The sequence below is a fragment of the Meriones unguiculatus genome, chromosome 2 (genome assembly GCF_030254825.1).
Source record: "Meriones unguiculatus strain TT.TT164.6M chromosome 2, Bangor_MerUng_6.1, whole genome shotgun sequence".
Taxonomy (NCBI): Eukaryota; Metazoa; Chordata; class Mammalia; order Rodentia; family Muridae; genus Meriones; species Meriones unguiculatus.
Genome location: NC_083350.1, coordinates 132,040,263 through 132,184,441, shown reverse-complemented (window position 1 = coordinate 132,184,441; position 144,179 = coordinate 132,040,263).

Sequence of the window (144,179 nt, the reverse complement as noted above, 5' to 3'; positions counted from 1 at the left end):
AGTGACATTACTCTTTCTGTCTTTTATGCAGGGTTAATTGCTCTCCTCTGAGAACTTTGTCATATATATTATATTATATTATATTATATTATATTATATTATATTATATTATATTATATTATTTTATATATTGCTAACAACTTTGCATAATGTTTGTCTCATGTTTCAAACACTCTAGAAGGTAGATGTGACATCAAAAGCAATATTCCTTGAAATTAAAAAAGGGCATGCCATTGTGGATTTGCATCAACAATTAATGGTAATTAAAAACTTACAATGAACTAGTTTATTAGATTGCTCTCTGAGGTAGTAGCAAGCTGATCTCTAAGATGGAACTAGGTTTATGTTAACATTAGTAGAACAATAACTCCTTAAGGAATTAAAAGAGAGATAGAAAGCACAAATTCTAGTCAAGTGTAGATTTCATAGGTACCGTCCGGCATCAGACTAATTGTCATTATGCCATATTTTGTTATTCAATTCACTCTATTTGCTTAGATTTTTATGTTCAAGACACAGCTCACGCAGTGCTGACAGTTTCACTTACTTTTTTTTATTCTTATTTATGGAAAGATTTGCTCTGTTAGCATCAATCAGCTACTGATTCATCGTACCATTTGTAACTTTTATCATTCGAGAAGACAGTATGCTAACCGTGCCCTGATTGTGCTCAGACTTTAAGGCAAGAGAGATGGCTCATCAGTGAAGGGTCATTGCTGCCCCTGCAGAGGACATGTCCTGACTGCCGTTACGGAGGAGACGAGTTTGGTTTCAGGCATCCATGTCAAGTAGCTCACATCCAGGCTCAGTGACCAACACTCAAAACCCAGGGGGAATCTGATGCCTCTGGCCTCTTCAGGCACCTGCATGTACCTGACTCTTTTATACTCACCTGCACAAACAGACCTACGCAAAGTTAATAAACTAAGTCTTTTTAAAAAAGCAAGCTGGCACATCATCAGGAATGATGGAGTAAAGATCTCCAAAAATAATCTTTTGCGTGGAAGCATTTAGATATGAGCAAAAATAAATGAATAGTCAAAATCAACCTCTTAAAATTTAGGAAATTAACCAAAGATGAAACAGTACAAGAAGCCAGACTATAGAGAAACCACTGAGGATCGGTAAAAACCTGAGCTCTGTTGTTTTATCACTCCTTCCATTTCCATCTACTTCTTCCCACTCCTGGTAGCCATAAAAGCCAACATTCCAAAACTACAGTGTAAAACAACATAGCTGCCAGAGAAAGGGTCAGTGCAAGGTTGTCTCTCTTTCAAAGCCTGGTTCTCAGAGAGCTGTCATGATTTGACCTGTCTGACAGTTTCCTGAAAGCCTACTCTCCAGATTATCTTCATTTGACCTCAAAAGCTCACCCAATGAAACTGTCTTTTTCATGGGGGCATTTGTCAAAGACAACCAGTGGCACTGGCTGACATCTCATCTGCTGAGGTGGTGAGAAGAGCTGAGCTCAACAACAAGCTATTTAAGAACTTAAAGCAGAAAGATGGGCATGATTGTGGCCAAAATGTTGGGGAAAGGAAGTTCTCCTGTGGTTTTAATAGAAGTATAATACAATAGAGACACTTTGAAATATATTTTGGCAATTTGTTAAAAGATTAAACATAGTCATCTGAGTTCAAATTGCAATGGTTCTCCTGTGTTTAAAAGGTCTTATTTTCTTAGTATCCTCCATCTTATCTGGCTTTTATAATCTCTCTGCTTCCTCTTCTGCAGGGATCTATTAGCTGCTAAGGAAGGGAACTGATGGAGACCTTCCATTTAGGACAAAGTGTTCCAAGGTCTCTCTTTCTCTTTGCATCTTATCCTGCTGTGGGTCTCTATTTATTCCCATCAACTGCAAGAAGAATCTTCTCTGATGGTGACTGAGCAAGACATTGATCCATGAGAACAGCAGAATGTTGTTAGGAGTCATTTTATGGCTACATTCCTTTAGCAGAACAATAGTATTTGGTTTTGCCCTAAGTCAAGGTCTTATATGGTGTCAGGTTCTTGGCTATCCAAGCAGTGTCAGGAATGAGCTCTATCTCATGGAGTGGGCCTTAAATTCAATCAGATATTGAGTAATCCTACAAGGTTGAGTAATCCTACAAGCTTTGTGCTCATATTGCTCTCATGCTTCATGCATGTAGGTCACCATCATAGATTCAAGAGTTTGTAGCTGGGTTTGTATTTATGTTTCTCCTTTGATAGAGTGCAGAGTACCTTCCAAGACCATGACTACTGATCAGAATTGGTCAAGGTTCTATGTAGGAATGCAACCAACTCAACTTCTTTCTCTTTAATGAGTTGTATAGGTATTGTTTTTATTAGTAGGGCCTACCATTGGTTTGTGAAGAACAATCAATAGCCTGGGTTGTTCGGGGTTGGCAGCATGCACAGGGCCTGCACAGTTGTGGACCTGATGGGATCCCGGTGCTGAGAATCAAAGTGGACACAGCCCACATCCCTAACCCATAAGCTACTTCCAATTAAAGACCACTCGCAAATGAAGAAGTAGTTTTCTCCAGCTGAGTTTCCTGGGATACAAACTCCATGCTCAGCAGTAGAAGGCCAAAATGAGCTCAATAACATATATAAACTTCTTGTCTCATAATGCTTTGTGTTAGCATTTTTCCTTACCTTATAGATGTTTTGCTTTTATATCATGGTGTCCAATATTGTGGGTTTTGAAGATTTTGTGTTTGCCACTGTCTTTGTTTATGAGTCTATATGTGTTTCTAGTCCTTTTATTTCTTTGCCTCCTTTTCTGTTCATATCTTTGTTTTGTTTTTTATTTTATGTTATTTCATTATTTTTCAATTCTTTTTATGATGAATAAGATAACTCAACAGATGTGTAATATAAGGTGTGTTCATCTAGATTAGGCTCCGATGCCTCATGCTGTAACAGATAGGCCCTACTGTCTCAAACCTAACACTGCAAAACATCTTTCCTTCACTGTCTAAAGTAAGTCAGTCACATGACTTGCCTTTAATCTCTGACAAAGGACCATAGACTTTTTCGTTTAGTGTGGTATAAATATTATATTGTTTTTCTAGAGAGGGAAAAGACAGTATGAGAGCATGTACTTGAATATGAATAGTTGACTGTAGATACCTGTTTGTTTTCTAATGAGCAAGAAAGGATGTGGATTTGAGTGGATTTAGGAAGGAGTCAGGAAGAGCTGGGAGACAGCCCTCATAATAAGAATATGGTTCCCACAATCAGAATGTATTCTATGAAAAAAATCTATTTTCAAAAAAATAAAACATAAAACATAATATTACTAAGGATGAGGCTAGTTCCACTCACATTCAAATACCAGAAAGTTAAAAATCACATGTCCATAAATTTTACACAAATGTTCCTAGTAGCCAAACTGTGTGAAACCCAGATTATCATCAGGTGTTGAACAGATAAACAAAATGTGACAAGTCTGGATAGCAGAATGGTCCTCAATACAAGCAAAGAAATGATGACTTGACATGAGGTGTGTTATAGATGACCCTTGAAAGTATTACTAGTGATAGAAGCAATGTAAAAGAATATATAAAGTGTGATTTCATGTATATTAGGAGATCAGAAGACAAAGACAGAGAGATGTGTGCACTCCCAGTAGTCAGAGGTTAACAGGAGCTGAGAGTGTTTGTTGATGGATACAGGTTTTTATTGGGGGCTGAAATGATCTAGAATAGAAAAGTGGAATGGTTGTGTAATACTTCAAACGCCAAAAGTCACTGAATTATATACTAAAAACTAATGAAATTTTGTAGTATATGAGTATTACCGTAAAACAAATAACAAAACCATAAGAAGTTGGTAAATGTGACAAAATTTACTATTCAAAGATTGAGAACAGGCACTGACGCAGTGGCAGATAAACATGTTATTTCATATCAATCTACTGATCTGTGTCAGGCTGCTAAGCCCTCAGGCATTCACGTTCCTTTAATGCAAATGAAGTTGCATTGTGTGCTGCTTTCTCATCGTGTCTTACACAGCCCTGAAATTCTGTGACTTCCTGAATGTAATCATTGCTATCCAAATGAAACCCTTCTCATGGAAATACATACCATTCTCTGATTTTAAAACAAACAAACAATAATCTGTGCTATACCAGGCATCACCACTGGTAGATGGGATACTTTATCAAGCATGCAAAGAGCATTGTTCTTGAGGAATTATTCTCATTAAGCATAGGCCTCCTTCCTTCCTGAGCTCCCTCAAAATTACTACATATGAGTAGTAAAAAAAAATTATAATTACTTTATCTTTCTAAAGAAATATAAAAATGACATGCAAAAGATGATTATATTGCCAGAAGAAAAATCAGTGGCAGGGGTTAGACTGAATGAGCCAAGGAGAGAACACACTCACATTTAAACTTAGAGTAACCCAGTTTTGCTAGAACACTGGGGAGATTAGAGAGTGATGAGGTTTGGCTGTCCCACTGCACCTGTCAAGCTATCTTTATTAATACATACTAGATACTATAATTTAAAGCTAGCCCAGTTATACATAATCCTGAAGTCCCATGCTAGTACCCTATTAGGCAGGGACTGCTGAATAGCTAATGTACATAAAAGAAACTGCCCATCAGTAATTTAATTATGTAGAACGTGTTATTTTCCTTCTTAGCTTGCTTATGTCCTCAATCCATTCCTTCTTTTTTCTCTTTCTCCCATTATTTCTTTCTTAATCAACTTGATCTATAACACAACAGCTAGAGGATTGTATCACTGTTGAGGGATATTTTTAAATATTCATTAATTACACTTTATTTATTTTGTATCCCCCCTGTATTTCCCTCTGTCCTCCCCTCCCAATCCCTTGCTTCCTCTCCCTTCTGAATGCATGCCCCCTCTCCAAGTCCACTGATAGGGGAGGTCTTCTTTTCCTTCCTTCTGATCCTAGTCTATTAGGTCTCATCAAGACTGGCTGCATTGTCTTCCTCTGTGGCCTGGTAATGCTGCTCCGCTTTCAAGGGAAGGTGATCAAAGAGCAGGCCAATCAGTTCATGTCAAAGACAGTCCCTGTTCCCATTACTATGGGACCCACTTGGACACTGAACTGCCATGGGCTACTTCTGTGCTGGGATCTTAGGTTATCTCTATGCATGGTACTTGGTTGGAATATCAGTCTCAGGAAAGACACCTGTGCTCAGATTTTTTGGTCCTGTTGCTCTCCTTATGGAGTTCCTATCCTCTCCAGATCTTACTGTTTCCCCCTTCTTTCATAAGATTCCCTGCACTCTGCCCAAAGGTTGGCCATAAGTCTCAGCATCTGCTTTGATAGTCTGCAAGGCAGAGCCTTTCAGAGGCCCTCTGTGGCAGGCTTCTAACTTGTTTCCTGTTTTCTCCTTCGTCTGATGTCCATCCTCTTTGCCTTTCAGGATGGGGATTGAGCATTTTAGCGAGAGTCCTCCCTCTTGATTAGTTTCTTTAGGTGTACAGATTTTAGTGGGTTCATTCTATATTATATGTCTATATGAGTAAGTATATACCATGTGTGTCTTTCTGCTTCTGGGATAGCTCACTCAGGATGATCTTTTCCAGATCCCACCATTTACCTGAAAATTTCATAATTTCCTTGTTTTTTTTTTATTGCTGAGTAATATTCCATTGTGTAGATGTACCACAATTTCTATATCCATTCTTCAGTTGAGGGGCATCTGGGTTGTTTCCAGCTTCTGGCTATTACAAATAAAGCTGCTACAAACATGGTTGAGCAAATGTCCTTATTGTGTACTTGAGAATCTTTTGGATATATGCCTAGAAGTGGTATAGCTGGATCTTGAGGAAGCGCTATATACCTAGTTGTCTGAGAAAGCACCAGATTGATTTCCAAAGTCGTTGTGCAAGTTTACATTCCCACCAGCAGTGGAGGAGGGTTCCCCTTTCTCCACAACCTCTCCAGCATGTGTTGTCACTTGAGTTTTTCATCTTGGCCATTCTGATGGGTGTAAGGTGAAATCTCAGTGTGGTTTTGATTTGCACTTCCCTGATGGCTAATGATGTTGAGCATTTCTTTAACTGTTTCTCTGCCATTCTATATTCCTGTACAAAGAATTCTTTGTTTAGCTCTGTTCCCCAATTGGATTACTTGATTTGTTGCTTTTAAACTTCTTTTTTTATAAACTTATTTATTTATTATGTATACAATGTTGTCTGCATATAAACCTGCACAGCAGAAGAGGGCACTGGGTCTCATTATAGATGGTTTTGAGCCACCATGTGGTTGCTGGGAATTGAACTCATGACCTTGGGAAGAGCAGCCAGTGCTCTTAACCTCTGAGCCATCTCTCCAGCACCTGCTTTTCAACTTCTTTAGGGGATTTTTTTAATTTAAAACCTCTATTAGTCTTTCGACTATAAAATTTCATCAAGAACATGGAAACTTGCACTTCATTTTCTTTACTGCACAGCTAACATTTTCTCGCTGATCCAATTGCTCTAGAAAGTTTTCCTGAATAGAATAAAGTCATTTTGAGTTGGCATCTAATGTTTTTTAAATAAATAAAATTGAATGATAAATGTTTTTCTTTTTTAAAGTAATTTTATTATGTTTTTTATTATTTAAAACAAATTTCAAATTAAATGTATTTTGATCATATTTTTCTTTCCCTATATCTTTCTAGATCCTTTTTCCCTCCCTACCCACTCACTGTTACCTTCTTTCTCAAAAATGAAACAAAAACCCAATACAACCAAAAACAAATAAACACCAAACTGTATCCAAATAAAAGCACACAGAAAAAAAACTGTGGAGTCCATTTGTATTTTGGTCATCTACTCCTGAACATGAGGCATTTCCTCTAGCTGTTGATACACCCAATGTCATATTATTAGAGAAAACAGGTTGTTGCTGTTGTTTTCTTTCTCCTGCAGGAATGAATGACAGTAGTTAACCTCTATCCTAATGGCTAGGTTATCACTTGAAAATAAAATATAATAAGATAAAACAAAAATTATCACGTCTAAATTGGCAAAACAAACCAACAGAAGGAAAAAAGCGCAACAGAAAATGCAAGAGACCCACTCATTTGCACACTCAGGTATCTCATAAAAATACTAAACAAAAAGCCATTATATATGAGTACAGAGGACCTGGTGAAGACTTATGCAGGGCCTGTGCATGTTGCTTTGGCCTCTGTGAGTTCATATGAGCTTTGTTCATGTTGATTTAGAGAGCCTTGTTTTCTTGGTGTCCTCGATCTCCTCTGACTCTTACACTCTTTTCTCCTCTTCTGCAGGGTTATCTGAGCTCTGGGGGGAGGTGGATTTGAGGCAGACATCCCATTTAGGACTAAGTGTTCTAAGGTCTCTCATGCTCTTTGTAACATCTGGCTATGTTCCCATTTGCTGCAGGTGGAAGCTTCTCTGATGTTATCTAACAAGACATTCATGCATGAGTATAACAATCTCATTAGGACTCATTCATCACTGCATTATTTTTCTGTCTTTCAGACCAGTAGTATTTGTTCTTTCCCTTGGTTCGTGGGCTATCTCGTCTCAGGTTCAAGGCCACCTGAGCAGTGTAAGGTAAGAGTTCCATCTAGTGGAGTGGGCCTTATACCAGATCAGTTATTGGTTGGATATTTTGTGACACTTATTCTTAGTATATCTTTTAGACAGTACACCATTATAGATAAAGGGCTTGTTTCCCCCTTGCTGATTATGTTTCTTTTCTGATAGCATTCAGAGTACCTTCCTGTGCCAAAGACACTGGAATGAAGGGTGAAAGCTCTATGGAGGCACCAGCGCTACATCTCCATGTTCAGTGAAGTATATAAGTATTCTCTTCAACAATAGGCCATTGCCATCAGTTTGTGAAGACTAACCCATAGTCTTGGCATCAATGTGGGTTGTTTGGAAATATCTGCAGAGCCCTTTTGGCCAACATCTCAATAGATGTGACCCAAACACAGTACTGGAAGCTTCATTTGGTGACAGGAGATGGCCAGTTTGGGCTCCGTCTCCCCTATTATTTAATTTAGATCATCTTCATAAATGTATATATATTTAGTAAGTTTCTACTGTATTAGGTTACATACTGCCATTCAAAAACTCTTTAATTTTAGCTGTATTTCTCTATATTCTCTCCCACAATTCTGTCTCCCCTCTCCCTCTCCACTTGATTCCCCCAGTCTAGCCTTCCCTCTCATCAGTAGTTATTGATTTTATTTTTTTCTAACAAGATCTGTCTGTTCCTTCCAGTTCCTCTGTGAGTCTAAGGATTGTGGTTGGTAATCATTGACTTCACAGCTAATATCCACGTATAAGCAAATACATAATATATTCATTTTTCTGAATCTGGGTTAGTTTACTCAGGATGGTTTTTTTTCTAGGTCCTTTCACTTGTCTGCAAATTTCATGATGTCATTTTTTAAGCAGCTGAGTTATTCTGTATTGTGCAAATATACCACGTTTTCTATATCCATTCTACTGTTGAGGAATATCTGGGATGTTGGAATTTCTGGCTACTATGACTAGAACAGCGATGAACAATGAACGGTTCAGCAAGTGTCTCAGTGATAGGATGAAGCATTCTTTGGCTATATGTCTTAGGGTGACATAGCAGTTGGATCTTGAGGTAAATTGATTTCCATCTTGCTGAGGAATCACCACACTGTTGACTAAAGGAAAGTGAGAAGATGGATATTCAACATATACTATAAACCCAATTGCTGATATATTCTTGGTAAGCAACTGGTCCAGCTGTGTCCACTGTGTCCTGCTGACACATAAGAGTGTTTCAGAGTCCACGTTGGATCTGTTACCAAACACATCTTCTATCGTGCTCTGGTTTCTAAGATGCATTTCAAACTCCATCCTCATAGCCCTAGGGGAAGGGAACACGTCCTCCTCTTCTGAGCCCAAACCAGGAGACCACCACCTGCTGACTCTGCCTCACAGCACCTCATAAAGCATAAAGTAAAGACAATAGAGTTTTCTGGATACTTAGGGAGTTTTGTTCCACAGTCCAGTAAAATGAGTCCTTAATAATACATTATCTTTTTCATTCTGATCAATGAAGAGAGAATGCACTTTATTTTGCTTGTGATAACATCTATTTACAATGAAAAGAACACAAAATGCTGTTAATGAGCATCGTTCTACCTGGGAATAGTCATGAAATCATTTTTACCTCATAAATAATGAAGCTTTCAAAGATGAAAATCAAGAGAGGAACATAAAACACAGTCATCAAAACAATGAAAATTCAGACACAGGTGCTCCATGCAGGCCCAGATAACACATATTAGACTGTATGCCATGCAGTCAGTGCTGCAGTAACTCAAGCCTGCCACTACAGCTTTACATCAGCCATACACTGGCAATGAATTGATGGGGTTATGAACTATATTTATAAAATAAACACTGGACCAGATTTGGCCCATTGGCTACAACTTGGCAACTTCTATCACATTTAGTGGGTTTGAAGTTATTGGTAGAGCTAAAGATTATAATCATTTTTAAAGGAGCTAAGACAGCTTAAAATAATTATTGTGGGACATCTAGGTTGTTTCCAGATTCTGGCTATTACGAATTAAGCTGATTGAATTAAGCTTAATTATGAATTAAGCTTGTTGTATAGTTGAACATATTTCAGATATATGCTTATGAGTGGAAAGCCCCAGACTGATTTCCAAAGTGGTTGTACAAGTTTGCATTCCCACCAGAAAGGGTTCCCCTTTCTCCACATCCTCTCCAGCATGAGTTGGCACTTGAGTTTTGATCTTAGCCATTCGGATGGATGTAAGGTGAAATCTCAGGGTTGTTTTGATTTGCATTTCCCTGATGACTAAGGACACTGAACATTTCTTTAAGTGTTTCTCTGCCATTCGATATTCCTATATTGAGAATTCTGTGTTTAGTTCTGTACCCCATTTTTTAATTGGATTACTTGGTTTGTTGGTGTTTAACTTCTTGAGTTCTTTATATTTTCTGGATATTAGTCCTTTGTTAGATATAGGATTGGTGAAAATCCTTTCCCAGTCTGAAGGCTGTTGTTTTGTTCTGAGGAGAGTGTCTTTTGCTGAGGAATGGATAAAGAAATTATAGTACATTTACACAATGGAATACTACTCAACAATTAAAAACAAGAAAATCATGAAATTTGCAGGCAAATGGATGGAACTAGAAAAGATCATCCTGAGCAAGATACCCCAGAAGCAGAAAGACACACATGGTATATACTCACTTATAAGTGGATATCAGATATATAATATAGGATAAACATACTAAAATCTGTAATCCTAAAGAAACTAAACAAGAAGGAGAACCCTAGGGAAGATATTCAATCCTCATTCAGAAGAGCAAACAGGACAGATGTCAGAAGTGAGAAAAGACAGAGAATAGAACTAGAGCCTACTACAGAGGGCCTCTGAAAGACTCTACCGAGCAGGCTATCAAAAAACAGATGCTGAGACTCATAGCAAAACTTTGGGCAGAGTGCAGGGAATCTTATGAAAAAAAGGTGGAGATAGAAAGTCATGGAGGGGACAGGAGCTACACAAGGAGACCAACAGAGCCAAAAACTCTGGGTCCAGTGTTCCCTGCAGAGACCAAGTCTCCAACCAAGGACCATGCATGGAGATAACCTGAGCCCCTGCTCACATGTAGCCCATGGTCAGCTCCGTCTCCAGAGGGTTGCCTAGTAAAGGAAACAGGGGCTGTCTCTGACATGAACTCAGTGTATGGTTCTTTGATCACCTCCCCCTGGGGGGTGCAGCCTTGCCAGGCCACAGAGGAAGACAATGCAGCCAGCCCTGATGAGACCTGATGGGCTAGAGCCAGATAGAAGAGGAAAAGGACCTCCCTTATCAATGGACTTGGAGAGGGGCATAGGAGGAGATGAGGGAGGGAGGGTGGGATTGGGAAGAGATGAGGGAGGGGGCTACAGTCGGGATACAAAGTGAATAAATTGTAATAAATAATAAATAAATTTTTAAAATAAAATAATATTTTTATTTACCAGATTTTTCATCACTATTAATATTTTTGTATTAGGAAATAATAACCTTATGGAATGACATAAAAAGAAAAAGAATTGAGTTACATTGATTACCTTGTATATGTAATCCTAGATACTTTTTCTGTCTTTAAAGCAAGTTTAAAATAAATATGAACACCTAAAAAGCAGTATGATAACATTGACAGGACGGTGAATTGGCAGCAATTTGCCAAATGGTTTGCAGAATCCATATCTATTATGTAATAGGCAGATTGATTATTACAACTCAGCCTGCTGTAGTGATCAGATCTCTCATGCCAGGCTGTGTTTGTTATGCCACAAAGAAGCCAGCCTGTTCCTGATTCCCTTTGTGAATGTCAAAGGCAAATCTATTTTCTTCTGTATTCAGAAAGGCAGCACACTCTTGAACAAACAGCTGCTGATCACTTCAGGAGCTTTTGAGTTGAAAATCAAGGTAGCTGAATATTTCAGCTCAATCAACACACAAAGCAAAATTATCTTTTCTTTGTGGATTCTCTACACTACTCTTCCAAAGCCTAAGACTTCTCAGTGAAACCGAACAATAGAGAAACATATTGAACCCGATGCTTCCTGTCATTGCTGTGTTGTGCCTTGTATCCTGAGACTATATTTTATGTCTAACTATTAAATAATTTTTCTTTCCAGCAACCAAATCTGTGTTTACTTTGGGAAAAACTATGACATGATAGAAAACTGGTTTCTCCTTTTTCTTTCCTGACCAGCTCTATGTCCTTGCAGTGTTTGCCATGAAGCAAATATTATTCTACAGAATTGAAGAGGAGTAACAGCATATAGATCAAATAGTCTCTATTGGACACTATTTTCCTGGAAGCAAGAAATGTCAGCATCTGTGAGTAACCACCCATGTGAGCTGATGCTGCTTTCTACTCGGTGAGCCAGGACAGCTTATACAGCTCTCAGGAACATGAAACACTGCTTTGAAGGAGTGCTCCAGTATACTTCTAAAAAGCAATGTTAGCCACGTTGGGAGAGGTTTTCATAGATTTTATTGTGACTAGACATCATACTACGTAAAGTGCCAGAAAGGTACCTCTCTGCAATTTCCACAAAACCAGCAAGCTGGGCTTCTGGAGAAATCCATAGCCTTGAAGTACAATTCAAAAGGTTTTGTATATATTTCTTGGGCCTAGAGTGATAGTTCAGAAGTTAAGAGCACTTATTGCTCTTGCAAAGAACCAGGTTCAGTCCCTGACATCCATGTGGTACCTCACAACAGCCTGTAATTCCAGTTCCACTAGACTCAGTGCCCTCTTATGGCATCCGCGGGCCCCAGGCAAACACATGGTGCACAAAAAATACATGATACAAACATTCATACACATAAAATGACTAAACGTCATTTTAAAAAGAGCTTTTATATACATTTCTGCCAGAAAAAAACCAGTTAATGGAGTCAAAGATTTTGTAGCAGATGTATAAGCAGAGAGGCCATGCTTATAACAAAGGAACACCAGAGAAAGCAATGAGCAGATGTGCTGTGGTTGGTTCCAGACATTTCTGCAATGAATGCAAATAGTCTAGAAGGTTCCAGATATCTTTTACTCAGAAATCATTAGATATCCTCACTATGCTTGAGTCAGACACATCTCAGATTTCTGAGGAGTCACTAACCAATCTCGTTTTATAAAACATTCTTAACCATTGATGACTTCATCCTCTTAGTTAAACCTCAGGTTATGTGTGCTGTAATTAATTCAAGTATATACACATATAACGTATACACGTGCCAGCTGGTCGGATCTGAGTTTAAACACACCTGCCTAAACCAAAGAACAACAGCCAACATTTTCTTTCTTGTTATAGATGGAGTGATGGGTATGAGGCAAGAGCCATCTGAAGAAAACTTCTTCATTTGAATGATTGATAAAATATGCTGCCCAAAAGGTAGTCTTAATGCCAGACAAAAGTAACTTAAGAGAATTAGGATTTGTTTTGTCTCACAGTGTGTATTATTACTTTTCCATTGTGGCAATCAAATACCCTGACAAAAACAATTTAAAGATAAAAGATTTATTTTGGTCTGAGGCTCTGGAGGGATCGAGCCCATCATTTTGAGGCAGGCATTGCAACAGTCAGGGGAAAGTATGGCAGAAGGAACAAGAAGCTTGCTATGTCATATTTTGGTCACACGAAGGAAGTAGAGAGAGAGAGAGAGGACAGAGGAGAAGAGTACTGGGAAAAGAGGGGAGGTTGAATTTGTGGAAGGAGCTAAAAACTTGGGACAATGGAAACTCCCAGGAATCTATGCGGGTGACCCTAGCTAAGACTCCCAGCAGTGGGGAATATGGAGCCTAAACCTACCATCTCCAGTAACCAGGCAAGACTTTCAGTAGAGGGATTGGAAAACCAACCACGAAACCCTCGACCTACAATTGCCCTGGCTACAAGCTGTAGGGGAATTATTTGCTCTGAAGAAACTTATTGGTAATCGAGTATTCTGCATTTAATATCATACTACAAAGATGGAAACAAGTCTTCCTGGACAAGTGAGTAGAGAGCCCGTCTTTTAAAAGAAGCTTCTTCAAATAACTCCTACATCAACAGGTCTCATATGGATGGAGACAACAATTAATACATAATTATGACTTCTCCTGAACTACACATGCCCTTTGCCCCTAAATGATGGTAAAAATCCAGAGTTTTTGAACTCCTATTCTCTAAGGAGCAAGGGAGGAAGGTCTATATTAGCAGATGAAAACCCCAGCTTGTGTATTCATCCAGAAGCCATCTTACCACTTCAAAGAGATAATCTATAAGGAAGCCTCTGGCAGACCAATATTTTTTCCAAATTGGATTTCTCTAATCCCTGAACTGTGACTAGAAAAGACTTCAGCCTGGAAAATTGATTTCTCAACTATAGTTCCTGAGGACTCACCATGGCCACAGAGTAAAAGAAACAATAATTCTTTTTTGTCCACTGCACTGACAAAGTGAATTCACATGACACTTTATGCCCCCAAATCCCAAATACAAGTGAGAAATGCTCTTGCTATTAGTTTCCTCTGCAGAGTTAAGATTGTGTTCACCAACGGTTTTAATGTGCAATGTTGGCTGGTCCCATAGACAAGTATTGTGTTCACTGTAAGTCCTTCCAGTTTTGCTCAATAAATATTGAGCTGCTTAACTGTAGATTCCTCAAAAGCTTGAGGAAGGGAGAGTGAAAATAAATATCTCAGCCTGACTCTGCGGTAGCTACACAAAGATGAATAGAGCATAGGCACAGTTCCCAAGATCTGAAACCACAATGGTATCTACTGTGGGCTTCCATGTTAGCAGTTTAAGGCTTGTGCTATGGTATATCGCCCTGCGTGAAGAGACAGGCAAGACGTATTTCTCAAAAAGGACAATACTGTTGAAGCACATTGATCTCATTGGGATCTCTCAAAGCCACACAAAGGTGAAAGGAAAAAACGAGGTCCACAAAATCATCCTTAGACTTCCCCATGTGCACAATGACAGAAGCGTGTCGCCAACACTGCCAACACACACAAGCATGCACATGAGTAACAAGATATCCTTAAGCGAGGTAAGCTTCTACTGTATATAATGAAAGAGCTGCTATTCAGTATCAATCATAACTAGTGTCTTACAATATAATATATAGTTTAACACAACATTAAGAGTTTAAAAACATTGCCTATCTGCCCGGGCTCTCCTCTTTCGAAATCGAGTTTTTAGACTGGTGAGATGACTCGGTGGATCAAAACACTCATTATGCAAGTCTGACAATGTGAGTTTAATCCCCAAAATCTGAGGACATGTAAAAAAAGGGTAGAGATTATACAAAGTTGCCCTCAAACCTCCGGAAGTATGCCGTGTCATGTACTCAAGAAAACAAATCATTTATACACAATACTAAAAACAGTGATGATGATGTGGAGGAGGCAGAAGAAGATGATAATAATTTTAATTAACATCTCTACCAAGGAAATTTATACATTTTTTTTTTTTTTAGTAATTCTAGAAACAAAAGACATTTATTTTCTCAATCACCTATGGTTTTTTGTTTGTTTGGGTTTTTTTTAGTTCTCCCCAGGGTTTTTTGTTTGTTTGTTTTTTATCTGTAGACAGTTTAACAACAGGCAATTCCCTTAATACCATGGTCACATGGTATCAATAATTCCAAATAACATGTGAATTAATATATTTGGATTTTCTCTCCCTCTCCTATACTTCAGTCTCAGAAATTCTTATTAGTTATTTTATGTTTTTATTTAATTTTATTTGTATATTTATTTATTACAGTTTATTCACTTTGTATCCATGCTGCAGCCCCCTTCCCTCATCTCCTTCCAGTCCCACCCACCCTCCAGCTTCTCTCCCTATGCCCTTTCCCTAGTCCCCTGAGAGCGTTAGATTTTATTTGTTATCAAAACATTAATAACTCATCAGCTCATTTGCTGTGGATTAGCAGCATTTTTACTTTCAGGCTTATACTTCCATATTACTGCTCATCATCAAAGGTTGACTTAGACTTATTAATTAATATATATATATATATAGATTTATATTCTATTTTTGAACGGAAACTCAAACAGGGCCAGAACCTGAAGGCAGGAGCTGATGCAGAGGTCATGGAGGGGTCCTGCTTACTGGTTCACTCTCATGGCTTGCTCAGCCTCCTTTATTATAGAACCCAGGCCCACCAGCCAAGGAATGGAACTCCCCACACCTGGCTGGGTCCTTCCCCATCAAGCACTAATGTAAAAATGCCTACAGCTGGATCTTATAAAGGCAGTTTCTCAGCTGAGGTGCTCTCCTTTCAGATGACTCATATTGTGTACCAAGCTGGCATAGAACTAGCCAGGACCCAGGTGTCCATCAAACATAGTTTATGTGGCACTAAAGGTCAAACCAATAGCCCTATGCATGCTTGGCTGGCAACTTAGCAACTGAACAACATCCCTAACCCTAGAAATATCTCTTTGAGATATACACTATGATATATATCAAGTCCTTCTCTATCTCATTTCAATATTTGAATATTTGTATTTGACATACAGTAATTGTATGTCAATTACTTTGGAGTACACAGCAGGATTTCCATGCACATTTATGATGTATGATGAATAGTTTAGAGCAATTCACCAAGATATCATCTTGGGCTTGCACCTCTTTTTCTTTTAGAAGAGTTCAAAATCCTTTGTAGTGGCTGTTTTAAAATACTATATCAAGTGCTGTTAAGCCTTATTATAATGTGTTGCTGTAGAATGTTAGAGAAGTCATTTCTTCTACCAACCACGCCAGTGTAGCTAGCAATCATCCTTTCTCCAATCCTTATTCCCACAAACCCTCTATGAGCTCTCGTAGCAAGTATCCCATTTCTGTATGTTTTGAATCATTTTCTAGTCCCCACATGTTAGTGAGAACAAGTAGTATCTACTTCTGTGTGACTGACTTATTTCACACAGAATAACGATCTGCTGATGTTACCCAGGTTGCTGAGTTTTGTTCCTTTTATAGCTGACTAATATTTCATTGTCCACATGTGCTATGTGTTCTCCGTGTTCATCTGTTGGATGAATACCTCGGCTGATTCTGGAGCTTGGCTTTTGTGAACAGCACAGCAAGAAATAAGGAAGGCCAGCAGCCTCTTTAATGTGCCGACTTAATTCACATTGGACATACGCCCAGGATGAGAATTCTGAATTAGTTGGAAATTCAATTTTTCCTCTTCTATTTGCTGAAATGGATACATTCCTTTCCATTTCCCTGGATGATGGATGAGGGCTTCTCTTTCTCTACATTCTTGACAACATTTGTCTTTTAGTGTCTTTGTTTTTGTTTTTTGATAATAGCCAATATGATAGAGAGAGTAATCTCTAGTTTTCATTAGTAGTTTTTTTAACTGCTTCATAAGTGCTACTGAGATTCAGGCAGGAATTCTATTCATCTGAACTTTTCTGTTCACTTAGGTGGTGACTGGTAAAGTTCCTTGCAACATTCAACCTTTAGTTGTGGGATGAAATCTTCTCAGACCAGACTCAGTATGTGTACTCTTCTGCCCCAGCCATCTCAGAATGCTGAGCACTAAAAGTTGCATGAAAAATCAGCACATCACTTGAGGTTTCAGCGCAGCCTATAAGCAAGTGCCTCCTTTGTAAGGACATCTGACTTTCCCAGGATGATGCAAGGCTGTGTCTGCAGGGGTGACTTTGTGAAATGGATGTTCTAAAGGTAGAAGTAGAATCAATGCTCATAATTTGCCAAGAGATAGATCCAAGCTCAATATGTCAAGACATTTTTAACAGTCAGAGTTCTCCAACACATAGATTGGCTCTCCATGAGGTATTGGGTTAGGCTCACCAGGGAATTAAACTAGAATGCAACTGAGGACTTGGCATTAATGAGAAATTGGACTAAAAGATCTCAAATGTTTCCCCATATCCTGAAGTGTGAGGTTTTACTTCTCAGTCAATATTTGTTTTTAAATCAGAGTTTTTCTATGAATCAGATGTGATAACAGATTTAAAAAAAAAAAAGCCTTTTTCGAAATCAATTTTATAGTAAGAAGACATTTTGAGCTTTGTACAGATCAAAGGCTTTCCGAGGTATTGAGGGTTCCCTTTCTTTTCTTTTCTTTTTTAAATGAGTAAGCACCTGGAATAATCCATACCTTAAGCTGGATTTGTGCTGTTTTGCTCTTCAGTAAAGAGAAAAATCAGTTGCAATAGAGAGAAGGTGTCTGGTAGATTACATGATAACAGTACTACGGCTCTTCATAATTACTGTCAGCCATACGGGAAGTCACCCTGGGGAAGCTGCACTAAAACCAGGAAGAAGATAAGACTTTAGCAGTTGAAGTTGTCTGTGCTTGAGAAGCAATTACTTTACAGGTCACAGAGCATTTTGAAAAGCCAATCAAATCAATAGGCAAGTCATTACAAATACAATGCATCACACCAGTGACTCCTTCCTCATCTACAGCATAACCTCTGAATCAGTTAGAAGAGGGTATATTTTTAAAGTCTTAAAGCATGGGGCAATTTCTTCATCTTCCATAAATAATGATGCTATATTTATTGGTTTTTCAGACATTCCAAATCATGTTGGTTTCTGGCCTGTTTAGATTTTAAAAAAAGCTTTGCTTAAATAGGTTCTGGACTGTACTGTGGCCAAAGCAGAAAGAATTAGTGAGAATTTTTATTTCATTTGCCCAGACAAGCACATGAAAAACACACTTAGGGCAGCTATGAGTCCTGACAAGAGAATGGTTCTCAGAGATCAAATGATTATACATAGTATGGCATATTTCTTCACTCCAGGATGTCATGATATAAAAGGCATAGCTATTGAAATAAGAGTCCAAAGACGGGAGCTCAACTACCTACAGAGCTGTGAGCCATGTTGAATATCATGCCACTTAAAATATTAGAGCTGGCAGACCTAAGTCTAGCAAGTTCAGTAATTTTTTAACATGCCCAAAGGGGAGGAAAGGCTGGAATTGACTATCAAAAGAAATCATCAACCTTACTGTGACATAGAACTCTTAAAGAAAAGGATTAAAGTCTTGATACCAGCTAGCAGGTGGGTTCATGTTCTTTGTCAAATTAATAATAATAATAATAATAATAATATTAAAAGACCTTAGCACAAAGTAAAACTTTATTGCTGAACATTGCAGCTTTCTCAGGTAGAGAAGGGTCTACCTAGAGCCCATATGAAGTGAACTGTTTTTACTTATGTTTAGGGCATTGTCCTATCCAGTGTCTACCCCCATTCTTCAACTGGTCTGAAGGTGTTTATAATCCCCATCTAGAGCAAGGATTGGGTTTCTCTCTCTATCCAAGGGCATATAAATTACTTCTTTCTGATTGGCAAGAGTAAGGGTGGGCTCCCCCAACTTTCTCAGCTCTTTGTGGCGAATAGGTACAGAGAGACACATTACAAACAGAGGAACATGTGCTGTTTCAGAGACATAAAATCTTATAACAATCCACAAGGAATTGGAAATATACTATCTATTTCTAGGAGAAAGTTTCATTTTACAAACTGTAGTCAGTGATCATTTAACTCACTTCTCCCATCTTAAGGGTCCGTGGACTCAAACTAAATAAAACATAAACACCTTGAGAATTTATTCTGGAAAGCTAAAAGCCTTCTTGGGCTTAATGGATATAATTTCCCAATTTAAAAACTCAGTGGAGAGATAAACATAAGGCACTACTGAGGCCCAAATTGGAAATGTAAAAGATCAAGTGTGAAAAGCATCACATTATTTTGAAGTTTAGTGGAAAATAAAGAGATGAACACCACCAAGGTGAGACAGGGGAGTTAAAGATGGATTCAAAAGACTTGATGTAAGAGTATTATTAGCTCCCGAGGACAAATAAAAATAGATGGAGGCGAAACAAACAAACAAATATGAAGGAACTGTTCCTATTGGTAGACAGAGACCTTAGTCTGCAAATTCAAAGTCTTCCTGAGGGCAAGATTAATGAAAATTATAAACAATTGAGATCCCCTGCAAGCTTTTGGAACTTGCTCTACTTGAAAAGAAAATGTTGCAAATTCCAGGTGGAAGATTAATTTAGCTAAAATGGAAACGAAAGCCAAATTATTATTAGATCTCTAACCTTCAGAGTGAAGGAACAAGCATCCAATGAAAAACACATACACACAAATGTATTAAAGGACTCACTAGCAGGAGGAAAATAAAAGCCTGTTTCAGAATACATGTCCATATTCTATACTTCTTCCTTTCTCCTCTGAGTGCACAAACTTGTGTGCATCCATTATTCTCTTTTCCATCTAGGATTTTGGATAGATAAAAAAGAGATGCTACTTGAAATGGAGGCACACTGCCTGGCAAGATGCTTACTGGGATTGCTAATTCCTTATTTTCCAGTGGGAGAGGTTCCTGTTATTTTCAGCTTCCCACAATGCATCTCCTATAATACATGTAAATTCTATTTACCAAAAATTTGGTACCCATGAAAGCTAAAAGTCAGCTGCGAGATATCTTTCTTTGACTCCCTATATGATTATACCGAGATCTAAACTGTGTATCACAAGTAGAGCTTGACAAGCAATGTATGTAATCCAAGCATTAAGGAAACAGATGCAAGAGAATCTGTAGTTCAAGGCCGTCTTCAGCTGCACAGTGAATCTGAGGCCAGCTTGAGCTACAGAAGACCTTGTCAAAACAAACAAACAAAAAAAACCCAGCAACAAAAACAGAAGGAGAGGCCCTTCCTGAAGGAAGATTTTAGGTGGCATCCAGACCTCTGTGCCCCCTCAACAATGACCATAAAATAAGGGAAGCAAGGCTGTTTTTCTTTTTTTTGTTTTATTTTTTTTTCTTTTCCATGAGTCAAAAACCCAAATTGCCACCTTGTGGGGGCAACAGTGCACAGCTAGTGCCAGCCCTCTGCAGAAAACAGAAGCACAAAGGCTCTGGCCTGTATAAGCATAGGTTCTATCTGATTTAGTTTTAACCTTTCACCCTGCCCTAGTTCTTTTTCAATGTTATATAAATATTTTCCATTCAGGAAAACAAAACTGCAATACGCCCCTAAAAGCACTTCCTAAAACAGTGCGCTTGTCTCCACCTGCCCTTCTTTCTGTCAGACAAGCCTCCCACAATTACTGCTACAGCTTCTGCCTTTTCTACTTCCGTATTCCTTCAGTTTATCCCTGAGATGCAGTCAGAGTGATCACGTCATGGTCCATTCAAACAGTGTCAATGGTTTCTATTACTTTTAAGATAAAGAACAAGTGTGCCTGTAGGTGCTGTTACCATCGGTAATGATAGTTATAATTAATAGTTCTAAGCATGTAAAGTGTGCTAAGCTCTTCCCCATCTTGGCTGTCTGATCTGCTCTAAAGTGTGGCAGCATTATAGCTCTTTTACAAATAGCGACGGTAAGAGCAAGTGAGACAGCACAGTAAGACTGTACAGCCACCAAGATGCTGAACTGTTGTTTAGAGCCAAATCCCTTTGTTTTGCAGACCGAGATCTCTCCTTAATACCAAAACCACGCATGTGGGCTTCCTCATCTCTCTGGTTTGCTAAACAAATGATGCAATTTTAATAAGTAGATGTTGTGCACATAACTTTTCCTGGATATTTTCCTGGGCTCCCCCAAGTATAAGCACAAGATACATTAATTCACATAAATCGCACATTTGATAAATCACTGCAAGTAGCAGGCTCTCTATAAAAGGTTTCATGGTGACAACTGCGAGTTGTTCACACACATGCTTCAGTCAGAGCAGAGACTCCAGTTGAAAGGAAGGTTAAGGATGACAGCAAGTTCTGAAGCACTGAGGAAGAGAAAGATTTCGTAGCTGGTATGGGACAGCAGGCTAGCTGCCTTCCCCAAAGTCTGACATCATTATCATTTCTGACAGTCTTGTTTCTAATACTTTTATTTGGGATTTTTTTGTTTGTTTGCTTATTTATTATTACAATGTATTCACTTTGTATCCTGGCTGTATCCCCCTTCCTCATCTTTCCCAGTCCCACCCTCCCTCTGGCTTCTTCCCCCATGCTCCTGCCTTGTCAGTGCCTGGCTCTTGTTTCTAATTGTAACAGACTAAGTTGTAAACAAGGATGATTTCTAATAAGAAGCCTCGAACTATTTCAGGAAACAGACCCAAGATCACCCCCATAGACAGTAAGGTAACTAAAAACAGATGCAGCTACTTCTTAGAGCTGTGAGAGGTCAAAGGGAACAAAAGTCAGCAACTAACAGCCAGCAGACAGGCAAGGTCAACAGCTCTGAAAGCACCAGTCAGAGATAAACTAGGAGAGCTTCAGTTACCCATAGCCGGGTGAGCACTGCTTAGGACCAGTTGATAAATGAGTTAATTTGGTCTTGATTTATGTAAAAGAAAGATGGCCTTGTTTTCCATATTTTAACCATTGCTGAGGGGCACCGATGACTAAATACCACCTGAAATCCCCATGGCCCTATGATTCAGATATTAGACAGGAAGTTAAGAAAGAGGTTGGTGCCTATTTGGCTACACTGTCGGTTGCTGACCACTATCAATATCCTGTTTCTTTTCTTTTCCATAGGGAGGTATACCACATCTAAAACACACTATTTAAGCCAATTTAATATAGTAACTGGCAAAACTTTCTTAAGTCTTTAACAAAGTCCTATACACCCGTGGAAAACAAGCATTGGAGGCCTGGGACAGAAGCTGAGGTGGGAAGACAAAGAACCAGTTAGAAACAGTCACGTGGTAAGGGACTAAGGACACTACTTGGCTAAAGTAGAAGCAATGACAACCACCAGAACCCAGTTGAGGCCCCAAAAGGACACCAAGCAGCCCTGGGGAGTGAACAGGGAGAAATCCCAAGAGAGTTTCGGAGTTGGAAAGTGAAACAAAGCAATCAGTCAGAAGTAACCAGTACACGCCTCAGAAGGAGGAAGCCCCGAAGCGCAGCACGCCCCGTGCTAGCGCTTCTCAGCAGATGATCAGCTTTCTAATCACCATGAAAGAACAAATGAGATTCTCTTGCCGCAGGCATACAACAGGGTTACCTTGATACTGCCTTCCTTTAATGCTACACGCCTGCTGCCTGAGAAGCACATATTCAGCGCCTTTCACTCCCGACAGCTCTGCCACCTTACCGCATGCTGGAAGCCGCTGCTTCATAGGAGCTCCCTGGAATGCTAAGTTAAAGCAGAGAAAATTTAGCTGGAGAGGAGAGATTTGTAGTAAGTGGGGAGATTATAAGGACTTTTTCTTTCCACTTCGAGCTAACGAACCGTACCTCGTGGAATGTGTCTGTGCAGTTGCCTCAGCCCTTCACATTGAAGGATCCCTCATAAGAGGTGGTTACTGACATACATTTATTTATTCATTCGTTCGTTGGTTCGTTCGTTCGTTCACTCCTTCGTGGTCATTTTCTACTTATTTTTAATTAATTAATTAGATTTACATCCTGGTGGCATTTCCTTTTTCCTCCCTCCTTTCCTCCCAGTCCTACTCTCCCACCTCTCCTACACCCATCCATGTCCATTCTCCACTTTTTCTCTTCAGAGAAGGGAGGCCTCCCGTGGATATCAACCAGCCTCGGCATATTAGATTGTAGTAAGACCAGGTGCGTTGCATCTTCTCCTATTGAGGCTAGAAGAAGCAGCCCAGTACGGGGAAAGGGTCCGAAAGGCAGGTAACAGAGTCAGAGACAGTCCTTGCTCCCACTGTTAGGAGCCCCACAGGAAGTCAAATCTACACAACTGTTACATATATGCAGAGGATCTAACCAGTCCCGCGCATGCTCGCTGGTTGACAGTTCAGTCTCTGGGAGCTCCTATGGGCCCAGGTTAGTTGATTCTGTGGGTTTCCGTCCTTGACCCCTCCAGCTCCTGCAATCTTTCCTCTCTGTCTTTTGCAAGATTCCCCAGTCTCCATCTATGTTTGGCTGTGGGTCTCTACGTCTGTTTCTATCAGTTGCTGTGTAATGATGATTATGTGAGGCTCCTGTCTGCAGGGATGGCAGAATATCATCAACAGTTTGAGGGTTGGGCTCCCTCTTATGGCACAGGTCTCAGGCTGGACCAGTCATTTGTTGGCCATTCCCTCGATTTCTGCTCCATCTTTACCCCTGCACATTTTGGAGGTGGGACAAATTGTAGGTTGAAGGTTTTGTGGCTGAGTTGGTGTTCCAGTCCCTCCATCAGGAAGTCTTTCCTAGTTACAGGAGATGGCTGGCTCAGGCTCCATATCCCCTACTGCTAGGAGTCTTAGTCTTAGTCTAGTTCCCTCTCATAGATTCCTGAGAGTTTCCCACTGCCCTACGTTTCTAGTGTTCTGATCTCCACCCACTACCCATCCGATCCCCTCCTCCCTGTTCACCCACAATATCTATTCTGTTTTCCCTTCTCAGTGGGATTCATGCAAACCCCCCTGAGCCCTCCTTGTTTCTTGGCATCTATGGGTCTGTGGATTGTGTAGTATGGTCATCCTCTACTTTAAGGCTAATATCTACTCATAAGTGAGTATATACTGTGTTTCTTTCTCGGTCTGAGTTCCGCACTCAGGATGATCTTTTCTATTTCCATCCATTTGCCTGAAATTTTTATGATTTCCTTGTTACTTCATTGTGTAAATGTGCCACATTTTCTTTATACATTCTTTGGTTGAGGGACATCCAGTTTGTTTCCAGTTTCTAGCTGTTATGATTAAAGCTGCTCTAGACATAGTTAAGCAAATGCCCTTGTTGTATGATAAACCATCCTTTGGGTATATGCTTAGGAATGGTATAGCTCTGTCTTGAGGTAGATCTACTCCCTATTTTCTGAGAGACTGTCAAATTGATTACCAAAGTGGCTGTACAAGTTCACCCTCCCACCAGCAAGAAGAGTAGGTAATTGACATTTATAAATGACCTTGACCTCTGATCTAGGGTCATTCTATTACTGTGATAAAACACTGGCTAAAAACAACTTGTTGGAGAAAGGGTTTATTTGGCTTACATTTCGAGGTCACAACGCATCATTAAGGAAATAGTGGGAAGGAACTGAAGCAGAACTCATGGAGGAAATCTGCTCACTGCCTCACTTAGCTCGCTTTCTTACACAGCCCAGACACAAATGCCTAGGGATGGTGCTGTCTACACTGGGCTGGGCCCTCAGACATCAATCAGTAATCAAAACAATCTCACAAACAAGACCACAGGCCAATCTGATTCAGGTAATTCCTCACCTGAGAGTCCCTCTTCCCGGGTAAATTTATGTTATGTCAGGTTGGCAATGAAAAATAACTAACACAGCTTCAATTTCAAAATGTTCTTCCAGTGGTATGGCTCATTTCAAGCTAGATCATACTCCTTCAGAAGCCTTGGTATTTTGTACAGAATTGGAGATCACTGGTGGACCTCTCCTGAATTCACCTCCCCATCTCTCTCTCTCTCTCTCTCTCTCTCTCACGCACACACACACACACACACACACATAACAATAATAAATTTAAAATTATAAAACCTCCTACTTTTTAATGATGCCCAAGATAACACATCAAATGCGTCATATAGAAAACGTTTATTGTTTGTTTGCCTACTTGTTCACTGAAGACGGAGAAAAAAGATGGGTATGGAATGGGATGGGTATGGAGTAGGGAGAATGTGGGAGGAGTTGGAGGGTGGGAAACTGTGATCATCATATGTTGTTAGATTTTTTTCTATAAGAAAAGATTTCTATTAGTATGATTTTCTAGCATTTCATCCACATTGACCTGATCAATAAGGTGGAAAGATGGCACTATTTTGGGTCACTGCTACATATGTGATAGCAAATAGCTCCAGAAGAGACTTCACGTAAAATCAAAGCAGAAATGGCAGGCAAGATTATTCCAGAGCCTGAAAAGCAGATTCCTCCTCATGGCTTTTTATGTGCTTGATGAGAAATGCTTATTATTCATCTTCCTCAGCTCAAGGAGTGGCATTTGCTCAGGTCTCTGCAGTCTTTTAACTGCATTATCATTTAGATTCTAGTTTACCTCTCTGTGAATGGTTTTCCTTGATTTTTTTCTTTTTCTCACATATAAGGTGAGCATACATGGACTTCAAATTAGAGTATTTGATCTCTCCCTGTGCTTAAATTTCCAGCAAGATGTCACAATTGCCCCTTCTCAGCTATCAAGAAACACTTCCACCCCTTCCTCTGAACCTGAACTGGCAAGCCTCTTAGCTCTTGTGTGGGAAGACAATACAGATAGAACAACTTTCACATCTGTAGTTGCATTTTCAGGGTGACAAGAGATGAAAGAAAATGAAAACAGACTTCAAAACAAGCCAAAACTCCTGCCTTTACAGAAGGAGAGGGTAGCGCTGAAAACACTTCAGAGAAAGGCAGGCAGTGTCTCCAATTCTCACACAGATGAAAGACTTCTCACAAAAGATATCTGAGGGGGCTGAAGGCCACAAACACTGTACAGTTCAGAGTTGCTTTTATAGGAAAATCATCATGCTCTGCTTCCACACACTCCCAATTCTGCGACATCAAACTATTTAACACCTGTTGTGTTCCAATTGTCCTTATCCCATAATTTCCTTAATCTTACAGAAACTAAAAAGTAAAGATGGCCTTCCTTCCACCACCTCAGCCACCTTCATAACAATCAGTAAAGGTGATGCACATGGTATGTCACAGACTTCTCAAATTTTGTTAAAGGCTCATAAAGCCTGGGCAAATAGAAACAAAGAATGCATTTTTTATTTATTCTAGCTATTTATTATTTATTAAATTAAGACCTTGAAAATGAGTTGGTAAGTTAAAAAATAAAACGTTGAAAGGGATTTTTTTTTAATCTATGTTTAAAAGGAAATCTCACAATAGAAGTGGGAAACCAGATCAGGGTTCCATACAAGAATTGAGTTAACTGGGAGAGAGCATCAGGAATGATGAATAATGGAAAATTGTGGACTGAGCATGTAACACGTAAACTCTAGAGACTATGGTGTCTCATGGCACACCTGGTGGTCATACTCATCAGAAGGACCATTGGCAAGGTGAAGGCCCTGCTAATAAAGGGCATGATGTGGTGTAGAATCTGTGAAGGGACACTGGATAAAGGAAAGGCCTGAACCCCTTGCTCTTGTGTGATTTTAGTAACTGAAAGACAACAGACTACATGAGTCACACTTACATAAAGATAGAAATGTTGAAAAATCATACTGTGAATTAGAGAGAGACTGTAGGGGTTAAGCCTTGTGATTAACACATTGTGAGAATCGCCTGTTTGCAAACTACCTGCCTCAATTTACAGATGCACAAACTTGGTTTGCACCATCTTGCTGTTTCTCACATACTAAGATTTATCCAAAGTCAGATTTATGAAAATTGAGTTTGGGGGTGTTTTGGTAGATTTCTTGTTGTTTGTTTGTTCTTAATGTTAGGGTTTTTTATTGTTGTGGTGGTAGTGGCAGTGGTGGTTGTTTTTGACATCACTCTATTTAGCTGAAGTAGTCATCTATCCTCAGCCTCCAAGATGCTGAGTACCAGGTGTACCATCCACCTAGCTTTAGGATCCAGAACCCTTAAGCAGCCTACATCGAGCCATGCCAGACTGAAGAAAGGCATGAGGAAATCCATGCACAGATGAGTAAGGTCATGATCACTGTGTATTTGGAAAACAGTTTGTGCTCATATAATTTTATCCATAAAAGAATACAACTAAAATGTCTTTAAAACTCTAGTGTTTATGAGAAGCTTTCATTCAGAGTGGTCTAAGAATAAAGATAGGAACCTAGGTATTTGTCTTTCTAAGTGAGGATTGATCATCTTACCCCGGGTGCTCTTTCTTATCTTCTTTAGGTATACAGATTTTAGTATGTTTATCCTATCTTATAGGTATAGTACCCACTTATAAGTGATTATATACCGTGTGTGTCTTTCTGCTTCTGGGATACCTCATTCAGAATGATCTTTTCTAGATCCCACCATTTGCCTGCAAATTTCATGATTTCCTTGTTTTTAATTCTTGAGTAGTATTCCATTGGGTAAAAGTACCACAATTTTGGTATCCAATCCTCTGTTGATGAACAACTGGGTTGTTTCCAGGTTCTGGTTATTACGAATAAAGCTGCTACAAACATGGTTGAACAAGACAAATGGGATTGACGTGGGAAGTAGGAGAAAACAAGTAACAGGACAGGAGCCTACCACAGAGGGCCTCTGAAAGACTCTACCTAGCAGTGTATCAAAGCAGATGCTGAGACTCATAACCAAACCTTCTGCAGAGAGCAGGGAATCATATGAAAGAAGGGGAGTTAGTATGACCTGGAGAGGACAGGAGCTCCACAAGGACCAAATATATCTGGTCACAGGGATCTTTTATGAAACTGTATCTCCAACCAAGGACCATGTATGGATGTAACCTAGAACCCCTGCTCAGATGTAGCCCATGGTAGCTCAGTATCTAGGTTTACCTAGTAAGGGGAACAGGGGGTACAGAACTCAATGGCTGGCTCGTTGACCTCCCCCTACCTCAAGGGAGGAGCAGCCTTGCTAGGCCACAGAGGAGGACATTGCAGCCAGTCCTGAAGAAACCTTATAAGTTAGGGTCAGATGGAAGGAAAGGAGGTCCTCCCCTATCAGTGAACTTGGAAAGAAGCAAGGAGGAGATGAGGAAGGGAGGGAGGGATTGGGAAGGAGTGAGGGAGGGGACTACAGCTGGGATACAAAGTTAATAAACTGTAACTAATATTTAAAAAAATAAAATAAATGTAAAATAAAAGGAACCTAGATATTGAAGTTAGTATTCAAGAACTGTGGTGGTTTGAATAAGAGTGTCCCCTCCATTTTTTTAATTGGATTACTTGATTTGTTGCTGTTTAACTTCTTAAGTTCTTTATAAATACTGGATATTAGTCCTCTGTCAGATGTAGGGTTGGTGAAGATCCTTTCCCAATCTGCAGGCAGTCATTTTGTTTTGACCACGGTGTCCTTTGCTTTACAGAAGCTTTTCAGTTTCTTCTAAGCGATTTAGTGTTTCTGGTTTTATATTGAGGTCTTTAATCCACTTGGACTTTAGTTTTGTGCAGGGTGATAAGTATGGATCTATTTGCATTTTTTCTACATGTAGACATCCAGTTAGATCAGAACCATTTGCTGAAGATGCTGTCTTTTTTCCATTCAATGGTTTTGGCATCTTTGTCAAAAAATCAGCTATCCTAAATGGAATACAGAGCTAAACAGAGAATTCTCAATAGAGGACTATCAAAATGCAGAGAAACAGTTAAGGAAATGTTCAACATCCTTAGTCATGAGGGAAATGCAAATCAAAATGACCCTAAGATTTCACCTTACACCCATCAGAATGGCTAAAATAAAAAACTCAAGTGACAACACATGCTGGAGAAGATGTGGAGAAAAGGGAACCCGCCTCCACTGCTGGTGGGAATGTAAACTTGTACAGCTACTCTGGAAAGCAATCTGGTGCTTTCTCAGACAACTAGGAATAGCACTTCCTCAAGATCCAGCTATACCACTCCTAGGCATATACCCAAAAGAAGCTCAAGTACACAATATGGATGTTAGCTCAACCATGTTTGTAGCAGCTTTATTTGTAATAGCCAGAAGCTGGAAACAGCCCAGATGCTCCACAGTAGAGGAATGGATACAGAAATTGTGGTACATCTACACAATGGAATATGACTCAGCAATTTAAAAAAAAAAAACAAGGAAATCATGAAATTTGCAGGTATAGAAGATAAACCTGTACACCTAAAGAAACTAATCAAGAGGGAGGACTCTTGCTAAAATGCTCAATCCCTATCCTAAAAGGCAAAGAGGATGGACATCAGAAGATGGAGAAAAGAGGGAACAAGTCAGGAGCCTGACACAGAGGACCTCTGAAAGGCTTTGCTCTGCAGACTATCAAAGCAGATGCTGAGACTTATGGGCAACCTTTGTGCAGAGTGCAGGGAATCTTAGGAAAGAAGTGGGAAACAGTAAGATCTGAAGAGGACAGGAACTCCACAAAGAGAGCAACAGAACAAAAAAATCTGAGCACATGTGTCTTTCCTGAGACTCATGCTCCAACCAAGGACCATGGATGGAGATAACCTAGGACCTCTGCACAGATGTAGCCCATGGCAGTTCAGTGTCCAAGTGAGTTCCATGGTAATAGGAACAGGGACTGTCTCTGACCTGAACTGATTGGCCTGCTCTTTAATCATCTCCCCCTGACGGGGAGCAACATTACCTGGCCACAGAGGAAGACAATGTAGCCACTCCTGATGATACCTAATTGACTAGGATTAGAAGGAAGGAAAAGAAGACCTCCCCTACCAGTGGACTTAGGGAAGGGCATGCGTGCAAAGAGGGGAGGAAGGAAGGGATTGGGATGGGAGGAGAAAGGGAACCACAGGGGTATACAATAATAAAGTATATTTTAATAAATTACATTTAATAAAGAATTAAAAAAATTATTTCCCCCAAAAAAGTGTCCCCTCTAAACTCATGTATTTGAATGCTTAGGGAGTGGCAAAAGGAGATGTGGTCTTGTGTTAGGTGAGACCTTGCTGGAGATCGGTATGGCCTTGCTGGAGGAGGTACATCACTAGGGATTGTTTTTGCAGTTTCAGAAGCCCAAGCCAGGCCCAGAGTTTCTCTCTGCCTGCTGCCTGTGGATCAGGATGTAGAACTCTGAGCCACTTGGCAGCACTGCCTACCTGTGTACAGTCATGTTCTCTGCCCTGATGATAATAGATTACACCTCTGAAGCTGTCATCCAGCTCCAATTAAATGTTTTTCTTTATAAAAGCTGCCATGGCCATGGTGTCTCTTCCCAGCAGTAGAACACTGACTAAGATAAGAACCTACAAGAATGACGAAGGTTCAACTGAGGATAACTATAATATGAGATCACACTGAGAAAATACATACAAGAAAATCCAGGAAATATGTTTGATGCCTGTTACCCTATAATGCAACATTTGTTTTCAGTAAGTTGCTATGTAAAAGAGAGAGAGAGAATGTGTATGTGTGTGTGTGAGAGAGAGGGAAACAGAGAGAGAGAAAAAAGCAACTTATTCTCAGCCCAAGGACTGTAAATCCCAAGAAGTCTGGAGCCCAAGGCTGAGGTGAGACCCTCCCCTTCTTTGTGTTGTTGTTATTCCAGAGCACTAACCAGATGCACTCCCTGCTTCTGTAATCCTGCCTAACAGCTGTTTACCAAATTAACTCGCCAAGGCCTCACATATCAGAAAATCCCCAGAGGTGAACTAACTGTGGGCTGTGCCTTTAAAAGTTCAGCCTGAGCTTTCCTAAGGCAGGAGAGGTTGCTGCAGCCATGTTGATTAATAAATTTACTTTTGCAATCTCAATTTAAGTTTTGGTTTGGTGATATTCTTCATTGTCTCAAACTCCATAACAACACAAAGAACTTTTATCTCTAACACCAAAACTGTGAATCATTAATGCAAAATACATTTAAACTGAGCCATGTATAAAATTTTACTCTATGAGAAATACCAGTAAGAGAATAAAAATAGTAGTCATATTATACTAACTTTGGTTTATGAAGCAATTTTATTACAAAGGAATTGTACCCACAATATATAAAGAATTTTTTAAAACACAAGAAGAAAAAGAACCACACAATTTAGGAAACGTGGGATGATTTTATCCACAAAGGAATATAGCTAAAATGTCCATAGATGTCTCACTGAAGAAAATACAGCCACGGAAGATAAGCTCAACATCATGAGCCATGAGGAACAGAAAATTCCAGCACCACAATATATGCTTCATACCCTTCTGAAGAGTAAATATGGCAAAGCGAGCACTCTCAAGTCTGATAAGGATGCGAAGCCCTGAATACTCTTTTACATTGATGGTGAGAATGCAAAACGGTGGTCCCCTTTAGAAAAGAGCTTTTACTTATAAAATTAAACCCTTACTTACACCACCCAGCAGCCCTACTAAGACTATTCTACACAAGAGAAATGAAAGCTTAGGTTCACAAAACAATCGTGAACTGATGCCTTTCAGTGCCTGGTTCATAATTACTAAAATATTGGAAAGACAAATAAGATGTCTCTCCCTTGGTGATATCAACTGTGTTCCCCTGGGGTGACACTGCTGTGTAACAGCAGGAAACCACTGACAAATACAACAGGAGGAAGCTCCGGGTGATACCTAGGGAGAGAAGGGGGATCTCAAAACTGTGACCTGTATGATTTCTGTTATATGACATTCAGGAAAAGCCAAGCCATCTTAGACACAACAGAGAAAGAGTTGTAGGAGCTAAGAACTCAAAGACACATAGGGGACTCACTTATATAGACCTATAAGATAGGATAAACATGCTGAAATCTATACACCTAAAGAAAATAAACAAGAAAGAGGTCCCGGGGTAAGATGATCAATCCTCACTTAGAAAGACAAATGGGATGGACATTGGAAGTAAGAGAAAACAAGAAACAAGACAGGAACCTACTGCAGAGGGCCTCTGAAAGACCTAGCAGTGTATCAAAGCAGATGCTGAGACTCATAACCAAAACTTTGGCAGAGTGCAGGGAATCATAAGAAAGAAGGGGGAGTCCTGTCCTCCTGACCTGTAGAGGACAGGAGCTCCACAAGGACCAAATATATCTGGGCACAGGGGTCTTTTATGAGACTGTTTCTCCAACCAAGGACCATGTATGGTTACAATCCAGAACCTCTCCTGGGATGTAGCCCATGGTAGCTCAGTATCCAAGTGGATACCCTAAAAAGGGGATCAGGGGCTATTTCTGACATGAACTCAATGGCAAGCTCTTTGACCTTCCCCTCACCCCCGAGGGAGGAGCAGCCCTACTAGGCCACATAGGAGGACTTTGCAGCCAATTCTGAAGATACCTGATAAACCAGTATCAGATGAAAGGGAAGGAGATCCTCCCCTATCAGTGGACTTGGAAAGGGACAAGGAGGAGATGAGGAAGGGAGGATGGGATTGGGAGGGAATGAGACAGGGGGATACAGCTGGGATACAAAGTTAATAAACTGTAACTAATATTTAAAAAAATAAAATAAAAGACACATAAAGGGATATTTTATTTGGGATAAATCTGTCTTGATCACAGAGGTAACACAAAAGTTTATGCATTAGAAAAATATAAAGGACCCTTGGGATCCGGGGATAGAACTCAGGTCAACAGGTGTATCACAAACATTTTCGCCTGCTGAGCCATCGCACTAACAGGAAATTTGGATCTTTTATGAAATTATGGGAAGCATAGACCCCTTCCTCATATAGTGCTTAGGGAGAATTTTCACTAAGTTTAGCCAATGAGTAATTGAAAGAACAGCAAATTTGAAAACCCCAAACAATGGTATTTACAAAATAAAAAATGCCCAAACCAAAAATGGATGTCTTTCAAGTCTGTCTCTGGGGAGAAACTCCATTAAGACCTTTGAACTTGTACCCGTCTATCTACACCTAACTAAGAAAGCTACATAAAAGCAGTAAGATGGCTGTTCATTTATTAGCATACCTAAACCTCATCGTGCCAGCAATAACTTTGGTTGTCACTCTAAGCCACAATGCCACTTGAAATTATAATAACGGAAGACTAAATTCTGTACATTTTAAATGACTAGAGTTTTATAAACACACTAAAACTCATGTTTATTCATATTGAATATAAACACATAAAATCACTTCAGAACAGTATGAAACAATGGAAATGTAGCAATGACATACTGAGAGAATTTCATATTTTACTTTTAATCAAATTTTGTAGACCAATTAAATGCTACTTCAAAAACATTGAATTCCTTGTAAAGAGTACACTCTGTAGTCAGTGTCATGAATTGTTTTATCTACTTGTCATGATTTTGTAGCTTTGATAAGTTTCCTGTGAAAGAAATCAACTATGATTCAAAAAGCAAAAGAAAGCATTGAGAAAACAGTCTCCATGCAAGTGTGAAATGAGTAGAAATATTTTACCTTGGAGCATAAACATCCAGAGGTACTAATTTTTTTAGTATAAATGTATAGAAGGTTATTCTAATTTCCAGAAATATAACTGCTAATACAAAAGCTTCTTTGTATTTATTGTCATGTGCTGAATTGGATAACCATATTATAGGGAGATACAAAGTGCACATAGCTAATTAAATTTCAAGGTCATGTATATTGCCCACAGTTACCCAGGTTTTATGCAAAGAAACTGACTAATAACGAAGCCCCTCTCTAATCCCTTAGAATGAAGCAGAAAATAATATTTAAGGAAACATATGATCTTGATTTGCAGTCATTTAACTGAATTTTAACTTTCCTCTTAACATAAATTTTTATTTTGCAAATTCAGACTCCTAGGTTAGCGTTTGCTTGTGAGGCAGCCACATATTTATGGTGATTGCCACACTTTTCCTGGTACCCTATTCAACCTTTGTACTATGAGCAGATAATACAAAAAAGGGTCATTTGCTATTTAAAATACAAGCCTCTTACATCTGAAGTAAAATTTAGATCTTGTATCACACATCCAAGATGATGATAAATTATTAGTAACGTATTGATTGCGACCAGTGCCACCATATAAACAGAATTTTCCTCTACTAAATACTCACCTAACAAGATTTGCATGCCCTCTTGCCTTTTGGCACAAAAGCAATTGATGTCCCTTTCTCTAGACCTTGACAAGTGAAGATGCTGACTTTATGGGAAGTGACAGGTGATTCGTCCTTTATATTCAGCACCTCACACAGTGGCTGGCTTATAGTAGAAATTCAATAAAAATTTATTGAACTGATGGAAAAGGAGAAAGCAGCCTATGAAAAAGATCAAAATTACAATTTTGAACATTGTGCTACTGTCAATTTTAAATACAGTAAAAATTTTATTTTAGTAGCGAGTTGAAAATATTCTCACATACTACATGTGTAAAGAAAAGTTTAAGCACATTTTCTCCTGGCAATTTACCAAGAATATTACACCCTTTAAATAAAGATATGATGTAAGAATGGCGGTTCTTGGCAAAAGAAGAATGTGGGAGGAGGATGAGAGAGGATAATGGGATGTAAGCAAAGAGCATTTTATGTGCGCATATTTGTATAAAATTATAGAAGAATAAAGAATTAAAATTGCTTTTTAAAAAGTACAAATGCTATCCTACATTCTCGTTTCTAGGTATTAATCCCAAGAAAAGCATTCTGTGTGTACACAAAGATTCATATGTGTTTCTAATAACAGTAACAAATAAATCCTAGAAGCCATCTTGTAATTCTGCAATAACTAACTAGTAAAATTTAATACAGCGATATCACAGGGGATGGATCTTTCTGGTTATTTCTGATACAGTGTATCAACTTTCTTCTTTCTTCTTTATGAATTTTATGGTAAAGATAATTGGAACCCAGTAATGTTGTTTTTAACAAAATATCAAACATTCGATTTTACCAATAAAGACTAAGAGGCCAGATGCTGAGGTGAAAGCCTGTGAGAGCAGAGAGGCATGGAAAGCACCTCAACTGATGTGCCAGAAGCAAAAGAAAATCCCTTTCCCTAAGTCATCTCAAAAACTCTCAAACTGAATATCCCTCCCTTCTACTTCCTATGAGTCCCCCGATGGGTCCTTCTGAATTCCTCTTACTCTTTATGGTATTTTCTTATGTTCCTTCTCTGTCAACCGGTTGCTTGCTCCACCTCTTGGCCTGTGGTTGACTCTATTTAGTTCTGTTTACAATATTTAAGTAGAAAGCTCTTGAATTAAAGGTGTATGTGCTAGGGCCCCGCCACAGTGCAACTAGAAACAGGTGTTTCCAGTAAACAGCACAATCGTACAGTTCACAGTGTGATCAAATATCCTGCAACAAGATAAAAAGAAGGCCACTCACAATTACAAGACAAAAAAACTTTGTTCCAGGAGTGCTATGCCTTTACAACATGCAAATACTGGATGAAATGTGTACAGAAATTCATCCATGTGTCACATGCTCTCTCTCTTTTTGGAGGTTTCTAGCTCCAAATCTTCTTATGTGAGTACACAGCCTATAGTCACTACAGAAATTGGGAGAGAAAAATGAGACCATTGCTAGAATACAAGGGTGTGGAAGCAACAGTGAGAAAAAGAGCAGAGTACAAATTATCTGATCAGGAAAACATTAAAATGGGGGTTTTATAGGGAAAAATAAAAAGATTAATAAAAAAATTTTTGAGAAGAGTAAAGGGGAAATAACAGTATAAAAGTGATCCAAGAAAGGAAAGGAAAGAGGGACGTGAGGGCTCTTTAAGAAATGTGTAGAATAAGAATACAAAAAAAAAAAAAAAAGATATCCATATGGATGTCTGAAGAAACCAAAAGGAATAAGACTATTAACTATTTAACCTAAAAATAAGACCTATAATACACATAATTTTATCTATAAGATATACTATATGTTTTAATAAACTTTTCTCATCTTTGCCGATGATGATTCCTCCGAGGGCCAAAGACCACTTAACAAAACCCCTAGTATCAAACATGAGAAGGCCTCTTTTGAGCTGTCTGCCAGGGCTTTACAAAGGACCCCCAAGATATACAGTCTATTTTATATTCCCTTCGCTCAACCCGTAGGGGTAGAAGGTAAGTTCTTACTGCTGAAGACACTATGAAGATGAGAAATAGAACCCAGAACCCCTGAGCTGGAGCTGAACCAAATTACTCCTACCTGAGGTCTAGCTTTCATGTTACCAGAGCTTACCGTGTAAGAGTCTAAAGGAGGGAGACAACCTACAGTCCTACCCAGCTATGATGCCTATGAACGACATTAACAACAAGCATGGTAACTCTAAGAGTGCAGTAGTGGCACACACACATTGATAGTAACCAACAGCTCTCTAGTTGGACCTAAGATCCATTTAACATGAAGGAAATCATGTCTGGGACTGGAAACGTAGCTAATTAGTCCGTTATAATGAAGTTGTGGCTATTAGAGAAGAATCTACAACCTCTAATTTACTAAACCAGCAAAATTCCTAACAATAAGTTATAAACATTTGTATTAATATCCACCAGTAAGTGTAAACTTCACCTTTCACCAAGAAAATTTCTCTTTGCAACAGATGGAGACCACTAAAGAAAATCACAACTAATTGTTGGGGTCCAGGAGAAGCTGAGCAAACTCATTACAGAGACAGAGATTTAAAAACGTAAGCTTATTTTCTGAATGCTCAGGGAGACAGCCAGCTTGGAGACCCACATCCCTGAGGATCATATATTTGCATCATATATGTAATATATATATATATGTACATATATACATGTACATATATATATATTACAATTTATTTACTTTGTATCCCATCTGAGGCCCCCTCCATCTCCGCTGAGCCACACCCACCCTCCCTCCTCTCCCCCTATGCCCCTTCCCTAGTCCAGTGACAGGGAAGGTCCTTCTCCCCTTCTGTTTGACCCTAGCCTATCAGGTCTCATCAAGGCTAGTTGCATCATCTTCCTCTGTGGCCTGGCAAGGCTATACCCCCCACCCAGGTGATCAAAGAGCCAGCCACTGAGTCCATGTCAGATCATATATTTAAAGAGTGAAACCACAAAGCGAGCAGAGCTGGGGTGAGCTATAGGGTTATTCAATCATATTTTGACATTAAAAGTTAAGCAAGGTGGTACCATTGGAAACTGAGCCTTATCCTGAGCACCTGGATTCAAGGCTCTTAACTTATCACCCCAGACATTTGGTCTGGAGCTCAAAATAATAAGGGAACAAAGGAGCAGGTCAGCAGCATTTGGGCATGGCAGGTCAGCAGATCAGGGCATGGCAGGCAAGTGCTTGTATACTTTTATGACTTGCGCACCTTGATTTAGATAATAGCAATTTCTACATTCTTTACCATTTAACAGACAATTAAGAAAACATTTGGAGAAGTGAGATGGGAGTTTGTTCTTGGGCCTGGGAATATAAACTCTGGCTGACCTTGCAAGCAAGATAGAGGAACTGCTTTCAAGACAGCTGGGTTCAGACAGTAATCTCCTTAATACTATCACAAATGCAAAGTTGGGAAGCACTGGATACATCTATAAAACTCACCTGCACCTAAGGCTCAGGGAGCATTGCTGAAGAGGGGCTGGAGATAATATAAGAGCCAGAAAGTTTACTGTGTGATTATGTCTCCTCCTAACATCAAAAGCCGCACTGATGAAGACTTAAAACGCAACTGCCCAAATGTGAACTGAGAAGACGCCAATAAATATGCCAAACTGAATGAAGAAAACTCCATAAGGGCTCAACCTCATACAATGACTATAGGCATCTGAGAAAAGCTGGGAGCAAGAGAGGTAGTCCTCCCTAGAGAAAAGCACACCAGTTGGTTGTCTGGTGCCAAGCAGTCATCCCTGAAAGCATACATACATCTGTAACTATATGGACTGAACAGGTTATATACATGCACACATTTATATGCAATAACAATTAGTGAATAAATAGGACATGAATTTGAAGAAGGGTTGTGGTTGAATATGGGAGCGTTTGGAGGGAGAAAAAGGAAGGGATAAATATTGTAGTTATAATCTCAAAAAAGAGAGAAAGAGAGGAAGGAAGGGAAGAAGGAAGGAAGAGAAAAGTAAGGAAGAAAGGAAGGAGACAAGGAAGGAAGGGTGGAAGGAAAGAAGGAAGGAAGGAAGGAAGGAAGGAAGGAAGGAAGGAAGGAAGGAAGGAAGGAAGGAAGGAAAGAAGGAAGGAAGCTACATCTAGCCATCAAGGTAGCCTGTCTTTTGATAGCATCTGATCCAGGGTAAGCCTCTGTTTTATAACCTGTCCTTACATCACTAGCATGAATTCAAATTAGTAAGGAGATACTTCCATCTTCTTCCAACTGAGATGCTTTCACAATCACCTTTAAGTGCATCTCCAAGGTCTTCTGTACCAAACTAGTTTCTCTGTGACTTTTCATATGGTTATCTATGGTGTTTTCAATGTTGTGAGGGTGGTGATGATGATGGTGATAATAGTATTGGTGGTATTGGTGGTGTGACAGTGGTTCTGTGAAATGATAGTAACAGATAAGGTAGTACCTACGTGATGTTTTAGAACGTTGGTTTCTGGACCTCGCTGCACAAAAAATAAAAAATAAATTAAAAATAGTCATACATACTACAATGTCCTGTGACTCCTATAGAAGAAAATGCAAGATTATGACATATAAAGATTATCAGAAGACAGAAGCTACAGGCTCCAGTCATCCTGCCCTCTATTATTAATAGTTCATTTTGCTACTTGAGGCTCTCACTCAATTCCCCTGCAAAACAAAGTTTAGAAGATTAACTCGTGAAGTAATTTTTACCCTGTCTCTTTTTTTTGTGGCTTCTTTCCCAAGTTATTAAATAAAGCCCCATACTGGATCACATGTAACCTGAATTCCCCATCAATTGTGTCTCTGTTTCCTCCACACTGAAACATTCTCTCCTGCAGGGAAAGTGATTAAGACTCAGGAAGAGCCTGAAAAGCACAATTTCCTAGGGCCCCTCTCTTTGGTTATATAAACAATAATAATTTCTGGGAAGGGGAGATTCTAATTGGCCTACTTGCTTGCAGTTATGCAGAGAGCTCCTGGAAAACAGATTTCTGTTTTCTTCCCTGCCATGGTAGGCTTTTCAGTGATGTATCTGCCTTTGAGTCACCCATAATCCTTTAACTCCTTAGATAGAATGGAGTGAAATTAACTCCTTTGGTGTGTCATCAGTACACCACCTTGGGCACTTTTTTTTTTCATATCTCTCCTGGAAAAAGCCACACACTTCTCATTTTGTAAACAAAGTTTTGTTGAGAAAACAACACATTGGTTTATGTATTATACATGATGGCATTTGTTTTACTATGGCATGTCTGAGTAGCTGCAGCTAAAACTGTACAACAGAGCTGAAAGTATTTGTGACATGGTTCTTCACACACACACACACACACAAAAAAAAAAAAAACTTACTGACCATTGGTGTAAGAATATGTTAAGCAGTATATGCTTAAGTTTGATCCTTTTAGTAGTAAATACATTTTACGTAGTCTGGAATCCGATCAGTTTTGTTCATTAGTATATTCTAAATGCATGCGACAGTACCGAACATGGATAGACACCAAGTAACTATTTAGAAACTAAACACATCATGAAGGAATAAATGAGTTAGAGCCTCTACAGTCCTAAAATGCTCCTGTGTCACTGTTCTGCCTGGCAAGCCATGGTGTCTATATGCAGTTGAATTCAAAATGGAATTCCAGATGGAAGGAAATCTATGTATAGTGCCCATCCTACTGCTGTTTATAGCATACCCAAACTGTACACGGATCCAACTGCATTCCAGACTTAGCCAGCAGTGAATTCCTACAGGAATTTCATATTTAGCATCAATATGATATTTGTTTCCATTCAGAAGTACAGGCTAAAAAGAAGTTTTCTATTATTTCTGCAAAACATACTTCAGAAATAATAGAACCAACTAGAATAGAAAAGATTTATCAACCATACATTACACTTTTAGTCCTAAATCCATATCTTCATAGTCCTTAAATTACAGTTTACTGACCTTATCTTTGGTTTTGCAGACTTACTCCTTCAGCAGTGTGCTCAGGTGAGGAACTTGGGTTTACATAGCTTTCACTTTTTGTTTTCATATATTATGAATGTCTCCTTAAGAAAATTCATTTTATCATCCATTTTCCTCTTGATCAGAAAAAGTACATCTGTCATGTTCATTGCTCTTGTTTTGTTTTGGTTTAGTGTTGTTGTTTTTTTTTTTTTTTTTTTTTTTTTTTTTTTTGGTTTAGTGTAGTTTTATTTCAAGTCATCAGGTAAGTGAGGTGGTGAATAGGGGCTGAACAAGGACACGGTCTTTGGAATCACCGACCTGGTTCACATTCTCAGCCCTAGGACTTAACCAACCCATTGCTCTAAGCAGCTATCCTGCTAGTGTGTATCAACTCCTCATATTTAAATGTGGGTAATAAAATAAACTTTATGCCTTATTGTAGGTCAATCAATAATAAATCTTGTTTAAAGAGGCAGACAACCTTTCCCTGCACATAGACATGAAAATGATTATTACAACTTCAATTTCATCAGGTAAATATTATGCATTAATCTCATGTTACATAGTGGCACCTGATTCTGGTATTGATGCTCTATAAGTAAGAACACTGATTGCAAAACAGAAGAAGAAAATATTTTCACATGTCATTTGAGTCATTTTACTTCAAAGTTTAACTTTTGACTTTCATAGGGTCATCCATAACCAAGACCATTTTTCTATAATAATGAGTCTGATTTTTTTTTCTTGCCTGAAAAGAAAGCCTACTGCATGGGTTCACCGTATTCTTCTCTAATAATAACGCCAGGGAGATTTTCTGTTCTTATCTCCCAAGGAGGTACATAGGGGTCAAGAGCCACTCATTCCTAGCCAGCAGACCCCAATGCCACCAAAGTATGTGTGTGAGGACAAAGCTAATGTGCAGTGATTGTTGCTATCATTAAAAGCATAAAAATGTAATTTAACTGCATTTAAAGGGATGCTGTAAAATTGTATAGAATCTCTATACAATGGATCCTCGTCATTTTTTAATAAAACTTACCAACATTTCCTTAAAACTATGAAAATAATTTTTTATTTAAGAATTTAACTATAGATCTGTATATGGGTATAGTGCTCGGTAACAACTGTGCCAGCACTGCGAAATGGTCAGGAATTAAAGGCCAGGCTTGATCCTATGATGAGTTTGAATTCAGACTGGGTTACATGAAACTCATTCTCACAAAACAGAAACAAAACATGTACAAAATAAGACAAAACATCACAATAAAAGTTAATTCCCAAATTCCAAAATACTATGGTGTAAAAATGAACTAAAAATGCAGCAGACACTAAAGAGCTGAGCAGCATGGACGTTAGGAAACCTACCTTGCTTTCTGTGTCTGTACTCATGTTTAATCTAAATTCCAGCCTGGTTGGCAAAGGCTTACAATTAGCTTACATAGTGCTTTTTATTGGAATGACAGTTTTTTGCTTGTTTTGCTATTATTATTGCTTCAAGGTAGCTCTTGCTGTATTGTCTGGGCTGGTCTTTCTATATCTCACACACACACTTTTTCTTTTTTTAATTTATGTGCATTGGTGCTTTGCTTTCATGTATGTGTGAGGGTGTTGGATCCCCTGGAACTGTTACAGACAGTTGTGAGCTGTCATGTGGGTGCTGGGTATTGAACCCAGGTCCTATGGAAGAGCCACTAAGCCATCATTCCAGCCCCTAGGCTGCTCTTGAACTTACAAACTTAAGTGTTTATACCATATTATCCTTCAAAATAGCTAAAACTACGGATAATGTTCTGCAAATGCCTGACTGTATTGTTGCTTTTTTAAATTTTATTTATTTTTATTTTTTATATTAATCACAGGTTATTTACTTTGTATCCCAGCCATAGCCCCCTCGCTCATTCCCTCCCATTCCCACCCTTCCTCCTTCATCTTCTCCCTGCCCCTTTCCAAGTCCACTAATAGGGGAGTTCCTCCTCCCCTTTTGTCTGACCCTAGCTTATCAAGTCTCTTCAGGACTAGCTGCAATGTCCTCTTCTGTGGCCTAGCAAGGCTGCTCCTCCCTCAGGGTGGGGGGTGGGGTCGAAGAGCTCGCCGTTGAGCTCGTGTCAGAAAAGATTTATTTAATTTTTATTTCTATGTGTATGTGTGAGTGTCTACACGTGTGTACATGCACTAAGTGCAAACCTAGTGCCCATGGAGGCTACAAGACATCATCAAATCCTCTGGAACTATAATTGCAGGCATTTGTAAGCTAACGTATGAATGCAGAGCACTGAACCTGTATCTTCCAAAAGAACAGTAAGTGTTGCTAGCTGCTGAATCATCTGAGCAGTCTTTGTGTTTTAACAAGGCTGTTTAAGCAGCCTTGAAACTAAATGAAAGACATTTGATAATAGTCCCAGTGACTTGAGCTTCCCAGAAGACACAAGCCATTGTTTTTAAAATTGTAACCTCTTCTATGGAACCACGACATGGAGAGCTCAGTGCTCTCGCCTGATCATAAGGTGATGACGTTCTTCCTGAAGCATTCTGCATCTCCACAGCTGTTAAGGTGAACTACAGTAGAGGGCAATTCAGGAAAAAGAAACGTTGTGTAACAGAAGAACATTAACACATAGAAAAAATAAATAATGTGGGTTTGTAAGAAAGCATCTGATGCATATGGAATCTCCAGGTCCCTAGAATTGGCCTTGAATTTGGGGAAAAGCTCAAAACTTCTTCCACATCCCTATTCCTACCTGAGAGGAACATTAAGATGACCAGGGTACTGGGGTTGGTATGGCTCAGTGGGTAAGAGCATTTACTACACTAACATGAGGACAAGAATTCGCCTTGGATCAAGAAGACACAGCCATTGTGCTCAACATTAATAAAAGGTAAATAATAATAAAAAAATAATAACTAGCACTGATACAAAAAGCTCATTGTGTCTGGATGTTCCTGTGGCCCCAGCTCCGAGGCTCACTGCTCACCAGCCTAGCTCCCTATTCAGTGAGAAACCTTGTCTCAAGGTTGTAAGGTGGAGTGATAGAGCAGGACACACATCTTTGCATAAACACACATGCTCATATTCAAACATTTACTCACATGTACACATTCATACATACACAATCACACATATACACATGCACATTTGCACATACACACAACAATAGCAACAAAAAACAAAAACAAAAATTGCTCTTTGATTTGGCCAGAAGGCTGATGACAATTATTTCATCTTATCCTTGGAATAGATGCGTTTAAATCATTTCATTGTTTAAATCATTTCATCACAGGTAGCACCTTCACAGAGATTTGTCCTCATTGGTCAGGATATTCTTTTTTTTTTCTCAAATTTATTTCCTAGCCAGGATGTACTGTACTCAGATCATGAACTATCTTAAGAAGGAAGTTAGAGAAAGACTCGGAACTTAGAGAAGAGACAGACCATATTCCATAGAACTTTCATTTCACTGTCTCTCAGAGTGCTGAGCTAAGAGGACTAAGCTCAGAGTTCAGACTTGGAATAAAACGTGAAAGAAGGGATCTTTGTCTGTCTTGAGCCACCAAATAAAATATAGTCAGTGTTGAGTGCCTATCTTACACACAGCTCATCATCCAGCTTCCTGAAACTGCTAAACCTTTCCACCAACATTACTAAGGAGTCTCTAGCTTCGGTTTCTCTCTGAATATCTTTCCAGGCACTTAATAGAAGTGACACAGACATGGCAGAGCCAATCAAGTACTGGAATTAGATGATGAACAACTCTTACAGTCTCCAGTACAGACATGACTAGGACAATGCATTTCTGAAAGAAATTGGGTCCCATTGCTGTTGCAGACAGGTAGTCAGAACTTGTAGTTTGAGATAGCCCACGGAGGAAAAAGGTGATCCTGCTGGTGGCAGGAGCAACACATAAGCAAAATTTTCTTCCCTACTAGAGTCTTCCATCCTCCTATTTTAGCTTGTTAGGTGATGCTGACCCATAATATGGAGGGTGTCATGGTTACTTTTCTATTAGCATGACAAAACACCACGACCAAAGCAACTTATAGAAGAAAGTGTTTTATTGGGGCTTGCTTGCAGTTTCAGAAAGTTAGAATTATCACAGAAGTGACTATGGCAGAAAGCAAGCATGTTGAGCACTGGTGTTAGCATTTAGGCAACCTGCTTCTGGGGTGCCTGGAAACCCATGATGTCATCACGTGTCGCCAGCCAGGTAGACCTACCAGTTGCAGTTCAACTGCCCAGAAGCTATAAGTGGACCCCTGCCTCTTACCTCTCTCTCTTACTCTCTGCTCTTACCTCTCTCTTACCCTCCTCTCTTGTTCTCTACACCTCACTTTCTTTCCTGCCACCCCACCATGTATCTCTCTTTTTCCTCTCTATCCCTCCACCTCCATCCAATAAATCTTTCATATAATGTCTGTATTGTGCATCATCATTTCAACTGGAGCAATAATGGAGAGCTTTCAGCTCATCCACAAACATGAGGCAGAAAGAGAGCCAACTGGGAAGGTTGAACCTTAAAGCCCATCCCTGGTGACACACACTTCCCACAAGTCCCACCTCTTACTCCTCCCCACGCAGTTCTGCCAACTAGTGACTTTTCTGCAGGCCACTCTCACACAACCATCACAGAGGGTGATCTGCTTCATTCTGAATCTACCTATTCAAAAATGCTATGGTCATAATAACCTTCACAGCAAGATCTAGGCTAAATATGTGGCCAAGCCAAGTTGATGCATAAAATTGACTGTGACACTTTTCTCTGTATTAGCCTCACCAAAGATTCGACTGCAAGAAACATTCTCTATACTAAAGAAGATAAAAAGAGAAGTTCTTCATTTTTGCATATCGAACAAAATTGGACACCTTTATCAGGTTTTCTATTGAAATGTATTAATAACAATTATTTAATTTTGTCTCTGTGTGTTTATATAATACACGCATGTGCATGCACCTATGTGCAACTATACACATTAGTGTTTATATGTATGTGCTCTTTCACTACTCTTTTGAGACACAGTCTTTCATTCAAACAATCGTTAGCTTGGCTGCTTTACCAGCAATCCCCAGAGAATCATTTGTCTCCACCTCTACCCCCAGCCCTGGGTTTCCAGGAGCAGCTGGCCATATTTGGTTTTTCACATGGTTGCTGGGAAATGAAACTTAGGTTCTCATGCTTACTTGCTAAACCATCTTTTCATCCTCTAAAGAAAATATTTGAACATTTATTTATGTCACTGGAGGAGGCAGCAAAGGAAAGCTATGAAGTGCCCTACAATAATTTTAAATATGGCTTCAGAACCTTTTCTTTTTTCTTTCATCTCACGGGATCACAGAACCACTCACTGCCAAGACATCTGGCTTCAGTGTTCAACATCCTCAGAAATTCTTAAACAGTTCTCATTCCCTCAACCCACACCTTTTCTTCCTAGTCATGTACTTTCCTAAGTGCAGTTTTTGCTCTTCCATTTGTATCCTATGCAACTTGCTCTTCTGCTTTGATTAATTCCCTGCCTAATCTCTTCCTCCTTTAACAGGGAAAGGATAGGTAAGTCCTAGGAGCTCAGCTGGAATGTTAAAGGAAAGTAGGGAAGGTAGGAAAGGCAGAGAGAGTGAAGAAATTTAACAATCACATTTCAACAATTTTTCAAATCTTCTTCATATCAATTTAAAAATCCCAGTATCATCTTCATCATTATTGTCATTATTATATTTTAGGGTACATGGATTTTTCTTTCAAATTGCACAGAAACCCACCTGTTCCTCCATCCACCATTCACTTCTCTTCATACCTCATAAAGCAGTTTGAATATAGACTTTCTTATAGCTTTTGAACATACAGCCCTTTGGTGCTTTAGCACGTTTTTTCCTTTGGTCTTTGTGGTTCTTTCTGCAAATCTTGCCTTTATGACCCCCTTCACATCACTCAATATCTAGCTCAAATACCGCTCTCAGAAACTCTCACCAGAACTCTCAAGCCATGTCTCTTCGCACACATACCACAATCAATGCTTCTCATATTATGTCGGAACTGCAACGTTATGTTTTTCCAATCAGACAAAAGCCACTTGAGAACTAGAACTTTATTTTGCACATTTGAATATCCATGATTTTATTACAAAGAGGTTTGCATTGTGGGTATTAGAGATGCACTTTTAATTTAGGCAAAAAGAAAAGCCACTGGTTCACTAACTTACAAGATGGGGTTACATAGCCTCAGAGCAATAGAAACAAAGGAAAATGTCTCTTCTATCTCAACACCCTTGGATTAAGCCCCTGTAGATCACAGGTTTGTCAACAAATTTAGCATTATAGAAAAACCTGTAACTAGCTGGTCTTCTGTCAAAAGCTATCACTGTGGGCTCAGGAGAAATGTGTAGCTATGACCATCACCCCAGTGAGACCAAGAAGTTGGAAGCAGGTCTGTGTAAGAAGAGAGTGCTGACAGGAAAGAGAAGAGACAAAGCATCAGAGCAGACGATGTGACAACCAGGGAATTATAGTGTCATACTCTGGAATTCAGAGTAGAATTTACTAACAAATAATGTTCAGCACATAGCAAAACATATTGTCATAACACAAAGTTTTTAGAGTCATCCCAGCATCCCTGGCTATTGCTAATAATGCTGCCAGGATCTATCAATGGATTAACAAATACACTATGTTTAAAGACAATTATACACACTAACTCAGAATTCATCACATGAAATCCTGATACCTCATCAACCATCTTCATGAATCCAAAATATTTCCAACCTATAATTTTGAAAAGCCCAATAAAACACCATTTTATAACTAATGTAAAAACTATTAAAATGGGTTAAGCTGGGAGGCTCACATCTGTCATCTCTGTGCTTGGAAAGGAAAGTCAGAAGAATCATTGCAAGTTCAAGACCAGCCTGAACTCCTTAGTGAAGTCCAGGCCAGTCTTGCCTCTTAAAGGGAAAGAGCTTTCAGATTTCACTGTGGGAGAAGTCATGCTGATATTTCCAGTTCATACATGGCTCCAGGATTAAAGCCTTCAGGAAGAGCTGTGGGTAAGACATGAGACCAAGCATCTGGCCACTTTCACATACAGACTGCACTCCCCAGGAAGAGTGTCATCAGTGTCAGTGAGCTCCTCAGCCCCATGAAGTAATCAAGAACATTCCAGAACATAAGCTGATCAGTTTGGCCTCAGCACTGAATGAAAGTGAGGATGCCAATATTAACATTGATGACCTTGTCACGGTGGGTCTTGTGAAGACTAAGCCAGGCAGGCTGGCCTGGGTGCTTTCCCCCGGCCAGACAGAGATATAATCTTCCCCCAAAACAAAAACTAAAACAAAGCAAAAAAGAGAAGAAAAGAACCCATATGAATAAACAAGCATCTTTTCCAAGGTTTGGACATACACATAAACACACAACCCCCATATCAATGTGCGTGTTTTATATAAATGGATATACACAAGTATATAAAAATATTAAAAAGCCACTTTCATGTTAGAGATATGATCTGAATATATAGTACTAAAACTACAAACTAAACAAAACTTGTTTTGCAAGTTTCTACAGTGAAAGTGTTCCTTTACTTTGTTCTGTGTACATGACAGACGTGTTTTATCAGGAAAAAAATGTAACGTTAAAAAGTCTCCACAGTCAACATAGCAAGGCACCATTTTGTCTCAATTGTGAAAAATTGCTGCAGTGAAGACACGGAAGGCACAGACAACAAAATGAAGTTAAATGAAGTGGCCCTGTTTCTAGATGTCATGGCTTCATTACTGAAAGATATCTTTAGTAATCAAATTACAAAATCATTTTAAAGTACAATTTTATTTTTTAAAAAACAACAGTTAAGGGAGCTGGGGAGATGGCTTAGCAGTTAAGAGCTCTAACTTCTCTTCCAGAAGACCCAGGTTCAATTCCCAGCACACACATGGCAGCTTACAACTGTCTGTAACTCAAGTTTCGGGGAATCTGACATACACATATGCAGGAAAAACACCAATGCATATAATAAATAATAAATAAATAAAACGTCAATTAAATTAAACCATTCCTTTCACTTTGTTTCTCTAACAAACGTCTAGCAATGTCCTCTCGTTTTTTTTTAATAAAAGCTCGAGAGTGACATATGATTGGTTCAAATAGAAGCATGTACTCTCTCAGTAATGTTTTCTGGTCCTTCATTCTTTTCTCTCTCCCTCTTATCCTCATGTTTATTCTCAGGAGCATCAGAAACTGTGCAGAAAAGATATTTTGTCCAAACTTGTCAAAAATAGGCAAGAGGCAGCTATATAAAAATAAAACCATTACTAAATCCATAGGAGCCAAATAAGCTACACGAGCTGTTAATTAATTTCATTTCTAACATTTCAGTCATCATTTCCTGGTAAGTGGACATCTATATGAAGAAAGGAAGTGTAGCTACATGCAGCTATTAGGTACAAAAATATTTTTAATATACAAATACCAAGTTTTTCTTGGATAACATTTATATTTTCAATCAGCATCTGGCTTCCTTTCTAATAAAGTTCAGTACTTGTGACAGCCTTTCTTTCAGAAATGAGAAAGCTTCATGCCGTGAGCATTTCAAATGTTCAGAAATACCAACTGTGATTCAAATGATTTATAAGGTCATCACCCAGGAAAAAGCCAAGTACCCTGAATTTTCAAGCAGTCAAACACAGGGAAAATATGAGGAGATGTGGGTGGGTAGGTGTGGTGTTTGGAGAAGTGGCTCCTAGAATGGCAAAATGTTTCTAGATGGTGAAACTAGGCAGTAATAAATGGCAGAAGTAAAAATGAAAAATGTGGAAAAGAAAGTTTACTTCCTGTATCTTAATCTTTATGTTCTTTTCTGCCTTCTCTACTGTAGCTGTTGAGCATTAATTTGTTCAGATTGATTACTCGTGTAAACTTGGGGCACCATGTGACTTAAACTATCCATAAACAAAGACCCACTTTTATGAAAGGGCAAGTTTATTTACTCTATTCTTAATAATGCTACTAACCGTTTTTTTTTTTTTTTGGAACTTAATATCAGTCAGTGAAGTAGATGCTTAATAATTCACAGTTGTTCTGATGCATGTTTGATTTGAGTGTTTTGAAATATCCTGCATGTAGTTTCTGATACTGTCAGAATTTTTATACTAGGCATAAGCAGGAGGTCCTGAGGGAGCCTCAGTTGCAGTGACTTCCTCTGAGAGGAATCTTCTTTTCCATTGTTCTACCTGCCTAGTTGCCTGTCTTCTGTCATATCCTGATGTATAACATCACCTTCACTCACAGTCTTTCTCAACAACTTTAGTCCTAAACATAGCGATTCTGCATCTCATTTTTCTGGTAGGACTTTCTCATGCCCAGATGCACTGATTTATTATTAATTTATCAGTTCCTGGTCTTGCTCTCTTTGGGCAGCCATTCTGCCAAGGCACCATATAAATGTTATTGAATGAGTAAGAGTGTCTGTTACCAGGGACACAGAAATATAAGAGAACCAAGAATTCCAAAAGCATGCTTAATGTATCCCTGGCCACAGCTACCAAATTCCAGCAATGCTGTCTGTTTCCTTTTCTATTTACATTTTGATTGAATGCCAACCATGTTTCAGTAATTTTCTACAGCAATAAAAAGGTAATGAGTAACAAAGTAAAGTGAGAAACTGGGCTTACTCTGGAATGTTGTTAAGAGGCCAATTAAAGCCTACAGAGCAATAGCCATGGCTAGAGAAGTGTCCAAGAGGCAGATGACCAAAGGAATACCCATAATATGCTTCCCAAATGATATCCCAAGCAAGATATAAAATTGAAGTAAAGTTATTGACTTGAAATTACAGGAAATAAAAGATGTTAAAATTGTGACTTTCTCAGCCCTTCTTTATTGGAGCAAAAAGACTTCAATGTTAGAGAAGCTGGAGTCAGTGTCAACTATGGCAGTTGGCCTGTTTGAGAATAATAGTCACATAGGCATGAATCTCAAATGGGAGTGAGGAAACACAAACGTATCTGAAAGAGACTGCAAGAATTTTTAAGAAGGGAAATCAACAGGAGTGCATCGCTTTTATAAAGAGAAATTTATAAGTTTATAGGTAGCTTCCAGATTGAAGACCTGAAAAAAAAACATAGTGATACTGAGATGGGAAAAACAGGTAGAAAGCAAAGTCCCACTGAGCAAGGCAGCAAGCTATGGAGAGCTGGCAATGTGAACAGCAGCAACTCCATAAAGTACTTGCTGACAATGACATTCATTGGATGAGCAAGTTGAAAGATTCAGAATGAACCCTCAGAATATAGAGTTCAAGTGTGAATTATGAACTACAGCTACAGATTTTGTTTTCATTGATACATAGACATTACCATGCCAAAAAAAAAAAAAAGAACATAGTGAAATACTCAAAGGAATGCATAAAGAATGGAAATAAGGCCAATTTGAAGCTTTGAAAAAGAACAAGAACATCCAGTTAGACCAGCACCATTTGTTGAAGATGCTATCTTTTTTCCATTGTATGGTTTTGGCATCTTTGTCAAAGATCAGGTGTCCATAAGTGTGTGGGTTTATTTCTGGGTCCTCTGTTCGGTTCCATTGATCCACCATTCTGTTTCTATGCCAGTACCATGCAGTTTTTAAAACTGTTGCTCTATAGTACAACTTAAGATCAGGGATGGAGATACCTCCGGAAGATCTTTTATTGTAGAGGATTGTTTTAGCAATTCTGGGTTTCTTGTTATTCCATATGAAGCTGAGAATTTTTCTTTCCAGGTCTGTAAAGAATTGTGTTGGTAATTTGATGGGAATTGCATTGAATCTGTAGATTGCTTTTGATAATATGGCCATTTTTACTATGTTAATCCTGCCAAGCCATGAGCGTGGGAAATCTTTCTATCTTCTGATATCTTCTTCTAATTCTTTCTTCAGAGACTTGAATTTTTTTCATACAAATCTTTGACTTGCTTCGCTAGGGTTACACCAAGGTACTTTATGTCATTTGTGGCTATAGTGAAGGGTGTTGTTTACCTAATAAGGAAACTTGCTCAACCAAGTTTGTAGCAGCTTTATTTGTAATAGCCAGAAGCTGGAAACAGCCCAGATGCCCCTCAACTGAAGAATGGATGCAGAAATTGTGGTACATCTACACAATGGAATATTACTCAGAAATGAAAAATAAGAAAATCATGAAATTTGCAGGTAAAAGGTGGGAACTGGAAAGGTCCCTGAGTGAGCTGTCCCAGGAGCAGAAAGACACACATGGTATATACTCACTCCTATAGACATATAACATAGAATAAACCTACTAAAATCTGTACATTTAAAGAAACTAATCAAGAGAGAGGACCCTGACTAAAATGCTCAATCCCCATCCTGAAAGGCAAAGAGGATGGACATCAGAAGAAGAAGAAAACAGGAAACAACCTAGGAACCTACCACAGAGGGCCTTTGAAAGCCTCTGCCCTTCAGACTATCAAAGCAGATGCTGAGCCTGATGGGCAACTGTTGGGCAGAGTGAATGGAATTTTAGGTAAGAACTGGGAAATAGTAAGAGCTGGAGAGGACAGGAACTCCACAAGGAGAGCAGCAGAACCAGAAATTTGAACACAGGGGTCTTCTCAGAGACTCATACTCCAACCAAGTACCATTCATGGAGATAACCTAGAACCCCTGCACAGATGTAGCCCATAGCAGTTTAGTGTCCAAGTAGGTTACATAGTAAAGGGAAAAGGGACTGCCTCTGACATAATCTGATTGGCCTGCTCTTTGATCACCTCCCCCTGAGGGGGGGGGGAGCAGCCTTATCAGACAATAGAAGATGACAATGCAGCCACTCCTGATGTGATCTGATAGACTAAGACCAGAAGGAAGGAGAGGGGGACCTCCCCTATCAGTGTACTTGGGAAGGGGCATGAGTGAAGAAGGGGGTGGGAGGATAGGATCAAAAGGGGAAGAGAGAGGGGCTTATGGGGGGATACAAAGTGAATAAAGTGTAATTAATAAAAATAATAATAAAAAATACAGACAAAAAAAAAAAGAAAAAGAACAAGAACCAGGCAAGAGTGACATAAGAAAATAGGAGTTACCATATATGCCAAAAGAGATAATTATGGAGAGAGCCAACACCTGGATGAGGTAGAAAGCAAGCATGAAATGAATGTTGACTGACTGATATGAGAATAAAAACTAATACTGGGCACAGTAAGACTCCAACCTCAGAGGAGTCAGGACAGTTCAAGAACAGGCTATGGGGATATCTGGTAGTCTAATGCTCAGGACTTGAATGAAAAACATCTGGGTTTTCATGGATGACAAGGATGCATAAACAGTGTAGCAGAAGAAGCCTCTTGTGGCAGATTTCACTTGTGTGGAGGAGCAATGATGTGCTCAGTGAGGTACGGTAAATATTAGCACTCACACCTTAAAAAGTGATACAGGGACTGTGGAGATGGCTCAGTCAGTAAGGTACCCACTGAGCAAGAATTTCCAGATGCCTAACACCCACATAAAAAGGAGAGCATGGTGGAAGAAACAAGCAGGTCCCTGGCGTTCAATTACAAGCTGCTCTTGAAGACTCAGTGAGATCCAGGTTCAGAGACAGACCCATAAAGTACCCATAAAGTAAGGTGGAAAGAAGGAGGTGACACCGGACATTGGCATTTTGCCCCACAGGCACATGCACACGAAATCGCATAAACAGATACAAATGCACACAAAGCATATACACTGTTCTAAGTGTTCCAGGAATGGGTAGATTGCTCAGTAGAAAAAGCACTCACTATGCAAGCATGAGGACCTGTGCTCAAATCTTTAGAGTCTGCATAAAAGTCTGGTATGTTTGAACATGCCTGGAATATCTGTGCTGTCAGAAGACAGGAGGATTACGAGGACTTCTCGGCTGCCAGCTTAGCTCCAAGCTCGGTTAGAGTCTCCATTGGCCTTATCTCAAGGCAAAAAGGCAGAAGAGTAATAGAGTAAGGTGTCCAGCATCATCCCCCAACCTCCACATGTGCATAAGCCTGCACATCCATACTCAAACATGCACTACATACACCATACACACAATGGACACACTGTGCACACACAGAAACACAATCACATACACACACAATAACAATAAATAAGATTGAAGTATTATGAACAGGAAAGAGATTGGCATAAAATTATATAAACTCCTAAAATCTTTTTGTCTCTATGTTAAAAAAATATGCATGTTCTTACTGCCTAAAATATTTTATTGGAAACTACCACACATCCAATGTTTCCAATAAAAATGTTATGATTATACATCCACACTGCCAGTCATCCAGGTTTTGAAGGAATGTATTACATTAGCTTCAAACCTTGGAAAGATTTGGAAAGCAACAAATCTTTGAGCTTTTTTTTTTCTGCTCTTGCATTTTGAGTATTTTCTTGCTGTTTTCTAAAAATGTGCAATACATCAATTATATCCCAATAAATAAAAATAAATTCTTCTCCTGGGTATATCAGAAAACCACAAAAATATTCTGACATTGAAGATACAATCCATTGGTCTAACAACATTTTTGACCATTCATTGGGAATACATCTTAAAATGAAGATTACAACTTGCCATTCTTCACAGACTTCATTTTTTTTCTAGGTTAGCACTTTTTTTTTTTGCAATCAGAATTTTTAAAAGACAATTTTATGTTTTAACCTAATATAGATGTTTCTTATTATCCAGTAAGTATTTTAAATGGTGTTTAGAATTTAAACATTTTGCCACACTTCCTTGACCCTCTCTAAACAATTGCATATGTATGTGTCTCTCTGGTATGGCCTTATGGGAAGGCAGTGTGGGCTTGGCCTTCAGGGCCCGAAATCTGCACTGGGGTCTGATGACACTTGGTGCTAGAGCCATTCCATTCTGCCTAGTGCGTGACAAACTGGCTGAAAACCTCAAAGTGGAAGCAGATGGTTTGAGTCCTCCACCACCTAGTAAGGCGACCTTGTGTTGATAAACACAGAGCCCACATCCTAGCTTTTGTTTCCTCAGGCAGGCACCTGTAGTGCATTACTGGTGAGATGATGAAGTGCTTGAATCTAGACATGTATCTTGCATAGTCTCCCTTTTTAATTCAGTCTTATGTAAATGATTAACTCATACATTTTAGGCTTTACTAGGTTTTTATCTTTTGTGTGTGCGCGCGTGCATCTCTCTGTGTGTGTAGTGCCCTAAACCAGTAACTCTAAGCATAAGTCCTGCAGAGTTTTATGAAACCATAAAATAAGTTCCTCAGACACTTAGTCAAATAAGATAATATTGTTCTACAAAGATAAATTTATTTTTTAAAAAAATTACATAATTTCAACACTAATTCCAAACACTATATAAGATGATTATGATTACAGATATGAGAGTACTTCCGACTTTACCGTTTTTCTTGGTGGTGTGACAACAAAAACAGCATCAAGGAAAAAAGGTTTATTTTGTCTCACAGTTTGAGTATTCAATCCATTATGGCAGGAAAGGCATCTCAGACAGGAAGTGAGGTGGGGTGGGAGGGGATGCTGGTGTTCAGATCATTTGCTTTTTAAAATTAATTTATTGCACACTGAAAAATATTTTCAAAATAATATGCTGCCTGTAGTTTATTTCTAAACAGTCCAATAGGGAGGGCAGAGTACACAGAAGTAAATACAGCAGATTGAATTTAAAAATAGTTGAAACTATAAATAGAGAGCTCTTAACTGTACTATTTTATATATGTTTAAATTTTTTCACAAGTAAATATCTACAGTATAAAGCTACTGCATTGAAATAATGACCTGCCAAGTTAAAAAAAAATTAAACTTTAAAAGTAGTTCTTTAGCTCCTACATGTTCAGAAATTATACTTCACCCCCAATGACAACTCATGTAACTTAGACCAACAAAATCTGGACCAAGCCTAGATTTTAAAAATTGTCTTCATTGAATTTAAGCTTCCCATGTATTATCTTATATATTCAGGTCACATTAGTGGGGTATAGAAAGAGACAATCAAATGAAGCCAGAAAAGTCCTGTGATCCCAGTATCTTGGCCCTTTGCTGAAAAGAATTAAATTAGGTGAAAGTAACATTAAAAAATTATTTTCTTGCTAGGTCATTACCAAACAAAAGAAATGCAGAACTAATCAGGAATAATGGCAAGGAGCCAAAACCTCTGAAGCCTGGGTGTTAAAGAAGGCCTGAGATGAGGCTGAAATAACCTCAGTAATTTACAGAGATGGCACAATAAGGCTCAAGAAGCAGAAAGTGTGTGCAGTAGAGCCAGGTTAATGAGAAGGTGGAAAATTACTTCAGAAGAACATACTGAGTTCAAAAGTGGAAGGGAAAGCAGGGCAACTAGAAATAAAGGTATTTTAGGATCAGAAAATTCTGAGAGAGAAAACTATCAAATGTTAAGGATATGGGAATTTTTTCTAATGTAGAGAAAAAAATGTCAGGCTGCCCTGCAATACAAAGTTTTGAAGGATGGTTTTGGAAATGCAAGCACATATTTTCGGTCTCTGTGAAGAAGTTGGGCTTGATGCCCAGATGCCACTTTTCTCAGTCCCTCTATGGCAACACATTCAATCAATAGAAAATCAAAATCTTACAAAACACACTGCAATCACCTTCTGAGCCTGCCTCCTACATTGGTTCAACTGTCAGGGTTGCTGTTCAATTCTCTATTGCACAAGAGCGCAGAAGACAAGAAGCATAAGGGAAAGCAAAAATGTAGAATGCACATTTTTTCTTGCTTATTACATAAATACAGAAGAACCTCACCGCCAGTCTCACATGTACAAATACATACTCAGGTCTAGTCCTATCAAGGACAGATGTAACAAATATTCAGACAGATCTCAATTGTGTACCGACTGTGCTATAATAATCCCCAACATCTCATAATTTTAATGGGGTGATATACAGTTGCTTCTCTCATGCTGTGATCAAGTACCTTTGCAGTTTAAGATGGCATACAAGGGTGGCAGCAAGAGACTGAAACAAGGGGCTAGAGAGATGGTTCCGTGATTAAAATCACTTCCTGCATTTTCTGAGGCTACAGGTTTGGCTCCCATTAACTATATCTATCTACTGGCTGACAACCACTTAAAATCCCAGTTCCGAAGGCCCTCTTCTGGCCTTCTCAGGCACTGCACACATATCATGTATAGGCAGACACACATACAGATAAATAAAAATAAATTTAAAAACCATTTACAAGAGTACTAAATGGTTGGTCACACCGTGTTTGAAGATCAGAACCAGAAAGCATAAAGCAAGTACGGCCAGGCTAAGAAAACTCAAAGCCATCCCTTCAACATCCATGGCCCACCTCTTCCAGCAAGGTCACATCTATTAAAGGTTCCACAACTTCCAAGTAGCACCACCAGCTGAAAAAAGGATGAAAACACATGAGCGTAAGCCCGGGGGCAGGAAGCAAAAGTGAAGATTTTGTTCAAACCACAATAGTTGATTATAAATGCTTTTTAAAGTAACAATTTTAAAGCCCCTGGCCACAGTTTTGTGGTTCCCTAACTGGCAATGTTGACTACTGTACTGGTCCTACCTTGCCAGGACAGACAGGAATCTTTGATCAGGAATCTTTGATCCCGCTAGAGCTGACAAGGGGGTCTTCAAACTAGCTCCTTCTCAATTTCTTTTTTTTTATTTTATTTTTTTCTTATCATTTACATTTTATTAACTCTGTATCCCAGCTGTATCCTGCTCCCTCATTCCCTTCCAATCCCACCCTCCCTCCCTCATCTCCACCGTGCCCCTTTCCAAGTCCAGTGATAGGGGGGACCTCCTCCCCTTTCATCTGATCCGGTTTTATCAGGTATCTTCAGGACTGGCTGCAAAGTCCTCCTCTGTGGTGTTTATCAGCTGGAGGAGTTCTCTGGTTGAATTTTTGGAGTCGCTCATATGTACTATCATATCATCTGTGAATCTCAATTTCTATAGTGAAATTCTTTTACTAAATGCAAAGTACCTTGGGGAGAAGGTATAATGAAAGATACTGGAAAATGTAGAGAGCTGGAAAATGTAGAGAGGAACACACGATAGATTTGCAATTCTTCATATCCAGGAAAGTGTCAACAAGTAAAGATTCATTCTTAAATTTTCATTTGACAAATTGATATTACATATATACTGGGCTTCAGATGCTAGCCAGAACTTTGAAGAAACAATAGGAAAGAAAAATTGATGAATCCCCTGCCATTAGAGAGTTAAGTTGTAATGGAACTCTTGAGTTTAGACCATCTGACCATAAACTCTTGCTAAGGTTTCATAAGACTAATCTATTAAATTGGTAACCCTCCTGGTATAGATTAACATATATCAACTACTCTAAAATATATAATACATGAATACACTGAGAGTATTTTAGCAAGAATACTCAAATCTAATCCTTTGTCAAGTGTCTTTCAAGATGTTTAATACTGCACCTCCAGTTTTATTTCATTTTACAACAGTTTCTAGAAACAAGTTGAATGTAATGAGTTTTAAGTGTTCTTCCAGGTAATTATCTAATTCTGAGATGTGTTCTTCTCCAAAACTTACATATAACAAATGTATGTCTAAATTGAACTTGGAAGGAAGAGAATGATATGGTTAGACAGAAATAATAAAAATAGTCTACAAATACAAGAGTTTGATCTTCTCCCTAACATTGAAAGAACCAAAATAAAAATAACAAGGCATTCTAGGAGAAAACTGTGGAATCTAATTAAATACAGCAAAGATTACAAGCTCTCAGTAGAGAATGACGTATTGTGTAGAACATGCAAAGGGCAATCAGATAAGGAGTGTGTGGCTTTCCCTGCCTTTAGTTATTTTGTAATTCAGTAAGGATAGACATTAGCTTGCAGGACAGTGATAGCAATACAAATATCTCTTGTTTAGAAACATGCAATATTATTAATATTATTATTATTGCATGTATGTGAGGGTGTGCATGCATGTGTGTTGTGTGTGTATGTGTGTGTGTGTGTGTGTGTATGTAGGGCAAAGGACAAAGGACAAACGGATTCTCATGAATACAGGTAGAGCCCAGAAGAGGACATTAGATCCTCTAGAGATGAAATTACAGACAGTTATAAGCTGCCTGCGTCTTGGGACCCAAAGTCTGGTCTGCTAAAGCAGGAAGTGCTCTACACATTTTGAAGCAACTTTCTTGCTCCATCTAACTGATTTTAAAAGAAAACATTGAATAAATATTTATGTGATATGATTCTGTTCATGTGTCATCCCCTTTCTATCATGTAGCTTTTACCAAAAGTGAGAAGAGTCCTTTCATGGACTCAGTGACTCGTTAATACTTATGACTATTGAGATATGTTCACCCACATAAAGTACTTTTTGTTCTAATTAAAGAATACATTTTCTATGTACATGGATTTGATACATCAATAATTTTACTTTCTTGGGAAAAAAAGAGTATGAAAGACCATTTTAGAACTCCTGGAGGAAACGTGCCTTTTCCATAACAGAAAAAAAAATGTATTATATTAATCCTCACCAAAGACTCATTTCAAATGACCATAAGGAAACACATATACCTAACCCAGGAAGCACTTACTGCTGCAGAGATGTTAATCTAGAAAAATGAATCAAATTTTATTAGTTTACTGGCAAGAGTTTTACATCACCAAGAGTTTTGCCAATATCCAAATGGATTTTCCTTCCTTCTAAAAGGAATGCACATTCTTTTCAGTTATGCGTTCATCACCTAATAAAAAGTATTAGTAAAATGGGCAGCACCTGCTTCATTACATATTTTCCTAAATCTAAAGGAGTTTACATTACTGCTGTAACAAGTGGCAAATAACCAGTGGTTACTCACAGGTTAATTATTAAAAACACTGGACTCAGTGATCCATGGTTTGCCATGAGACCAGTCTGAGACAGTAAGCAGAGGTAAGGAAGTACTGTGAGTTCCAAAGACACATCTCTGAAACCTTGCATGAAATCAATATAGATAGAATTAGATAAAACTGGGAACTAGACACATTAATACAAAGCATGTGATTTCTTGAAGACAGCTTTTGCTTTTGTAGGTGTTACGATTAGTAGTCAATGGAGAAGTGTAAAAGAAGCTACCGAGAGATGCTTTTCTTGTGATAGGTAGTTGAGGCAAATCCTCAAAATCTAAGCAATGTCATTCATCCTCTACCTTAAATTCATTAGCCATGAAATGAGCACTTTTACTGACTTTCAAAAATCCTTCCAGACATTTAGAAAGTGTATGTTTTAATGTATTCTTCAATTTTCCATAAGACTAAACAATTAAATAACTTTCAGACAGAAAACCTTGATGCAGGAAGAGAAATGAGAGAAACACTTCTAATCAAACCTATTCAGCAACAGAACAATTCAAACAAGATCCCTTCATGTTTTCAATAATTTCTTCATATTCAGATGTCATCAACATATGATCATTTGATCATAAACCAAGCACAGCTGAGGATGAATATATAGAATAACAAACAAATTTGTGAAGAAAGTGACAGGGAAGACAAGGGGAACCCACTGAAAAACATGTTAGAGTCAAGGCAGGAATTCCATTCTATGCAGAAAACTGTAGACAGAGCTCAAAAGAGCTGCAGGCATAGTAAACTGAACCCTGAAGCTGTAATGACGCTGTGGTCAATATGGATTTACAGGTAGACCAGGCAGTGCATGTAAGTAAACACTGAAGAAAGACAAATTAGAAAACTGACCTTATGTAAACAGATCATGAAAATGATAAGGTGAAAAGCAAGGACAGACTGAGAAGTAGTAGAAAATTTGACTTCCAGTTCTCCAAAGTGAAGACAGAAATCTCAGTCAAGGAATGTGGAGAGAGAAGCAAAGTCTCATCTGTGCTCCACCCAAAATTGAGAAATAGCTTCTGAAAGTTATGGAATGACAGAGACTTTCCAACACCAAGTAAGATGAGTTACTTCTTTCTCATCTCCTGAAAGTTAAAGATAATAATTCTGTTTTTCAGTCAAAATACATAAAACAGTGGCTAAAGATATACATCAGTGGTTAAGAGTACTTACCTCTCTATCATGAAGATCAAACCCAAACACTCACATCAGGAACTCACACAACTGTAACTCTACCTCCAAAGACTATGACACTGTAATGGCTAACCTTAGCTGTCAACTTAAGGACATCTGAAATGAACTACAATGCAGAAATGGAAGTCATACCTGTGATATTTCTTTTTGCTTAGTTTGAAGTGGGGGAATTCACTTCTAGTCTATACCTTTGAGGTAGCAAGAAACACAGCTTTGATCCAGACCTTGAAGCAGAAAAAAACAGGCCTTTATTCTGGATCTTGAGGAGGGAAGACACATCATATATATGGGCCACATCTTCTGCTGGAAGCCTATTTAAGGACTGAAGAAGTAAGATTTTGCTTTTAGCTTTCCTGCTCTTCCCTTACTAGAAAGTCCATTCCTTCATCAGCATCAGAGCCTACTTCTTCAGGATTCCAGAATCTATGGCAGGCCATCTGAGACCGCCAGTCTCATGGTTATAAATGGATATCTCATTGGATATCCATTTATAACCAGCTTATTGTTGGATTAGCTGGATCATAGCCTGTAAATTCATTCAATAAATTCTCTCTCTCTCTCTCTCTCTCTCTCTCTCTCTCTCTCTCTCTCCATATGTGTCTGTCTTTTCCATACGTTTTATATATATAGTGGGTCCCTTCTGTTAAGGTCAAAGTCTGGCATTTCTGGATTAGCCTCTGAGCTCAGTATACGACACACTCCCTTTCTCAGGTGGGTTCCCTCTCCACCTGATCTGGGAAACCCCAAATCTAAGTGTCACATAGACAGCTCTAAGGGAGATTATAAACTCAACCCTTTCCTTATAAGAAACCAGTTTAGCAAGCACCTGGTGATTCCTGGAAACATCAATCCTATGTTAATGAGATGCTTCTTGGTCTTGGTCTTGGCTTTCAACCAGTGACCTTTAACTGTACCTGAAGTTCTTCCCCACCCATAGGATAATTAAGGGCTGTGTTCCCCTTGTTATTCTAGGACTGTGTTATTGCTTGTATTCTTGGCTACCCTACCCGAAGAAAATCAAAAACATTAGCCATCAAAATCCCTGCCACTGCCCAATGTCTACAAGTCCCACTTTCACACAAAATAACGGGCCCAGCATCATCTGTTTCACCACAACCAAGCTGACACTTATCATTTATTCTGGGGAAGGACAGGCTCCCCTCTTCCCTCAAGAATTGCCTCTGGACTCCCGGGGCTTGTGTGCTGATCAGTCAGCCACATCCTGCCAGCCAGCAAGAGCTGCCACTATTCACCGGCATGTCAATACAGACTGCTGTCGCCATCTTTCTACCACTGCTCCACCCACCTCAGTTCCGGTCTCAGGGAGTCAACAGGTGACTGTTCTCAAAGAAGCCATTTTTGTCAGCCTGGACAAAGCCAGGCTCCTGTTTCTGCTTCTCTCAGTTTCAGAGCTCCGAGCAAACCTCCATTACCTGGCGTTCACGAAGCAGCCACCAACTCACTCAACTTGTTGCTCCCTGGCTCGGGTTTTGAAACCTCGAGCTTTTTTTGACCCTGGGCTTCACCCTTTCTACACCAGATTGTGCACTTCCAGTTCGGTGTTCGATACTGGACGAGCTTCCAAGAGGAGTACCTGACAAAGCCCAGGCTTCTGCCAGATGCAGAACAACGATACAGAACTTATGTATGTTCATATACATACATATATATGTATATATATGGATATTCATACATATGTCCATACATTAACACATATATACACACTGTTGGTTATGTTATGCTTCATTTCATATTTATTTCTTTTTTTTTGGAAAAAAAATCTTTCATACAAAGTATTTTCGTCAAAGTTTCCCCCCCAAGTCCTCCTAGATACTATCCACTCACCCAACTCCATGGCCTTTATTTCTCTTTCTCAAAAACAAATAGGCAGCAACAAAAAGAAAAGAAAAAGAAACACTAGAAACAAAACTCATAAAAACGCAAAATCAGGAACTGTAACATTTATACACAAAGACCAATAGGACCAAAACAAAAACAAAACAACAAAAAACAAGAACAAACAAACAAAGCAATATGAGCCAAATCTATAAAATGTCATTAAGTTTGTTGTGTACTGCTCATCTACTGCTGGGCATGGAGCCTGTCAAATGTGGATTGTATACCCAGTAAAGCTCCCTTGGAGAAAATCAAATTTTTTTTCCAAGTTGGGAGATAGTTCTTGGTTGAGAATTGCAGCCTCCTTCACCCTCTCAATTCTGAGATTCCATATATTTTGGATCTGTACAGGACCTGTGCAAGCTGCCACAGTCTCTGTGAGTTCACATATGCACCAGTCCTGTTGAGTCTAGAAGACACCACTTCCTTGGTGCCATCCATATCCACTGACTCTTAGACTCCTTCTGCCTCTTCTTCTGTACACTTCACTGAGCCCCCAAGAAAGGGGTTTTAAGAAGACATCCCATTTATTAATGAGTCCCCAAAATCTCAAAGATTGGTCCTTAAATCCAATCAGATAGTGGTTGGTTAATTCCACAACCTTTGTGTCACTGTTGGACCAATACACCATGCTGATAACCTTTGGAGAACACAGGTTTTGTAGCTGGATGGTGGTTACATCTCTCCTGCACTAGTGTGCAGAATACCTCCCTGTGTCATGAACACTACCCAGGACTAGTGAAGGCTGTGGTTAGACTTCTATTTAACTTCTGCATGTTCAGTGATATATGTAAGTGTTGTCTTCAGCAATAGGGCCTCACCATCAGTTTGTAGAAAGAAATCAATACACTTGGCAATAGCCTGAGTTTTTTTTTTTTTTTTAATTGGGGAGGGACGGTGTTCATGGGACCTTTTCTGACAATTACTCAAGTGCAATCCACTCCTCACTCTAGAAGTTACACTTGGTGGAGGATAATGTCTAGTTAGAGAATTGTTTGCCCACTTATTTGGTTGACTCCATTTAGCTTTTTTTCATACCTTTATATTTTAAGAAGAGTCTACAACAGTAGGTTTTCATATGACCCTGTCCTTCTTCATAGTCCTTCTTGTCTACCTCTCTTCCATCATCCTGCACACTTATCCTCTGACTCTGTCCAGTCTTCCCCTCATCTCTCCATAACTATGCATTCTATTTTCCCTTTTTTCTAAGATCCTCCTTTCCCCACTAAGCCCTTACTCTGTAGCAAATCTCTGTGGGTTTTTTTGCCTATCAATGCCTATCAATGACTTAAAAGCTAACATGCACATATAAGAGAAAATATACAAATAATATTATAATTTAAATACATAACACATTTTTAGGACAGGTAATAATATGTTGACACCTATACCTTCCTAAAATACAAAGACAATTAGAAATGCCTAAAAAATAACACAAGATATGATTTCAGCTAGAGTATAAAAACTGAGATTAAAGTTTAGAGTACTGTATGTACTACAGAGCCATAGTCCTTGGTGTAAAAAAAAAATGATATCTTTGTTTATGTGATAGCATTATGTTCATACACTTTTTAACCTAGTTTATATAAATATACAACAGACCCATTTCTATCATCTTGCATGCTGACGAAAGATAACTAAATGCACAGCAATATTCAAAGAGTTATAAATCACCATGAAAGGCAGCAGAGGCAGTTAGTTGTGCTTGGGTAGGGTTGAGTATGACATTTTTAGAAAACAAATCCTAAATTCTCCCCTCTACATTCTGATAGTATAGAGAGGTGCTTGGCAGCCAAGAAGAAAGAGCTTGGGATTTAGGCAGGCTACCTGTAGACATTTACAGAGAACTATTTAAACAGACTGCAGGCTCTGTGCTGCTTAGCTGCTGTTTATTCCCAGAATCTTCTTCCTCTGTCGAGGTCAACACACAATTCAAACAGTGCTTGCGCATAATTATTCTCAGGCAACAGCACAGCAGAGAGCTAGAAATGAGGGTCTCCGTTGAATAGCATTCTCCTGATTTGACAAACACCCTTTTGCATCTATCAGCACCCCCTGCTGCAACATTTGCAGACACAGAATGGTGCCAGAAGATCTCGAGGAAACTTCAGATCAGAAACAAGCTCTTTCCTTTCTGTCTTTTTGGATTAGAATGAGTGTGGGATGGGAGAGGGGACTGAGGATGGGGTTGCACAGGACCACTGTGACTTAGAGTGCTTCCCAAAAAGAAAAGAGGTAAACATAGGAGAAGGGATTTCTAAATCCTGCTATCCCTGTTATAAAGACTGGAAGAAACACAGGGGTTGGAAAAATATACCAGAGTTCAATTTCTTTTTTAAATCCTTCCAAGGTATTAGAATTTTTTATATAAAAACTTATCAAAATAAGCAACAGAACAATGGGTTATTCATCTATTTAATTTTTTCCTCACATTATTTTCTTCACTGGCTTTTTTCCTAGTTCTAGGTCATCCAGAAACCCAGCTGTGCTATGCTCCTCAGAGGCCAGGCTATGGAGATGTGGGGAAGGGAGCATGCTCTAACAGTGCCCATGATGGAGGGCACATGGTTAGAATTTTGTCTCATCATGACATTCCTGGTGTGATCTTCATCAACACCAGAAGTTTCTTTGTATGAATATTAAATGATATTCTATAATACTAATAACATGTTATGTATAAATACATACATATTTATATATTATATATGAATATGCTATATACTTATCAAATATTTGAATTTAAGACCAATATAAATCTGGTCAGGCATAGTAGTCATACATATCTGTAATCTAAGCACTGGAGAGACAGGCAGGAAAATTGCCACAAGTCTGAGGAAAACTAATCAAAAAATAAAAGTGATGAATCTAATTAGAATGATGTGGTGTGGCACTGAATTATAGCTGGCCTCTGTATTGTTGTTAAGAAACAATACCCTTTTTTACACAAAGCTTATTACAGAAAGGTACTTGGCATATCTTATATCATTTCAGCATAAGAATACACTGATATATATACTGTTGCATTATATTTGATCACACTATGAACCCCGAGATTGTGTTGTTTACTGGGAAAACCTGTTTATACTTGTGGTGTGGCTCAGCCCTAGCACAAACCCTCAGTCTAAGAGCTTTCTGCTTGAGTATTTTAAATAGGATTAAATAAAGTTAACCCTAGTCAAGAGCCAGAGCAAGCAACCAGTAGTCAGGGAGTGAACACAGAAAAAGAAAAAGAAAAAAAAAAACACAGAGAGTAAGAGGAAGAGGATGAATAGAGAGAACCACAGAAAGTAGAAGGGAGTGACATTGAGTTGATTTTGGAGACAGCATGACAAAGGAGGTTGGCTTTCCCTTCTGGGATGTTGGCTGAGTAGGAAGGTCAGCTGGGTGCTTTCTCTGTCTTTCTGAGCTAGCAGGCTTTCATCCCGGCATCTGATTGCTGTGTCTTTATTAGTAAAATTGAACAGTTGAGATTTTATTAAAAACAACAAGGTACTATTATTTCCACTGTATAGATGAGAAATGAAGGGAAAGGGTTTTGATAGCCTGTGTTTCACTGTGAGGTGTCCCAAAGCTCTCTAGTAATAGTTATCTGACTCCTTAGCCTGCATTTTAATCATTACTTCCTATTCTCTAAAAATCATATTATAACATTAAATCAAAATATACCCCTTCAATGTATGCAGAAAAGGGCAAAATGAGAGAAACAAGGTTTTATCACAAAAAAAAAATCTAGGAATAGGATAGAAACCTACATGATTTTCCAAAAACGATGAAACTGTGTATTGGAAAGAAGACAGCCTCATTAACAAACGGTGCTAGGAAAACTGGATATCCATATGTAGCAAAAGAAAATTCGATTCTTATCTCTCACTTTGTATGTAAGTCAATTCCAAACTGATAATAGACCTTAACTCTGATAGTTTAAACAGGTATGGCCCCCATAGAGTCATGTGTTTGAATGCTTGGCCCTTGTGGATCGGCACTGTTTGGAAAGGCGACCTTGTTGGAGTAGGTGTGGCATTATTGCAGAAAGTGTATCTCTGTGGGGATGGGCTTTGAGCATTCCTGTGCTCATGCTCCTCCCAGTGTAGAATTTCAGACATCTCCTGGCTGCCTTAGGATCAACACGTAGAACTGTTGGCTCCTTCAGAACCATGTCTGCCTGCACGTTGCCATGCTTCCCACTGCAATGATAACGGACTAAACCTCTGAAACTATAAGCCAGCTCCAGTTAAAGGTTAGTCTTTATAAGAGTTGCCAAGGCAACTCTTGGTGTCTTTTCTTAGCAATAAAAGCCTAGCTAAAGATGTAAGATCTGGACTTTTGACATTGTTATGAAGAAAAAAGTGAATGTTTCTGTACACAGGCATTGGCAAGGGTTTCCTAACAGGACTCCAGTAACTCAGCGATAATGCCAGCGATTGACAAGTAGGACCTAATAAACCCTTAAAGCTCTGCATAGCAATGAAACAATTAATCAAGTTAAAACACAGAACACTGTGTTAACTACATACCTGACAAAGGATTAATACCTAGAATACGCAAAGAACTAGAAAAAGTAGACGACAAGAAATCAAGCAACCCAATCAATAAATGAGCTCAGCAAGTAAGAAAATAGTTCTCAAAGGGTGTCTTAAAAGACATACGGCCAATAGACTTGCAGAAAAAAAAAAGTTCAACCTCATTAGCCACCAGAGAAGTGTACATAAAAACTACACTGAGATTCCATTTCACCCTGTCAGAATGGTACTCATTAGGAAAATAAATAATTATGAGGATTGAAAGAAAGGAAAGGTTTACACTTGCTGGTGGAATGAAACAGTTCAGCCTCTGCTGAAGTCAGTGTGCAGGTTTCTCAAAGGAAAACACAGAATGGATCTACCAACAGGACCCAGCTATGCCACTTCTGAAAATTTATCACAAGGATTGCAACTCAGCATATCCCAGAGATACTTGCACATCAACGTTTATTGAAGCACCATTCACTTGCTAAATTATGGAGCTTGCCTAGGTGTCAGCAAACAGAAGAACAGATAAAAAAATGTAATATATGTGCATATGTATGAGATTTTGTTACCTATAAGAACAAGAGCTGTGTGCCATGTTACACGCCTGTGATCCCAGCACGCAGAGAGCAAAGGCAGGCAGATATCTGTGAGTTTGAGGCCAGCCTGGTCTACAAAGCTAGTCCAGGACATGCAAGGCTACACAAGAGAAACCCTATCTTAAAAAAACAAAACAAACATACAAACAAAAGATTATATGAAGTACATTGTCATTCTCAGAAATACAAACGTTTTCTATCATTTGAAGTGCTTAACTTTTATACACATAGAATCACGCACACATACACACACACATATACATGCCTGTACAAGCACGATGTCAAAAGAATGAATAGAGATCAGTGCAGGGAGGTGAGAAAAGGAAGAGTGATAAAGCATGTCGGTAAAACACATTTAATGTATATTATATACTTATATAAAAACTTCCTTACATAAACCAGTAACCACATACTGAGAACAAAGTTCCTATAAAGAAGCCTTAATTTTTGAGCATGAATATATATAAATAAGTATTAAGAAACAAACATAAAATACAAAACTGTTTAAATAATGGTCAAGAAAAGGACACAGCTCCATGACTGCAGAATTATCAGTAGACGGTAAGTCTTCCAGGTTGTAATATAATTAAAACTTATAATAACTAACTATATATACCCTTCTTTCTGGAATAAGAATTTGGTCAGAGTCCTCTTCAGCATTGTATCTACAAAGTTCAGGACAGTTAACATTACAAATACTCAAATGCTAGAGGTAGACGGATGGATGGGATAGATGGACAGATGGATAAATGGATGGATGGGTGGATGGATTGACTAATCCTTAAAATTTAAGTTAGTGTTCAGGAAGATATGAGGCAGCAAACAACTTTAAAGTGGTATTGCTGTATAATGGTCATGTAAAATGAACAATAATAACTTGAGAAGCAGACTGATGGGAAGGTGACAGGCTGTGAGTTCAATAATTAACATTTTTCTCACATAAATCTGTCAATTCTGAAAGCAAATGCTTACAAATATGTCATTGTTTTCTTTTAGCAGCTGCTTCATACAATACAATGACTAAAAAGCTATGAACAAGACACGTTTTGGCAAACCATACAAATTATAGGTACTAAATAAAGTATAACTAATTGGAAAGAAAGCAGTAAAAAAAAAATATTCAAGAGTTTTAACTTTAGCAAAACACCTATACACTCCCACTGCCTGGGAGGAATATTGCGGTATTCCTAGGGCTTTGTCACTCAGAATTCAGTTCTACCATGCCCATTTCTAATGTGTCTTTGAAGAGCTTATGGTCATTTGATCACTGCTTTTAAAAGGTGCATTTTTGTGAAAACATGTAGTGATGTTCTGGCTCTAACATAGATTTTTCAGAATTACTCTTTCCAAGAGATATAGAGAACATAATTGCATATAACTTATCTCAACCTGAGAAGCATTGTCAGAGCAAGCCATTACTCTTCCGGATTCCCAATACATCATTTTTCTCATTAGATTTTGCTGGCACAGTGTTCCACCCATCTGCATTTTCCAATAATAAAGGTTTATATTCAATTGATTGCCACAAGCAATCAGTTTCTTAAAAGCTATTTCTAAGTTGGGGGACTGACTTTATATATGCAGCAAATTATGTAGGAAAATCTAAAGTATCATAATTAGCCATAGAACTGAAGTTAGAAAATAAAGAAAACAAATTGAAAAAGGTGAAGGAAAATGTTGTGCAATCATTTGATAACTTTGTTGGCATAGATAAAACTATCATTTCCCTGCCAAAATGAAGCATGTCTTAATGACCAGCCATTTTTTTCTCATTTCATTATTTTCTCCTTCAGAATATGTTTGGTTAGTGTTGCTTATTTCAAAGGCAGAAAGATACTTACCCTCCTGATATTTTTGTACTTTGATGCAAATGAGAATTCTTTGTGCATTAGTTTCCTACCACTGCTATAATGACTACTACAGACTTAGTGCCTTGTAACTATATATATATAACCATACACACACGTGTATATATGTGTGTGTGTGTGTGTGTGTGTGTGTGTGTGTGTATGTATGATTGTAATTCTGTAGATCTTTTAGCTCAGGTCTCTCCAGACTAAAGTCAATATGTGAGCAGATTATATCTATTTTTGGAGGCTCAAGAAGATCATCAGTTTCTTCCATAATACCATGGTGAAGCCAACTAGTCTCCACACAAAATTTATATGGAAACAGTAATGGCAGTCTGCCAGAAGTGTTGTATTTCAGAGTGGAAGGACCGCCTGTGTTCATAGTTCTATAATCATGGAACTAGGTTTCTCATTGGCTTATGTTAAGACGTCTAAAATTCCTTGTTTCCCTTTTGTTGGCAGATTTTTAATTCCTTGTCTTTGCAAAACATCAATTTCTTGTTATCTGGAGTTGAAGGACATTCCACTTGCAATATTTTTTGTCTCATGGTTTGAAAAAGAAAAACTTTGGCCACTATGTGCTTTTTTTTTTTTCACTAATGATTTAAATAACAGAATTAAAGGAGACTCCTCTAACTGACATATTTCTGTTGCAGAGCATAAATAATACAGTGACTTATAAAAATAAAATAGTAAATGTGTTTTAGTGCCACTGGTATTGCAGACACTGTCAGCACCGCTGGAGCTTATGCTTACAGTGGAATGAAGTGGTGAATGTCACTTTACAAAACAGCTTTTGACAAATAAGTATTTAAGAATTCTTGCATTCTCAAATCCTGAATTTCTGGCAGAAGGCTTATCTTTCACAGAATAATTTAGATAAATCTTTTGGGTTAAAGATTTCTAATTTTAAGTATACGAAATAAAAGTTAATGATGTTCTGGAGATTTAAAGAGAACTTAGGGCTTCAGAAAAGCACAAAGACCCAAGACTACTGGAAGAGAAAGCACTGGAAGACAATATTTAGAGGGGCAGAAACATTCAAATAATAATTTGGATGAATTGATGAAAATATTGGGTAGCTAACTTAAGAAATGGAGGTAAGATAACTCAGAGAGCAAAGTTACTTACCAACAAACCTGATGATCTGAATTTGTAACTTGGGACACACATATTGAAAGAAGAAAATGTTTGCATGCTTTTCCAAGTGTATGTAACAACCTAGATGTCCCTCAACCAAAGAATGGATAAAGAAATTTGTAGTACATTTGCACAACGAATAACACTCAGCCATTAAAAACAAGGAAATCATAAAATTTGCAGACAAATGAATGGAACTTGAAAAGCTCATCTTGAGTGAGGTATCACAGACCCAGAGAAGTCAACAACCTTAAGACAATTTCAAAAGATGGCTTGAAATTAGAACAGAATCAATATTTGAAGTAATGAGAAAATTTCAACACTGATTGTAAACATTAAAACATCAGCCCAAGAAAAATCAGGAATGGGGCATGAATAATATCTCTCTTCTTCCTCCAAAAGTCTCCATGGCATGTGTGATGGTTTGAATAAGAATGGACCCTACAGCTTCAAAATTTTAAATGTGTGATTACTAGGGAGTGGCACTATTTGAAAAGTAGGAAATGTGGCCTGATTGGAGGAAGTGTGTCACCGAGGGGTGGGCTTTGAGGTTTCAAGAGAGCAACACAGGCTCAGTGTCTTCCTCTTTCTGTTTTCCTCTTCCAGAAAGAGGAAGTTTCAGATGTATAATTCTCAGCTACTTCTTCAGTACATGTGTGCCTTCATACCCCAATGCTTCCTGCCATGGTGAGAACAGAACCTCTGACACTTTAAGCCAGCCCCAAATAAATACTTTCACTTTCGTTTATAAGCGTTGCCATTGTCATGGTGGCTCTTCACAGCAATAGAATACTGGATAAAATAAAATTTGGTACCAGGGATCAGGGTATTGGTGTGACAGTTTTGATAATGCTGCTTTTTGAGAGAATGTGGACTTGGGGACTCTGGATGTTGAACACATTAAGGCTTAATGGCCGATACTAATAATGATCATGGAAAACAATACTGAGGGTGATTTGAACCATGGAGGCCCAGCTTAAGAAGTTTCAGAGGAGAATATTAGTAAGTGGCCTGGAGACAATTCTTGTGATATACTGGCAAAGAATGTGGCTGCTTTTTGTTCTTGTCCTACAGATCTGCCTAAGGCCCAACTGAAGAATTTTAGATTAATGATGTTGGCAGAGGAGATTTCAAACAGCCTAGTGTTGACTGTGTCATGTGACTATTAGTGACCACTCTTATGCAGCTCTGTGATGAAAAGGAGGCAGCTTGAGCAAGGAAAAATACAAAATGTACAGTTTGAGGAGAAAAGAAGCATGGGAAAGTGTAATGGAGCTAAGGTCAGGGCTCAAAGGGATAAATGGTTTCAAGAAAATCCTGATTCTAAATGAAAAAAAGAAAAGGTGAATGGGAAACCTGAGGGAAAGACCCCAGCCAGCTAAGTTTTCAACTTGAGAAAAAGAATTAAAGAAAAGGTTAAGCAGTGAAGGAAACCACCGACAACAGAAAGGTGGTACAAATATAATTGAACAAGAGAACCCTGTTTTAGATCCAGCAAGCAGCAGAACATGGAAGCTTCAGAATCAAGGATACAAGAGAAGTTGTGGAGTCTCCCTCTGTGACTAAGGAAAGCCACTGACGCCAGGCACATACCAGGCATGTCCCTGCATGGGGTCCCAGAAAGGGCATTGTATGAAGCTGTGAAGGTGAAGCCTATATTATCTTAGAATCCCCAAGATGTTGGAAATGCCAGAGTCATGGTATACATGCCAAAAAACGCTGCTAACATGCAGTAGAACCATCCCAAGAGCAAAAAGTATATTGCAGTCAACAAAGCTGAAGAGTTGGAGAACTGAAGAGCACTTTGACATACATGAAGATGCAGAGTTTGAAGTTTGTCCAGCTAGTTTTCAGACTTCCTTTTGTCCAGTATTTCCTCACTATGCTCCCTTTTCTCCCTCTTGGAATGGTGATGCATATTCTGTGCCATTGGATGCCAGAAGTATGCCATCTGCTTTTTTATTTTGACTTCATAAGGGTTATAGTTAAGAGATTGCCTTGACTCTCAGAAGAGACTTTTTAACTTCAGATTTTTAAACAGTGTTGAGACTATGTGGACATTTAAAGTTGGACTGAATTCATTTTGAATTGTGATGCTGCAAGCCTATGGGAGCCAGTGAGTGGAATGTGTTGGTTTGAATAAGAATGGCACCAATAAGATCATATTATTTGATGCTTGGTCAGGGAGTGACACTATTTGTAAGGATTTGAAGACATGGCTTTGTGGAGGAAGGGTGTTATTGATGGTTAGGCTTTAAGGTTTCAAGAGCCCAAGCTGGGACCTCTCTTCCTGGAGCCTGTGGATACAGATATAGAACTCTCAGCTATCTCTTCATTGCTGTATCTGCCTGTGAGCCACCATGCTCCTTGTTATAATGAGAATTGACCAAATCTCTGAAACTGTAAGCAAGCCCCAATTAAGTGTTTTCTTTTGTAAGAGTTGCTGTGGTCATGGTGTCCCTTCACAGCAATGGAACCTTGGCAAAGGCCGCATCCACCAGAGTTTCAAGAAGCAAACATACATAGGACACCCTGCAAGGAGGTGAGGGGAATGAAGCCAGGACAAAAATGAGTCACAGCATCTGCTTTGGGGAGAGTACAGGGAATCTTGTGAAAGAAGAGGGAGATAGAAAGACCTGGAATGGTCTGGAACTTCACAAGGAGAACAATAGAACCAAACATCTGGACCCATGGGTCTTTTCTGAGACTGATACTCCAACCAAGGACCATTCATGAAGATAACCCCTGCACAGAAGTAGCCCATGGCAGCTCAGTATACAAGTGGGTTCCCTAGTAATGGGAACAGGAACTGTCTCTGATGTGAACTCAGTGGCTGGCTCTTTGATCACCTCCCCCTGAGGAGGGAACAGCCTCCCTCCTATGAGAAAGACTATGAAAGACAGTCCTGATGAGACCTGATAAGCTAAGGTCAGATGAAAGGGGAAGAGGTCCTCCCCTTGTCAGTGGATTGGGGAAGAGACATGGGAGGAGATGAGGGAGGAAGGGAGGGAGGGATTGGGAGTGGACATGGTTGGGGGCTACAACAGGGATACAAAATGAATAAATTGTAATAAATAAAATTTTATATTTAAAATAATAATAATATGAGTAATATTTAAAACATTTAAATTATAAAAAAGTAAACTTTTTAAGTACTTCTAGAAAAGAAAAGTAGACTTTTATATCCAAAGAAAGTTTCTTTAAAAAGGAAAGGCAAATATTTTCTTGGGAAAAGCTAAGAAAATTCATTGATACCAAATATATCCTGCCATAAAACTGTCTGCCTAAATTTGTTTAAGCAGAAAGAAAATATATAATAATGTTTCTTATATGTAAGAAAATGAAGGACAATAAGTCAAGAAAACACAAGCATTTTACTTTTTTTATTCTCTGTTAAGCTAATAGGAACTACTTCTTAAAATAAAAGTAGTATTTGGGCAGCAGATGTGGCAGGAAGAGAGTTTCCCACCAGGCCAGATAACCTAAATGCAGTTTCTAGAACTCATTTGGTGGAAAGAGACAATAACTCTTTCAAGTTTTGATTTCTGGATCCATGATCCTACCTCAGCCTGGGTCTGTGTTGCTGTCTGTGGCTCCTCTTATTATTTGAGGCCATTGGGATATCCATGGTCTGTTTTGCTGCCTGAAGTCAAGTTGATGACCATGGGCCATAGCTACTGCTTGAGCCATGCTGATTTGAGTGGCCTGTGCTGTCACCTGAGCCATGAGCACCATGCTGATGCTGACGGCCATGTCTGAGTCCATGGTCCTACTGTTGGATTGGGGGAACCATGTTTTGGTCTTTGCTTTTGCCAGAAACTGTGTGAAAATCCATGATCTATGCTCTTGTTGAGTGTAAAGAACAAGAAAGCTACTTTGCAGTGATATGGTTGATTTCAGATGCGCATATGAGAAAGACAGACATAAAACTCTTCTGTGACCACCCCTACCTTTATCTTTTCTACAACTGACAGCTACTGGTAGGGGTTGCAGGAGGAAAATACTTCAGTTATATTTAAGGAGCAGACCACTGAGAGTTTGACCATGCTTCAGTGAATACATAAATAAAAAAATTGAACTTGTTTTTCTTTATTTCTCTTTAAATTTTTCTTACATTTTTTTGGGGAGGTTGGTGGTCATAAGGGTTGGGGAGTGGACATGGAAGAACTGGGTGCATGATGTGAAATGCCCAAAGAATCAATAAAGATATTTTATTAACTAAAAAGGGAAATTTACAAACCCACAAACAGTGTCATCCTAAATGGAAAGAAACTCAAAACATTTCTAAAAAAATCATGAACAAGAGAAGGCTGTCTACTCTTTCCACTCCTGTTCAATGCTATACTTGAGGTTTAAACCCACAAACAGTGTCATCCTAAATGGAAAGAAACTCAAAACATTTCTAAAAAAATCATGAACAAGAGAAGGCTGTCTACTCTTTCCACTCCTGTTCAATGCTATACTTGAGGTTTAAACCCACAAACAGTGTCATCCTAAATGGAAAGAAACTCAAAACATTTCTAAAAAAATCATGAACAAGAGAAGGCTGTCTACTCTTTCCACTCCTGTTCAATGCTATACTTGAGGTTTAAACCCACAAACAGTGTCATCCTAAATGGAAAGAAACTCAAAACATTTCTAAAAAAATCATAAACAAGAGAAGGCTGTCTATGCTTTCCACTCCTGTTCAATGCTATACTTGAAGTTCCTGTATAGAAATGGACATTATTAGTCACATGAGACAGAAGCCTGCACAGTGCAAAAAAAAATATCCTTACTATCTATTCTTTCGACAGACAGTTGATTTCTAGAACATATATATATTCATATATACATATACAGAAACACTTAAGAACAGTACCCCACCCCTTGACTCTATATCCTAGACCACAATTCCAGCAAGAATTCCTGCTTTACCTGAAGCTATGCCCGACCTAGGAACCCCAGGTAAGACATTGCCCATTTATTGCTAATATTCCTTAAAGTCTGTCCAGTTGTCAACAAAAGCACCCCCCTTCCTTTAGCTCCATTTTCTAGCCTACAACTTCTGCAGAAGACCAGAGCTCTACTAGAGGCCGCAACAATAATAGGAACCCCACAGGTCAAGACATACCTGAAACCCCTGAGCCTACATCAGTATTCAGAACCCCAGAGGCCACACCAGTTCTCAGGATGCCAGGACCCCATAGGCAACATGAGCCCCTAAAACCTCAGAGGTCACACAGATGGCCAAAACTCCAGTGGAGACTCCCTACTGGACCTAATGACTGGCTGTCACGGAACCACAAGCCACTGGGGCCAGAAGAGCAAAAAGAAAACAGAAACAAAGGGAAATAACATTTATACAACAAAGAAAAACTCAGGAATCTGAACCTAAATGTATAATTTTCCCAAATCCAGATAACTAGAGGCCAGCATAAGAGCACAATCAACAGGCAGGGCCATATGGCACCCCAAGTGCCCACCTGTCTACTATAGCAAGTCATGAATATTCCAACACAGCTGAAACAGGAGAAAATGACCTCAAAACCAACCTAAGAGACCCATAAAGAGGAAATTAATAAATCCCTTAAAGAAATTCAGGAAAACACAAACAACTGAAATAAATAAAAAAAACAAAACAATAAAGAAAACACAAACTGGAGGAATTCTGAAAACAAAAATCTAGGTAAGCAAGCAGTTGCTACAGATGCAACCATCAGTAACAGGATACAAAACATGTGGAAGAGAAACTAAGGCATCAAAGATGCTATGGGAGAAATGGATACATTTTTCAAAGAAAATGTTACACCTGAAAAGTTTCTGATCTCTCCACAAAATCCAGTAAATCTGTAATACCTTGATAAGAACAAACCTGAAAATAATAGGAATAGAAAAAAGAACGTTTCCACTTCAAAGGCCCAGAAATTATTTTCAATAAAACCACAGAAGAAAAATTTCCTATCCTAAAGAAGGACATCCGTAGAAAGGTACAAGAAGCTTATAGAATGCCAAATATGTTGTAGCAGAAAAGAAAGTCCCCCCTCCCATATAATAAGCAAGACACTAAACATACAGAACAAAGAAAGAATATTAAAAGCTACAAGGGGGAAATGCCAAGCAAAATATAAAGGCATACCTATTAGAATTACACATGGCTTCTAAACTGAGATTTTAAAAGCCGGAGGGCCTGGACAGATGTCTTGCAGACTCTAAGAGACCACAGATACCAGCCCAGAGTGCTATACCCAGCAAAACTTTCAAATGCCATGGATGGAGAAAATAAGATAAAACCAAATATAAGCAATATCTATCTACAAATGCATCCTTACAGAAGGTTCTAGAAGAAAAACTCCAACCTAAGGAACTTTATCACACCCATAAAAACACAGGAAGTAATAATTTCACACCAGCAAAACCAAAAGAAGAAAGCACTCTCTCTCTCTCACCATTATCAACAACAAAATAATAGGAATTAACAATCACTATTCATTAATATCTTTTTCATTTTTAATTATTTTTAAAAATTTTTTATAATTTATTTACTTTATATCCTGATTGTAGACCCTTCCCTCATCTCCTACCATCTACTCTTCCTCCCTTTCCCTCCCCTAAATCGCAGAAAGAGGGAGCCCTCCTCTACTACCATCTGAACCTAGCCTATCAAATCTTATCAAGACTGCTTGGGGGGAGGAGGGGCAAGATGGCGGCGCCGGGAGGGCTCTCATTCTGAGCAGCAGCAGCAGGATCAGCACAGTGACCAGTAATCAGAACTCTCGGCCATAAAACACAGTCATTGTGTTTCCCAGGTGAGAGGATACCCCACGGTGGGGGATTCAATCAGCTTTTAACTCACCCGGCTAAACCGTGGAAGAGATCCCGGTTCCGCCAGATGCTTGGCTGCCGGCCGCCAGCCCCAGCCCCAGCCCAGAGCCACAAGCCAGTGTCTCTGGTCACAGTCCCAGACTGAACCCTGGGCACCACACTATCAGAGACTGGAATTTTCAGTCGAGAGATAACCCCAGGGTACAGGAAACGACTGGGACCGGCCTTAGGTCACCCAGACATCCCCTGGAAAAGACTCGGGGTCCACGGGCACCCCAGGAGCCAGCCTGGAGCCAGAGCTGGGGACCCAGGTTCCAGCACTGAGCCCTGCCTGCCTGCGCGCCTGACTCGCCGCCTGAGATAGAACTGTGGGCACCAGGGCACCAGCGAATGAGTTTCACTGTCCAGTGCAAACACACAGGGAGAAAAACGGCTGGTCTGATCTCAGAGCACTCAGCCGACACCCCCAACCTGAAAAGGTCCCCAGAAAATTACCCAGCTTAGGGAGGCACCCAGGTTCCCAAAGGCCGCAAAGGCAGACACAGGCAGTTTCTGCGCACCAGACAGCTGGCAGAGACTGAGCCGCCATCACACAGCTGTGCTCCAGGCACAGGCAATTTCTGCGGCCAGCCAGCTGGCGGACACTGAGCAGTGTGCACCAGGGCAAAAAAAGACACTGGGAGTCCGAGTCTCCAGAGAATCCACAGGGAAGGAAGGAAACAGTACTGACCTAAATCACCCAATCCTTCCCTAGAAAAAAGTCTAGCAGACTAGTAGGGCCGAGGCGCCAGCTCTCAGCTGTGCTCCAGACACAGGCACAAACAGTTGATGCGTGCCTGATGTCCAACTGGGTCACAGCAGCTGATCATTAAATTTGCAACAAGAAACCCAGAAACAGGGCAGCTGCCCTCAGGACTTCCCTGGGTGAGAGGAGAACCCTCTCGACTAACAAAGACCACAGTTACCACTCAGGTCTATATCCCTGAGGTGAGCAACTCCTGCAAAAACACCAGCCATCCAGGGACTATACCCAAAAAGCTGAGAAGACATCCTTCAGGAAAAACCAGCTTTCTGCAAAGGGGATTTTCTCCACCACAGGATCCCCAGGAACCACCAGAAAATATCCCCAAACACCTAAGATAGCACAATGGGTAGAGGCCAGCGTAAAAGTTCAAGCAACAAAAGACAGAGCAATATGGCATCTCCAGAACCCAGTTACTCAGGGGCAAGTAGCCCTGGACACCCCAGCATAACTGAAATCCAAGAAGATGACCTAACAAGTATGCTCATGAAGATGATAACAGAGGAAACAAATAAGATTTGTAAAGACATAGAGGAAGATAAACTCAAACAGAATATTGCCATCTGTAAAGAAATAGAGGAAGCTGCAGCCAAACAGTTTATGGCCTTTAGAAAGGAAATGCTTAAAACACTGAATGAAATAAAAGAAACAGAGTTGAAGGAACTAAAAGAAAAACAGGAAAGTACAATCAGACAGGTGAAGGAAGTAAACAAAACAACTCAAGACCTGAAGATAGAATTGGAAAAATTAAAGAAAACACAAATGGAAGAAAAAATAGAAAGGAAGAATCTAGGGAAGAAAACAGGAACTACAGAGGTAAGCATAACCAACAGACTACAAGAGATGGAAAAAAGAATCTCAGGTGTAGAAGATACAATGGAAGAAATCGATGTATCTGTCAAAGAAAATGTTAAATACGAAAAATTCCTGACACAGACCGTCCAAGAAATGCAAGACAATATGAAAAGACAAAACCTAAGAATAATAGGTATAGAGGAAAAAGAAGACTCCATTCTCCAAGGCCCAGAAAATATTTTTAACAAAATCATTGAAGAAAATTTCCCCAAGCTAAAGGAGAGTCCAGTTAGAATACATGAGGCCTACAGAACACCCAACAAATTTGACCAGAAAAGAAAATCCTCCTGCCACATAATAATCAAAACAGTAAGTATACAGAACAAAGAAAAAATACTAAAAGCTGCAAGGGAAAAAGGCCAAGTAACATATAATGGCAAACCCATTAGAATCACACCTGACTTTTCAACAGAGACTATGAAAGTCAGAAGGGCCTGGACAGATATCATGCAGACCCTAAGAGAACACAGATGTCAGCCCAGGCTACTATACCCCGCAAAACTCTCAGTTCTCATAGATGGAGAAAACAAGATATTCAATGACAAAAACAAATTTCAACAATACCTACAAACAAATCCAGCATTACAGAAGACACTGGAAGGGAAAATACAACCCAAGAAAGCTAGCTACATTCAAGAAAACACAGGAAATAAATAACCTCAATTCAGTAAAACAAAAAGCAACCAAGCACACAACCTGATGACCACAGCCAACATCAAAATCAAGAGATCTAACAGCCACTGGTCATTAATCTCTCTCAACATCAATGGACTCAACTCTCCAATAAAAAGACACAGATTAACAGAATGGATATGTAAACAAAACCCAGCAATCTGTTGCATACAAGAAACACACCTAAGACACAAAGATAGACATTACCTGAGGGTAAAGGGTTGGAAGACGACTTTCCAAGCAAACGGACCAAAGAAGCAAGCAGGAGTAGCCATTCTAATATCTGATAAAATAGACTTTCAACCAAAATTAATAAAAAGAGATGGGGAGCAATGGATTTTCTACTCATCAAGGGAAAATTCCACCAGGAAGACATCACAATCCTGAACATCTATGCCACAAATACAAGGGCACCCACATTTGTGAAAGAAACATTGATAAAATTTAAAGCACATATAGATCCACACACATTAATAGTGGGAGACTTCAACACCCCACTCTCAACAAAGGACAGGTCAACCAAACAGAAATTAAACAAAGAAACAATGTCTCTGACAGAGGTCATGAATCAAATGGACCTAACAGACATTTACAGAACTTTACACCCAAACACAAAAGAATTTACCTTCTTCTCAGCCCCTCATGGAACCTTCTCCAAAATAGACCACATAGTGGGTCACAAAGCAAGCCTCAACAGATACAAGAAGATTGAAATAATCCCATGTATCTTGTCTGATCACCATGGAATAAAGCTGGACCTCAACAATAACAGAAATAACAAAAAGCCTACACACACATGGAAACTGAACAACTTGTTACTAAATGACAGCTGGGTCAGGGAAGAAATAAAGAAAGAAATTAAAGTCTTTCTAGAAATCAATGAAAATGAAGACACAACATACCCGAACTTGTGGGACACAATGAAAGCAGTGCTAAGAGGAAAGTTCATAGCACTAAGTGCCTTCAAGAAGAAATTCGAGACAGCTCATTCAAGCACCCTACTGGCTCACTTAAAAACCCTAGAAAAAGAAGAAGCAGACACACCAAGAAGGAGTAGACGGCTGGAAATAATCAAACTCAGGGCTGAAATCAATCAATTGGAAACAAATAAAACAATTCAAAGAATCAATGAAACCAAGAGCTGGTTCTTTGAGAAAATCAACAAGATCGACAAACCCTTAGCCAGGCTAACTAAAAGGCAGAGAGACACCACCCAAATCAACAAAATCAGAAATGAAAAGGGGGATATAACTACAGACACTGAGGAAATCCAAACAATCATTAGGACTTACTTCAAAAGTCTATATGCCACAAAATTTGAAAATCTAAATGAAATGGACAATTTTCTTGATCGATTTGACTTACCAAAGCTGAATCAGGACCATGTAAATCAACTAAATAGTCCTATATCCCCCAAAGAAATAGAAGCAGTCATCAAAAGTCTCCCATCCAAAAAAAGCCGAGGACCAGATGGCTTCAGTGCAGAATTCTACCAGACCTTCAAAGAAGAGCTAACACCAATTCTCTTCAAACTATTCCACAAAATAGAAACAGAAGGAATATTACCAAATTCATTCTATGAAGCAACAGTCACCTTGGTACCTAAACCTCACAAAGACTCAACAAAGAAAGAGAATTTCCGGCCAATCTCCCTTATGAACATTGATGCAAAAATACTTAATAAAATACTTGCAAACCGAATCCAAGAACACATCAAAAACATTATCCACTATGACCAAGTAGGCTTCATCCCAGGTATGCAGGGGTGGTTCAATATACGGAAATCCATCAATGTGATCCACCATATTAACAAACTGAAAGAAAAAAACCACATGATAATCTCCCTAGATGCTGAAAAAGCCTTTGACAAAATCCAACATCCATTCATGTTCAAAGTATTGGAGAGATCAGGGATACAAGGCACATATCTAAACATAGTAAAGGCGATATACAGCAAGCCTATAGCCAACATCAAACTGAACGGAGAGAAACTTAAAGCAATCCCACTGAAATCAGGGACAAGACAAGGCTGCCCACTCTCTCCATATCTCTTCAACATAGTGCTGGAAGTCCTTGCTAGAGCAATAAGACAGTTGAAGGAGATCAAGGGGATACAAATTGGAAAGGAAGAAGTCAAATTATCACTATTTGCAGATGATATGATAGTATACGTGAGTGACCCCAAAAACTCTACCAGGGAACTCCTACAGCTGATAAACACCTTCAGCAAAGTGGCCGGATACAAAATTAACTCAAAAAAATCAGTAGCCCTCCTGTATACAAAAGACAAAAGGGCTGAGAAAGAAATTAGGGAAACAACACCCTTCACAATAGCCACAAATGACATAAGGTACCTCGGAGTAACCCTAACCAAGGAAGTCAAAGACTTGTATGAAAAAAATTTCAAATCTCTGAAGAAAAAATTAGAAGAAGATATGAGAAGATGGAAAGATCTCCCATGCTCATGGCTTGGCAAGATTAACATAGTAAAAATGGCCATCTTACCAAAAGCAATCTACAGATTCAATGCAATGCCCATCAAATTACCAACACAATTCTTTACAGACCTGGAAAGAAAAATTCTCAACTTCATCTGGAATAACAAGAAACCCAGAATTGCTAAAACAATCCTCTACCATAAAAGATCTTCCGGAGGTATCTCCATCCCTGATCTTAAGTTGTACTATAGAGCAACAGTTTTAAAAACTGCATGATACTGGCATAGAAACAGAATGGTGGATCAATGGAACCGAACAGAGGACCCAGAAATAAACCCACACACTTATGGACACCTGATTTTTGACAAAGACGCCAAAACCATACAATGGAAAAAAGATAGCATCTTCAACAAATGGTGCTGGTCCAACTGGATGTCTACATGTAGAAAAATGAAAATAGATCCATACTTATCACCCTGCACAAAACTGAAGTCCAAGTGGATCAAAGACCTCAACATAAAACCAGACACATTAAATCGGCTTGAAAAAAAAAGTGGGAAATACCCTAGAACTCATTGGTACAGGGGAAAACTTCCTGAACAGAACACCAACAGCACAGGCTCTAAGAGCAACAGTCAATAAATGGGACCTCATGAAACTGAAAAGCTTCTGCAAAGCAAAGGACACCGTCATCAAAACAAAGTGACCACCTACAGATTGGGAAAGAATCTTCACCAACCCTTTATCTGACAGAGGACTCATATCCAGTATATATAAAGAACTAAAGAAGCTGAAAAGCAGCAAACCAAGTAATCCACTTAAAAAATGGGGAACAGAGCTAAACAGAGAATTCTCTGGAGAGGAATACCGAATGGCAGAGAAGCACTTAAAGAAATGCTCAACCTCACTAGCCATTAGGGAAATGCAAATCAAAACAACCCTGAGATTTCACCTTACACCCATGAGAATGGCCAAGATCAAAAACTCAAGTGACAACACATGCTGGAGAGGTTGTGGAGAAAGGGGAACCCTTCTCCACTGCTGGTGGGAATGTAAACTTGTGCAACCACTCTGGAAATCAATCTGGCGCTTTCTCAGACAACTAGGAATAGCGCTTCCTCAAGATCCAGCCATACCACTACTGGGCATATATCCAAAAGAGGCTCAAGTACACAAAAAGGACATTTGCTCAACCATGTTTGTAGCAGCTTTATTTGTAATAGCCAGAAGCTGGAAACAACCCAGATGCCCCTCAACTGAAGAATGGATGCAGAAATTGTGGTACATCTACACAATGGAATATTACTCAGCAATGAAAAATAAGGAAATCATGAAATTCGCAGGTAAATGGTGGGATCTGGAAAGGATCATCCTGAGTGAGTTGTCCCAGAAGCAAAAAGACACACATGGTATATACTCACTCATATAGACATACAACATAGGACAAACCCACTAAAACCTGTGCATCTAAAGAAACTAAGCAAGAGAGAGGACCCTAACTAAAATGTCCAATCCCCATCTGGAAAGGCAAAGAGGATGGACATCAGAAGAAGAAGAAAACAGGAAACAACCTAGGAACCTGCCACAGAGGGCCTCTGAAAGCCTCTGCCCTTCAGACTATCAAAGCAGATGCTGAGCCTGATGGGCAACTGTTGGGCAGAGTGAATGGAATTTTAGGTAAGAACTGGGAAATAGTAAGAGTTGGAGAGGACAGGGTCTCCACAAGGAGAGCAACAGAACAGGAAAATTTGAACACAGGGAACTTCCCAGAGACTCATACTCCAACCAAGGACTATTCATGGAGATAACCCAGAACCCCTGCACAGATGTAGCCCAGGGCAGTTCAGAGTCCAATTGGGTAACATAGTAATGTGAAGAGGGACTGCCTCTGACATAATCTGACTGGCCTGCTCTTTGAGGGGGGAGCAGCCTTACCAGGCCAGAGTAGAGGACAATGCAGCCACTTTTGATGTGAACTGATAGACTAAGATCAGAAAGGAGAGGAGAACCTCCCCTATCAGTGGACCTGGGGAGTGGCATACAAGCAGAGGGAGGAGGGAGGGTGGGATTGGGAGGGGAGGACGGAGGGGCTTATGGGGGGATGCAGAATGAATAAAGTATAATTGATGAAAATTTTTTTAAAAAAAGGGAAAAAATAATTTAAGAACCTTAAATGACTTTCAAAAGTGGAGGAAAACATGGAGTTAGTCAATTGGCATGGAGCACGTCTCGCCCCTGGGGGCAATGGTCTCCTGAACCTACTCAGACTTCAGACACCACAACTGCTAGTTCTAGAACTGATGCAGGATGTTCCAACGAGGGGGTTAAGGCTTCTCATAATATTTCCTATAAGCTCACACCTGTTTGTTTATAACTCCCATTTTTATTCATTATTAGCCAGATAGAGCCAAGTAATTGTGGTAATGATACTTGATTTTTTGCCCAATGCTGGAATGCTAGTAAATTTAGGTATGCCCTGGTTACTCGCATGCCTCAATGGGTGCCTGTGCCCGTTGATGCCCCTCACGCTATGACTCTCTTCAGACAGAAAAGGGATCTTGGAACTACAGCCACCATTGTTACTGCCATCTCATTGGCGGCTGTTGGACCTACCACCGGGGCATTAGCCATGAGTCATACTGGGCAGACTGCTCAGACCCTGAATAATCTTTTAGCCAATGTAGCTCATGCCTTAGTTGTACAAAAAGGAATTAATGCTCAACTAAAAGGAAGCTTGATGGTGTTCAATCAGAGGATTGACCTCGTGCAGGAGCAAATTGATACCCTATGGCAAATCGCTCAACTTGGCTGTCAATGAAAATATGCTGGACTTTGAGTCACTAGCATATAACATGAGAATTTTTCCTGTGCTGCAAATCTGTCTAAACAATTGTCGAGCTATATTTTAGGTAATTGGACTGGAGAATTCGATACTACGATGAAGCAGCTGAGAGTGGCCATTGTCACAGTAAATTCTACCGGAGTGGACGCAGGACTAGCCACAGGATTATCATCATGGATTGCTGCAGCCATGAATCATCTGAAGGTATGGGCGGGCATGGGAGCATTAGCAGGCCTTCTGGTGTTGGTCTCCTTGGTTTGCCTGTGGTATATATGCAAGATTAGAGTCTCACAACAGCGTAATGCAGCCATGACCATTCAGGCCTTTACAGCCATTGAAGCAGGACAGTCTCCCCAAGCATGGTTGGCTACCATAAAAAGCTAAAATGTTATGCTCAGGATGCGAGGCTAAGCACTGCACTCAGGGTCAGCCACTTTGGACCCAGAGAAGAGCATGTCTGATTGCATGCGGGTTGATGCCCCAGGTCCCACCTCTGAGAAAAAGGTATCAGACGGGTCTGATACTCTTTGGATGGATGACACCTAAATGAACATCAGTACAAAGTCCCAATTTATTTCTAATATCAGAGATCAGACCTCTACTCTTGCCTTATGCGTCTAAAACAAAAAGGGGAACTGTAGAAGAGCTGCAGAATGCTATGCCTTAAAGATGGAGCTGGTTTCCGCCTTCTACCTTCCCGATGGTGAGTGCTCTCTGTCACGAACAACTCCACATTTGGCTAAGGCTGAGGATCTGGCTTGCTTCCATGTATGTGGACCTATCTGCATTGCCCACGTGGCACGCTGGGGTTGGCTACCCAGAGGCTATTTAAGCTGTGGGCTGGCTTTCCCCAGGGTCAGATGATTGTTCAAGGTTCCTGAATAAACTGCATTGAAAAAAAATAAAAAAGACTGCTTGGATTCTCTTCTTCTGTGGCATAGCAATGCTGCCCAAACAGGACGAAATGATGAAAAACAGGTAACAGAACCCATGTCAAAGATAATTCCTGTTCCCCTTGCTAGGAAACCCCCCATGAAGATGGACTCGATTCCCCACCAAAAACAAACACTAGCAGAATGAATGCAAAAACCAGGATCTATTCTTCTGTTATATACAAGAAATACACCACAACATTAAAGATAGATATTACCTTAGATTAAAGGGTTGGAAAAATATTTTCCAAGCAAACTGACCCAAGAAGTAAACTGATGTAGACATTTTAATATCTAACAATATTGACTTCTAATCAAAATTTATCAAAAGAGATTGAAAAGGACACTTCATACTCATCAAAGGAAAAATCCAGAAGGATGATATGTCAATTCTAAAAATCTGTGGCCCAAATGCAAGGGTACCTACATTTGCAAAAGAAACATTACTAAAGTTTAAATCATGCATTGAACCCCACACACTAATAGTGGAAGGTTTCAATACCTCACTTTCACCAAAGGACAGGTCATACAGACAGAATAAAGAGAGAAATAATAGAACTAATAGAAGTTATGACTCAGATAACTGAGATATGACTCAGATAATGAACCAGATATCCATAGACCATTTCACCAAAACACAAAATAATATACCTTTTTCTCAGCACTTCATGGAACCTTCTCCAAAACTGACCACATACTCAGTCACAAAGAAAGTCTCAGCAGATACAGAAAAGTTAAAGTAACACCCTAGATTTTATCAGACCACAACAGATTAAAGCTGGATTTCAACAACAACAGAGAGTCTACAAATTCATGGAATAAGTTTCATGAATAAGCATAACATACCCAAATGGGGACACAATGAAAGCAATGCTAAGAGGAAAGTTCAAAACAATATGTACCTTTATAAAGAAGTTGGAGAGCACTCATACAAGGAACTTTATAGAACACCTGAAAGCTCTAGAACATAAAAAATAAATAAATAAAACACACCCGAGAGGAGTAGATGGCAGAAAATAATCAACATGAGGGTAGAAATCAACAAAATAGAAAACAGTACACAGAATCAAAGAATCAGAGATTTATTTCTTTGAGAAAATAAAAACATAGACAAATACTTATCTAAACTAACTATATGGAAGAGAAAGAAAATATAATTTGACAAAAACAAAATGAGGATACAAGAGATGCCAAGTAAAACAACCACAAAAAAGATATTAGGTCATACTTCTAAAACCTGAACTCCACAAAATTGTAAAATCTAAAAGAAATGGACAATTTTCTTAATAGATACCACTTACCGAATTTAAATCAAGATTGGATAAACAAGTCAAATTAACTTATGAACCCCCCCAACCAAGGAAACGGGAACAGTCATTAAAAGTCTCCAAACCAAAACTGTCTCCCAGAGCCAAACATTTTGTTGCATAATTCAACCAGATGTTAAAAGAAGAGCTAATATCAATAATATTAATAATCTTTAATTAATAATATTAATATTATTAATAATAATAATCTTTCAAGTTATTCTACAAACTAGAAACAGAAGGAAGTGTCAAATTCATTTTATGAAACTACAGTCATTCTGATATCCAAACCACACAAAGACTCAACAAAGAAAGAAAATATCAGACCAATTTTCCTCATGAAAATTGATGCAATAAATAATAGAATATTCACAAACTGAAACCAAAATCAGGAGCAAGACAAGGATGTCTAGTCTCTCTATATCTATTCAATATAGTATTTTAATAAGACAACTAAAAGAGACCAAGGGGATACAAATTAGAAAGTATCACTATTTTCAGATTGCTATGATAGTATACATAATTCATCTCAAAAATTCTACCAGAAAATTTCTACAGCTGATGAACACCTTCAACAAAGTGTGTGGATTAAAAAAAAAATCAGTAGCCCTTCTGCATACAAATGATAAGTGTGCTGAGAAAAAAAAAATAGTGTAACAGTACCCTTAAAGCAATTCCACTGAAATCAAAGATAAGATAAGGCTGCCCACTCGCTCTGTATCTCTTCAATATTGAAGTCCTAGCTAGAGCAATAAAACAACTAAATAAACATCAAAGGAATACAAATTCTAAAGGAAGAAATCAAGGTATTGCTATTTGTAGATGATATGACAGTATACATAACTGATCTCCAAAATTCTATGAGAGAACTCCTACAGCTGATAAACACCTTTAGCAAAGTGGCTGGATACAAAATTTACTCAAAAAAGTTGGTAGTCCTTCTGTATTCAAGCAATAAGCAGGCAGAGAAACAAATTAGGGAAACAGCACCCTTCACAACAGCCACAAATAATACAAAATATCTTAGTGTAAATCTAACCAAATAAGTGAAAGACCTGTATGACAAGAACTTTAAGTTTTTGAAGAAGATATCAGAAGATGGGAAGATATCCCTTGTTCATGGATCAGTAGGATTAATATAGTGAAAATGGTCATACCACCAAAATCCACCCACAAATTGAATGTGATTCCCATCAAAATTCTAACACAATTATTTATAGACCTTGTAAAGACCACAATTCAATGTCATATGAAAAAAACAGGATAGCTAACATAATACTGTACAATAAACGACTTTCCAGAGGTACCACCATCCCTGATTTCAAGGTATGCTCCAAACCTATCATAGAAAAAAAATACATTTATTGACATAAAATAAACAGGCTGATGGGTGTAATCAAAGCTCAGACATAATTCCAGACACCTATGAATACCTAATTTTTAACAAAGAAGCCACAATTATGCAATGGAAGGAAGAAACCATCTTCAACAAATGGTAGAACTGGATGTCTACATGTAGAAGAATGCAAATAGACCCATATTTATCACCCTGCAAAAAACTCAAGTCCAAGTGGATCAGAGACCCCAACATAATACCAGATACACTAAATCTATTAGAAGAGAAAGTGAGAAAAAGCCTTGAACTCATTGGCACAGGAGACAACTTCCTGAATAGAACACCAACAGCACAAGCACTAAGATCAATAATTATTAAATGCAACTTCATAAAACTGAAAAACTTCTGTAAGGCAAACTACACTGACTGTAGGACAAAATGGCAGCCTATAGGATGGGAGCTATCTTCTCCAACCTCATGTCTGGCAGAGGGCTAATTTCCAAAATATATAAAGAACTCAACAACTGGATATCTACAAACCATATAATCTAATTTAAAATGAGGTACAGTACTAAACAAAGAATTCTCAACAGAGGAATCGCAAATGTTAAAGAAATGTTCAACACCCTTAGCCTTCAGGGAAATGAAAATCAAAATGACTCTGAGATTCTATCCTACACCTGTCACAATGGCTAAGTTCAAAACAATAGTGACAGCTCATGCTGCCAAGAGTGTGGAGCTAGAGGAACATTTCTTCATTGCTGGTGGGAGTGCAAACTTGTACAGCCACTTTAAAAATCAATATTGTAGTTTCTCAAAAAGTTGGACATTAATCTACCACAAAATACAGCTATACCCACTTAGGCACATACTCAAATGTTGGTATAATGTTCTTTTGAAATGTATACACCTTACCCTTGTTCATTCAAATGCTGATTTTTACCCCCAACTCTGTGCTTTCAATCCAGATATTGCATTGTGATACTTATTCTAAGCATCCTGTCTCAACTGTGTGTAAGCAGGCCAAAATAAAGCAACTAGCTACAATGTTGTGCAATGGGAAGAGCCAGAGTACAGGAGAAAGGAGCGGAGCTAGAGGGCAGGAAATGAGTGGAAGGAGAAGGGGGAGGAGAGCAAAGCGAGAGCTGGGGGGCGCAGAGCTGGAGGAGAGATCTTGGAATGACGTGGAGAGGGACTGGACATAATATATCACTAAAAACAAGTATAATATGGGAAATCTAAATTTTTGGAAGCTATGAGGGCTTGGAGGTTTAGGATGGAGTAACTATTGCCCAGCATTGTGTTCTTGGATAACTAAAAAAATCCCAGTTTCTGTGTGCTAATTTGGGTATACAGCTGTTTAAGACTAACAGCAGCATTACCAGAAGATAAATCCATAGTAAATATTAATCACTGCCTACAACACTCAAAGGATGCTCTATCCTAGCACAAGGATTGATATGTTCAGCTATATTCCTAGAAGCTTTAGTTCTAATAGCCAGAAACTGGAAACAACCTAGATGCCTGTCACCTAGGGAACAGATAAAGAGAATGTGGTACATTTACACAATGTAGTATTACTCCGTTGTTAAAAAGAATCATAAAATTTTCAGGCCAATGGATAGAACCAGAAAAAATCATCCTGAGTGAGTTAACCCAGACCCAGAAAGACAAACATGGTATGTACTCACTTATAAGTTGATATTTGTTGTAAAGTATAACCACGCTACAATCCACAGACCCAGAGAAGCTAACTAAAAGGAGGGTCTAAGGGTGGATATACGAATCTCTTCAGGAAGGGGAAAGAGAATAGATAACATGGGTGGGTTATGGGAAATAGCAGCCTGGCTCTCTTCATATCCTGACACACTTGAAGAAAAGGAATAAGGCCTGTTATTTTTATATCATTGTTTCCTATACAGCAAATTGAAACAGACTAACTAGGTAAACAGCTTTTAAGAAAACATCCACCTACTTCAGGAAAGAGATGCAAGACCATCCAATAGACAAAGTCCTAGCTAAGATTAACTAAAAACAAGTAAAGATTCTTCCTAGTAGTGAGATCTTAGCATAATAGAAAAATCACTGAGACAGTTGCAAGGTTGCAAGATAGTAACATTGGCCAGATGACTAACAGAATACAGTCAAGGTCAATACTAACAAGTCAAAACTCAGATGTGGACAAAGCTGGACAGTACATGAAAAATCCATGATCATCTTCCTAGCAGAACCAGAAAGATGTGTATGGAGTATATGGGTCCCCCGCTTTAGCTCATCCCATAATAACCTGGAGAGTTGAAAAGTCTCATAGCAATTCCCTCAGCCTTTGCCAAGATTCTTTCTGACCTTCATAAAATGCCCTAGACAAAGAAACCCAAAAGCTTTTTACCTCTCTTGGGAGGCCCTCCCACTCTTAAAAGCTTCTCTTGCTTTTTCTTTAATAAAGCTTGCTTCTGCTTTTCCTCCCACTAGAGTCCACTTTTTACCCATCATTGGCATGAGAGAGTGGACTAATAAACTCAAGTCCATCTGTGGTAACTGAAAGTGTCCAGTTCCCTAGAACCAGGAGGCAAGCACACCTGTCCTGGAAAGGTCCTGTTACACTCAACAGTCATGCACCAACACGAATGCCTTTCACAAAGAATTAGCCTAGAGTGGATCATCGGTGAAAATTTAAAAAATAAGTAAATAAAGTGTAAAGTTTCTCAAAGAAAACAGAAGAAAAACATACATGAACTTAAAAACAACAACAATCTCCCTTCAGTGTCGTGATCCTGAAGGAAAATTGAGAGATGAATGTGATCCTAGCACTTCTGAGGCTGAGACAAGAGGGTCACTGTGAACTTGAGGACGGTCTCAGCACGTTGCAGGCCAGCTCCGGCTGCAGAGTGAGACACTGTGTCATACATGCACAAGGAACGAATATTGATAGCTTAGACTTCACTAAAATGATTTTTTTCCTCTCTGATCTATGCCACTAAGAGAATAAATAGGGAAATTACTAACTTGAGTACATAATTTCTAATATTTGTATCTGATGAAGAATGTATTCAAAATACCTAAACACCTTTCAACAGCAAGGGATTTTAAAATGGTATTAGATCTGAATAGAAGCCCAAACAAGGATATATGCAGATAGAAAATAAAAAAAAGAAAAGAAAACTTGATACAGGGACTTACAAGCTAACATAAAATGCGGTGACACCCCACATTTACGAGCGAGTTCGGAGTGGCAAGCCGAGCTTCTAGAAAGGGTACAGAGCGTGGGAATTTCCATTCAGTAGATAAACTGCAACAGCTGCTTTGAAAGACAGCTTGACAACTTCTTACCACACTAAACACGCTCTACCATATGATCCCGCAGTTGCACACTTCAATATTTATTCAACTGGCTTGAAATAGAAGGTCCACGCTACAGGCCCCGTGTGAATGATTACAGCAGTTTTATTTAGAATCATCCCAAGTGGAAAGAACCAAGCTTGCGCTTTAAGAGGTATATGAATAAGTTGTAGCATGTTCATGAAATGGACAGTTATTTAGCAATAAAAATCTAGCAATTCATGAAGTAAAGCAAATGAGTCTTCCATGATAGATACTAATAAATAAATGTGTTAAAGTACTGTAACTGTACCTCTAATTTTCTGATATTCTAGAAAAAAGAAAACTAGAGACACCATAAACACTTTAGCCTTGTGGGGCACGTAAGTTGGGGGGGGGGATTTGATTAGATAAAGCTAAAGCTTTTCGATTATTTTAGGATGGTGAAACTCTTCTGTGTAAGGCTATAATAATGAATATCAGACAAGCATTTGTCAAATGCAGCAAGCTTTACAATATGGAGTGGATATTGACATATGCAAATTTTGAGTAACTCATTTAAACGGTTGAGTATCTCAGAATGAAATCAACTTTACTGAAGGGGAAATAAAATGCTTACCTAAGTCACTCTGAAAGAACAAAAGCAAAAGGAGCTAGATCATTGTTTCTCAACCTGGGATCGTAACTCCTACAGGCGCTGTATATCAAGTATCCTGCATATTATATATTTATATTATGATTCATAACAGTAGCAAAAAAATACAGTTATGAAGTAGCAATAGAATAATTTTGTGGTTAGGTTTCACCAAAACATGATGAACTGCATTAATGGGTAATAGCATTAGAAAGTTTGAGAACCATTGCTCTAGATGATAAAGTTGCTTCTCATGGAGCTACAGTCTAACAACCCAAAAATATTGGTGGTGGTTTGAATAAAAAGTATTCCTCATAAGCTTGTGTATTTGAACACTTAAGTCTCCAGGTGGTGGCTATATTTGAGGATAGTACGTATTTAGAATGTAGAGCCTTGCTAGGGAAAGTATATTGCTGGGAACAGGCTTTGTGACCTTACCCCACTTCCAGTTCCTGTGTTATGCAATGTGATCCTCTAGTTTCCTGCTCCAAATGCCTTCTTCCATAAACTCTTTGTCATTATGGACTCCTCCGAAACTATGATTTGAGATGACCCAGCCCACCATGGAAGGTACCATCTTTAGGTATGTGGTCTGAACTATATAAGCAATGCTGAGGTAGCTGAGCATGAACCAGAGAATGACCAAGGAGTAAGCGGCCTTTTTCTGTGCTTTCTGCCTCCAGGTTCCTGCCTTGTCTTCCCGTCTCGACTTCCCTAACCTGCAAGCGTTAGCTAAAACAAACCTTTCCCTCTCCTAAACTGCTTTTAACTATGGTGTCAACCACAGAAATAGGAAAGCAAACGAGTCCCAGAAATCAAACTCAGGTTACCAAGTATATTTTAATTGCTGAGCCATATTACTGGCCCTAAAAAATAACTTTTATATAGATAGACAATACCTAGAAAATGAGACATCAACTAAGTATGTCTTCAAATACACATTAACACAGAGGCAAAGTTAGTCTCATCGCTGAAGTAAAATTAATGTGTTCATCATAGCAAAGGTTAATATCCTCCATGTTGTAATTAGATTCTCATTTTCAGTTCCTCTCAGTAGATTCTATCTAAAAGAGATAATGTCCATAACTTTCTTTAAGTAGAAAAATCATTCACAATAATATTAACCTGGTATCTGGATAAGAACTTTTAAAACAGACAATACATAGTTTAACCAAAGAGACATAAAAAACCCAGTTCAAACCAAGTTAGTTAGAGCTTTGTCTCTTATCAGATAATGACAAAATTCCAAGAAAATTAAGTGTTGAAACATACAGATTAAAACATCAATATTCTAGGAAAATATTTTATTTTCATAAAATGGAGTAGGATGTTAACTACATTGCAAGAGCAGAAGATAAAATAGTGATGAATCTAAATACTGCATAAAACATGATATTTGTTTATGGGAAATGATCAAAAGTTTAGTGAAATCAAAATCAAAATTATAGTTGGAAAAACACTTTGAAAATTTTATGATAAGGAACTCACTCTACAGAAGAATGCATATTTCAAACTGTTAGGAAAAAAAATGATTTGACGTGAAAGTAGACAAATCATATGATCATACAGTTGAACAGAAACTAATGCATAGTATTCCAGTCTTATTAATAGATGTCACGTTAATCATGAATGAAATGCAATGACACCGAAACTTGGATCTTTCCAGTTTAATCCTTTGATTTTTTTTCAAAGGTAAAGTTATATTTACAATATAACATACTGGTATTATTAGTGGAAATAAGTATACTTGTAAGTATATGCTTATAAGAAATCAGTTGACAGCACTCAGTGTGGCAGAGGCAGGCCGACCTCTATGAGTTTGAGTCCAGCCTGGCCTATACAGAGAGTCTAGGACAGCCAAGGCTACATAGAGAAACTCTGTCTCAAAAAAAATACAGAGAGAGAGAGGAGCGATAAAGAACAATCAATTGAATGACATCCACTAAAATGTTAAAGGTATATACCTGTCCATCATAAATTCATCCTAAAGTAATTCAAGGATACATTTACATTTATTTCACAGAAGCAAGTAAAAAGATACTTTGCAACATTCAGCATTGTTCATAAAATGAAAGATTTAACCCGACATCAAAATACATTCATAGAACACAGAGTGAATCAGTCTAGATTGCCAGACTTCATGGGATGACTTTTAAAACATAGTAAATTACATACATGCACAGAAAGATAATGACACACAAAGAAGAGCATTCACACAAGCAAACACCCATGTCTGTGTCTTAAAACCATCATCAAAAACCTGAATTCTAAAATAATGGGTTTTTCTCTTTTATGCAAATTACAACTTAGGTCTACAGATAATGCTTGCCTTGATGTCAGGAAACATCTAATAAGTTGTCAGTAAGCTAGCATCAATGGCTTATATACAATATTAATAAAAATATGAGACTGCATTTATGCTACCATAAAGAACAGTATAATTTTGGAAGTGAATTCAATGAAGGCTTGTTTCTCGTTCTTGGTACATGTCAGACAATGTGATCTTCCAATTTCCAGTCTGCCCTGTTCCTCCACTCAATTCCCACACTTTTTACACTCACAGTAAAGAGCAGAGGATGTGTTGGGGTATGATGAATCAGTTTATAGACTGTTTAAAACTGTGCTTGGGCTTTGCTCCCAGCGTTCTTGACGACAGTGAAATCTCCATTCCAAGCATCCGGGTTGAGAGTGAAAAGTCACACACAGGTAGTGATGTGTGTGGCCTCCACTTACATTTTGATGACTCCAGAGCATTTCGTGGCTATTTCACCTTCAAAAATGATGGGTGTGTTCTTCATTCTTACTAGGAAGTATATACCAATATTGGGGAACAAGCCCTACAATTTAAATGGCTTTTGCTCTTCACTCCCACCTACTGCTGCCTCCTTTAAAACCTAGTGGATTAGCTCACTGATCTTTCCAATTCCTCTTTTTACAGCACTTCAAGTCGTCTCCTTTTCTAAGAAATTTAAAACTTTTTGTTGAAATAGAAGTTTCTGGTTTCCTTGAAGACTCAGTTTTGTCGTGTGATTTTTTTTTACTGCAAGCTGGGCAAGGGATGTTTTGATGGAGGTTGGCTTGTGAGAGGGCACTTGCTCCTTGCTCTCTCATGGAAGGGACATGATTTTGGCCAGCTGAGAACATCCATGGGTGGTCTCTGAGGAGAGGAGATATATAGAGGCCTTCCCACAGTGAGACACCGCTTTCTGGATAGACATATCTAGGCTGATCTTTGTGCTTTGCCACTTGACTTTTCAAAGATAAGCATTCCAAAGAACTTCTCCAGGCAATTAACTGAGTCTTGTGACTTTTGATGATTTTGTGCTGCTGCTTGGTGTAGGCCTTTGGACTGGACTGCTGGTATCCTGACAACTGAGTTTGGTAATCCCCTAAAGATGTAGTGACGCTTTTCAACAGGAAGTAGATAAAATAGGTCTACAGAGCTTTTCCCTACTAAGGTGGAGGTGGGCAGTTGGAAGGGAGGTAAAGGAGTGCACGGAATCTTAGGAAAGAAAGGGGAGATAGCAAGACATAAAGAGGACAGGAGCTCCTCAAGGATAGCAGCAGAACCAAAATATCTGGGCACAGGGGTCTTTTCTGAGAGTGATACTCCAACCAAGTACCATACATGGAGATAACCTAGAACCCCTGCTCAGATGTAGCTAGCCCATGTGGATATCCTAATAAGGGGAACAGGGACTGTCTCTGACATGAACTCAGTGGCTAGTTCTTTGACCGTCTCCCCTGGATGGAAGAGCAACCTTGCCAGGCCACAAACAGAAGAGGACAATGCAGCCAGTTCAGATGAGACCAGATAAGCTAGGGTCAGATGAAAGGGAAGGAGGACCTTCCCTATAAATGGACTTAGAGAGGGGCATAGGAAGGTAGGATTGGAAGGGGAGGAGGGAAGGGGCTACAGCTGGGATAAAAAGTGAATAAACTGTAATTAATATAAAAAATAAAAATTTAAAAATGAACCCTAAATGAAGTAGGTTTGGTTAAAATCTAAGCCTATATGTTGTTTCTGATCCTAATACATTATTCCATTCCTTTCCTCTTATAATCTTGTTAAAGACATAACTTTTGGCCTTTACTGCCTCAGGTTCTACACACTTCATCATGACTGTGATCTGTTTTTACCACCTCCACTCTCTAAAAGTGATATCCTCAATATTATCAATACCTGTGTAATTACCAATTCCAATGAGTATATTTCAGGGATTTTTATTGATATGATATCAGAAGACTAGCAACTATTGGCTGGGGGAGCTATGGCTAGGTAAGTCTAGGCCCAGGACATTTGCTTGGGCCACAAAGTCAAAAATGATAAAGTGTTTTGTTCTTCATTTCACAGCAGTTATATTTGGTCTATGTTCTCTCTTTCCTAAAATATTTAAAATTATATTTGCCTCAAAATTACAGCCTGATCTCATCTTGAAGACTTGGAGTCAACCTCAGGAAGTCCTAACATGATGAAGAATCATTGTTCTCCTTCATTTTCTTGAATTTTCTATGAATACATAGTATTCTACTATCAGGGAGAGCAAATACAAGATGATGACACTGAGTGAAATTCTTAGATATTGTACATGATTGCAAAAAAATATACAGAAAGCTTTCTGCATCAAAAGAGAAGTTAATTTTCTTCAATGGAGTCTTACTGGAAATACTAAACGTAGTTAATGACAGGTCTCATGCCATGCAGATGGTCAACACAAAATGAACTCAACAGTATTTTTATAGGCTTGGTTCTCCCTGTTCTTAAATGTATGTTTTCTGTACCTTTAGTTCCTTAAAGAGTATACCCTTAAAACCACTTCTTGCCTGGCTATATTACTGATATTTCCTAAATTCAACTTGAACTCATCATTTACACTTCAATATATATTGTGTTTAGAGTGCTCATCTCTTCCATAAAATATCTTTGGCTTAACCTCCTTACTATGCTCTGAACCCTGACAACATTACTTTTGGATATGTAGCATGCAATAAAATAAAAAAAAAAAAAAGTTCTTGACTCACAAGAACTTGTGGCAAATTAATCCCATATAGTGCATGACCAGGAAGCAAAAGATAGAGAGAAGAGAGCTGAGAGTCCCTGCAAATTCGTACCACACAATGACAAAAGGGCTCCTTCATTTTCCACCTCTTAAAGATTCCAATACACCTCAATAACACCACTGCAGTCACTAAACCTTTTACACATGATCATTTGCAAGGTATTCTAAATCCAATCTAAAGTGGATCTCCATATCATTGAACTTACCATACTCTTTGGAACAGTGAGAAGGAGCTATGACAGAAATATAAATGGGAAAAAAGGAAGAAAGAAAGGAAGGAAGGCTGAAAAGAATTGCCAGTGAAAAAAAAGAACCCACTAACAGTGGTGGGCTGTTAGAAATAAAGTTTACTTTAAATATCAGAATTCCATCAGATCCTCTCAAATAGAATTTCACATGGAGCTACACGCCTTTTTTACCTTAAATTGTTTTTTCATTTGTATGGGTGTTTTTCCTGCATTGTATATGCACTATGTATATGCCTGCCCGTATGCTTGGAAGCCGGAAGAAGGCATCAGATCCCCTATAAATGGAGTTATAGATGTTTGTGAGTTGTTATGGGGATGTGGAATTGAACCCAGGTCTTCTGGAAGAGGTTCTCTTAACTGCTGAGCAATTTCTTTGGGAAAATGTTGTGAATTCCGAGTCTGTTGACAATAGGATTTCTGAGACCTACACTGATGATGGGAATGCCTTTATTCAAGCCATTCTGAGAAAGATACTCAAAGAATTTTTGACTAACAGCAGAGCTAAGTACAATTACTTCTGTATTTTTAAAAAACAGATTACCCAGTGTGTGGATTTCCCAGGCCTTTTGATTGTTCCGCTTCAGGCTATTTAGTTGCTCATTAGAGAAGGGCAAGAATAAGGGGGAACATAAGCCACATCAGTGTTCATGGTTAAGGCGTGTTAGTGAAGAGGATGAAACCATGGAGACTGAATGAGGACTTACGTCGTTGTATTGTATCAAATTCTCATTATTGCAGACAATGATAAATGGACTCTATTCATTCCATGTCTTTCTGAGAACTAATTTTGGAAACCTTCATCTTGCCATCACTGTGAATTTTTATCCATTCACACAGACACTCCTGAAGTCCATAAGGTAATCTGTCACTAATTAAACAAACACATAAATGACTGCATTGCTAACCAGCTGCAAGCCTGAGCATATACCTTCCAGCAGATGGTCATATTATTGAAATAATACCTCAGTTGCAAGGAAATAGTGCCAAACTATTTAACTTAAATTGGGAGAGTAAATATCTGTGAAAAATTCAAGCATAATAATTTCAGCTAACGTAATTCTTGTGTAAAACTCTAAATTCGTGAAGTTTTTGTCTCTCTCTTTAAAAAACCACTATGGAGTTAAGCATTTCGTTCATTTTTAATTACTATCATCACTACTACTGTTATTATTGTGTGACTATGTGCACATGTTTGTGTATTTGAATGTTTTTATGCACAGGCCACAGCACACACGTGAATGCCACAAGCCATGCTTTTCAGTTCTCCTGATATTTTTAAAACTTATGATTATGATCTGTATATGGCTGTGCGCACTTTGTGTGTGCAGTCATGTTCATGCTAGGAACCAATGTTCAGTCCTGGGCAAGAACCACAAGTACTCTCAACCATTGGGTCATCTGTTTAGTCCCCTCTTTCTACCACACTGGGACAGTATCTCTCTCGTTTCTCCTGCTGCACAATGCTTTATTATGTAGGCCAGTGGTTCTTAGTCTTTCTGATGCCGCTACCTTTAATACAGTTCCTCATGTTGTGGTTAAACCCAACCATAAAATTGTTTTGTTGCTACCTCATAACTATGATTTGCTGCTGTCATTAATCATAACTCAATTATCTGATATGCAAGATATCTGATATGTGACCCCTGTGAAAAGCTCACAACCCAAAGGTTGAGAACCACTAATCTAGGTCATCTCTCCAAAGTTTCTAGATGATTCTCTTATCTCTACATTCTATCTCACTGAAGAGTGCCAGGATTAAATCTTTGCATAGCCACATCCAGGTTTTTTCAACATGTGGAGGGCAGAAGTCAGTTCAGGTGCTGGTCATCTGGCATTAACCACCTTGGCTTTATGTCAGGGTCTTTCAATGGGACCTAGATCTGAAGATTATACTAGGCTGGCTGGCCTAGTATCCCTCAAGAGTTCTGCTTCTTCCTCCCCAGCACTGGGATTATAAGTGAATGTCACACCTGGCTTGTTATGTGGGTTCTATGGGTTTTACTTAGTTCTTTGTTTGTATAGTAAGTATTTTGCTGACTGCAACCATATCTCAAGCCCATTGATTAGCTTTTTCATTGTAATTTATATAAGTGCAAACATACTGAGACAGATGAGAAGACTCCAACTCTCCCTAGGGCCCTGGGGCATAGACTAAGCACTTTTAAATGTTGTTGAAAATATTAGTTTTGTATGAGACCTCTAGTCTTTAGTATGAGCACCCCTTTGAAACCTGCCAGAAGCAGACTACTCAGGCCTTTGAAGGCTAGTAGATAAAACCCTTCAGCACTGCAGCCAAAAGCACAGACCTATCATCTGGGAGGCACTCTATCTGAAAACCAAACCCATGCCAGCAGCCCAGCTGTCTTAAACACTTTAGGATCTCTCTAAGAATCCTCCAGCTGAAAGGATCTCTGGACCAAAGTCCTGTTTCCTACCCCAGGAGGCCTTGCTTCTGTATGACCACTCCAGGCAACCTGTTCCAACCTTAGACGGCAGGCCTCCCAGGCATCCCACAAATGTTGGTGGTCATAAGATAAACCAGAAGCATGTGTTTCAAGATGAAACAGTCACTTTCCCAGTAACTCAGTGAAAAGCTGGTGATTGGTGCAAAGAGAGTCTTCAGGAATTGCCTGTGGTTGATGAAACTTGAACTGTGATTGGTGAAAATACAAACCTTCATTTGAATGACACATCCAGGCAGTACTTATTCCTGGCTACATAACCAGATGGCAGAGCTGTTTTCCAGTCCACTGCCCACTGGAGTTGCAACATTAGGTCCAGTAAGTCTTCTCCCAAATGGTGTTTTCTTTGCCAACTTTTCTTTTCTTTTTTTGTCCTATGCAGATGGGGTGTGCTGAGCTGGCAAGAATGAAGCAGCAGTGGAGCAGTGGTTAAAACAATCATTGCCTTGCCGGGGACTGCAGCAAGAGGGCAGCTGCAGACAGAAGCACGCCTGGGAACTTTAAGCACGATTTGACACCAACTACTACCAGCAGCTGCTACAGAAAGCAGCCATTGGCAATGAACCCAAAGCCATGAGCCTGGAACTTATGCACCTCTGTTGAAATGTTCTCTGAGCCTCTGTCTTCTAAATCCAAGAAACACAAGTTTCTGTTCTTAAGCTATGTAATGAAGTGCTTCTGAGCCTGCTTCCCAGACTATAGTTCTTTGACTTTCAAGGACCCAGGACAACCAACTTTCAAAGAGATCTTCCCATCTACTTGTGACTTCTAGTCACACAGAGCAAAAGAACCTCAGTCATTTTCTTGATGAAGTAGAATGTGTAGACAGTCAGGTCTGCTATTTCATTCAATAGTATCATTGTTGTTGGGATGATGTTCATCAGCACTGTGATGTGCTGTGTCTTATTCACCATGATTACTGTACAGGCTTATCACTGTCTCATTCTAGTACAGACATCTGTCTGCATCTTATTGTTGAAGCTGTCTGTAGAAAAAAATTTAATCTGGAAACATGGCTGCTCTGGCAAGGAATCATATCCAGCGATCTGAATGATCCAGCTGGAATACAGACATGCTCTTGGTATACACCCTTAATCTCTCCAGCTCGAACACATACCTTTAATCTTTCTGGCTGAAATATAGACACAACTTTAATTCCTCTTGCTGGAAGTTAGTACCCTCCTTTCATCCCAAACAATGACATCTAATTGAGGGACAGGCAATACAGAGAGAGGAGAAGAATACAGTAGAGGTTATGAAGATAGCACAGTAGAGTTCAGGCATACAGTACAGGTCAGCGCAGTTTGGTGCAGTTCAGTTGAGCTAGACAAGGTGAGCTTATTCAGCAGTTAGTCTCGGAGGCTGAAAACATCCTATGTTAGCAAATGGAGTCTGGAAGCTGAAGCCTTCAAGGTCTGGGCTTACAGAAGATTAGACTGTATGGAGGCTAGAAGCTTCTAGGCCTAGGCCTAAGGGTAGTTGGATAGAAACACTTTGGACTCAGCCCAAGCCGTGTATTTATAAAGCTTGGGCACAGCTCTCATCTCATCCCGTCATCAGCAAAAGTAAAACCAACATTTACAGATGTCTGCCTTTGTCTAGTTGGGAACAATTAAAAATAGTGATGCTAAAACATCCTTATGCAGAGGCATCTCCCGATGAATATGTAGATTCACATCTGTAAGCTGTGTATATATTAGTGCCATGACTGAGCCACACAGAATGAACACACTCAGTTTTAAAGACAGGTACAATCATGTGTCCAGAAGTCTCTTTTGCAATGCATGTTCCTGTGTGTGTATGAGCATCCCAAGTGTTGTACAGCCTCAGTGGGACTTCCTGTCCTTAACTTGTCTTTAAAATTCACATATGTATTAAGCTCTTATCTAATCTATGAGGCCACAAAGAAGTGAAAAGAATAAATCAAATTACCCTCACATAAATATTTGGTACTGATATTTCAAGAAATAAAACAGAGGTGAAAGCTGACATTCAACAACTCTTCATCAAAAACAATGAACTTGCAAAATTTATCTCTGGTGATTCTAGAAACTACATTCACAATCTATTAAAGGGTATCAAATTAATCTTGTCATTTAGATAAACTTTACATATATATTCTGTCATGTAACATGATACTTTGTGACTCTCTAATAGAAATAAAAATGAAACTTAACAAAACCAGAACACTACAAATAAGTTACATTCAATCTCTCCAAGTCACGTGAAAAAAACCTAACAGTTCCCTTAAATTCATTCATTCACTCAACTTTGATGTTGCTGAGAAACATGTAGGATACCACAGGCACATAATCAACTATAGTTCCTACTGCCAAGCCATTAAGACTGGTGACAGGCTGGAGGACCACATCTGTTCTTTCAGATCAGTGAAAGTACAGGAGTATTACTGTATGAGAGAAGAAGTGCACACTTAGAAAACTCCACCCTGGGGATAAAATTCAAGCTGATCTGAGGTGGGAATACAAAAGGTAGCTCAGAGTGTCCAATGCAATTGGTCTCATTCCTCAATTTCCTTTTCTACCTTCCCACAAAGGCTAGAACTGTTAACATTGTTGAAGCCCCGGTCATTTCTTAAAATAAACGAGTGATCTGCTAATGCTTGTTCTCATCTGTCCTGCTTCTGCTTTTAAAGAAACATCACCAACCAAAGAACACGCATGGTCTGGACCTAGACCCCGTACACATATGTAGGAGATGTGCAGCTTGGTCATCATGTGGGTCCCCTAACAAATGGAGAAGGGGCTGTCTCTGACTCTGTTGCCTGCCTCTGGATCCCTTTCCTCCACCTGGACTCCCTTGCCTGGCCTCAGTGGGAGAGGATGCACTTAGTCCTGCTGTGATTTGACATGTCAGGGTGGGTTAGTATTCATGAGAGGGCACCCCTTCTCAGAAAGGGGGAAGAGAGGTGTGAGGGCAGGACTGGGAGGAGAGGGGGAAGTGGGCTGTGGTCAAGCTAGAAAGTGATTGAATACATGAATTAAGGAAAGAATAAAGTAAAAAATAAAAAATATTTTAAGTGAAAAAAAATAAAGTAACAAAAAACAAATCTCAAGGATTCTCTGTAACTTTACATCCTTTTGCCATTAAAATAAAAAATCTCAAATTTTCAAATGTCCTAAAAGGAAAAAGTTTATGATAAAATTTCAAGAATACTGTTCCAAGTAGAGACAGTAACAAAGCTGCTATGACAAAGGTGCCCTAGACAGTGAAGCCTGAGAAAATGGCATCAGCATGCTGCTGTCTTCTCCCCTCAGGATGTGTCTGGTACTTAGGAGAGGAGGAGACAACTGAGGGAGAGAATTGCAATTTAACAAAAGCATAATGTCCTCTCCAGGAAGAGGAAAATGGTTCCAAGTCATTAAAAATAAAATAAGCGCTCCATAAAAGTATAAGAATTTGATTGAAAAAGATTACTTCATTCACATAGTTCCTGCAATTATTAGTACAATGTAGTCCTTTCAAAAGTAAAGATGTCAAATTACCTTTGCAATAGTTTCCAAAGTGTAAACGAAAGCTACGGTTCTAGCCAAAGAACTGTATTGAACCTTTCCAGGTGTATTACTGTCTATAAATGTGGCAAGGTCAGAGTTTTTATTCTGAAAGGAAGAGGAGACACAAGGAATTTTCATGTTCCATTTTATTTACTGACATTGAAATTATTTGATAGGGATGTTTATTGGAAGACATACAGACACAGCACAATCTATGCTCGGGGAGATAGATTTCTTGCAATTTCAGAAGTCAATGGAATTTCACAAATGCTCTCGGTGCGTATTATTGACTTTCAGGATAGATATTCCTACAAATGAAATGAATCGGCGCTTCCTGAAGCATTGATGACACAGATAAATGCCAGCTCGCTTCAAATACTCACCAATGTCACGATAGTTTTAGAATTGGTCTCTGTTGTACAACTCTCCCTTCAACAGTAGTGGAGAAATCACCATCAAGACTTTGACCAAGATCAATAACATTTAATTATAACTTAAATATATATGCAAATAAATACATGAAAAAAAATTGTAGTTGAATTATGAGAAGATAAAGAACGATGTGTTATTTTACACAATTATGGGAGTATATAATGCTACCAAGTATCATATTTTCTATACTTTCGGTGTTATAATAAAAATTTAATTAAGTAGAGCAAGTAAAAAGGTCAGTTATCTTCCTAGGCTATAGAAGATTTCCACCACTGTACACAGAACAGTGTGTATGTGAGTGCGCATGCTCAGGTATGTGTGTGCGCACATAGTTAATATGCTTTGCACACTGAAAACAAGTGCCGTACTCCTGGGTTACACTGAAGTCCCAATCTTTATTCTCTTTGTCTTTGTGATAATCATCATTCTCACTAAAATTATATTATGTGGTTTTCATTTGTATTTTCTAATGACTCTTGATGTTGGGTACTATTTCTATTCTTAGTGGCCATTTGTATGCCTCTTTTGGAGAAGGGTCTAGACCTAATATTTATTTTTAAACAAATTTTTAATGCTGTGGCTGTGGTTTTTATTAGTATTCAGCATGGAGAATCTTTTTTATATATTCTGGGTATAAACTCCTCTCTGGATATGTAGTCCACTAATAATTAATTCCATTCTATATGCTCTTTGCATTCAGTTCATGGCCTTTACAATAAAAATGAATCAAAAACACTAAATTTATTGCCTGTTCATCATGATTTTCTGATATAATTTTGGCTACTTAATGCTTATTGTGTCTATATTCAGAATCACTGACATGCCTATAAATAAGCAAATATCAATCAAATTTAAATATATCATAAAATATTTAATTTTATTTTTTAACTTTTATTAATTACACTTTATTCACTTTGTATCACCCCATAAACCCCTCCCTCCTCCCCTCCTAATCCCACCTTCCCTCCCCCTTCTTCACTCATGCCTCTCCCCAAGTCCACTGATAGGGGAGGTCCTTCTCTCCTTCCTTCTGATCTTAGTCTATCAGATCTCATCAGGAGTGGCTGCATTGTCATCTTCTGTGGCCTGGTTTAATTTTATTTTAAAAGGTGATTTACAGAAAAACCATATAAAACCATATATTATAAAATCATATTATTCATGAATCAAGAATGAAAAATAATAAAAAATTGTCAAATATACATTAAAATTGTATTCTTTTGAAGAAAATTATTCTTACATGTACTGGGGAAAAATTTACTTCTTATAATATTTCTTTGTACTTGCATTTCTTGCTCATCTTTTTCGCTCATTGTGGGTATGAGACAAATATGTAAAGCAATATTTACTGAAGTCTAAACAACTGAACACCACCAGTCCTCTACACACACTTTTAATGCTGACTCATTTTTCCTGTCCCCAAACTTAATTTTGAATTATAGACTAGGCTGCAAGTTTTATAGGAGTAGTTACATTTGTGTTCATCAACTTAACCATACATTTCATATATCTAAAAAATCCTAATTTACAAAGATTTGGATCATCTAAAATTGTATTGCATCCACTCAGCTTTAGAATACTTCAGCAGTATTTTTTAGCTACCTGTAAAGGAGGACAAGCTCGGCTATGTAAAACAGAACCCCTGCAGAAAAATAAGGCTGTGATTGGCATTCCTGTCAAGAGAAATCTTGAGTCCCACTTACTTCCCTGGTTATAGGGAGAAACTAGGCTGGAATCTTATTCTTCAGCTGACCAGTGCAGCGTCTGGTGTCGACTGTACTGGGCACTGCCCAACTGGAAAGCTTTGCTTCTGGGGGGCATACAAGGGTGATGTTTTAAAGACTTACCTTTGTTTTGCTGTTCCTTGTAAGTAATTTAAGCATGGCACAGACCTTTAAGACATAGTGACCTGCCTTGTATTCAATCCTAAAGCAAAAATGTGAAGAAAATGTTCTTATACCAATCTCACAAGAAATATTTTTAGTAATTTATTTTTGTCAACATTCATCAACCAAAATTTATTGAATACTTATTTTTTTATTTATTACAATTTATTTGGTTTGTATTTCAGCTGTAACCCCTTCCCTCCGCCCCCCCAACCTGCCCTCTCTCCCTCTTCTCCTCCCCTGAATACGTATTTTTTAATTTTTATTTTTCTAAAATGGAAAGAAATGGTAAGATAAAGCTTATTTACTGAGGAGAGTGGTTGTTAATTGTTTTGTTGAATACTTCTTATGAGTCAAAACAGGTAACAGGGAGGTACTGTCAGTTCTATGTTTTCAAAATTGAGCTTTATCCCAACCAAGTAGCTTTTTCTCAACTTCTGAGGCCTTGACAGGTCTACTGCCTATCCTCTCTGGGATGCCCAGCCCCTCACTCACCTACCCATGCTCTGAACAGTTTCCTGTGCTTGCTCTGTCAATAGCTTTGTAAAGGAAGAAAGACCAAGGCTCAAGTATACAATACAGTGGAAAATAAATGGACATTTCTATCAGCTTAGCTTAATATCCAGTAACTGAAGGCGTGTTGTAGGTGGAAAAGAAGCCAAGTACATATTCTCTCCCTGACCAGGCTGATCCTCTCTCAATCTGATACTATATTAAAATTTAAATCATACATTTTTAAAATTCTTTGCATATCTCCATCCTTTTGTTGTTGTTCTCAGTCTCTCATTCTTACCAGGAAGCATATAATCACATCTTTGTCTGGATTAAATTTGCAAAGAAATTTTGATTCTGAACAATGCACATCCTATAAGAAATTTCATGGTTGAAAAGATGGACCAGAATGTGAATATTGTTTCTTCGTATGCCTCCAGTCTCTGGTGATAGAAAAAGGAATACCATTAGGTTCAAACACAAAAATACTAGGTTTCTAAAGTTGAGATTCTTGTCAGTGTACCTTTCCGTACTAAAGTTTGGAATGTATCTTCATATACACTTAAAATTTTGTCTCAATTTAGAAGGAAGTGATTTAGCATACATGTCTTATTGAGGGTTTATGTTTTAATTAAAACTTTCTCATCTGACTTTCCCATCTTCTTCTGAAATTACTTCCACTGACTAAGAATAATAAAATGCCAGTGCTTGAGTCACTAGCAAAGAGACGACAAGAATGTTCTTCAACTCTGTGGAGAAGGCCACAGTGTTTTCACTCCCGGGCATTTTCTATTTCTGGTTCTATGATGATTCATTGAATGGATAGGAAAAGAAAAACATATATAAATGAAGAAAAGGACAGTCTCAGGGTTTTAATGCTGTTCTTTAATGAAACACCATTACTCAAAAACAAGTTGAAGAGAAAAAGGTTTATTCAGCTTACACTTCCAGATCATAGTCCATCCCTGGAGAAAGTCAGGACAGGAAATTAAGCAGAGCTGATGCAGAGAGCATGGAGGGGCGCTACCTACAAGCCTGCTTCCCATGGCTTCCTCAGCTGCTTTCTTATAGAACCCAGGTCTACCAGCCCAGGCATGGCACCACCCACAGCGGGCTGGGCCCTCCCTCACTGACTACTAATCAAGAAAATTCCTTACAGCTAGATCCCATGGAGGCATTTCCTCAACTCTCAACTGAGGCTTCCTCCCCTTTGAGTACTCTAGCTTGTGTCAAGTTGACACACACAACCAGCCAGTACAGGGACCATGGGCTTAGTGATGTCTATGCAATCTTCCTGATGTGAATGGAGTTCTAAGCAGACCTAAAATACAGCATCATTAAAACAACCATAAGGCCCCCTGAGTGGAAAAAGCACAGTTAAGCAAACAACCTGTGGAACCATGAGGCTTTCAATGCTGGTACTTACAGATATGTACTTTGCTCCATACAGACCCCCATCTGACATGTATTTTCTGAGCACTGTACCTTGAAATGGCATTACAGCTCCTGCTCACTGGGTATTAAGCAAGACTGCACTGGGAAGCTAGGCTTATGTTTAAGCATGTATTTGTTTATTTTTCAAGTGCAACATTGCCATCTACAGGACACAAAGATGGAAAATTGCACAATTCCTTTTACAGCATGTTTGACATGAAAACTGGGAAGCATAGACGTTGAAAAATGTATGTGTTCACTCAGTCCTGTTTGATGATCCTGACAGACACTCTATTTTACAAATTATCCCATAATCGCACAGCTCATCAAAGAAGTGGCAAGAATACGTGAAGTCAACTGCCTAGTGACACGGCTTGCTTTTGGAAATTATTGGAAACTCACTCAAATATTCTATTATGATAATATAAAATAACTGGAAGAAACCTAAAAACAGAGTGATATATTTAGGGCCTTTTGTGGTTATTGCCTATTCCCAATCTACTTGAACTTATCTGGAGATAAGCTTTTTATAGAGGAAAAAATAACAGGGCTGAGGATGCAACTCCCATCTTAGACTGCTTGCCTACAATACATAAAGCCTTAGGTTCAATCCACAGTAAACTATATAAATCCCTTATAAGATGCTCATGAAGGCATGCCTGTAATCCCAGCTCTCTCGAGGTAGAAGTGGGAGAAATAAGAGTTTAAGGTCATCTTCAGTTATATGGTAAACAGCCTGGACTACATGAGATGCTGAGACTCTCAGCCAAACATTAGACAAAACATGGGGAGCCTTGTGGAAAGTGGCAGGGGATGAGGATAAAAAGATCTGGAGGCGACAGAAACTCCACAAGAAGACCAACAGAGTCAACTAACCAGGGCCCACAGGGGTCATACAGAAACTGAAGCACAAATCAAAGACCATGGATGTACTGGATTTAGGCCCTCTACACATACGTAGCCAATAGACAGCTTAGTCATCATGTGGGTCCTCTAGTAAAGGGAGCAGGGTCTTTCTCTGACATGGACTCTCTTGCCTGATTTTTGATCACTTCCCACTGTGGGGCTGTCTTCCTGGCCTCAGTGGAAGAGGTTGTGTTCAGTCTTGATTTGACTTGATGTGCCTGGGTGGGTTGTTGGGGGGAGGTTCTCATTTTCTGAGGAGTAGGGGAGGTAGCAGAGGTGGAAGAGAAAGGGAGGATGAGACCAAGAAGAGAGGGAAGAGGGGGCTATGATAGAGATGTAAAGTGAATTTTAAAAAAATAGAAATGGAGGATGGGAAAAGAGCAGGATAGGAAGAGAAGAGAAAATGAGAAGAAAGGAGAGAAGAGGGGAAGCAATAGGGGAGAAGAGAGGAGAGAAGATGAGAGAAAAAGTTGGATCAAATAATAAACACAGCAAACAGTCTTTCTCTAAGTGACAAGAGGACAGATGACATTCTATATCCTTCAGTGAGTCTCATAAACTTACCAGAATTTCTAACATTTAAATGGAATAGAAGGGACAGTCACTTAGGTCAGTTGGCATTGGGAGAGCACAATTAGAGACTGAGCCTAAGAATATGAGGTGGTTTGAATGAAAACGGCTCCCATAGGTCCATAGGGAGTGGAATTATTAGTATGTGTGACCTTGTTGGCCTTTTCTTAAAAGGCAGTGTATCTGGGGATGGGGGGAGGGGTTGACGGGGGAGAGGCTTTCAGGTCTCATAGGCCAGGCACAGTATCTCACTCTCGTCCTGCTACCTTTGGATCCAGCTGTACACCTCTCAGCTACCTCTCCAGCACCATGTCTGCCCATTTGCTGCCATGCTTCCCACTATGACAATAATGGGCTAAACCTCTGAACCATAATCCAACCTCAATTAAGTGTTTTCTTATAAAAGTTGTCATGGTCGTGGAGTCTCTTCACAGCAATAGAAACACCTAAGACAGATGGCTAGCTCATTGTCAGGTTACATTATTTTAGCACAAGTAAGAGAAAGGAAAGAAGAGACAGCATAATTAACTTTCTCTATTGTGACACAAAGACCATAAAATATAACTTAAAAACATGGAATACAGCCACTCTGGAAAGCAATCTGGCGCTTTCTCAGACAACTAGGAATAGCACTTCCTCAAGATCCAGCTATACCACTCCTAGGCATATATCCAAAAGATTCTCTAGTACACAATAAAGACATTTGTTCAACCATGTTTGTAGCAGCTTTATTTATAAAGCCAGAAGCTGGAAACAGCCCAGATGCCCCTCAGTGGAGGAGTGGATGCACAAATTGTGGTATATCTACACAATGGAATATTACTCAGCAATAAAAAACAAGGAAATCATGAAATTTGCAGGTAAATGGTGGGATCTGGAAAAGATCATCCTGAGTGAGCTATACCAGAAGCAGAAAGATGCACATGGTATATACTCACTCATATAGACATATAATATAAGATAAACCTAAATCTATACACCTAAAAAAACTAATCAAGAGGGAGGACTCTTGCTAAAATGCTCAATTCCTATCCAGAAAGACAAAGAGGCTGGACATCGGAAGAAGGAGAAAAGAGGGAGCAAGTCAGGAGCCTGACACAGAGGACCTCTGAAAAGCTCTGCCCTGCAGACTATCAATGCAGATGCTGAGACTTATGGGCAACCTTTGGGCAGAGTGCAGGGAATCTTAGGAAAGAAGTGGGAAACAGTAAGATCTGGAGAGGACAGGAACTCCACAAGGAGAGCAACAGAACCAAAAAATCTGAGCACAGGGGTCTTTCCTGAGACTGCTATTCCAACCAAGGACTATGCATAGAGATAACCTAAGACCCCTGCACAGATGTAGCCCATGGCAGTTCAGTATGCAAGTGGGTTCCATTGTAATAGGAACAGGGACTGTCTCTGACATGAACTGATTGGCCTGCTCTTTAATTACCTCCCCGTGAGGGGGAAGCAGCATTACCAGGCCCCAGAAGAAGACAATGCAGCCACTCCTGATGAGACCTAATTAACTATGATCAGAAGGAAGGAAAAGAAGTCCTCCCCTATCAGTGGACTTGGGGAAGGGCATGCATGCAGAGGGTGGAGGAAGGGAGGGATTGGGACGGGAGGAGGGAAGGAACCACAGGGGAGATACAAAGTGAATAAAGTGTAATTAATATAGAAAGAAAAAAAAGAAAAGAAAAAATATGGAATATACAAATGGTATTAAGAAGATATTTTTGAATGGTCAGTGTAACCTTAGTTCTGTTAAGATCTAAGTTATAATATTTATATGAGGAAAAGCCTGAATGTTTCAGGAAAGGCTGGTAAATTTCCTAGTATACTTCTAATCTCCCTTTCTGAAGATATTTAGTATCAAGGTATATAATTAAGCTCACTCTAATTCACTAATCGTTGATTGTCTGCACAGTAACCTATGGATAGGAAAGCAATCATATGACCCTTCTCCTATGTTTTGACTTAACTTTCAGGGTAAACAAAGATAGTTACGTAAATCAAAGCTTCAATCATATAAAAGCACGTGAAATCAAGTGTATTTTGCTAACCACACTAACTGGAATGTGTTCTACGAGGACTAATAGTCTGGTGCCAAAGAAGTTGCCTCATTAAAATGGGAGAACAAGCACTCAGCATTGCGGTTTCATTGGTGAGGCTTTCTTCAGTATCTCACCCTGTTTCCACAGCAAATTCTCTGGGTATATCAACCACATTTAATTCTCAACATTAAAGAAAATAACCTCAATCACAAAGCAATGAAATTTTCGTCTGTAGTCTCTCAAAGTGCAGTGATCAAATGTGAAAGAAAATGTTGAGATATATATATATATATATATCAACTAAATGAGAATTAATTAAATAAGGGCCAATCTCTGAAGCAAGTACTATTGTTTTCACTGACAAGCAATTTATTTGATGTCATCCATTTCTAGTAATACACAAGATCTTTTATACAAATTTATTTTCTCATGATCTTCGAGTATTACAATATTGCTAAGCCCAATGATCATCTCTACTTCTTCAACTTACTTAATTCTGAAGCATAATCTTCTCATCTGCTAAAACATTGTCCTAGCTGGGTTTTAGAATGCTGCATGGCCTTCATTTCTCCCTCCAACTCCTTGGCCATGAATCTCTGTTCCTTCTTACTGCATCATCTTCCTTTCCCTTGTCCTTGAATGTGAATGACAGTATGCAGGGCTCCACCTGTGAGTTTCTTCCCTAACAAAAGTAAGTAAGGGATGATTTGTCTACTCTAGACACCATCTTCATGTTGAAGGCTGCAATTTTTTTTAAAAAATGAATTTTGTCACTCTAAAGTGCTAAGTCTAGTCACCTATACAGTATTTCCATTTAAATATCTATTTTTTCTTTTTTTATTTAATTCTTTTTGTTTTTATTTTATTCACTTTGTATCCCCCCTGTACGTCCCTCCCTCCTCCCTACCCAATCCCACTCTCCCTTCTCCCCACCTGTGTCTCTCTCCCAGTCCACTGATAAGGGAGGTCTTCCTCCCCTTCCCTCTAATCCTAGTCTATCAGGTCTCATCAGGAGTGGCTGCATTGTCTTCTTCTGTAGCCTGGTAAGGCTGCTCCCTCCTCAGGGGGAGGTGATCAAAGAGCAGGCCAATCAGTTCCTGCCAGAGACAGTCCCTGTCCCCATTACTATGGAAGCCACTTGGACACTGAACTGCCATAGGCTTCCTCTATGCAGGGGTTCCAGGCCATCTCCATGAGTGGTCCTTGGCTGGAGTATCAGTTTCAGAAAAGACCCCCGTGCCCAGAATTTTTGGATCTATTGCTATCTTTATGGAGCTACTGTCTTCTCCAGGTCTTACTATCTTCCACTTCTTTCATAAGATTCCCTGTACTCTGTCAAAAGTTTGGCTATGAGTCTCAACATCTGCCTCAATACCCTGCAGGGTAGAGCCTTTCAGAGGCCCTCTGTGGCAGGCTCCTGTCCTGTTCCCTGTTTTCTCCTACTTCCAATGGCCATCCCATTTGTCTTTCTAAATGAGGATTGATCATCTTACCCCAGGTCTTCTTTCTTGTTTATCTTCCTTAGGTATACAGATTTTAGTATGTTTATCCTATCTTATAGGTCTAGTATCCACTTATGAGTTATATACCCTATGTGTCTTTCTGCTTCTGGAATACCTCACTCAGGATAATCTTTTCCAGTTTCCACCATTTACCTGCAAATTTCATGATTTCCTTTTTTTTTTATCACTGAGTAATATTCCATTGTGTAGATATACCACAATTTCTATATACATTCCTCAAGTGAGGGGCATCTGGGCTGTTTCCAGCTTCTGGCTAATATCGAATGGCAGAGAAACGATTAAACAAATGTTCAACATCCTTAGTCATCAGGGAAATGCAAATCAAAATGACCCTGAGATTTCACCTTACACCCACCAGAATGGCTAAGATGAAAAACTCAAGTGACAACACATGCTGGAGAGGATGTGGAGAAAGGGGAACCCTCCTCTACTGATGGTGGGAATGTAAACTTATACAACCACTTTGGAAATCAATCTGGCATTATCTCAGACAATTAGGAATACCGCTTCCTCAAGATCCAGCTATACCACTCCTAGGCATATATCCAAAAGATGCTCAAGTACACAACAAGGACATCTGCTCAACCACATTTGTAAATATGTATTTTTTTATTTGATGTACTTAAGAGTTTACTTTTTATTCTCCTGGGCCCCTATACTTGGCTTTTCTCTTAAAGTTTTTCATCCCAGAAGATAACATTCTTAGGATACAAGATGGATATTGTAATTACTGTAATAATTTAAAAATGATAATGTGAGCTACCAAGATGCTGTAGTTGAAAAAAAAAACAATTTCAATATATAAAAGATGTCTGGGAATTTCCCACATAATATTGAGGCTTATAGGGTATGGTTATTAAAAGAAGGCCCATCATACACACTTGTACTTACCTCATACTCTTTAAATGGCACCCCATGCCTAGACATTTAGTTGTTCTAGTATTTATTTAGATACATTTTCAGAGTACTAAAAACCCTGTACCTCACATCTATTGACCATAGTCCCCACCCAGTAAGAGAGTCTCCTTTGCCACTACCCATGGGTGCAGAAGAGTGACTTCTTCTCTGGTGACTTTATTGGGAAAGAAAGGCAGCAAGAAACTGCTTGCAGTTGATTGTGGAGTTCTGTGAGTCCTAAGATCACATGCATCTGTACACATCAGCATCTGTGAGTGTCCATGTGAAAGATCACAGCTCGTTCTTAAGAGTTCAAAGCAAAGTGGAAACACTTGGTCTTTATTAATTTAGAAAAAATAATGGATTTCTGAAATTAGCTCAAGTTATAGAATCCAGCTTAGTCTTGTGGTCTAAACCAATTTTAAAACACACTTTAATGAGCAGCCTTACAAGGTCACAGAGGAAGACTATGAAGACAGTCCTGATGATACCTGTTAGGCTAGGGTCAGAGGGAAGGGGCAGAGGTCCTCCCCTATCAGTGAACTTGGGGAGGAACATGGGAAGAGAAGAGAAAGGGAGGATTGGATTGGGAGGGCATGAGGGAGGGGATACAGCTGGGATACAATGTGAATAAACTGTAATTAATAAAAAAATAATTAATTTTAAAAATCTAACTCCATAAAATTGCCTCATGGAAAAAAATTTAATTATGGTCAAATAAGATGAGAAAATTGTGAACTCATAGAGAAAGGAGCATACAACTGTTCAAGTTTTTGAAACTTCTATACAAAAGACTGCCTAACTAATTACATTTAGCCCAAATTTATTTCAGCACAGACACCCTATGACGGCTGAGAAGGGCGGGACTATGGACAGTTGTTGTTCCTAAGAATATACCATGGGAACGTACACGTTAGTGAGAACAATTTACAAACATGGTAGGCTGTGGACAAATGCTTTCCAGACCAACGCTTTCCAGACCAAATTAGCAAATTAGTTTTTAAACCAACTAAGTGAAATCACTAACAACAATAGAAAAACGTAGGTATTATGTCTAGAAGAATTGAAATCTTCCTCAGTCTTACAAACCCATAAGAAATTTGTAACATTTTGAAACTTTGATTAGTAAACAGCCCTATTTGTGTGTACTGGAGATATTTTCTCTATGAAACTAAATATTTAGCAGACAGAGAATAATCTAAACTTACAAATAATCTTAAAATTATCCAATTGTAATCCTAGACTATCTTAAAATTTTTTAGGTATGATATATACTCAGTGAAATCAAAATTAGATAAATAGATATTTGTAGAAAATAGAGGAAAATGATTAGACTGAAAGTCTGACCTTTGAGTTAAAAAAAAAAATACATGCTCAGTTTGGTTCAAAAAAATGAAGTATAGAAATGTGGCTATAAATTGTCATTCCATAAGGTCAACAAAAACTCTTTGAATAGTTTTTCATCCCAAAAGAATTGCTACGATCTGAAATGCCAAGAAACTAGAATAATTTCTGACCTTTCAATAATAATGAGAATATAGGCTGCGTTTACATAAATTTTATATTTTCTGCCTTCTAAACACATGCTTGCAAACCCCAGCTGTGCCTGCAGATACAGCAAAATGAAACCATGAAACTACAACAAAGATGATTTTGACTGTAGAGCATATATCCTCAAGCCTATCTTAGGCTATAGTGAAGTAAATTTCATCTAAGGCACATGAATTTGACAGTGGGGAAACAGAGAATAGTGCTACTTTACAATCTTCATTCATATATCAAAAGACCTATTTGGAAACACAGTTATCAGCACTTGTTGAATATATATACACGTGTGTGTGTGTGTGTGTGTGTGTGTGTGTGTGTGTGTGTGTGTGTAGAGGAAGAGAGATAGAGAGTGAGAAACACAATTTGGACAATTAGCAATACAATCCTAAGAAGTGCCCAGCCAGGAAAGACAATCACTAGCGATAACATCTCAGAAGCCCTTCTCTTATTTCTTATTATGTCCCGGAAATGTCTTCTCTCTCCATGTTGACTACGCTTACGTTTCAAGAAATATTTTTGAACTACGTTCCCCAATTCAATACTTTCAAAGATATACAGGTGACACAGACAGATATCAATAGAATTGCTGAAAGTGTCATTTGGACCCCTATGGAAGAGTTAAGCAGCCACCCTCTGTTATGGTCTACTGGCCTCATTTACTCTTCTGCACTTTTAAAACAAAATATTTTCAACGTTCATATAAAATTGCTGCAATTATTCTCTGTTCCAACCTTAGAAAATTAAAGATCACTTATCTTTCTTCACACCCTCCCCAGCATTTGTTGTTGTTTGTTTTCCTGGTGGTGGCCATTCTAACTGGAGTGATGGACTCTTAGAGTAGTTTTAATTTTTATTTTTCTATGACTAGAAATGTTGAATGGTTTAGAAAATATTTGTCACTCATTTGTATGTCTTATTTTGAAAGGAAAGAAGAATCCTTATCTACCGTGGATGAGAGTATTAACTAATTATTCTACAAAGGAAACTAAGATGGAATCCTGTCAAGAAAATGAAAATAGAAATACACACACACGCACACACACACGCACACACACACGCACACACACACACACACACATATATACATATATATACATATACATATATTCAACAATGTGCTGATAACTGTGTCTCCAAATAGGTCTTTTGACATATGAATGAAGAATGAAATGGTAACACTATTCTCTGTTTCCCCACTGTCACATTCATGTGCCTTAGATGAAATAAGACCTACATATTTCACTTGTAGACACATATTCAAAATACCATACTTGTTGCTACAGACAGCATGACAATGATTTGCCTCATGCTCTAGTATGGGTATGGTTTTGCCAGCTGCACATAGTTTCTGTGCATGTGTGATATTTGAGATATTGAGAACTTTTCAGAGGATATATAAATGCTCGGGCCCGAGAAGCAGGGTTGCTGTTGTGGGCTGGTCTGGTTGTTGGATACTGTTGGTAGTTGTTGACTGTGGTTTGTCAAGCAAACCTGACTACACCAGCCACTGTCAGACAGTTGTCTTCTCCTCTTTCTATCCCTCCATTGTAACACAGACTCTACTATGTCAAGAATGAAAGTCCATATATCTTTCAAGAAGCTGGAGACTAAAAGATGTCACCACAACCTTCCATTATTTGCATATAATGCAGGCACTGAGGTCACCATCAAACAGGAAAATGAGCTAGCTGCAAAAAAAAAAAAAGAAAAAAAAGAAAAAAGTGAGCCCAGAAAGCAGAATGAAGCAGGATAGAAATTGAAGACTTACCTTACCTTCCTTAATCTTTCAAAAACAAAACAGCAGTATTCTGCAATACTGCCACCAGTTTCTCTTCTAGTTTAGGCAACCCAGATAAACAGACTTCATGCAACTCTCTCCATTGCTAAAGCACTGACAAGTAATTAAAATATATCAAATTACACATAAGATCTGTCACATCGAAGTATGCAGGAACTCAACTAAGTGCTGTTCCAACATGCAACGTCAAGTCTGACTGCACCAATTTCTGTGGTTTGCACACAGAAAAGCTTCTTAACTGATTGTAAAGGCAGATAGCACTTCTGAGGATGCCATAACTTTTAACACAGGCAAGTACTCCAACCATTCTCGGACCTCAGAACTCTGTGAGTATATTTCATACATTTGACATTAAAGATGAAGAAGTAATCTGAGTAGAACGTGGTTTGACTGTAATAAATATTGCATGCTAATAAAATGTTGAATAAACAAGTAAAATAAATTAACACATTAATTAATAATTGTTTCTAAGAATAATATAATGCTATGAAGAAGACTGTACATGACTGAACAACCAAAGTCAAGTAAATGCTATATAGAAGGTTCGTGATCTACAAATTCCCATTCTCTCTTATTTAAAAATAAGAGTTGTATGGGATGAAAAAATTGTAAAACCCAGAGGAATAAAAAGTTTGATGTAAGATTGTGTCTCCCACTGGGCTTGGTGGTGCATACTTGTAATCCCAAAACAGGGGCGGGTAGAGGCAGGTGGATTTCTGTGATTTCAGTGCTAGCCTGGTCTATGAAGTGAGTCCAGGACAACCAAGGCTATACAGAGAACCCCTGTCCCCAAAAAGGAAAAAAAAATAAGATGTGTCTGCTAGAAATGTCAAAAGCTATATCTGCCTAACATGGCTGCCTAATTATCCCATGAACAAGGGTGACACTAGTACACACGCTAACATGGAAGTGCGAAAACTCGTGAGGCCTCAACTCTGGAGAAAGAAATATAGTTATGAATGCTGAGAGCAGGAGAAATAGTCTTCCACTGGGAAGAGCCCTCAAATTGGCTATCCAACACCAAATGGTCAGCCTTGAAAACATACATACAAGTAGCATATAGAAAAGGAGGTTGTATTTATGTATTTAGAAAGTGTTTACATATATTAAATAATTAAGAAAAGGGGTCATTAATTTAAAATATAGCAGAGAGGGGACATGGGAGGATTTGAAGGGAGAAAAAAAAGAGAGAACGGATGTAATAATAATCTCAAAACAATAATTTTTAAAGACAATTGAAAAAAGATTTGTGTGGGTCCAGTGCCGCCAAATTCATTACATTTCCCAGCCTCTGTTATAGCACAGGTGGACATAGTAATACAATCTCAGCAATGAAACAGGCAAGGAAACAATGTGCAATGATTGGGATTTTATACTCTAAAATACTGGACACAGCTTGTCCATACTTTCTTCTTTCCATGGGCTAGAAGCTGAAGGTCATGGCAATCTAGCATTAGTTATTCAAATGATTATGAGACTGTTGTATAACAGATGATAAAATTAGAGTCCTGGATACATGAATGATTTTATGAAGTAGAATTTTCAAATAACTTAGACTGATTCCATTACTACTATCATGTGAGAAAACATGTCATCCTGGATTTTTTTTGTAACTAGCAATTGAGCTTTTTCTCAACCAGGAAATGGAAGATCGCAGCACAGGGCGTAAAACTTAGATCAAGAAGATCTGTGATAAAGTTTAAACTTCAGGCAAGGGCCAGACTATGATGACAACAGAGCTCTCAAAGGGAAGTAACATCTTCCATAACCCAAAAGGTCAAAAGAAAACAAGTTTTAAATGCTTGGACGAACAGAAATTGGTGCAGTGAGGGCAGGGGGCACATGAGAAGGAGTTGGCAGTGCTCTAAAAAGACATATGATGCTGAAATGTTGAGCCATTAATTCATGTAGCATACATATTTTGGGTTTTCTCCATCTTTTAAATTAAGATGCTATCATTGTGTTTGTGATGGTATCATCCAGAGTGATTACCTGGACCTCTGCCCCACAGAACAATCATGGATTGCTGCAGTTTTGTTTTAACAAGTGTTGAGAATTGTCCTTTTGTTTTGTCATTCGAGTAACATTCACTGACCTACACACTGTGGTCTGTATGTGCCTGAGGTTTCAAACAGAAACGCAGGTACGTGTGTAGAATGACAGCTGAGGAAGGGTAGCTTTCCACCAAGAGAAAACCTTGCCTTCTGATGATTTTTAAACAACCTTCAGATATGCTTAAAAACTCTTTTAAAGGTCCTAAGACTATTAAAGAATGATGGGCAAAAACCAAAACGCAAAAGTGAATGAGAAACATAAAGACTTAACATTCCAGAGGAAGGAGGAGCCTGACTGGATCAACAGAAGTTGAATCAAAGATTTAAGAAGTTAAGAAAACCGTATAGCACAAGACTCCCTAAACTCTGCCTAATGTTTGGCTGTGGGTCTCAGCATCTGCTTCAATCTGCTGCTGGGTAGAACTTCTCAGAGAACAGTTATGTTAGCCTTCTGTCTGCAAGCATAGCAGAGTATCAGTAATAGTGTCAAGGATTGGCTCTATCCTATGAGGTGCGTCTCAGGTTGGGGCAATCATTGGCTGGCCATTCCATCAGTCTCTGCTTCATCTTTATCCTTGTAGGTAGGATAATTTTGGGGGTCAAAGGTTTTGTGAGTGTGTTGGTATACCCCTCCCTCCACTGGAAACCCTGCCTCGCTATGAGGTGGCCACTTGAGTTTACATGTCCCCCTCTACTAAGAATCACTCCATATCCTTCCAGGGGCCTATCCTGTTGCAGCTCTCCAGCCTGTCCCACAGACAGCCCTCCCCTTCAGTTTCCTTTTTCTCTCTCAGCCCTCTCACCTCTCACCACCACATACACAGTCTCCCCGCATCTGATTCCCACTCTCATTCCCCTCCCAACATTCTCTCTCACCCAGTTCATCTACTTCCGATGTCTATTTGGAAGGATAGAAGGACCCAGAAGGGACAAGAACGCCACAAGAACACCAACAGAGTCGAATAACCTAGGCCCATGTGGGCTTACAGAGACTGAAGCACCAACCCAAGATCAGGCATGGACTGAACCTAGGTCCCCACATACATAACTGATGGGCAGCTTGGTACTCATGTGGGTCCCCTAGCAAGCAGGATGGGGGCTGTCTCTATCATGGACTTGGTTGCTTGCTTTTAGATGACTTTCTCCTAGTTGGGCTGCCTTGTCTGGACTCAGTGGAAGAGGATGTGCTTAGTCCTAATGCAACTGGATGCACTGGGGTGGGTTGGTAAGTGGTGGGGTTTCCCTTTTCTGAGGAGAAGGGAAAGGGGGTGAAAGGAAAGAGGATAGGGGGAAAGAAGGGAAGAGGTGATTTCAGGATATAAAGTGAATAAATAAATATTTTTTAAAAGAAAAGTCTATGCTTAATCTACATTTAGTTTCTCCTTGTGGGGCATTAGCAGAGTTCTCAGGCCAGAAGAAGCAGAAACCCCAAGCAAGAGCATTGAGCTGAGAAGTCTTCCCACAAAGACACACTTCTCTTCATGTTACCTAAAGTAAAACAGAGGAAAATAAATATTTGTTAATAAAGCTCAGTCCTTGGGCTGCCCTGCAGGACTCCAGTATTCTTTATCAATTTCTTCTTCATATACAGAGTGATAAAATAATTTCTCCTAGGTAGTTAGGGATTTGTGGCAGGATCTACGTTATGGTGATATGACCAGTGTTGATTTATTTCAGGTTTGGAGAATGTTCTGATCTTAGCTTTCTGCTTGACAAAAGAATGTGGCCATCTGCATCTTCTGATGCTGTCTTATCTCCCACACAGAGGAGAGCAGAAAAGTAACTCCGGTGCCTTAAGGAAGCACCTAACATTTTCCTAAGCCAACTCTCTCCTCTGGTGAAATCTTCCAGAGCATATCCATTCCTGTCAGGATTTAGAACTCCAGAACATGGTTTATGGGACCTTTTGTGCCAGTTTTCCACTCCTATCCCTATCTTTCAACACTGTCACTCATGTTCTTCAAATCTGGTTACCCTCATTTCATTTCTCTTGCTGTTGACACTCTGACCAAAATAAAATAAAATAAGAAAGGAAGGAGATTTATTTCATCTCATAATTCCAGGTTACAGTCTATCATTGTATGAATTTCAAAATAAATATTTCAAATAAGGAGTCACATCAAATCTGCAGTCAACAGAAGTAAGAAATAATACATGTATGCCCACATGTTCATTTTTTATGCTCAGTTCTATATTTCCATTTTAACAGAGTTCAGGACCCCTTGCCTAGGGAATGGTGCTGCCCACAGTGGGCACATCAATTAACTCAAGACAACACAAGCAAACTCAATGTAGACAATCCCTTACTGACACTCTTTCCAGTTGATTCTGAGCTGTGTCAAATAGACAATTAAAGCCAGCCATCATACTGGTTTGTGGGGATCAGAGAACTAAGTGAAGTTTTGAGTGAATGTGTTTTTGACATGAGCCAGCCATGTCAAGGAGCCTAGCCTCAGACAAATGGAGAAACAGCAAAGCTTTCTGACCAGAATGAGACCCAAAGGAACGGAAAAGTGTTCACTTTTATTCTATGTGTGGATACTTAAAGTCACTGCAAAAAAATCTCCAGCATAGCTTTCTCTCCTAGGGTATTTATGGACTGAAGACCGCTCTACCAGTGAGACTGCTCCTACTGAGATTTGCTAAACCTCTCTCATCCAGTTGTATACCATAAACCCTAACTCCTTTTGTGAGCACCCCATTCCTATTCAGCTGTATACAATAACCCTGCCTCTATGATCAACTCTATATAATAAATACTCTGAGCTTATAGGGCAGGGAAACTGTGGTTTCTCCATGGGAGAGCCCAGATTACCGTACCCCAGACTACCTTACTTTTTTGTGTGTTTGTATTTTCTTCATTCACCTCATCAATCAGGTCAAATCCTTAGAGTCATACTGGACACAGAACTGATCAACAGAACTACTCAAAAGTTGTAAAAGGCTGTGGGCAGGCAAGAGAAAGAGGGAGCATATCCTTTCCTCTCTTCCTTGCACCATGGATTATCCTTTGATTGTCCCAAGAAATTTTCCCTCTCTTCCTATTCTGCAATTCCAACCTCCACTTTCTCTGAGAAGCATTCCCTGGCCTTCCCCATTCTGAGGGGTATGTTTATGTGACGTCCATATTGTCCCCACTTATCTCTTCGATTTCCACTACTGTGCAAGCAGAGTTGTGCCTCATTTTCATCACAATGTTAGTATCTCAGTTTGTGTTCTAATGCTGTGCAGAGACACAGTGACCAAGGTAACTCTTATGAAAGGAAACATTTAATTGAGACTTGATTACAGTTTAGGAGTTTTAGTCCACTGTCTTCATGATGGGAAGCATTGTTGCACAGGAGTAGAAAGGATACTAGAGAAATAGCTAAGATCCACATCCTGATCAGGGTGGCAGAGAAAAAGCCCTGAGCTTGGAAAGATCACCCCTAAGACACACTTCCTCCAAAAAAGCCACACCTCCTAATCCTTTCAATAGTGCCACACCCTTGTGACCAGGCATTCAAATCTATGAGCCTGGGGGGGGAGGGGGATCATTCTTATTCAAACTACCACAGTTAGTGTCTAACATAATTATTTGTTTTGTCAAGCAGCTAAGAAATATGTGCTTAGGGAATATGTTTGGCTTCTGAAAAAGAAATCAATAAAAATCTTTCATTTTTCTTCAAAACAAGTCCCTAAGTTTCAAGTACTATTTGTTTTTTTTTTAATTTATTATTATTGTTTATTATAATTTATTCATTTTGTTTTCCTGCTGTAGCTCCCTCCATATTCTCCTTCTGGTCCCAACCTCCCTCCCTCTTCTCCCCTGTGTCCCTCCCCTAGTCCATTGATAGGGGAGGTCCTCCTCCCCTACTATGTGACCCTATCTTATCAAGACTCATCAGGACAGTCTGGATCCTCTTTTTCTGTAGCCTCCTTAGGGCATCTCACCAGGGGTAAGGTAAAGAGCTGGCCATTGAGTCCTTGTCAGAGACAGCCCCTGCTCTCCTTACTGGGGAACCCAAATGGAGCCTGAGGTGCCCATGTGATACATATGAGCAGAGAATCCAGGTCCTCCCCATTCATGGTCCTTGGTTGATTCATCAGTCTCTGCAGGCCTCCCTGGGCCCAAGGTTTTTTGCTTTGTTTGTCTTCTTGTAGAGCTCCTGTCCCCTCCAGGTTTTTTTATGCCCCCCTTCTTCCATAAGGTTCCCTGCACTCTGACCAAAGTTTGGTTATAAGCATCTTCTTTGATACCATGCTTGATAGAGTCTTTCAGAGATCCTCTGTGGAAGGCTACTGTCCTGTTCCCTGTCTTCTCCTACTTCAGATGTCTATCCTGTTTGTCCTTCTGAATGAGGATTAAGCCTCTTCCCTACGGTCCTCCTTGTTGGTTAGCTTCTTTAGGACTATAGATTTTAGTATGGTTATCCTCTATTATATTGCTAATATCCGCTTATAGATGAGTATGTACCATGTGTGTCTTTCTGCTTCTGTGGTACCTCACCCAGGATGATCTTTTCTAGTTCCATCCATATGTGTGCAAATTTCATGATTTTCTTGTTTTTAATTGCTAAGTAATATTCCACTGTGTAAATGTGTCACAATTTTGTATCCATTTTTCAGTTGTGGGACATCTAGGTTGTTTCCAGATTCTGACGATTATGAATAAAGCTGCTATGAACATAGTTAAGCAAATGTCCTTATTGTAAGATCAACAATCAATAAATGGGATCTCATGAAACTGAAAAGCTTCCATAAAGCAAAGAACACTGTCAACAGAACAAAACACTAGCCTACAGGCTGGGAAAAGTTCTTCACCAACCCTACATCTGACAGAGGGCTAATATCCAAAATATATAAAGAACTCAAAAAGTTAAACACCTACAAACCAAGTAATCCAATTAAAAAATGGGGTACAGAGCTAAACAGAATTCTCAAAAAAGGAATATTGAAAGGTAGAGAAACTGAAAAAAATGTTCAATATCCTTAGTCATCAGGGAAATGCAAATCAAAACAACACTGAGATTCCACCTTACACCTATCAGAATGGTTAAGATCAAAAACTTAAGTGACAATACATGCTGGAGAGGATGTGGAGAAAGGGGAACCCTCCACCATTGCTTGTGGGAATGTAAACTTGTATAAACACTTTGGAAATCAACCTGGCACTTTCTCAGACAATTAGGAATAGTGCCACCTCAAGATCCAGCTATACTACTACTGGACATATATCCAAAAGAGGCTCAATCAAGTGCAGTTTGTTAATACAACCCATTACTGTGTTCCTGAGAAATATCTCACTTCCTTTCTTTTTTTTCTTTTAAGAAGGTAAACTTCTTTCTTTTAAGAAGGTTTATGTTTTTATACATAAACAATTAAAAGTTGAATTCATTATCTAGTAATCTTTGGTTAAATGATTCATTTTGATACATTTTAAATTTAAAAAGTTAAAATGAAAACTATATAAGGTAATATTTCAAGAACAACCTAAGAACTTTTTAAAATAACTTTATATCACTCTGATAAAAAAAAGAAAGAGGAAGCCAAGTGCCAAGCACATACCTGTTATACCAGCACACTGGAAACTGAGGCAGGAGAATAGTGAAATTGAAGTCATCCTTAGTTCATAGTGTGTTCTAGGCCATCCTGACATTTTGAAATGTAATTTTGTGTACACATATAAACTTATGACACAAGTTTTATAAAATCACACATACTATTCCTGCATGAACATATCCTTATATTTTCTTCTTTGTAATATTAAAATATTAAATATTAAAAGTAACTCCAAAAACCCTGTATGAGTAAAACATGCATGATGATACTGAGTGGTCTTATGTCTGGATGTAGCACAACATAAAAATTAACTCAGGCATCAGAAGTGTGATGGCAAATCTTTGTTGTCAACTTGGCTGGATCTGGAATCAACTAAAACACAAGCCTCTGGACAGTCCTATGAAGAATCTTAACCAGGTTATTTGAATCACAATGACCCATACTAAATCTTGGTAGTACCATTGGTGGCAGCTTGCATAAAAAGCATGAAAAATTAAAACTTCATTTTGCCGGCTTACCTTCACTCATGCTGCTGCATTCCTTCATTGGAACCAGCTTCTTCAGATTCCACTGAAGACTGAAGACTATCAGTGCCACAGGAACCCTCCAGGCCAGATGGGAACTGTTGAGATCTCCAGCCTCATGAGTTGAGTAGCTACTATATTCTCATCCACTCCAGTGTGTGACAGCAATTGGTGGTGGAATACCCAGATTATATTGCATAAGCATATGTAATAAATCCCCTTTTAATTAATAATATTTTTCATTCTATCAGCTATGTTCTCTTAGCAAGCCCTGAGAGTGACACAGGTATAAATTTGTATTCACTCTCAACTAAGCCTTGAACAATTTAATCAACCAATTCATTCTCTCTAAGCTTCAATGACCTTGTACTAAAAGGGGTGAAAGTTAATTTATCTACATGTTGAAGAGAATAATAGATATGACTGTGAAATGTTATAATTCAAAAAATAAAATAAAGATTATAAATTTTTAATCTAGTCAAAGAAGTTAAATATAAAACTTGAAAGAAAAATGAAAACTTACCGAGGTATGTGGTCAACTTTAGTAAACTATGGGTAGAGAGAACTTCAAGAGGAGTCAATGGACATGTCAGACTCTAAATAAGTTTATATTTCAGGGATTAGGGTGATATTAGAATGGGTTATCAAAAGAATATTTTCTATTTTGTTTACAGAAGAGAATAGCACCCTGTCTGTTTAAAGTAGTTAGGAGATGTTCTGCCCTTATTCACCCAAGAGGAAAATAGATTATTTGTTAGATTTATGTCAAGTCGTATGATTCTACAAGCAAAATCAAATAAATATTCTGGAATGGATATGTAAATCAAAGCTCTTTTTCAGTATTGTTTTCAGATTGGCCAAACAACCCTGGCTACTTACGGATGTATACTGAGCATCCCACTGAGGTTGGTTGGATTACATCAACTGTAATTCTGCTGTATGTGTGTCTGAATTAATGCTCTATTGCTGTGAAGAGACACCATGATCAAGGCAACTCTTATAGGAGAAAGCATTTAATTGAAGCTTGCTTACAGTTTCAGAGGGTTAATACATTCTCATCATGGTGGAAGCACAGCACAGCAGCACACAAACAGATGTGGTGCTGAAGAAGTAGCTGATATTTCTACTTCTAGATTCACAGGCATCAGAAAGAGAAGCCATTGGGCCTGGTTTGGACTTTTTTTTAATTTCTTTTTTTCCCCTTTTTTATTTAACTTTTATTAATTATACTTTATTCATTTTATATCGCCCCCATAAGCCCCTTCTCCCCTCCCTCCCCTTTCTGCATGCAAGTCCACTGATAGGGGAAGTCCTCCTCTCCTTCTTTCTGATCTTAGTCTATCAGTTCTCATCAGAAGTGGCTGCACTGTCATCTTCTGTGGCCTGGTAAGGCTGCTCCCCCCTCAGGGGGAGGTGATCAAAGAGCAGACCAATCAGATTATGTCAGAGGCAGTCCCTCTTCCCATTACTATGTAACCCATTTGGACTTTTAAACAAGGGTTTAAAAGCTCATCTCTAGTAAAAGTTCCTCCAGCAAGGCCAAGCCTATTCTCAACAAGGCCACACTTCCTAGTCCTTCTCAAAGAGTACCTCTCCTGATTGTTAAACATTCAAATCTATGAACCTATGGGGGAGCATTCTTATTAAAATCATCACAATGTGCCTCCCTGGCTGCACAGAGTCATCCACAATTTCATCTCCTCTCTGCCTTGAGCTTTAGACTAGGGTTTGCCACAGGGAGAAATGCACAGCCCTTTAGCAACATCAGTTCAATAGCCCAGATCTCAAACCTTCCAAAAACGTCATATTAATCAAATCCTTCATCCAAAATAAACATATGGGGATCCCAAGTTCACCTGATAGATACACGATGTCCACAAAATATCAAAAGGAATAAGAGACTTGACTTCTATAGTGAATAAACATAAAACCTTCTATCCACAAAGCATGGTGACAGCTCATATTCCTCAAATTCTGAGGTGATTAAATAGCAAATGTACGTAATAGCTTGTTGCTGGATCCGATACTTGAGAGAATGATGCTAGGGATCACCCCAGTGAAGTGTGACACTTTTGAGATGCTGATAGGCAGGCATTAGCCTTATGGACCTGCTACTAGGGCTGAACAAATAACGGAAGGTAATGGATACAGTTGCACTGTATGCACTGAATTCAATAGACAAATTGCTAGGGTTCAGCACAGAGCTATATGGTGCATAAGTAATCAGAGACAGCTATTGTCCATTCAGCTGGAAACAAATTCTGGCTCCCATGAAAGTTTCAGCAGGAATGTTGGTCTACCAAGTCACCAAAGGTTTTATCAAAATTCTCAGACAGCCAGATCAGTCAGCCTGTGGCTTTCCCCTGTCATTTTTGGACAATTCAAGGGAATCCCCTTGCTGTCCTAGGAGTTTTCATAAATAGAGTGATAGGCAGGCATGTCTTTCTGATCAGGTGGCTGGGTTTCTAGCAGCTAGCTTAAGAGGTGTTGAGTGTCAGTAACTGCAACCTTGTCATAAGAAACTCCAGACAGGTTGTAGCTTCCCCATCTATATATCCACAATCATAGAACAAAGCACACACATTACCATATTTCAAAGGTCCTTTGCAATCTGAGCTCTGTATTCTTTTTTTACCCACTGAAGTTCTGACCTCACACTTGACTCACAACAAACCCTAGGTAGAACATGTCCTCCTGTGTCTCTGAATTCATGTGTAAGCTAGTGGTTGCTTTTCTGATATACCCTGCTTTCCTCTTTTCTTTGGCTGGAGGACACCTGCTTATTTTCACCCATTGGCTCAAACATTATCTACTATCGGAGTTCTTACCCTCTTGTCAAGAATTCACAGCATTTTTAATGCATTCTAGAAAACAGAAAGATGCTCACATCTCCCACAGACTTGAGCCTCTGTTGAACTCTAGACAGTCTGGACACATGAAAGACTCAAAATGAACTGATACATGAATACCTTAAGTAAATATCTCTATCTCCTCTCATCAAAAATAGAGCAGAAGCACTGGAGCAGTTTGCAAGGAACGAAAATGATGGTAGATGTTGGATATCTGACTGAATACCAACAAGGAAGTCGGAAAGTTGAGCTTTTCCTTGCATTCACTGTGACTACCTTATGCATGAATACGGCAACCTTCAGACGACAGAACCCTTTTCTGTAATGTAGGAGCCTTTACTTGTGACCCAAGAATGAACTCTTACTTTCTTGGCCCCTACAATTTTCTTTATATTCCCAGAAATACTTAATGTACAACAAAGACTACAGATCATGATCTAGATCTTAATTTTTATTATTATTTAGCCAGGCTAGAAAAAAACTCATGTATACCATTTTGTTGATGAAAGTTATATGAGTCAAAGTGGCAGGAGGAACATAGAAATCACTTTCACATACTATTTTGTTCAATGTGAAGTTGCTCATTTTCACCATCATAACGAAAGTTAGTAAGGACCAATTTTCTGTTAAGAGCTTGCTCCAGCCAGCATTGTGGCTGTTCCTGAGGTGCGTGATGAAATCAGCATACGGAATAAGTGAGTAAGTAATTAATAATGAGAAAATGAGAATCCGTAATACTTGCCAATGTTGGTGGTTACGCAGGGAATGCTGTGTGACTTTGATGGAGAGCCTAGAGGAGAAAGGTTTCTCAGAAGACATGGGGAAGGGCCACTGCTTCAACAAAAATGAGACAAATGAAATTTGAATTTAAATTTAAATTTTAAATTTAAAACATTGAATTTAAATTTAAAAAAATGAAAATTGGAAGTAGAAAGATGGCTTGGTGATTAAGAGTGCTTGCAGAGGACTTAATCTCAGGTCACAGCACTCACATCAAGTGGCCCACAACCACTTGTAAGTCCACTGCTAGGGAATCTGACATTCTCCTTGGCCTCTGTGGCACCCACACCCATTTGTCCTACACACATGCAAGTGCGCGCACACACTCAATTTAAAGTAAAGTAAATATGAAAGGCGGAATGAAGAAATTCTAAGTTATAGGCCCATATCCCCACTTACCTATTCACATTCTGTGCCTCAGTTCTTCCGCCTACTCCCATGAGGATAAGAAGCTCTCTGTCTTCCCTCTATCCCTCAGATGCTGACATTCTCCATCACATTCGGTCAAGAGGAAATAGAGAGAAGCGTCTTTCAGATCATAGACTACCACACCATGTGGCGTGAAGTGCTGTTGGAAGCGGTCAAGCCGAGTTTATGTAACAGTCTGTGTCAAAGAATGCATTGGTTTCCTCAGGTTGTTTTGCTTTCTCAAGTCCTTTGACTCAGCAATTCAATCAACTTTCTCTGTATTCATTTAGCAATGTTTCTCATAAGATTTCCCATACATAACATTTTACATGTAGCCAGCACAGGAAGTACAAGGTGGAGCTAGGGAATGTTACCTGGTTCTCCCTGGAAGCAAGAGGCTTCCTGATTACATGCTCCCAGAAGTGGGTGGGACATTTTCTCATCCCATTTATTTCTCCCTTTCAGAACATCTCCCTTGAACCTTCTGATTGTGGTCCAGGGTACACAGTTCAAAATCACTGGTCCACTCAGCGGGTAGTAGAAATGGTACTGCACTTCTGAGAAGAAAAACTTTAACAAGAACAACATTTAAGATGCTGTGCTATAAGCGACAGGGGGCATGGGCTTTCCGTTCCAGCTTCACTTGGGAGACTGCTTTCTGAGCAAGCATGTGCAGTGATTTGGTGTGTCTGGCAGCAGTGTTATCATCTGTAAGGATTCTTTTAAGTGAAACCCAGGGATAGTACATGTAGAGTGTTTAGAGGAAGGGGTGAGAATCCACCAGTGTTGTGTAATTTGAAATGTTTTCATGCTGTGGGTGGAGAGCTGTAAACTTAAATTCCTTTGTCCCAGTAAAAGAGAAAATGATTCTGATTTAAAACAAAAAAAATGGATTTAAAAATAGTGGTTGCACATGGGTACAGTGGGCTTAAGTGACAGAGGAAGGCAAATAGGATAGTGACCATCGCCCAGCATCACCCAGCATCTCCCAGAGGAAACACACATGGTCTGTATTTGTAGAAGAGTGCTGTTTGGGAATTCTGACTTGCATACCCATTCAAATGATCTTTTTATTGCCTTTGATTATACAGTCTTTCCATCCCTCCTTGTCAGTTCCCAAATGCCTCCTGTTGGAGGAGAATTACAATCAATCTTTGTGCCAGGAAAGCATAAACTTGAGGGGAGAGAAAGGACAAACGAAACTGGGTGTACGGCAAGAAGGAGATATGAGTCAATATTTCATTTTGTACTACTGAGCCCAGAACATATAAACATAAACAAAGACTACCAACAATTGTGACTTTATGCAACCCTGCAGGGCAGTGTTCTGGTCTACTCTGTGCTTCCTGTAGCCTTCGCTTTGTCTCAGCATTTCCTACACTTTGGAGTATACTTCTGTCATGACAGCAGCTGATATTGTATCTTTTAGAACCCAACCCAAGTGTGACAACAATGAGCTTTTGCAAATTCTACTGTTAGAAATTAATCTCTTGAAGAAATTGCTTTTAACCGTAGTGAACATTTAACACGATGCATGTGGTTTACTGTTGTCAATTATAGTAGTGTTAGATTACCCCACCACTCAAGCACCATGCTCTAACCCGCTAGAATCCCCAATAGTGCTTGGGATATTATCAGCACACAGAGGTCATATGTGTTAACTTCAAATACAGTCTATATACACCTGAGGGCCCTACAGCCGTGATGAGCCTATACATAAGACTCCTGTCCTCTCTTCTACCCTTTTTAGGACAGCTGTTCGTCCTTCTGTCCTTAACGCAGGCTTCTCTCCACAGCTGTCTCTAAGAACCTTGGAAAGATACACACTCAGTTTGTGAATTTATGGAGTAACTACCTTTACATGATTATCTAACCTAAAATCCATTCAAATGTTACAAGTATAAATGACATTTTTTTCTTATATTTATTTTGCTGTGGCCATAGTTATAAAATTTGACAAAGATGGTTAAAGTTGTAGTTCAGTTGTAGAGCTTCTCCAGTATGTATAAAGCCTTGGGTTTGGTCCCTTGTGTTGACAAAAAGCAGGAAACAAAAACATAGATAGATACAAATACCAAAGTCTATAGTATATAAGTTTCTTTTTTTAAAAAACTTTTATTAATTACACTTTATTCACTTCATATCCCCCCATAAACCACTCCCTCCTCCCCTCCTAATCTTACCTTCCCTCCCCCCTCCCGAAGTCCACTGATAGGGGAGGTCCCCCTCTCCTTCCTTCTGATCTTAGTCTATCAGATCTCATCAGAAGTGGCTGCATTGTCATTTTCTGTGGCCTGGTATGGCTGCTCCCCCCTCAGGGGGGAGGTGATCAAAGAGCAGGCCAATCAGTTTATGTCAGAGGCAGTCCCTCTTCCCATTACTATGGAACCCACTTGGACACTGAACTGCCATGGACTACATCTGTGCAGAGGTTCTAGGTTATCTCCATGCATGATACTTGGCTGGAGTATGAGTCTCTGGAAAGACCCCTGTGTTCAAATTTTCTCGTTCTGTTGCTCTCCTTGTGGAGTTCCTGTCCTCTCCAGATCTTACTATTTCCCTCTTCTTTCATAAGATTCCATGCTCTCTGCCCAACAGTTAGCCATAAGTCTCAGCATCTGCTTTGATAGTCTGCAGGGCAGAGCCTTTCAGAGGCCCTCTGTGGCAGGTTCCTAACTTGTTTCCTGTTTTCTTCTTCTTCTGATGTCCATCCTCTTTGCCTTTTGGGATGGGAATTGAGCATTTTAGTTAGGATCCTCCTTCTTGGTTAGTTTCTTTAGATGTACAGATTTTAGTAGGTTTAGCCTACATTTTATGTCTATATGAGTGAGTATATACCGTGTGTGTCTTTCTGCTACTGGGACAGCTCACTCAGGATGATCCTTTCCAGGTCCCACCATTTACCTGCCAATTTCATGATTTCCTTATTTTTCTTTGCTGAGTAATATTCCATTGTGTAGATGTACCACAATTTCTGTATCCATTTTTTCAGTTGAGGGGCACCTGGGTTGTTTCCAGCTTCTGGCTATTACAAATAAAGCTGCTACAAACATGGTTGAGCAAATGTCCTTTTTGTGTACTTGAGCCTCTTTTGGATATATGCCTAAGAGTGGTATAGCTGGATCTTGAGTAAGCACTATTCCTATTTGTCTGAGAAAGTGCCAGATTGATTTCCAGAGTGGTTATACAGGTTTACATTCCTACCAGCAGTGGAGGAGGGTTCCCCTTTCTCCACAACCTCTCCAGCATGTGTTGTCACTTGAGTTTTTGATCTTAGCCATTCTGATGGGTGTAAGGTGAAATCTCAGGGTCGCTTTGATTTGCATTTCCCTGATGGCTAATGATGTTGAGCATTTCTTTAACCGTTTCTCTGCCATTTGAAATTCCTCTACAGAGAATTCTCTGTTTAGCTCTGTTCCCCATTTTTTAATTGGGTTACTTGATTTGTTGCTTTTTAGCTTCTTTAGTTCTTTATATATACTGGATATTAGCCCTCTGTCAGATAAAGGGCTAGTGAAGATTCTTTCCCAATCTGTAGGCATTCGTTTGTTTTGATGATGGTGTCCTTTGCTTTCCAGAAGCTTTTCAGTTTCATGAGGTCCCATTTATTGATTGTTGCTCTTAGAGCCTGTGCTGTTGGTGTTCTGTTCAGGAAGTTGTCTCCTGTACCAATGAGTTCTAGGGTCTTCCCCACTTTTTCTTCTAATTTAATGTGTCTGGTTTCATGTTGAGGTCTTTGATCCACTGGATTTTAGTTTTGTGCAGGGTGATAAGTATGGATCTATTTTCATTTTTCTACATGTAGACATCCAGTTAGACCAGCACCATTTGTTGAAGATGCTATCTTTTTTCCATTGTATGGTTTTGGCATCTTTGTCAAAGATCAGGTGTCCGCAAATGTGGGGGTTTATTTCTGGATCTTCTGTTCGATTCCATTGATCCATCATTTTGTTTCTATGCAAGAAACATGCAGTTTTTATTACTGTTGCTCTGTAGTACAGCTTAAGATCAGGGATGGAGATAGCTCCAGCAGATCTTTTATTGTAGAGGATTGTTTTAGCTATTCTGGATTTCTTGTTATTCCATATGAAGTTGAATTTTTTTCTTTCCAGGTCTGTAAAGAATTGTGTTGGTAATTTGATGGGAATTGCATTGAATCTGTAGATTGGTTTTGGTAAGATGGCCATTTTTACTATGTTAATCCTGCCAAGCATGAGCATGGGAGATCTTTCTATCTTCTGATATCTTCTTCTAATTCTTTCTTCAGAGACTTGAAAGTTTTTTTATACAAGTCTTTGACTTCCTTGGTTAGGGTTACTCTGAGGTACCTTATGTCATTTGTGGCTATTGTGAAGAGTATTGTTTCCCTAATTTCTTTCTCAGCCTTTTTGTCTTTTGTATACAGGAGGGCTACTGATTTTTTTGAGTTAATTTTGTATCTGGCCACTTTGCTGAAGGTGTTTATCAGCTGTAGGAGTTCCCTGGTAGAATTGTTGGGGTCACTCAGGTATACTATCATATCATCTGCAAATAGTGATAATTTGACTTCTTCCTTTCCAATTTGTATTCCCTTGATCTCCTTCAACTGTCTTATTGCTCTAGCAAGGACTTCCAGAACTATGTTGAAGAGATGTGGAGAGAGTGGGCAGCCTTGTCTTGTCCCTGATTTCAGTGGGATTGCTTTTAAGTTTCTCTCTGTTTAGTTTGATGTTGGCTATAGGCTTGCTGTTTATTGCCTTTACTATGTTTAGATATGTACCTTGTATCTCTGATTAAACCAAGACTTTAAACATGAATGGATGTTGGATTTTGTCAAATGCTTTTTAAGCATCTAAGGAGATTATCATGTGTTTTTTTTTTCTTTCAGTTTGTTAATATGGTGGATCACATTGATAGATTTCTGTATATTGAAACACCCCTGCATACCTGGGATGAAGCCTACATGGTCATGGTGGATGATATCTTTGATGTGTTCTTGGATTTGGTTTGCAAGTATTTTATTGAGTATTTTTACATCACTGTTCATAAGGGAGATTGGCCTGAAATTCTGTTTCTTTATTGGGTCTTTGTGAAGTTTAGGTACCAAGATGACTATGGCTTCATAGAATGAGTTTGGTAGTTTTCCTTCTGTTTTTATTTTGTGGAATAGTTTGAAGAGAACTGGAGTTAGCTCTTCTTTGAAGGTCTGGTAGAATTCTGCACTGAAACCATCTGGTCCTGGGCTTTTTTTGGAGGGGAGACTTTCGATGACTGCTTCTATTTCCTTAGGGGATATAGGACTATTTAATTGATTTATCTGGTCTTGATTTAGCTTTGTTAAGTGGAATTGATCAAGAAAATTGGCCATTTCATTTAGATTTTTAGTATGTTTCTATAGATAAAAATTTAGTATATAATGTGTGCTTAAAAAAAAAAAACCCTGTATATTGTTTTTTGGGGGGGGGTTGGTTTTTTATTTTTTTTATTTTTTTATTTTTTTTTTTTTTTTTTGTCTTTGGGCTCCTACATGGTATTGTTTGTTCCACTAGAAAGACAAGGAAAACTGAAGCAGAAAGTTCTTTGCTTATGGTCTCATATCATAAGTGGGAGAGCCAGGCTTAGAAGTTGCTTTTGGTTTTGGTGTGTACCTTAGTTAGGGTTTCATTGCTGTCAAGTGATATCATGACCAAGGCAACTCTTATAAAGGAAAACATGTAATGGTGGCTGGCTTACAATTTCATAGGTTTAGTCCATTATGGTCAGGGCAGGAAACATGGCAGCAAGCAGGCCAGGATGTGTGAAGATGAAGCTGAAAGTTCTACATCTTGATACAAGGAAGAAGAATGAACTTGTTTCATACTGGGCATAGCTTGAGCATTTAAGATCTCAAAGCCCCAGCTCTACTGTCACAAACTTCCTCTAACAAAACCACCCGTACCCCAATAAAGCCACAACTCCTAAAAATGCTAATCCTGATGTGCCAAGCATTCAAACCACTACAGAGTGTGTGCCTAATCCCCTTCTGTCTTTCTCTCTCCCTTCTCTTCCTCTCTCCCGTCCTCCTCTCTCCTTACCTCTTTCTCTTTTTCCCCTTCCTCTCCACTCCAACTGCATGTGTGTCTGTGTCTGTATATGTGTACCTGTGTGTGTGTGTGTGTGTGTGTGTGTGCCTGTGTGTATGTCTGTATGTGTGGGTGCCTGTGTGTGTGTGCATGTGTGATGTGTGCTAGAGTTTGAATCCAAGGGTTTGTATATGCTAGACAAGCATTCTGCCACTAAAGCGACATCCCAAGCCCCAGAGTTAATATTTTTAATGACTGTTGAGGATGTAGAAATAGCAAAACCAAGTTCTCTACGTCTCTGGAATCAAGAAAGAATGTTTTCTCTCAAAGATGAAATAGGGGCCTGGAATGTAAAAGCATGAGTTTGTAGACACTGCTGTGGACACAGACCAAGGTTAATTAAAAGAGAAAGGTCTAATATCCAACCATCTCTCATAATTTATAAGGTTGAAGGAGTGAATTGATTGTGAGAATGACATTATATTTGGTTTTTTTTCTGTATATCAACATGGAATTTAGAACAAAATTTAAATTCCATATTTATAAAAGAAGTATCAAATTAACTGTCCTAATACTCAGGGACTGACTTAAGTGAGTTCAACATCTCTGGGTTTTCTAGTCTTTGGAAACCTTTAGTTTTCCTTGAAGGACACTGTATTCTTCTAAAGATCAGCACTGCTCTGAGACTTAGCTCACAGCCTCTTTGCCAATAGAAGTTGCTTTGCATTTGACCTTTAATGGTATGGAATGCCCATAATTTGATTTATACAAATTACACGAGTCATTACTTCTGTGGTCTTGTACTTCACCTTCCTCTGCTGCCCTTCTCAGGCCTTTTCCTCTCTAGTCCTTTCTTTTCTTTCAAAGTCTAGCTAAAGACTTTACTCCTTGGCCATCACTGTTCCCAAAGTAGTTTCCCTCAGAATTCTATCACTTGCGGATACTGTAACTGAATTACAGTAAATGTCATAGTCCAATATGACAGTCCCTTAATTTATGGTCTGGGCTATGAGCTTGTAGTATTGGTATAGTCTCCCATTCAGGGTTCATGGCACAGAAGTGATGGGGGAACACCAGCAAGAGGAACACACAGACCAAAGAAGAAGTCAGGGAGAAGGGGGAATAAGATCACTATCTACAAAACTGCTTTAATGAAACTCACTACTTTGTGTACTTGAAATTAACAAAAATTGGTTTTGTGATAGTGCATGTAAATCCCTTAGCGAATCACCAAAACATAACAAGTCTATAATAAATTACCACACAATCTCATTATCATTTTTCAGTATGGCCTTTCATCTTTATAGTAAAAATAGAACCAGTATGTATCTAGTCTTCAGCATTGCTGTCACTGCCTTCCTTTGTCATTAACTGATTAACGGGGTTTTTTTCCAAAAGCATGATTTACAATAGCTGAGTAAAACTTTATCTTGCAGATACACCTCATACTGTACAATAATTTGCTTTAGTATTAGACCTTGACAAGGTGTTCATGTAACAAGCATAATAGGTTATGACTATCACCAAATGCAAACTATTTTCTCTACCTCTGATTAAATTCAGAATGCATCCTCAAAAGTACAACTGGAGGAACATCATTGTTGGATTCATGTTTGGGGAGATAGCGTGTGTGTGTGTGTGTGTGTGTGTGTGTGTGTGTGTGATGTATGTGCATTTGTGTATGCAGGTCTGTGAGTCCATATGTGCCCAGAAGCCAGACAATGATGTTGGATATCTTGCTCTGTCACTCATGGCTTTATTCATTTAGGGTAGCATCTGTCACTGAACCTAAGTTAGGTGATACACTCTAAAGCCCCATCAACCATAATTTCTCTGATCTCCAATATATTAGGGAAATAGACACAGCTGGCTTTTTTTATATAGACACTGAGGATCCAAGCTCAAGTCTTCAGGCTTTCTCAACACATGTCCCTGCCCACTGAGCCATCTCTCAGCCCAAGATTCTTTTTTTTTTTTTCAATGCAGTTTATTCAGGAACCTTGAACAATCATCTGACCCTGGGGAAAGCCAGCCCACAGCTTAAATAGCCTCTGGGTAGTTAACCCAGGCGTACCACGTGGGCAATGCAGATAGGTCCACATACATGGAAGCAAGCCAGATCCTCAGCCTTAGCCAAATGTGGAATTGTTCGTGACAGAGAGCACTCACTATCGGGAAGGTGGAAGGCGGAAACCAGCTCCATCTTTAAGGTACAGCATTCCGCAGCTCTCTACAGTTCCCCCTTTTTGTTTTAGATGCATCAGGCAAGAGTAGAGGTCTGATCTCTGATATTAGAAATAAATTGGGACTTTGTACCGATGTTCATTTAGGTGTCATCCACCCAAAGAGCATCAGACCCGTCCAATACCTTTTTCTCAGAGACGGGACCTGGGGTATCAACCCGCATGCAATCAGACATGCTCTTCTCTGGGTCCAAAGCGGCTGACCCTGAGTGCAGTGCTTAGCCTCGCATCCTGAGCATAACATTTTAGCTTTTTATGGTAGCCAACCATGCTTGGGGCTAAAGTCCTGCTTCAATGGCTGTAAAGGCCTGAATGATCATGGCTGCATCACACTGTTGTGAGACTCTAATCTTGCATATATACCACAGGCAAACCAAGGAGACCAACACCAGAAGGCCTGCTAACGCTCCCATGCCCGCCCATTCCTTCAGATGATTCATGGCTGCAGCAATCCATGATGATAATCCTGTGGCTAGTCCTGCGTCCACTCTGGTAGAATTTACTGTGATAATGGCCACTCTCAGCTGCTCCATCGTAGTATCAAATTCTCCAGTCCAATTACCTAAAATATAGCTCGACAATTGTTTAGACAGATTTGCAGCACAGGAAAAATTCTCATGTTATATGCTAGTGACTCAAAGTCCAGCATATTTTCATTGACAGCCAGGTTGAGCGATTTGCCATAGGGTATCAATTTGCTCCTGCACGAGGTCAATCCTCTGATTGAACACCATCAAGCTTCCTTTTAGTTGAGCATTAATTCCTTTATGTACAACTAAGGCATGAGCTACATTGGCTAAATGATTATTCAGGGTCTGAGCAGTCTGTCCAGTATGACTCATGGCTAATGCCCCGGTAGTAGCTCAACAGCGGCCAATGAGATGGCAGTAACAATGGCGGCTGTAGTTCCAAGATCCCTTTTCTGTCTGAAGAGAGTCATAGCGTGAGGGGCATCAACGGGCACAGGCACCCATTGAGGCATGCGAGTAACCAGGGCATACCTAAATTTACTAGCATTCCAGCATTGGGCAAAAAAGCAAGTATCATTACCACAATTACTTGGCTCTATCTGGCTAATAATGAATAAAAATGGGGGATATAGACAAACAGGTGTGGGATTATAGGAAATATTATGAGAAGCCTTAACCCCCTTGTTGGAACATCCTGCATCAGTTCTAGAACTAGCAGTGGTGGTGTTCGAGGTCTGAGTAGGTTCAGGAGACCATTGCCCCCAGGGGTGAGACGTGCTCCATGCCAATTGACTAACTCCATGTTTTCCTCCACTTTTGAAAGTCATTTAAGGTTCTTAAATTATTTTTTCCCTTTTTTTAAAAATTTTTCATCAATTACACTTTATTCATTCTGCATCCCCCCATAAGCCCCTCCCTCCTCCCCTCCCAGTCCCACCCTCCCTCCTCCCTCTGCTTGCATGCCACTCCCCAAGTCCACTAATAGGGGAGGTTCTCCTCTCCTTTCTGATCTTAGTCTGTCAGTTCACATCAAAAGTGGCTGCATTGTCCTCTACTATGGCCTGGTAAGGCTGCTCCCCCCCAGAGGGAGGTGATCAAAGAGCAGGCCAATCAGATTATGTCAGAGGCAGTCCCTCTTCACATTACTATGTAACCCAATTGGACTCTGAACTGCCCTGGGCTACATCTGTGCAGGGGTTCTGGGTTATCTCCATGAATAGTCCTTGGTTGGAGTATGAGTCTCTGGGAAGTTCCCCGTGTTCGAATTTTCTTGTTCTGTTGCTCTCCTTGTGGAGACCCTGTCCTCTCCAGCTCTTACTATTTCCCAGTTCTTACCTAAAATTCCGTTCACCTGCCCAACAGTTGCCCATCAGGCTCAGCATCTGCTTTGATAGTCTGAAGGGCAGAGGCTTTCAGAGGCCTCTGTGGTAGGTTCCTAGGTTGTTTCCTGTTTTCTTCTTCTTCTGATGTCCATCCTCTTTGCCTTTCCGGATGGGGATTGGACATTTTTGTTAGGGTCCTCTCTCTTGCTTAGTTTCTTTAGATGCACAGGTTTTAGTGGGTTTGTCCTATGTTGTATGTCTATATGAGTGAGTATATACCATGTGTGTCTTTTTGCTTCTGGGACAACTCACTCAGGATGATCCTTTCCAGATCCCACCATTTACCTGCAAATTTCATGATTTCCTTATTTTTCATTGCTGAGTAATATTCCATTGTGTAGATGTACCACAATTTCTGCATCCATTCTTCAGTTGAGGGGCATCTGGGTTGTTTCCAGCTTCTGGCTATTACAAATAAAGCTGCTACAAACATGGTTGAGCAAATGTCCTTTTTGTGTACTTGAGCCTCTTTTGGATATATGCCCAGTAGTGGTATGGTTGGATCTTGAGGAAGCGCTATTCCTAGTTGTCTGAGAAAGCGCCAGATTGATTTCCAGAGTGGTTGTACAAGTTTACATTCCTATCAGCAGTGGAGAAGGGTTCCCCTTTTCCACAACCTTTCAAGCATGTGTTGTCACTTGAGTTTTTGATCTTGGCCATTCTCATGGGTGTAAGGTGAAATCTCAGGGTGTTTTGATTTGCATTTCCCTAATGGCTAGTGAGGTTGAGCATTTCTTTAAGTGCTTCTCTGCCATTCGGTATTCCTCTCCAGAGAATTCTCTGTTTAGCTCTGTTCCCCATTTTTTAAGTGGATTACTTGGTTTGCTGCTTTTCAGCTTCTTTAGTTCTTTATATATACTGGATATGAGTCCTTTGTCAGATAAAGGGTTGGTGAAGATTCTTTCCCAATCTGTAGGCGGTCGCTTTGTTTTGATGACAGTGTTCTTTGCTTTACAGAAGCTTTTCAGTTTCATGAGGTCCCATTTATTGACTGTTGCTTTTAGAGCCTGTGCTGTTGGTGTTCTGTTCAGGAAGTTTTCCCCTGTACCAATGAGTTCTAGGGTATTTCCCACTTTTTTTTCAAGCCGATTTAATGTGTCTGGTTTTATATTGAGGTCTTTGATCCACTTGGACTTCAGTTTTGTGCAGGGTGACAAGTATGGATCTATTTTCATTTTTCTACATGTAGACATCCAGTTAGACCAGCACCATTTGTTGAAGATGCTATCTTTTTTCCATTGTATGGTTTTGGCGTCTTTGTCAAAGATCAGGTGTCTTTAAGTGTGTGGGTTTATTTCTGGGTCCTCTGTTCGATTCCATTGATCCACCATTCTGTTTCTATGCCAGTACCATGCAGTTTTTAAAACTGTTGCTCTATACTACAACTTAAGATCAGGGATGGAGATACCTCATCAACTTGTTCTATGCAAAGGTCATGTGATGTGACAGTTTCACCAAGAAGATTTACAGTTAAGCCAATGTGGGGGTGTTTCACTACCTTCTTGCAATGAACAGCTCTTTGCAGGAATTTGTGGGTAAGCTTGTTGGGGGTCCCTATAAACTCTATAGCCAGCATGAAAATGAACTTAGAGAGGAAAGGAGGAAACTCTGTTTAGCACAACTTAGTTAGCTGGGCTGGTTCAAATTTTTGGAGTCTGACTCCAAGTTGTTTGTTTGTTTGTTTGTTTGTTTGTTCGTTTACATATTTCAGCACAGTACAAGTTTGGACAACTGTTTCCCCATGATAATTATCACAAGAAAGCTTAAGGCATGACTACATCAAAACTACAAAGGGCATGTCTTTTCCAGGGTACCCACGACCTCTTCCACAAGAATGGGGTTTGACTGAGAAACAATGTTCAGCATAAGGTTATATGGAGGAATTGTTTGTAACAAGCACAGTAGTAAAGCTATTTTGCACAGCACATGGAACCTCTTTCTTAAGAATGGGTTCTGTTGGCTGGGAAACCTGGGGCAATCCGATGAAGCCTGGCTCTACAGAAATGATGAGCATGTATTAACCAACACCCACTTCCAGCCTTCTGGATCAAAAACAGGTATGCACATCCCTTCTGTTGACAAGAAATGGACAAGAAACACCTCTGTACATAAAATTCCTGGTGTCTCTAATGCTTATCTGTGAGCATCTCAAGGTAGTTAGGAGTTCTATGAGAACCTATTACTATCCTGCTTTAAGCATCTTATTCTCCTGTTAAGTTTTTGAGACAGTAAACCCTATTTAGGGAGTAGACTTAAAAGCAGATTAAAGTAGCACTGGAGCCTACATTCCTGTGTGCCTCTGCCTTCCTTTTCCTGTTCCCTGCCAATCAGGAGATATGTCTCTATGCTTCTTAGGCATGATCTCCCAGAGTCCAAACTCTGTAAGGAATAGAGCAATAAGCACAGCTTTGTTTTAGTATCCCACCTTAAACAAGAATAACTACAGAGATAAATGCATATGTGATTATACATTTGAATAGGTTATGTAAGAAAGCTTTTGATATTTAAGATCTTGCAATGGAAAGACTAGTTCTGGATGGAAGGAGGAGATATGATCTAAGGAAGTGATGCCTGGCCCTGCTTTGTGCAGCAAGTTCAACACTTATTTGAGGACTTGAAAAGCAGCCAGCATAAGAAAGAGTGAATAAGTGTGTGAGTGGGAAAACTGAGCTGGCAGATTGTGATGGACTGTATTAACCATATTACAGAGTCTAAAATTACCCTAACGACTCAGCACTTTTAGTACCATCATACTCATAGACTCCTTTTACTTGTATCTAGAGATCAGTGGGAGACAGCGAACAATTATTCAAGAAGATTCTGCCTGCAACTATAAATTTTCCCCTGTTCTTTGCTGGACATATTGGCTTTTGACCTTGAAGAAGAGAAGAGGGCCTCAAAGATTTGTGTTTCATCCTATATCAGTTTCTGACCATCACTGTTTAAAATGAGCTGGTGTGTGGACTGTCAAAAATGGAATTTTGCCTACCTACTGTTTCAATTGATGTGGTAAAGTGACCTGGCTTCCTAGGACATGTATTAATACCTGCAATAATGTTTAAGATAGCACATTCCCTGCTAAGAAAATACCTCTCAAAACTCAGCCCCAGAAACAAAGTACATCATTAGTCAGGCAACACTTGCAGAATCCCAACTGTGAACCAAGTACACAATTTGTCTTTTTGAAGCAAGTAAATAAGTTATATTGCTCACAAATTGCTGAAACTCAAGGCTGTTCATGCAATAAGAGTACGAACAGAATTGGCCTGCCTTTGCCCACACCTGTCTGGAGGAAAAACAAGACTGATTTTTCATAGAAGGTCTACTTTTCATTTAGAGGAAGCCCTGTGGGTTGCTGGAGGAATCTCAACACAAAATACAGTGCCAGGTTCATGCAGCGGCTGGGCCTGCAGTGGGCTTTGTCTGTAGAAGGAACTGTGCAAACTTTTCTTGAGAAGACTGTTTACAAAAGGCACTGTGTCTTATCTGCCTACAAGCACTAGACACAACCTGCTCTCTTCAACTCTGCTCTAATATGCTGACAGATTCATTAGCCAGACATACCAAATTGTCACAACTTTGAAAGCATGAAATATATGCCTAAATGAAGGCAAAGCAGAACAAAAATAGCCTTCTAATCAGCTTTTAGAGGGGATAGAGGTCAAAAGATCAACAATCCTGCTAATGATTCACGTTTCAACATCTTGCCAACAAGACACTTTAATTGGCCAATTTCCAGCTGTTCTGCCCAGCATACACAGCATATAATTCTGTGAGAGGACACAGGGAACATTGGCCCAAGTGCAGCACACAGCATTTGGAGAAAACTATGTGTGCACTTCTTTCAGAAAAAAAAAAAAATTATACCCCCTACAATATCCTACAGGGATGGAAGAATTGGAAATAAAAATGAATTCACAGCTTGACAAGTGGGTAGCGAAATATTGATTTTTTTAGCTACATAACACAAGTAAAATACATGGACCTGGGAAAAAGCCACAAATAGGAGGGAATCGTGTCTTGTAAAATGAGAGAGGAGATGAAGCAGACCGAGAAAGCAGGGTGGACAGCTTACTCACAGAAAGATCGGAGGCTGTCAGGTGCCCTGGTTTAGGAGAGCTGGGTTGGGAGGAAGTGGTCCTGCAAGCACCAACCAGACACTTCACGGTACTGAGAGGTGTCTCTGCCCCAGAGCATACGACACACAGAATGAGGCCAGGGAGCCACCAGGACACCTGGGGGTTTTCTTTTTTCTTTTTTTGAGACTGGGTCTCACTAGGTAGCCCTGGCTGAGCTGGAACCTAGTCTGTAGACCAGACTGAACTCAGAGAGATCCACCTGCCTCTGCCTGTCAAGTGCTGGGATTAAAGACATGTGCCACCACTGCCTGCCTGACACTGTATTCTATCTAGGTCTTTGGAGTCTCTGCCTCAGCCTCTCACATGATAAGCATGCCAATCTCCTATGAAACGTTCTCCCAAAAGGCAACTCAGTGATAATGGCAGGGGGTAATCTGTGCTTTCTCTACAAAGCAAGGCAACGTCAAAATTGGCAGACCCTTGGGCTTCAGCCGGGGACCTTGGGACTCTGGCCAATTACTTGTCATCTCTGCATCTCAGGAACTTACCTCTTCACTTAAGGACATTGATGTGTTCTCTGCTACCTAACCAAAGCTGGTGAAAACAAAAACAAAACAAAACCAGAAAATTTAAAAGTGCTTCATAAATGTGATGTCCCAACATGGAAGGGAAGAGAAAATGCATTAGTCAGACACTAGGTACAATGGTGGTTCAAGGAGAACAAACAACTAAACCGTAAGAAAAACACATCTGCAGAGGTGGTGCACAGGTGTTAAATCTAATGGCTTCTAGCTGCTTGGAACAATGGAATTGGGCCGTGCTGGATATTTATCTTCACTCAAGTTTCTTCCGTAGTTGAAAGATTCTATGGTACAGGAGAAAGCTCAGGGTAAGTGAATGCCTTCTCTAAGCAAGGTTTTTTTGTCTGACTGGTTGTTTTGTTCATTGTTTTGTTAGTGTTTGTCTTCAACCTAAAAGTAAATAATAGCAGGCTTCCTATTGAGCACCTTCTCAGACTGCAACAAGCTCCTGAGTGATATCCATTCTTCCAGGCATGGATGCGGCATTAA